Source organism: Abramis brama (genome assembly GCF_963993115.1).
Source record: "Abramis brama genome assembly, chromosome: 1".
In the NCBI taxonomy this organism is placed as follows: domain Eukaryota; kingdom Metazoa; phylum Chordata; class Actinopteri; order Cypriniformes; family Leuciscidae; genus Abramis; species Abramis brama.
Genome location: NC_139963.1, coordinates 38490267 through 38634445, shown reverse-complemented (window position 1 = coordinate 38634445; position 144179 = coordinate 38490267). Strand labels below are relative to the sequence as shown.

The 144179-nt window shown below is 39.6% G+C and overlaps 3 protein-coding genes across 3 annotated transcripts; 1 reads left to right on the top strand and 2 right to left on the bottom strand.

Annotated features, from left to right (window-relative positions):
• Positions 1-38433: 38433 nt before the first annotated feature.
• Positions 38434-94620, bottom strand: baiap3 (BAI1 associated protein 3). The gene is made up of 34 exons (XM_084128262.1): positions 94483-94620; positions 83368-83529; positions 67051-67138; positions 63323-63400; positions 63103-63210; positions 61189-61248; positions 60521-60587; positions 59917-60130; positions 59775-59819; positions 59618-59695; positions 59395-59500; positions 59186-59293; positions 58397-58489; positions 58210-58313; positions 57877-57994; positions 55978-56102; positions 55508-55598; positions 54374-54430; positions 53855-53952; positions 53443-53494; positions 53177-53328; positions 52850-52973; positions 51680-51823; positions 51415-51513; positions 50914-51129; positions 50193-50261; positions 50004-50083; positions 49693-49801; positions 48073-48144; positions 47909-47992; positions 45261-45381; positions 42977-43100; positions 42676-42881; positions 38434-40621 (listed from the first exon to the last, which is right to left on the bottom strand). Exons 2-34 carry the CDS (start codon positions 83514-83516, stop codon positions 40518-40520), a joined length of 3543 nt encoding a protein of 1180 aa, XP_083984388.1. The 5' UTR covers positions 83517-83529; positions 94483-94620; the 3' UTR covers positions 38434-40517.
• A 16970-nt stretch (positions 94621-111590) lies between these two features.
• ube2ia (ubiquitin-conjugating enzyme E2Ia) lies at positions 111591-120727 on the bottom strand. The gene is made up of 7 exons (XM_084089480.1): positions 120570-120727; positions 118213-118307; positions 117665-117748; positions 116967-117039; positions 116757-116866; positions 112567-112646; positions 111591-112481 (listed from the first exon to the last, which is right to left on the bottom strand). The coding sequence occupies exons 2-7, from the start codon at positions 118276-118278 to the stop codon at positions 112421-112423; spliced, it is 474 nt and encodes a 157-aa protein (XP_083945606.1). The 5' UTR covers positions 118279-118307; positions 120570-120727; the 3' UTR covers positions 111591-112420.
• Positions 120728-121770: 1043 nt separating this feature from the next.
• il21r.1 (interleukin 21 receptor, tandem duplicate 1) lies at positions 121771-128515 on the top strand. The gene is made up of 8 exons (XM_084117193.1): positions 121771-121936; positions 122293-122413; positions 122821-122929; positions 123073-123272; positions 124098-124243; positions 124330-124580; positions 125528-125621; positions 127436-128515. Exons 2-8 carry the CDS (start codon positions 122314-122316, stop codon positions 128126-128128), a joined length of 1593 nt encoding a protein of 530 aa, XP_083973319.1. The 5' UTR covers positions 121771-121936; positions 122293-122313; the 3' UTR covers positions 128129-128515.
• Positions 128516-144179: the final 15664 nt, after the last annotated feature.

The following is a 144179-nucleotide window of genomic DNA, read 5'->3' as shown; positions in this document are numbered from 1 at the left end:
GCTGTGTGTCTCCATGTTTCATAACGTCCAGTTCTCCTCTTCTAACCCCACCCCAAGCCAAGCCTTTTGAGGAAATCTGACTCTCCCTGAAGTACCCTTGGTGGTGCTCTCCCTGCAGAGAAATAGAGCTCTAATGAAATGCCTGGAAGCAGATGTTCTGGATTGCGCATTAGGCCATCCAAGACGAGGGGGCATCTGTTTGTGGCATGTTTGTTAATTAATTCACGATGCAACCAAGCCCCAAATCAAAGAGGTCTGAGTGGATGTGCGGAATTTAGAATGTCACTCGCAATCTGAGCTCTGCGGTGATGTTACAAGTGTTACATCCTACTTTGTTCTTACAATTATAGTGTCCAAATTGAAACTAAAAACATATATTTGAGTATGATCGTTGCGGGTGTTAGCATGGCTGAACAAGCAACCCTTGTTCTGGCACCATCAGAAGGTGAGATCTAATGTCATGTCATGCTTCCATCAGCTCCTGGAGTCCCTCCAACAGAAAATAAATCATATTTCATGGTATTATTTAAGGCAGCCATGGTTAATAATTAATTCCAGTAATTTTCGTGAAAGACAGTTAATAGTTTGATGTACTAGTGTAGCACCCTTTTACATGGTATAAGGTCTGTTCACACCAAGAGGGAAGTTCGGTGGGAAAATTTGGTGCGATAAACATTGTAATTCGAATGAGAGTTAATGCGTCTGTTCAGACAGATGTGAAAATTTGCAATGCACCAATGCAACATAATTTTTATGGAGAGGTGTTACATATCTCTTTTCCATCACACTGCGAATAATGCTAGCCAACAAAAAAGATTTGCTGCTGCTGATACATAAAATGACTTGAAGCAGCGCTGCACAGTATGGCATCAAAGTACCGCAAGAGCGATTCAAAAACATACGGAGCTGTCTGCCCTCTAATCGTTTTCGCGGTACTTTGATGTAATACACCGATCGGTCTGTGCAGCGACACTTTGAGTAGAACACACCTAATGACCTAAGCCGGGTGCACACTGCAATTTATAATAGTCCTTTTTTAGACCAGTTTTTCCTTGTCAGAATGTACGGACATGATCCTCGCTGTAAGCCATGTCACACTGTAAGATCTCAGTTGTCATTAATGTCAGACTCTAAGACACATTAAAAATGGACGAACGTAAGAAAACTCGGTGACAGTGAGGTGTATTACACGCGGGATTGAAATGGTGGCTACAAAGATACACCTAACGTTAATTTTTTGTCATGGCGTCTTGAAAAACTAAGACAATTTGACCGGTGTCATAGGAGAAGTCACACAGCAGGACTGTCCGTGAAATCTTCTGACACTCGCAGAATTTCATCGGAGGTAAAATTAGATCGCAACGGTCATTAATCGGCTGTCGGTTAACATCTCAAACTAGCGATCAAAGACTTCACATTTTAGCCTAGGATCAGAGGAATCTTTTAGGATTTGCAAAATTGGTCTCAGACAGCCAAATCGTGACCAAAATCGCACAGTTTGAACCTGGCTTTAGTGGCGCTCAAGAACAAACCAATGTTTGATAAGTGACAGTGAACAGCTGAAAAGTTGCACAGCGCTTTGAGTACCAGGGCAACTAGGGTATTTCTGCTTTTCTAAAAGCACCACCTCTGTCAGAGAGTGAATTTGCATTTTCATTCAGCCTGTCTGCCATTTTTTACACATTGATCTGAACCCAGCAAGCAATAGCAGTCATTTCACCTTCTCGGTTAACTAAAGACCCGATATAGTCCGGCTACTTCTAGCCAAAATAAGCTTGAATTTGGTTACATGTCATTTTTGTTAAAATAATTTGCGAGATGTATGATATTCCATTATGTAAGCAAACTCAACAGTGATTACAAGGTGTTTGGTTTCATTTCTTTGACATGTTCTATGCATAGCCTGTGTTCTTGGGCTATGGTTAGACGTCTATTAAATTTTCACTGACAGCACAAATTTTGCCTTGTTTTAGCCTAGATGTCAGGGCTGTGTTTAGGCGGCAATTAGACGTCTTTTAAAAGCAAAATTGCTTGCTGGGAACAGACAAATCAAATTTGAAAATCATACAGAATTTTCATACCCAATATTCGTGTTGGTGTGAACAGGCCTTTATTTTGGTGTATGTCATTTCTGTCTCGTACTTTCAATTCCTTTTTTTTATCATCATTAAAAAAGTAATACAAAAATCCATGTTGTTACCTTACTCAAAGTCGCAATGGTAAGCCTAATGATAGATATGCTATATATCAGACAATAGATTCTGTCTGCATGTAACTTGCAATGTTATGTTTGAACCAAAGAATCAGAATTCTATAGTGTACAATATATTCAATGTTCTATACAATGTTTTTTGTTTTTTTTAAATGTTAAATGCCCGCTCAGCTGTTATTGTATATAGCTAGGCCTATATTCTGGTGTGTTGTGCTCTAGTCTGGGTCTCATTAAAGATATTTAGTATTGTGCGGTTACTCTGGCATGCGGCCCACTCCCTGTGGCTCGCTATCCGAAGAAGAGTTTGCCAAAGGGTGTGTGTGCTTGTGTTTGTATCTATAATGTGCATATAATCTGTTGTGGCTTTCTGAAATGTTTTCAGTGCATCTAGATATAGGGCTCAGTTCAGTCAGCTGATGCAGGCGCGCTAAAGCCAAGCAGAGCAGTGATTTTCTAAATGCATGATCATGCCGATTAACTCCTCACAAGACTGTCCTGTGATGGTAGGCTCACCTCAGGAAACTGTATGCACTGAACGTGTCTATTGTTTGATTTGTTGATGGCTTGTGGGCATTGATATCACACATCAAAATGTACTGTAAATGTGCCATATCTGGGAACATGTGAATGAGTCGCATGATTTTGACAAAATTTCACGTGCAAAAAAACATCCATTGTCTATTGTCAATAGTCTACCGATGTATGGAGCTTCTGCAAGAACCAATGAGGTTCAATCTCGTGTTACTCAGCACGTTTGAGCTTCTGCAGGAACCAATGAGGTTCAATCTCGTGTTACGCAGCACGTTTGAGCTTCTGCAGGAACCAATGAGGTTCATTCTCGTGTTACTCAGCACGTTTGAGCTTCTGCAGGAACCAATGAGGTTCATTCTCGTGTTACGCAGCATGTTTGAGCTTCTGCAGGAACCAATGAGGTTCATTCTCGTGTTACGCAGCACGTTTGAGCTTCTGCAGGAACCAATGAGGTTCATTCTCGTGTTACTCAGCACGTTTGAGCTTCTGCAGGAACCAATGAGGTTCATTCTCGTGTTACGCAGCATGTTTGAGCTTCTGCAGGAACCAATGAGGTTCATTCTCGTGTTACGCAGCACGTTTGAGCTTCAGCAAGAACCAATGAGGTTCATTCTCGTGTTACGCAGCACGTTTGAGCTTCAGCAAGAACCAATGAGGTTCATTCTCGTGTTACGCAGCACGTTTGAGCTTCTGCAAGAACCAGTGAGGTTCATTCTCGTGTTACGCAGCACGTTTGAGTTTTCTCAAGAACTAATGAGGTTCATTCTCGTGTTACGCAGCACGTTTGAGCTTCTGCAAGAAACAATGAGGTTCATTCTCGTGTTACGCAGCACGTTTGAGCTTCTGCAAGAACTAATGAGGTGTGTTATAGCGTGTCAAGCAGGTTTGGTTTGAGCTTTTGTTTATGTTCTCTGATCAATGTTTATTTGTGAATAAAAGTCTAAATACAATTCTCATTTTTGGGTGAACTAACCCTTTAAAGTTTTTTTTTTTTTTAAACAGAGCTTGTATTTCTGCTTCATATAGGTGCTCAACTATTGCATTCTGGCCCCATCAGTTTAAAAACTGTAGCTACTGGTTACTGTTGTTCAACTCTTGTTGTTGAAGTTTGTTAACTTCAAACTGATGGTCACAGCATTTGTTGTCTCTGAATGGAGTAGTCAGAGATATTTTTGTTGTTTTCCTGAACACATTTTGTGGTTAGCATGGTAATGTTTGAGACTGATAAATCACTTTTTTGGTAGAAAGTGTCACCACTATCTGTTGTCAAGTGTCTCAAAACAGGGATGACATAAACTAACCACATCCTTCTGAAGAAACCATTGCAGAATTGTTGCACAGAAAAAAGGAACTTTGCACATCATAGTTGGTACCTTGAAAACAGCCTTGAAGGTCTTTTTTCCTCAAACAAAGACTCCTTGGTAAGGCATATGAGACACTGAAACAGTCAATGCCTTTGGCTGCCTGAGCGCAGCCTGTAAAAAAAAAAAAAAAAAACTAGTGAAGTTAAGTGAATTCGATCCATGAGCTTTGACTAGAGAGCCATTTACTTTCAGTGTGCTTGTGGTGATTTATCTTGGTAAATTAGAGGCTTGGTTGGTTGCTGTGAGAAAGGGGACTCTTAACAGGAGTAACAGGTACTCCATATTGATTTTCTCAGCGGCCTCTGAAATCATGGTACTTTGAAATCTAAAAACATGAGCAACAAGAGGGCAAATATAGTCAGGGAGAGAAAAAGAAAAAAACTCAAAGAAAAAAACTCAAAAACTCACAGCTTATTTTTACCTAAACATGGAATAGGGGAATATTAGGAACTTTTTATGGAGCATGATCTAACCTGCATTGTAAATGCTTTCAACCAGGGGAAGCAACAATCTGAAAAGTGTGGGACACACATTTTAAACCTTATCAGCCAAGAGCAGAGAGTCTTTTGTTTGATTAACATTTTACAGACAGAAGCAGGTATATCAGACTGCTGTCACTTCCAATTCAATATACTGTTACACACACACTTTCTTTCTCAACTGTTTACTCTACTTAAGACATAACTGACTGTGTTTATGTGAATTAGATGGGCATTATCTCACTTAGATGGGCAATTTGACATAAAATTGTGTGTGTTTGGCCATTTAAGCTGCTGAAGAGAACTGAATTTGCGATCAAGTGCTGTCAGGGAGGCGGCTTAAGTACTTCAATTATTGCATTAAATAACATTAAGCATGTCACACGTATGTAACAGTCATGTGTCCAGTCTGTTCTCTGCTGTCTGTAGTCTTTTGGAGTATTAAAATCATGCCATTATCGCAAGCTATTGCAATATGCATATCGTGATATCTAATTTTGTGCAATATTTCAATCATTTTGATATATTGTGCTGCCCTACTACCACGGTATTACCATGTTTTGCTTGATTTTTAAACATGCTAAAAGGATATCATATATATTTTTTATATAACTTGATTCAATATTCAATACCATTGCACCATATTATCATTTCCTACAATCACTATACCATGGTACCACCAGTTCCTATTTGTAAGGGATAAAAGCACAATTCTGCATGTATAAATGTTGTTTCATTTAGCTGGTAGTTTCCCATATGGAGGAAAGGAGTGGTGCACCAGTCATGTGCAACTGGCTGTGTCGGCTGTAAAGGGAACATAAATTTACTGGTTATGGTCTCTGCTGTGCATTTGCTCATTCTCTGGAGTGTGTTCACAGACAGATCAGTGGTATTATGATGTCACGGGGTGCTTAGGGCTGAAGTGAACCAACACTGTGAAAACATTCGCATGCTCCTTTGTTCTTTTGCCTGAGAAGGTTCATTGCATAACCCCAAAAGACTTTAGGCTTCAGAGTGCTTGTGTTCTGGCTTTAAGTAGAAATGGATTTCATTTCCAAGCCCTACCACTGTACATATCCAGTTTTAGCCGCCATTAGCTTTAAATGCATGTCTCTGTTAGGCCTGAACTCATCCACCGGTAATGGAACAGCCACCCTGGCATGGTATAAAAGACATCGGTAACTTTGCTCTCACCCCTTTTCCCCGAACTCTCACCAGACTGAATCACTTTCCTTTGTGACACTGCCCCATTTGTGTTCACTCCTGCTGCTATCATACCTTTAGTCTGCATCCAGTATAAAGATATTATAGATTGTCATTGTTTTAGTTTGCCATTGATCTGAACCGCCGTCTAAGTGTACTTGGGTATCCGAGTCTTATGCGTGTTTGTTTTGCACTGGGTGATCCGAGATGAAAGGCTCTTAAAAGCTGTTTGGAAGTGAAGCCCCCTCACTGCGGAGTGGCATAGGGCCTCCTGCATGCAATCTTAATGGAGCAGAAATTGAACCCCTCCTTCCCGCCCGGCTCCACAAGCTAAACCGGCCCCGAGCTGGCATGGGGCCCCTCGATCAGATAACACTAACACTGTTCTGCTCACTGGCCCAAACCGCACTGAAGGCAACCTTTGGCTCCAGCACGGCACACAGGCGTTTGAGCATCTGTGTGCTGTACACCGTCTAAACAGATTTTTAAAGGCGTGATATTTATCTTAGTAATATTCCACCCACAGCATCTATCAGATAAGACTGTATTACGTGTCTCTGACACACATTGTTTTTCCTGCCATGGTTATGTGCATGTCTGCCCACAAAAATGCTTCCAGGCCACATGCCACCTGGCCATCCATTCTGAAATGTCAACGCAACACATTTTTCCTAAGTACCAGTTACATTCGGACTTCCCAAGAATAACCTCTATCCTTAATTTCCTAGATTAGTTTTCGCTTTATTACAGAAACGCATACGTCACATAGATTGTTGAATTTCCCTATGGTTTACCATACTTTATTTATACACAGATTGCCATCATTACTGCCCTCAACTTTCCCTACATCTCAACCAGATCTAACGCATCAGTGTTTATTTTTATTTTTTATGTGGGACTTGCTTCTGTATTAACTTGCTTGCAGATTGCGGTGCACCAAAAAGAGTGCAGTGAAATAACCAACATTTATTACCCATTATCATGGTACCCGAAAGCAGGGGAACTTTCATATGCTTCAGTCTTCTCACATATCATGTTTGGCTATACAAAATGTGTTTACATAGTCTAGCTCAAAGCCATTAGTGTGATTTGGGTCAATGCAAAACTCCGAGGAAGTAGACATGCTGGAAAAACTGCAAACAAGTCACCTTTGATACAGCCTCGTCTGGACTTTTGCATGTTGAATTTTTGTTTTTCTGCAGATATGTGGATATAAATAATACATTATTTTAAGTACTTACACATGAATCTGAGATTGAAAAAAGGAGGAACAGTGAGACTTTTAAGATACTGTGGCCATAAATATTTTTTTGGTGATGCGATCAGGGTTTTCTGTGGTTCTGCATAAACCAGGTACACATCAGAACACAAGACACTCTCTGTTTGGCAGCTGCTGCTTTGAAGAATCCAGGCAGAACTGGAGGAAAATGCCTCATCATAAATTCAGTGGCTGTCTTCTGGCATCCGCTCTGTTGCTTGCTCAAGGCTGCTCTGACTTTTTTGGATTGACCTGTAATTTTTGTATAACTAAACTCTGTGGTCAGATGGCATTCTTCAATAGATATTAAAAAAGTGAGAAAGTTTGTTTGTCTTTTTTGTTTAAAGATTAAAGTGTGCATCTTTTATGAGATGTATCTCCCAGGATAAGTAAACCTTGCCCTATAAGGGTATAAAAAAACTGCACTTAGTGTAGAGTGTCTATCTACAATGAGTGCAAATTGCCTGCCTTGTTGGCAGAGGCTATTTACACTAACTCTGCCCACTGACGTCTGGTTGGGCCAGACAAAATTACGGAAGACGCTAGATTATCAACAGTAGCAAGAGTGTGGTGAGGCTCATGGCAGAAAGTTTTGGCTCAATCAACTCCTGTTCGAATACGACTTTTGCCAAACTCACTCCACTCCCTTTTCCCATCATATATCAGATCAGATCAGAGAGGTATTTATTTTAAATAAAAAAATAAAAAAGAATTTGTGGTTTGGTTAGATTTTTCAGGTGTGTTTGATCAGGGTTGGAGCTAAACTCTGCAGGATGGTAGCCCTCCAGCAGCAGGACTGGACACCCCTGTTATATCATGAAATGAGCTGTGTAAAACCCTAAGAAAATATCAAGTTAAATTTCAAAAATGTAGTTAACTAAGCGTAATATTATCAGTTTTGCACGTGGATATTAACATTTGCACAATATTTTAACTCATAATGCATTGATTGAGAAGGGGGACTGTGTACAGAGGACCCTGAGGCCAGGAGGGCCTATAAGGATCTTCTCTAAGGGTCCCCCGGCCATGAAACAAGATTAATGCAATAATCTGTACAGGGGGGCCCAGTTTACCTTGAGACACCATTCATTGTCAATACTGTGGATAATCCTTTTTTCTTACTCTAATCTGACAACGTGTCAGGTGATACAGACTTTTTAAACTGCGGTAAATAACAGCATGAGCACTATGACTTAATTTTCTTTTTCAACATCTTAAAACAAAGTTCACAGTTAATATTAGCAGTTGTTTTGCATTTTATTTTATTTATTTATTTTTGGCTGAAGAAAAGTAAGATTATGCCTACTTTCCACAAAGTCAGAATGTCTAGAGCCATGGATGGACGTGTTGGCTTTAGTTCAAGCACAGCAAATTTGAACCAAGTCATGTGACCCACATTCTCCAAACATACTCAACTATGATGCTGATAACTGAATTAGATTAAAAAAATAAATTTCATGCCTCCTACAAGAGATTAAATAGTAGGCCTATGTACTCCCAGGACTCCATGGAAGAAGATATTTATTTTTATAAAAATGGGACCTTTCTGAAAAATAAAGGATAAATGATGTATCCTGTGGTGCACATTGAATGGTTAAAGGTTAAGTTATATTTTTGGGCTCTTCACTTTTGCCTTTATTGGATAGGACTGTCAATTAGAGACAGGATCTGTGATATGGGAGAGTTTGATCAATTTAATGTATCCTTGCTGATTAAAAGTTTCAGTATGTTATATACTATTATAGTATAAATAGTATAAATAGTATAGTACTATTATAGTATAAATACTGAAACTTTTAAACGTAAACCATTTTTTTTTTACATATTTATAAAAATGAGACTTAATGTAGGGCTATGTAATTCATTTATTTATTTATTCGCTTATTTATTTATTTTATTGTAATGCTCCACTTTATTCTTTTAATGACCATCAACATAAGAATTTCATTCATCAATTTGTATTTTATTTATTTTTTATTCATTTAGTTCAGCAATCTGATGCAAATTGTAACAGGAAGCTGAGTAAAGAAGCACTTAACAATCATTGAGTCAGTAAATTACTGAGGGCACTGATCTCTGGTAAAAAGGATTGTCAGACTTATTTCATAGCCGCTTTCTGATGCAATTCAGCATTTCAGAGATATTTACTTCCTGCACAGTGATAGGGACCTGAGCGGTCACAAGGAGAATCACACCAGGCACCCGTTTAAAGATTGTTCAAAAAGAAATGTAATGCTTTAAAGGCCAGGAAGTGCAAAAGGTCCATACAACAGATAAGAGCAAAATTAAAAACAAAGGTTACAAAAACAGTCTAAAAACTAGGACTGTTTGAGATAGGCCTACTAAAACTATAGCTCCAACTTCTCTCACTAACTATTGGAGACCGAAGTTTATGGACATCTTTTTGGGTGATTTTCTAGTTTTTGTCTTTTTTTTGTCTTTTTTTTTTTTGGTCCTTTATTAACTTTATTGGATAGAAAATTGGTCAACTGACAATTTGCAGAGAAATAACATCATACAGGTTTGGAACAACATGAGGATGAGCAAATGAGTCAATTTTAAGTGAACTGTCCCTTTAAGTATCCTCTATAGGGGCTGTGCTAGAATTGCTCCATAGAACATCATGTGAATCTGGAACTTGTATCAAATTTCTACAATATTTTCAAAGGGGCACGTTTCAAATATAGTAGTTTGATTTTCAACCTGTTGTACAAAGACAGGTCACACCTAAGATCTTGCCTTATTCTAACTTAATCCTGCAGAAGTTTGACAGTTTGGTCAGACGTTTGTTTTGTGATCAGGTTGTCTTCCTGCTGTGTGGCCTGCATGTGCTGAATCCCTTGCATGGGCCTCTTCTAGACTGAAGTCCTGCTAATCTCTTTTGTTATTTTGGTGGGTGTGTTCAAAGAGAGCTGTCAATATCAGTAGAGCTTGGCTCTACCCCAAACCCTCACACACACCTACACACACATTTACTTAGCTAGCTACTTACGGACATAGACTTCCATTGTTTAAATATAAAGCACAAAATAATTAGTACAGATTAACCCTAAAGCTTAAACTGGTTTACTTTTCAGAAATGAAAATGAAAGAGTTTTACATTGTAGATTTTTATTTCAAATAAATGCTGTTCTTTTGAACTTTCTATTCATAAAAAACCCCCTGAAAAATTACAGTTTTCACAAAAGTATAAAATGTTTTTTGAGCATCAAATCATCATATTAGAATGATTTCTGAAGTATCATGTGACACTGAATACTGGAATAATGATGCTGAAAATTCAGCTTTGATATTACAGGAATAAAATTACATTTTAACATATTTTAAATTGTTTTTACTGTATTTTTGATTGAATAAATGCAGCCTTGGTGAGCAAAGAAAGCTTCTTTCAAAAACAAATGTTTTTAACCAACTTCAAACTTTTGAACAGTATTGTGTGTTCTGTAATAGTGTGGAGTTTTCATAGTTGTGAATAATACAAATATTATTGGAGTATGCTTTCTACGTCAAAATTTCACATTTAATTCAATGTGTTACTTGTCGTTTCTTTGTGATGAATTGTGAAATTGTGAAAGTAAATTTGAGTAAAAATTGTTTCCACAAAAAATCTGTCAGATTTGGATCACTTCTGGGGACGATTTTATTCAAGTATATATCTAAGTAAACCCACATACAGCTTTTCACACAAACACAATTGTGACAAACAAGACTATATGACATCTCATGAGCAAATACACACAACCCAGCTGCTTAATCACAGTTCACCTGCGTAACACACACACACACACACACGCACGCATGTGCATCATACTCCCATCTGGATTATCCACTCGGCTTGTCCCTCAGGAACAAACAAACTAGCAGATGGCCTAACCCTCAGTCCATGAAAGAGTTTTGTTAGCGGTACGCTGTTCGCTCTCTGTAGAGATTAGTCCAAAACCTTGTCTTCTTTTTGGGAACCAGACTGATTTCGTGATGAGTTTGCAGAATTGGCTGCAGTCCATGTGCATGACATTTTTTATAAAAGGAGGGTTGAAGCTCTGAATTACTGAGAGCTTTTTGAATTTGGATTCAATGCCCAATCAGACCTTTACTTCCTCTGTATTGGTATTAGCCACAATAGTATTTCATGACAGACAGTGACAATAGTTCCTGAGGTAAAGTTCATTAGTGCTGCTAGTCAAATAATACACAATTGAATAAGACACTAATTTTCAACAATCATTTTCTACGTAATGTCATATTGAAATATATTCTAAATCTAAAATATACTATCAAAGCAATTAGATATAGCGGTGTTAGTTTCTCAGTCTATACAAAAGGGGCAAACATGGACCATGTAACATACCGCAGTGAATTCTAAGTGTCTATTGTTTTGTAAAGAAATTTTTACAAAAGAAAACGTCTCGGTTACGGATGTAACCCTCGTTCCCTGAGTAGGGAACGGAGACGTTACGTCGGATGACGACGATTGGGGTTTCGCCTAGAAGCCTATCACCTTCGAGTATATAAAACAAGCCAATGGCAATGAAATGCCATGGGTCTGCGGAATTTGCATAGCGTATCTCCGCCCACCGCAGGGGGTATATAAGGAAGTACGCTGCAATATTGCAGATATGTCTTCGCTGAGGAGTCGAGACTGGCCCCAGGTGTTTTTCAGCGATACAGCGGAAGTGGCAGGAAGACGTAACGTCTCCGTTCCCTACTCAGGGAACGAGGGTTACATCCGTAACCGAGACGTTCCCTTTCGTGGTCACTCCGAGTTACGTCGGATGACGACGATTGGGGTTCCAGTCTAATCACGCCACCTCGGCTGTCATCCAGTGCCCTGCGTAAGTCTGAGCTCCCTGTTGTGAGACTAGCACGAACGAAGGAGTCTTACCTAGCACAGGAATACCAAGGTACACTGGGAAGCATATCCCGGAGGAAATATGCAATTATGCCCAACCGTAAGGGGGGGACTTGGGAGACACATATGACCCAGAGGGATGCATATGGAGTATCACTGAGGTGTCCAGCCGCAGGTGGAATATTTCAACCCCAGGGGTGGCAAGGTGGCTTGCCAAGGGAAAGACACACGCTCAAAGAGACTTACAGTGGAATACACATGTGGGGGTCGCTAGAGGAGGGACCATGCACATGGAGGCACCTAGTCAAGCGCAAAAGCTGCGTTATGGCAGATAGGCATAACTCAGGCGTTGACGTAACCAGTGCTGGAGGAAACTCAGAGCTTATCAGACTCACCTGAGAAGATAATCGCACGTATCCCGTCCGCGGAGAGGAATGGCGAGCAAGCGAAGACACCTGAGCAGAATCTAGTACCGGCTGGTTGAAGCGAGTACATGAGAAGAAACTGGCTCTACTCGGAGATTATAGAATCTCGCGAATGTGTTTGGTGTCGCCCAGCCTGCAGCTCTACAGATGTCTGTTAGCGAGGCGCCATGCGCTAAAGCCCAAGAGGAAGCCACACTACGAGTGGAGTGGGCTCTCACATCAAGGGGGCATTGACGACCTTGCTGCTGGTATGCCAAAGCAATGGTATCCACTATCCAGTGAGATAACCTTTGCTTTGAGAGAGCCTTTCCCTTCAGCTTCCCACCATAACAGACAAAGAGCTGGTCTGAGGTCCTGAAACACTGCGTCCTGTCTACGTAAGCCCGAAGGGCGCGTACTGGACAGAGCAGTGCCAAGGCTGGGTCTGCCTCCTCCAAGGGCAGCGCTTGCAGGTTCACTACCTGGTCTCGAAAGGGTGTGGTAGGAACCTTGGGCACGTATCCAAGCCGGGGTCTCAGGATCACGTGAGAGTTAGCCGGCCCGAATTCCAGGCACGCTTCGTCAACCGAAAATGCCTGCAGGTCCCCTACCCTCTTGATGGAGGCCAATGCAACCAGGAGCGCTGTCTTCATGGACAGGAACTTAAGCTCTACTGATTGCAAAGGCTCAAATGGAGCACTCTGCAGGGCAGTTAGAACCACTGAGAGGTCCCAAGAGGGTACGAGGGGAGGACGAGGAGGATTCAGTCTTCTCGCTCCCCTCAGGAACCTGACGATCAGGTCGTGCTTTCCCAGAGACTTACCCTCGACTGCGTCGTGATGTGCGGCAATGGCGGCAACATACACTTTCAGGGTGGAGGGAGACAGCCTTCGCTCCAACCCTTCTTGCAGGAAGGAAAGCACGACACTGATGGGGCATTTCGTGGGTTCTTGATGTTTAGAAGAACACCAGTTGACGAAGAGGTTCCACTTCAACGCATAGGCATGTCTCGTGGACGATGCTCTAGCGGAAGTGATGGTAGCCACCACCGCTGGTGGTAGGGTACTCAAACCTGCCTCGTCCCGTCCAGGAGCCACACGTGGAGGTTCCAAAGATCGGGACGAGGGTGCCAAAGGGTGCCCCGTCCCTGAGAAAGAAGGTCCTTCCTCAGAGGAATTGGCCAGGGAGGTGCTGTCGCGAGGAGTACCAGTTCGGAGAACCAGGTCCGGTTGTGCCAATACGGGGCAACCAAAATGACCTGCTCCTCGTCCTCCCTGATCTTGCGCAAGGTCTGCGCAAGGAGGCTCACTGGGGGAAACGCGTACTTGCGTAGGCCCCGCGGCCAGCTGTGCGCCAGTGCATCCGTGCCGAGCGTGCCCTCGGTCAGGGAATAATACAGGTCGCAGTGGGACGAGTCGTGGGAGGCAAACAGGTCTACCTGTGCGTCGCCAAACTGATCCCAAATCAGCTGGACCGTCTGGGGATGGAGTCGCCATTCTCCAGCGAGAGGCCGAACTCGAGACAGCTCGTCGGCCGCCTGGTTCAGGTGTCCCGGGATATAAATGGCTCGAAGCGACCTCAGATGCTTCTGACTCCATATGAGGAGGTGGCGAGCGAGTTGCGACATACGGCGGGAGCGTAGACCACCCTGATGGTTGATGTACGCTACTGTCGCGGTATTGTCTGATCGGACTAGTACGTGCTGACCCCTGAGCAGCACATGGAAGCGGTGCAGGGCGAGACGTACAGCCAGCAACTCGAGGCAATTGACATGCCAGAGGCGCTGGGGTCCTGTCCAGGAGCCCGCGGCAGCATGACCATTGCACATGGCGCCCCAGCCCGTGGTGGAGGCATCTGTTGATACAACAACATGCCGGGAAACTCGTTCTAGGGGCACTCCGGCCCGTAGAAACTTGAGGTTCGTCCACGGGGTGAAGGTCTGACGGCAGGCTGAAGTCACTGGGACTTGGAGCGTGCCGTGTTGCCATGCCCACCTCGGGACTCGATCGCGAAGCCAAAGCTGAAGCGGTCTCATATGAAGCAATCCCAGCGGCGTTACTGCGGCTGCGGATGCCATATGCCCCAGGAGCCTCTGAAATAATTTCAGTGGAACCGCACTCTTGCCCTCGAATTGGCGAAGACAAGTCAGCAGTGACTGCGCGCGCTCGCTCGTAAGCTGCGCGCACATGGCGACCGAGTCGATCTCCATACCGAGAAAAGAGATCCTCTGCACGGGGCAGAGTTTGCTCTTCTCCCAGTTGACCCGAAGGCCCAGACGAACTAGGTGCCGGAGCACTAGGTCCCTGTGTTCGCAAACCTGATCTCGAGAGTGAGCTAGGATCAGCCAGTCGTCGAGATAGTTCAGGATGCGAACCCCGTGTTCCCGGAGGGGAACAAGGGCTGCCTCGACGACCTTTCCTAAAGACGCGAGGAGACAGGGCTAGCCCGAAAGGGAGAACCGCGTACTGGTATGCCTGCCCCTCGAAAGCAAACCGTAGAAACGGTCTGTGTCGAGGTAAAATGGAGACATGGAAGTAGGCGTCCTTCAGGTCGATCGCTGCAAACCAATCCTGCGGCCGCACACACTGGAGGATGTGTTTGGCCGTTAGCATCTTGAACGGCAGCCTGTGAAGGGAGCGGTTCAAGACGCGCAGGTCGAGGATTGGGCTCTGTGGGCTCAGGATTGGGGAATTCGATTCTGTCTTTAACCACATTAGGGTGCTGCCCGTCATTGGACGAGCAGCGGGGAGTGGAGAACAAAAGATTCTCCCCCGGCCCTCCACCGGGGGAAGGAGTGGCCCTGCTACCAGCTCCTGAACAGAAGGGAATGCCAATCCTGAGCGGCCCGTCTCAGGAGCGCCGCTTAGCCTGGCGTTTAGCGGGCTGCGGGGCTGGAGAGGGCTGTGGCGCCTTCCTACGGCTTCCTCCACGACGCGGCCCAGATGAAGGCTGCTGCTGGGGCCGTGCGGGAGGGGCGGGAGCCGCGGGAGGGCGCCCTCGGCGGCGAGCAGGCTGAGGATTCTGTACCGACGGCTGAGCAGCAGAGCGTCGGGGCAGAATGTGCTTAATCGCCTCAGTCTGCTTCTGGGCGGTCGAGAACTGTTGGGCAAAATCCTCGACCGCACCGCCGAAAAGGCCGGCCTGGGATATGGGAGCGTCGAGCAGACGAGTCCGCTCGGGCTCACGCATATCAGCCAGGTTCAGCCAAAGATGTCGCTCCTGGACCACAGCTGTGGACATCACCAGACCCAGGGAGCGCGCGGTCACCTTCGTCGCCCGGAGAGCGAGGTCGGTGGCGGCGCGCAGCTCATCGAAGAGCCCTGGGTCTGTCCTACCCTCGTGCATGTCACGGAGCACCTTGGCCTGATAGACCTGTTAGATGGCCATGGCATGCAAAGAGGCAGCTGCCTGTCCCGCCGCTCTGTAAGACTTCGCCACCATGGTGGACGAGAATCTACAGGCTTTGGACGGGTGCTTAGGATCACCGCGTGATGAAGCGCTTGTCGGACACAGCTGCATCGCGACAGAACGTTCAACCGTGGGAATCCCAGTGTACCCACAAGCATCAGCCTTATCGAGGGGAGGAAAGGCGGAGAAAGCCGACGAACGATCACGGGAAGACATGGGAGCCTTCCAGGACCGCGTGACTTCCTCATGCACTTCCGGGAAGAATGGTATTGGGGTTGGGCGGCGACGAGTGTCAGCGGCCGCTCCCAAAAACCAATCATCCAGCCGCGAGCGCACTGGATCGGGTGGCGGGGACCACTCGAGCCCAATGGCCGCGGCTGCCCGGGAAAGCATGGCAGTCAGCTCGGGATCAGACTCGGACAATGCTGGCGCGCCCGAGGGCGGCAACACAGCCGAATCCTCACTTCCCGAGGACTCACGCCCACCTTGTGATGCAGCGATCGACATCGTATCTTCCTCTGGAGCGCCAAACGAAACCCGCGGGGCCTCCGTAGAGGGACCAGCGGCCTCAGTTTGGACACTCGCGGGTCCTGCTGCTGAAGAGGGGTGTGTGGACCGTGGACGTGTCGGCGGTATGTCCCACACAGTTACCCTCAGGTCACCCTGGCCACCAGCCGAAGTACAGCCTCGCGGGGAGACCGTAGATCGGGGTGTGGATGAGGGGACTCTCACTCTAACGAGCTCATTGAGTCTCGACCGCAGCATGGAGATGGTCATGTTCCCGCAGTGAGAACATGAGTCATCCACAAACGCTGCTCTAGCGTGATCAACACCCAAACACGCTAAGCAGAGATCGTGCCCATCAGAGAAAAATATGTCGCGACCGCAACCAGAAGTGCACGGGCGAGGCATCTTTAAAAAGACGTGCCACGTGCAATGCTCTTTTTGTGAGAGGAAAACTCTGCGGATGCTGAAGCGAACAGGGAGAAATCACACTATCTGTCAGATCACTGAACAGATCAGCAGGGTAGTGAGCACTCGCTGAAATCGCCGTCACACCAACACCGGAGAGTTCGCTCGTCTCGAAGGGATTGAGAAGACTAACTCAGAATGGCTTGCAGGAGTGGAGAAGTTCTCGGCTCCGAAGCGAAAACATATCTGCAATATTGCAGCGTACTTCCTTATATACCCCCTGCGGTGGGCGGAGATACGCTATGCAAATTCCGCAGACCCATGGCATTTCATTGCCATTGGCTCGTTTTATATACTCGAAGGTGATAGGCTTCTAGGCGAAACCCCAATCGTCGTCATCCGACGTAACTCGGAGTGACCACGAAAGGGAACATTGAGTAGTGCCACCTGCTATTAGTGTCTTTTATCTCATTGTTTTATGAGTGAGCAAGTGTGTTTATTGGGTTAACCTTTGCTAGTGTTATGGAAGAATGAGTTTATCTGAGAGATGAAGTGTTTTGGTATAGTTTTACTGCTTTTGAAAATGAAATTTCCCGAGTTGTCAAGGTGAAAGATGGTAATGAGAACTGTGAAGAGTTTTGCGACCTAAGTATTGAGAAATGGGTTCTGGCAATAGTAAAAAAAACACACAAAAAAAAACAAATTTTAATGCCTTAGCAACATCCTGACAACCACCCACAGAATCTACAGATATGAGTGTTTTCTGTAAGCTCCACCAAAAGATAGAATCTACAGTGAAGTCATAGCTGAGGTGGGGCCCATAGAGAGGGAGAGGATCATTAAGGGAGTCTCTGTTTTTCCCTCCGCTCATCGAGCGTCCCACCTCTGCCAAGAACGTGACTCGAGAATTGAGTTCTGCTTCTGTCCGCACTGTAACCTCTGGAGCAGGCAACGATGTCAGGACCTTCTGAGCTGCTAACAGTTTTAGTAGCTGCAACAATGAAGTGTCCCTTTGTTGGCCATTACTTAATATTACAGTTAAATTTTTTGCACTCTGCAGTCTTTATTTTCTCCCTGATTGCATGGTTCTGGGTTTGCGGCACTACAGCTCTAAGAGTCATGTAAATGTTTTTGTCATGTAATAGCATGCATGTCACATGATGAGTGACGTCACTCAACTAGTTAAAGACACCTGTGATGGGGTGATATGTTGTACGCTGTTAAATGATTTTCAGGGGCCGTTTACACGACACCGTTTTCAATAAAAAAAAAACTGTCGATAATATCATTGTTTCCGTGTAAACTTCAAAAATGTGAATTTGTGAAACGGTGATGTCATGCGCATGTGTATTACATATTCAGTCTATAGGCGTGGAGTAGTGTTTCTTTACAAAGTGACATCGCCAACTACTGGCCTGGCATGAATAATACAGCGTTATTAGTTGTTTTGTTGGATCCATGTGAGCGGGGATAGTTTTGACAACGTTTTCCTCTTTTTAGTACAAACTTACCCTTACATTTTACATGATGAACTTTATAAAGTCAAGCAGGCAAATACAATTAGAGACAAATATTTGTTAATCTTTATTAAATATATATTTTATTTTATAGTTATATTAAATATATATATCAAATTTAACATATTTTTATATATATTCTTTTTTTTATTTATATTTTTTTTATCATTTGTAAATATATTTGACACATACATACACACATACATAATTATACATAATATGTGTCAAATATATTTACAAATGGTAAAAAAATATATAAATAATAAAAAAAGAATATATATAAAAATACATGTTAAATTTGATATATATATATATATATATAGGCTATATATTATATAAAACATACAGGCGTACTATACATACATGCATAGTTTAGGGTCAGGAGTTTCTTTTCCTCACTAAGGCTTCATTTATTTTATCAAAAATACAGTAAAATATTACAATTTTAAATAAATGTTTTCTTTTCTTTTTTTTTTGAATTTTTCTTTTTTATATATATTTTCTATTTATTATTTAGAAATCATTCTAATATGCTGATTTGGTGCTCAGGAAACATTTATTATTAATGTTGAAAACAGTTAAGTTTTTTGTGAAAACTGTGAAACGTTTAATTTCAGGATTCTTTGATTAATAGAAAGAACATCAGCATTTATTTAATCTTTTAATCTTTTTGTCACATTATAAATGTCTTTATAGTCACCTGTCAATTGAATGCATCCTTGCTGAATAAAATTATTAATTTATTTAAAAAAAAAAAAACATTTAACTGAAGTGTATAATATCTACAGGGCCCTGAATCTATAATCTATGGAAGTTTAACGTTTTGAATGAAATTATGGAAATAAATAAACTTTTCCATGATATTCTAATTTTTTGGAAAGGGTCTGTATATTATACAGTATATAAGTGCAGTGTATTTTATACACTTAATATACAAGTGTTTACTCCCTTGCACAGCCCCTCAGTGATTTTAAGTTTTTTTTTTGCATCACCATGTGTTTTGAGACTTGCCATCAGTCTGGCTGTGTGTGATACTCTATCACTGTACAGTGAGGCAGCAGAGCGCACTCATCCCTGGAGCCAAACTGTCCCCTTTCAACCCTGCAGTGTCAGCCTGTTTTAGAGCTGGAACAATGGCACGGCCTGAACCTCTTCTCACACCGCATCAGATAAGAACAAGCTCTGAAAACAGACACAGAGTAAGTTGAGCATTCCTCTCGGCCCTACACAAGGAGCTCTTTGTGTGCCCTGCCATATTTGTGGCCTACATGGGACAGCACTGCAGTGATGCCAGAGTGCAGGATGCATGCTGTTTATTAGATTGCAGAAGGCAGTGATCTCCTGCACCTAATTGGATCCTCTCAGGAAGGGGATTTGATTAAAGGCCACATATTCAGTCATTAATAGGAGTTTTCCCCCTGGGCAGGGAGGACCACCCACCAGGGACGCACTTGAACGGTGTTCTGGCAAGCACCGGCATAGCTGCCTTTCCCACAATCCCTATAGGCCACAGGCGAAATTTAAAGACGTTCATAAAAGACAGTGCCAGTGGTTGAAGAAGTATTCGCATGAGTCAAACATTATCTTGGTCATTATTTACTGATTAACTTATTAAGACAGCTAGAGTGAAGCTGAACTATTTTCCCAGGTGAATCTTGGGAGAGTTTATGCCAGAGAAAAACTGATCAAAATAAAGGCTGGAATACACTACATGGCTTTTGCACAGATTTTTTCCCCCACAATTTACAGTCTGGATGAGCTAATGCTAGTTGCTGAAGTGCAGTAACTGGTATGGCACTGAACATTGCATAGCGTTTGATGGGCACAGACTTAGATTTTTTTTAGCTTCAGACTTTTATTGAGTTTTTCAATTTATGTGTAAAATAAAGCCTGTGGTGAACATAACTCGGCGTCATAACATTGACGTTTTGTTCTATGACGCAAATTACACTCACCCATAGCTAAAATGCTAATTATGTTCATTTTTGAGTGTAACTAGAAGAGACAGTTTGGGTGTGAGTGTGTGCAGTGTATGTCATAAAGTTCAACATCAGCCTACATGAATTTGTGAGCATCAGCTGAGCTGAATGTGTCAGAATAAACTTGAAGCACACGTGATTGTTGTCTTTGGTGAATCCGGCCAATGGTGAAATAGCTGTGTCGTCATCAGAGCTCGTGCAGCCGATTTGGGGCAACTGCAGCAGAGATATTGGGTGATACGAAAGTCTGTGGCTCTACCATTGTAATAAGCATATGGCTAACTTGGATCTATAGTTCCTTGATAACCAATCGCATTACAGCCTTGACGTCATTGAATTTCGTTTAGAGTTGTGCGACAGTCAAACACTGTTTGCTGATGCCATAGAAATTAATGAGAAGTGCCGTAAACTGAATCATACCTGTCACGCAATTGTCCATGACTTCTCTTATAAAACTCTTATAAAAAAATTTCAGTGTAAACTAAAAACAGATCAAACCAAAACAAATTTTTAAGAGCAAACATGTTTAAGATTAGCCGATGGGATGTCGATTTATTGAATGATACCCTATTTCCTAATAAAAGTGGTTTATTCAGCATAGTGAAGCCTCTTCTCTATTAACAGCCATTAAAAAACGTCCTCTTGGCTCCTCCTTTTTTCGGCTCACCTTTTGCGTCCGCATGGACCCTCCTGATGACAATAAGTACACCACGTACAGTGTGCGGATGGCTGAAGTACACTTTGGGATTAATCCAGCTTTAACACCAACATCTTAAACATTTAAAAACACTGTGAAATTTAAAACTGGAAAAAAATATTTTGTCTTCTGTATGATGAAAACTTTCCCTTTAAAGAGTGACCTCGTCCTTCACTTTTTGTTTTGATACATGATGTTATGATCATTGAAACATTTGTTACAGACTCTCTTCAGTTGATCAGCATGAGGCAATGTCTCTGTCCTCCAAACAGGACTTGATGTCAACAGAGTTGGTAATACTCCACAGAAGGGAGTACCATAGACACACATCATAACTACACAGCATTGATTGTTACTTGTTAGCAAAACTATTGCACACACCCTGCTGTGTCTGTTTTCTATCAGAATGATGATGCATTTTCAACAAACTTCCAAACATTTAGTCTTAGGTTAGGGTTAGAGTTCAGGTTATAGCAGAATAAGTTGATATGTAGTTTCAAAGTTACTTATATTCAGAATGTCTGTTGTGGAGCATCAAAATAAAGTGTTAGCAGATATTAAGCAGGCAGTCTAATAATACTCTAATGAGAGTTAGTTGACATGTAGTTGCAAAGTTACTTGTAGCTTGTAGAATGTCCAAAGTGGACCATCAAAATAAATTTACCAAAGTTTATGTTAGCTTTTCATTGTTAATGTTCACACAATGATTTCTTTGTTAACTCTCACAGTGTTAATATTTGAATCCTACATTTGTATTTTTTTTTTCTCTCTGAGAAACAATGTTTTCTTCATAAGCCTTCAGAGTAAACACCCTTATTTAATTAAATGTGAACAAAAGGAAAGCTGTGAGGGATGTAAGAACAGTTGCTTCTATTTTTCAGATTCAATCATTCCACAAATGAAACATTGACTGTACAATTTGTTTCCCCCTCAGGAAATTCCTTGAAAATGTTTTGTGGGCTGCGTGATTGACATCCAAGTACACAATAACTAAAGCATCGATTCGAACAGACCGTACTTCCACCATTTCTGTTTGTGTCATAATAAATATGCTGTGTGCTCTGACTATGAAACCGCTCATATGAGTGTTGCATGCAATGTGGAACATAAAGGTCTGTTGTTGTCAACACAATTTTTCCTACAGTGAATGGCGGACGACAAACCTTCAAAGACATTTTGAAGTCTTAGCAAATTATTTTTCTCCATTGTGCTGAAAGCATGCTTTTTTTCTTTTTCTTTTTTGTCTCTCTCTGCATTGTGAACATAATCCGAATGTGGACATCATTATTGTTTATGGCAAGCGGGGGGAAAATTAAATCATTTTGTTGAAAGATTCCTCGCCAAGTGATGCATAAGGTTTTGGCAGCGCTTACTGCTGGAACGCAGCCAGAGTTCACACAATAACTGCATGATTACATGTAATGAATACAGTCTTATAGCAGCTCTGAGTCATGTATGACCCCTGTTTATTGAATATTATCCGCTTCCCGTGCAAGACCAGTCTGCATATTGTTTCAAGCAAAGTCGTTTTAGTACAAACCTCCAATTTTCTGGGAAAGTGTTGTCATATTTATGTACACTGAGCTAGCAGTATATGCTCATAATCTTCCTTAATGGCTATCCCCTAAAATGGCTGCATGTTTAGGACAATTAAAAAGAAGCAGACGGGGTTGTGCAGTCAGCCAAAGCAGAATTTTTGCTTTTGCTTTCTCTTTGTGCTGTTGGCAGACATCAGCCACTAGCGAGTTTTAGCAGAACTGATTAATGAGCAATACTGTGTGTCAGGGAAGTCATCTGCTTATGTGCATTTGTGTGCGTATGAGACAGTTTGTGGTCTTAATCGGCTGTAAAGTATGTTAGAGATGTCATAGCACCTCTGTTTCAGGGAAAGCAAATAAACCATGGAGGCAGAGCTTGGCACTTTTTTCCTTCCCTGGAAAGCTTTTAGCCTGCGGCCTGCTTTTTCATGGAGTGATTCCACAGAAGCAGAGAATCTAATGTGTTTTTCCGTAGCATTTCCCATTAGGTGAATCAGCCCTGCTGGGACTTCCTCATCTAAAAGTCCCCCATTGAGAAATAAAAACAGTTAATTACACACTTTATTTTCCATTTAATTGTTTGATAAAAAGTTGTGTTTGGCATATTACACTACCATCAAATTTACAGTGGGGCCTAAAAATATGAGACCACTTTGAAAATCATGTCAGCTCACAACCAATACTGAAAATGTGAAATCCAATTTTAATTTAAATTGAATTAAATTTAATTCAATAAAAAAATCAAATAAAACCATATATAATGAAAACATTATAGTGCCATTAGTGCTGCAGTCATTAATGCAAAATGGGGGACACATCAATAAATGCAAGATAAAATAAAACAAAATTAAAAATGAAATGAAATAAATACAATAAAATAAAACTAAAACTGAAATAACACAATATAACAAAAAAAAATTAAATTATAAAATTGAAGAAATAAAATGCAATAAAAAAGTAAAATAAAATTAAACAATAAAGTAAAATAAAAAGAATCAAACAAAATTAAATACATACTGAAAATGTAATAAGAAAACTTATTTTCTAAAAAAAGAAAAATTGGAAAAATGTGAATTTCTACATTTTTACTGATGTCAGACTTTTGCAAACATTGTTTGTTCCTCCAGCTGCATCGAATAATGTGTCTGGATCATTAATTGATGTTAACAAAGTGTGCAGTAATGAAAGAATGGAATGGAACCAGGAGGAGCAGAGCAGGAAAAACAGGACAAGGAAAAAAAAAGAAAGAGACAATTTGGCTGTTGTATCCAGACGTTGATGTGCCTCCTGACAGCTATAGAAGAGCAACGGGACAGTGCAGGCTGGTGTTATCAATTAACAGGCATCTGGATCTACTTGCTCTCCCGGCTGGGCTTCGTCTTCCGCAGGCGGTGCTCACCAAACAAACATCTCCCTTTTGATTAGAACCAAACCTGCACACATACACGATCATTTCATGTGTGCATGCCAGGATCCCAGGTTTAACCTCAGATGGAGTTGATAGATTGCCTCCACGTCCCCCCGATTGCCCGCGAACTTCTCCTCCTGTCCATACGGTAATTTCTCTACTGTGCGACAGAAAGTTGCGTGGTTATGACGCAATCGTTAGCCTATTTTTACAAAAACTGCTTCTACGGGGCCATAACGTAAGATACAAGGTAATGGAGCCTTTTATACATTTTCGTGTTTCTTTAGAAATAAATAATGGACAAATGTCTTTAAACGCCTCAGCTGTAAAGTTATTCGCTGTCAAAGTGACGCCAAAATGAATGGGAGTCAATGGAATGCTAACAGCAGGTGATGGTCTGTTAATCAGTGGCGGCCCCTGGGGAAGCTTCAGTTTCCGGCTGAAAGATTACCCCCTTGGTCGCTACTAGTGTGGTCACACAAATTATTTGTCGCTGGAATCTTATCGCATCGCGTTTGGTTAGGGCACAGTGTCAGCCTCAGAAGTTACGCTCACGGACCGCCCACACTCCGTTCGCTGAACGTCTGATGCATTTGGCACACAAAACTGGAAACAATTTCGCGAAGGCAAAAGTCTGAATCTGACTGGCTGACTTCTACAGGTTTTCCAGGAGCCGTAGTGTGTGGCGATCTTTAACGGTCCGTCAGGAAACAAAGCCGCGTTTAAAAGTTCAGATACTGCAGCAATGAACACTAAATATTGGATTAAAAAAAAAAACCTGTCTGTGAGGTCCACAGCATAGAAACTTAAAGACATCAAGCGTTTGGTTTGTGCCGCTCAGTTGAATTTAAAAGAGATGAGTTTGCATGTTTACCAACGGGATATGGGAAAAAATGCTATTTTCCAAGCTTGAACAACCTTTCAGATTTCTAAGTGATCCCATTATAGTAGTTGTGTGTCCTTTACCAAGATGGAAATATCGGTGGCATTTGCCAGTCCGACATACAGTATACACGCCTCTAAACATGATGTTGAACAAAACAAAGCTACGATTGGTCACTTTACATATCAGACAAACTGGTTCAAGTGTGTTTGATATGGGTTGTTGCTAAACTCTGCAAGATAGTGGATAGTACCCAGGGTTGAAGGTTGTAGATTTTAACCTCAGCTCTGTGGTTGCTGGACAGTAAAAGGACATGAGAACAGAGCTGATAGCATAACCTTGAGTATGTCTGAACATGATGGATGGAGTGTAGATGAAATGTATTTGAATAATCTTGCCCAGTGAAATGTACCTGATCTGTATTTGCTATTAATGGTAGATTGCTCAAAGTTCTTGTGTTAATTTCACAGAGAGCTGCCTTTTTGACAAGGCTCCTGCTTTTGATAGATGGTGTTTTGTAAACAGGTCTATTAAAGAAAACTGTGTGCTAAAGCTCCTGATTGTCAGCAAGGGCACATTACAGGAGCGAAACAAGATCCCTTTAAGCATGCAATGAAAGTAAATGACAGAGCTTTGAGAGTTGAATGAGTCATAATTTTCTCTCCAGTTGTAAAGAGCATTTCCATACCAAAGCAGTGCCAGAAAGGGGGTGAGCTTTGTGTAGGCAAGGGGGCTCATTTCTGTGTCTGTCACCAGGGCTTGACATTTACACCCTTCAAACGCGGGTGGATTTCAGTGGTGCCGTGTAGCGCAGTCACTCCTACTAGCCACATTGGTGGGTTGAATTTTATATAATAGGCCTATACATTTTACAATTGTAGTCTTTTAAAAAGGCATCTGAAATAATAAACTAAGTGAAATCTAGTGTAAATCGAATGATTTTTCGATACATATCATACTGAAATGTCTGAAACTCTCCGGCATGATACACAATACCAGCTGCGAGTTCTCACTCTCTAATCTCTCCAACAGCGAGTTGACACACAAACCCGCGCGCACATAAAAACAAATATATTGGCTATATAAAACAGTATAATGGTAAAAATTACATTAAGTCACAGTATTATGGTGCGCCAGGTCTGAAAGTGACAGCAGCCTAATATACCGGCTGCCAAATTATGAGATAATATTAAAAATATCTATAAAATATCTATATAGTTTTTAAGATGGTGCGGAAAGCAAAAGCTTCATCTGCATCCATTGCAAATCGCATCGTTTTTACTTCCTTTTTGGCTTATGCTTTTCCGGTTCAGTACGTCTACCTTGGGTTGTTTCGCCAAGTGTATAAATGCAGATATCGGATATGGGTGTTTTTTAAAAGAAAATGTAAGCTGGTCGTCAAAAAAAATCGGATATAGTCAGCAAATTAGAACTGGACATCAAGATCTGCAGTGTAAATGAGGCCTTGTGTTTTGAATAAGAGTGCTTACCCATCATTTTGTGATGGGAGGAGCATTAGAAATAGATTGGGGGAGAGAAAATGAAAATGTGAGTGGTCTTTCCTCCAAAACTCACTGTCATGATGGTTGAGCACGTTGCCATACAGTTGCTAGAGGGTTCTGGGTTGTTTCTAAGAGGTTTCTCTGCCTAAGTCAAAGAAGCCCAGCCTCAAGCCTCCGTGATATTCAGATCCCTACTTCAATATAAGTCCATGACATGTTTTCGTGTAGGTCTGATCACTAAAAATAATAGCACAGCTCACCTTAAAGGGGTCATCGGATGCAAAATACACTTTTATATGGTGTTTGCATATAAATGTGTCTTTGCAGTGTGTGGACACAACCACGATACAATGAAAAAAAATCCATTCACTCCTATCCTCAAAAAGTCTAAACACTCTCAATAATCAAGCCGTTTGGATTTTCTGAGCAATATGATGTCACATTGCTCATTCTCCACCCACGTCCATGACCACTGACGGACTGTCCCGTATTAGCATATTTCCGCCCTAAGCCATTTGTATACTGTCAGCCAAGGCATCACTTTACTTGTCTTGTGTCGACACGCCCCATGGAAGAGAGGGGTGGGGTGAGCAGTTGCTCATTATCATTTAAAGAGACATGCACCGAAACGGGTCGCTGTGAACAGAGCTGTTTTTGGAGGTAAAAGGGTGTTGTTTTACACAACCATTGAGGAATTTTAACCAAAGTATGTTACAAACTTTACATGAAGACCCTAAAGAATCATACCAACTTGTGGAAAATGGGCATCCGATGACCCCTTTAAGAAGCTGCATTGTTTGAGGTGTCAGTTTTAATGTGGGATTAACTACATGTCAAAGTTGTACAAATTAATTTCATCCATTACATGCCATAGTTAAGAAGGAACAATTAAGACATGAGAGTTAAAGAGAAAAAAAACACATGTTCTCAGTCAAGTTCACAGGGGAGGAGGAACAGCTGAGACAGTGTCGCATGTTGTTGAAACATTGTTTCTGTGCATTTAAAAAAAATTGAGATAACATTTTAACAGCTGCTCAGCACCCATCAAAACACTCCACTTGCTCACCTCCTGTAGTGGAGTGTATAGGCCACATTGCCTGCCTCAGGCTGTTTGCAGCCGATGGCAGCGGGTGGTTTAGGGGCCATTGTGTTTTTGAGTGGTGGTGAGGGTAACATGGACTTTTTCTGTGCGTTTTCGACACACAGGGCCTGAGAGAGTTTCTGACGTCCTGACCAACCCTAGTATACAAGAACACTGTACCCACAAGCCCTCAAAACCAGAAACCCTTGAGGAATTTGTGTTTCTCACACTCTAATGTCCCAAGTGGGAAATCTCCCTACAAGCATTCCCACAGTTCCTCAGCAACTGGCTGACCAGGAGCTATAGAGGTCAGAGGGAAAGAAGAAAGATGGCTTTTTTTTTAGCCTCACCTCACACCAGGGGACATTTTATGGCACTTTTAATGAAGTCGTAGGATAGTAATTTCACCTGAAATTATTCAGACCTGATATTTTGTGTGTCCTTGACAAATATCCCAATAAACACAGCTTTAGCACTTTGATTTACAGGAGACATTCTGCCTAGACCGGTCTGCCTACTCTGGCCAACTCATTATACTGTGTCTTTTCACTGAATGTGAAATCAGTTTGAATGTGTGTGTTAGCTCTGGCCATCCATCCAGGATGTTTTCTTGCCCTTGGCCTGGGACCCTAAAAAGCACAAGTGGTTTGGGGAATGGATAGATAAGATGTGATATCACTCACATACACCTGCCTCTTTTCCAGTTAATACATGTTTATTTTATTATTATTATTATTATTTTGCATGATAACTATACATGTATTTGTTTATTAGTTACATAAATAATCTTAATAAAAAAATTATATTACATAATTGAAATTGAATAAATATTCAACAAATGATTTAATGAGGTCTGACAAACAATTACAATTTTTAATCTACTTAATTACATGATGTGGCAATTAATTAATATAATTAATCGCAAATTAATAGCACATCAAATTTGTCTGAGAATTTTTTTTTATTTTATTATTTCATTATTATTATTTAAAAATGTGTGAAGTTCCGTTTTTGCAATTATCATTGACATCATGGAACTTTTGTGTTGTTTAATTGCATCAGACCTCATAAATATAAGCCTCTATGTAACCCTGCGGGCTCTTCAGAACCTGAACAAGTTCATAAAAACTGTATTGTGTTGTGTATTGTAGTTCACAACAGGTTGGAAAAGAAGATCAAAGCCATTATGCAGAATATCGCCACCATCTGAGTCACATGTCATGATGAACCACATGTCCTTGTTCAGTTGTTTCACTGCCCCCAGGCTTCACTTAACAATATAGGTATTCAGCTGTTGTACTTTCAGTAGCACAAGGCCAAGTCTGATAATCAGTGTGAATGATTGAACAGAAGTTCATCCACTGTGCCCTTGAGCAAGGCAATACGCCTCGGTGAGGAACTGTCTCTGTAATGAGTAAACCAAGTTGTTTGGTGTAAAACCATCAGCTCAATGGCAAATTTGAAATAATTTATTCATTTAGGCCTGGAACTAATTATCTTGGTTTATTTGTCTGAATTATTCTATGATAAAGGTCTATCTTGCTTGTTATCAAGCTTTGAAGAAGCTTTAAAGGCTTTGAAATGCTAATGGTTTAAGTGTCTGTTCCTACAGCTTGATTGTATAAATTGAATGTGCCAAGTTGTGCATTAGCGGAACATTGAGAAGTTCCAGTGACCTCCAAATGAACCAAGAGACAGCATTCATGGCAACCAGGGTCATTCTTTTTCTTTCTCTGCTGGTGGTCATGGCTACCATGTTCTTTGTTACTTCACTGATCATGAAAGACATCAAAGGGAAGGAGCTGTGGACACTTTGGCTCGACGACTGACCACTTGACCGGCAAATGCCTGGCTTTTGAAAGTCATGATAGGAAATGAAGTATAGATTACTGCAGTGCGGTGTCACTGGATCTTGAAGGGTGGGCACTGCTGTATTAGTTAAGCCTCTGATGGTATTAGTGCATCACAGGAGAGGAACAGACGTAAGCAAACACAAGTGCGGTGGTCCTTCACATTCAATTAAACCTTGTGCTGAGTAAGCCTGTGCTTCTCTTTGCTTACCCTTGTCCTTTAGATCGAAAACCTATAGAAGAGGAACTAATGGGAGGTGTTTAAATTAGGATAGACAAGTTAAAATTTTCCCTGAAGTCTCTGTTATAGCCCATTCTTTTTGATGTATGACTATATGGCTCAAGTTATGCTACGTTAACTATTGTTGTTTAAGGAATTTTATATCTGAGTTTGTAATGAGAAATTTCAGATTCAATGTTATGCCAATAAATAGCTAATCACCATCTTTGGGTGTAAATAAATGGTGAAAATATTAGGACGTCAATAGAAACATTGAAGGATTAGTCAACCTATAAAGTAAATTCTGGCATCATTTACTCACCCACATGTCATTCCAAACCTGCATGACTTTATTTCTTCTGTGAAGCACAAATGTAGTAGTTTTGAAGAAATGTACTGGTTGATCTTTTTCATGTAGTGAATGAGGACTTTCAAGCTTCCAAATAGAATCATAAAAGTCTATATGATTCAGATTGGTTTTCCCTGGATCAACAAATTCATTAAAACATCAATTTGTCATTGAATCAGACTACTTTACACAACTTTGCATCATTTCTGAAGACTGAAACCTTTATTGCAGGTAAAAACAGAAGAAAGAAATTCACACAGGTTTAGACCAACATGAGGGTAAGTAAATGATGACTGATTTTATTTTTTTATTTTTGGGTGAACTCAACAGGAAGTCAATAGGAAAGTTCTGGTCCACTTGCTGTAATTTGAACGTGAGTGTGTGAGGTTTGCTTGCTGGAGCAGTGATGTGCGTGTGAGGAGACTGCAGAAAAAGGAGGCAGAATGTCTCAGAATACAGAGCTGTAGGCATAAACAGAGGGTTGATGTGGCCCAGCCTCACCACAATAATGGGTACTCTGCAGTTCCCCCTCCGCTCCACCCAGAAGAACAAACATCCACCGCATTAGAGCGCTCCCAAAATGAACATCTCAGGATTCAAAAAATGCTCCCAAAGTGGGTTGACGTCACTCCCAGACCATCCCCTACTTTTGTTGGGAAGGCCTTTCTGCTTTTATCCACACACAAAAATTGCGAGTGGGAGCCCAAATTTGGCTGAGGGCAGGGAAAACAAATGAGTCCGCCAATCTGATGTAATTTGATTGCACCAAAGGAAGAGAGCCAACCTTAGCTAATTAATTGCACAAGCTAAAGGCCCCTGAGACTATGAAACGTATGGACTGTTTGGCTCCTCTCTACGACACTGGCTTTACGCCATCCTGTTTCAGAAAACAATATCAACAGCAGAAACACAAGGATAAGGGATTGAAATCAGATTAGGCTCATGTGATTCCCTGCCAGTATATTTCTGGACACAACAGTTCCAGAAATGCTTTAAAAAGCAAGTCTCCAAGCATCATGGTCGCTAACAGCCTTCATACATAAAGCCCTAGCGAGGCCACATATAGAAATGCCAAGCTCGATGCATACAATGTAATGCTTGTATTCAGGATTGACTTGTTCGCACTTCCCAACCCTGATGCTCTGCAGTGGTGTCAGCTGCTCTTTGTAATTTTAATCACGAGTTCTGTTGAATAATGTTTGACTAGACGTCACTGTAATGCAGTGTTTAATGGGTCTTTGTTACATACTGTACATTAGTACTGGAGTGTTCAGTCTTCCCCTCCCTTAAAAGGTCCCAACATATTGTTTCATGCGGAGGAATTTCTAGTCTTTGTTCTAGGGCAGAGACCCTTTATTGATACTGTTTTTGATATATGGATCTAAATTGTCTTTGCCTGGAGTAGCTGCTGTGCAATAAAGAGCTGCTTTGTCATCGGCAAATTATCAAATATGCCAGTTTTGCTTGCTATAATGGATTGTATCCACCTCATTTTGTGCTTTTTTTTGGTTTGTTTTCTGTCGTATAAAGTATCCCGTAATTTTTTCGGTGTGAGAAACCACTGCAAATGATTCAGTGTGTGAGTAAACTGTCCAAATGAATCAAACTGAATCTTGAACAAACAATTAGATCAAAAGGGACATTAAGTTGTAAATCTGACATTGTTAGATCTGACTTGATTGCTAAAATAAATCATCAGGGAAAATTATTCTCAGGTGTATTGTATATTTCTGTACAGTAATCTCTATTGATAGACAATGATTTATCAGTAATACTTTAGTAGGTCACATCAGTATTTCGTAGGGGCTCCTGTCCCAGTAAAAAGAGTCATACCCCTGGTTTCCCAATGGGCGTGAAATTAAATGAGCAATGTGGAAAATGTCAGAAAAACTCATCGTAAAATTTCAAGTTAAATCCTAAATGGTCAAAATAGCAAATTTGCATTTGTCCGATTACAGAAAAACACACTCAAAACAAGAAGGTCCCTGGTTCAAGTCCCAGCTAAGCCAGGAGGCAATTCTGTGTGGAGTTTACATGTTCTCCCTGTGTTTGCGTGTTTGCCCCCGTTTCCCCCACAATCCAAAGACATGCAGGACAGGTGAACTGGATACTCTACTCTGTGTTATTTGCCATCTATCCAGGATGTTTCCCTCACTATGACCTAAGATGCTGTAGCATCCTTGCGACCCTATATTGGACAAGTGGTTTGGAAAATGTATTGTTTTACAACCTGGGCAACTGGAAAAACAGACGTAGATGATGATCTATTTCTGTTTGTCAGTGGGACTTCTTTTCGCCATGTTGTTGCTTAACGCTTTGGCCTCCTAATATGCCAGTTAGAATAGCAACATATACCTTCCTTTTCCTTTTTGCACACTCACTGTACTTTCTTTCACTTCACCAGAGATGACTCTGCGCTTTCAGAAGTCCTCTAAGGCGAGAGGGACAGGGACGATGGAACGGGGTTGAGCGAAGCCTCCATTGCCGATCCAGCTGCATTCCTCAAGGGCGAGCTGTCCAATATCATTCTGCTCCCTTTGACAGGAGCTCTGGCAGCCACAAAGGAGTCTCTGTGTCGGTCTATCCTCACCCCAGCTCTCCCAACCTTCCTTTCTGAACTGCTTAATTACCCTGACGCCACTTCCAATCTGCAGCCCACCTGTGGCCTTCTGCCAAAGGTCCTTTCAACAGGTGCCTCTTTCCAACTTTTATCTGTGGGATTCTAATTATGTGCTCTTGTACAAAGCAAAAGATTTTACACAACTTTTTTTGTAGAACAGACTTTCTTTTCCGTTGTTAGCATGATTTTCATGGGGTAGTCCGATTCCTTCGATACTGTCTATAAATTCGGTGAGCTATGCAAAACCTTTTGTTTTAAGAGTGGATCAGTTTTCTGTGCCTTTGAAGGCATTTGTTTTGACTTGCTGGAAATCTGGAAGTTCCCCGTGAGAGGGCTTCTAGTCAACATGTTTTAACATGAGAGAAGTAAAGCGAACCCTGCTGTTAATGACAGCCCAGCATGCATAAATCTCGAATGGAAACATATCCCCTCTGATATCATTACTAATCCTGAGGTGCGGGCTGCCCATGTGAAGCAGAGGAACGTGCAGGTGTAACTATGTGGTGGGGCCGCAGGGAGTTGGCCTGCTATTGATGAAACTCTTTACTGCTACATTTCTGTGGGAGGATTAAGGCTGTGTGAGAATAGATAAGGGATGTGAGATCAGAGCGCTGTTAAACGTACCTGACAGAGCCAGATCCAAACTTAGACCCACCCCTGAACACAGATCTTTGCCAGCATTCCTCACTCTCCTTCTCTTAGGCCCTTTCTCTAAAAAAAACAAAACCAGAAATACAAATATACTAACATTTTTTTGTCAATCTCTTATTTAAGTGAAGTGGATAATTTCTGTGCTAAATCACAAAATGTAATTACAAAAACAAAGTCTGTTTTTAAACAGGCTTCCCAAACTCCTGCTGTTTGCCATTGGTTGGTGAAACAGAAAGCACCGCCCCAAACTCACACTATTGGTTGAGCCAGAGTTGCTGTGTGGTTTAACAAAGCAATGGCTGATTTCGGAATACCATACAGTACTAGCATCCTACTCTTAATATTTCTGACATATGCGTCAGAAAATAAGTATATTTTCAATATTTGGCAGAAATTTAAGAGCAATATGCCAGGAGTGGTATGCTAATATGCTGTTTTGAATTTAGCCAATGGCTGCAGCCAAATATGCATGGAGTAGGTGAAAAGCAGTATGTGTCAGAATTCACAGATGACCTACTACTTCCAGTGAGATTTTAGAATCGAACATCTAATGGACACTTTACTATTCCATGAGGCCACAGGAAAGGAGTTGTGTATGGCAGGGAAACCACGTATTTTTATGTTAGCCAATGTTTTGATAGCATGGTTTACACTTTTCTGTGAAATTAATCTATATTTATTTTATAGTTGTCTTTGTATATACCACAGAAACTAATTTTTTACTCCTCCCTCACATTGTAAAAAAGATTGGAAAGCACATAAAATTCCAATTGGAAGTGAGCATCCCTATGCTCTACTCACTCTGAAGGGCAGAGCCCTTGAAGTGGGGACTTTAGAGGGAGAAGGTCACTTGTGTGTCATAATGAAGATGTTTGGAACATAGCAAAGGAAGAAAGGAAAGACAACTGCTGCGTCCGAAGTTGCATATTTTCTGAGTAGGTACTACATCTGAATTTGAATTTACTTTGCAACCGTTAAAAAATAAAACTGAATTGAATACATTTTTTATAAAAATAAAGAGACCACAGACACACAATTTGTGTATTTTTAACTTCAATCCCATGAAAATGTGAAAATAATCATAAATGTTACATTTGTAGTTGTTTGAGGGATACATGGGTAGGCTAGATGTTTGTTTTATAACAAGTTTAGTATAAAATCTTTTTTTAAATCAAATTACATTTTTGTCCACTATGGGGTTGAGAATAAAATGTGTTTAAATCTGAAGAGAAAAAAAAGAAAGAAAGAAAGAAAGAAAGAAAGAAAGAAAGAAAGAAAGAAAGAAAGAAAGAAAGAAAGAAAGAAAAAAACCCCTGAAAATAATAAAAGGTCTTTAATGCCTGAGGTGGGAAAATATGATTTGTTGGAGGTTTGATATGTGCCTAATGATGTGCAGTATTTCGAAAATTAATTATATGTAGTTAAAAAAAAAAAATTACAAGTTGAAATATTACCAAAGGAATGACCCAGGTAGTATGAACCCAGACAGCGACATAGTGTCGGCCCAGATCCGGCGCACATCTGGTACACATGGATTGCACACGGCCCAGATGTGAGGTATATCTGGGCAGACACTATGTTGCTGTCTGGGAATGAATGTTCATCGAATGCGCACTTCAGAATTTCAGTGGAATTAGTTGGTCATCCGGTAACTTTTCATTTTTCGACCTGTCATTTTTTGAATACTATGAATTCGAAATAGGCCTACTACTTTTTAGGCGTACTGTTTTTCGCATACTATATAGTAGGGAAGTATTAAATTTCGGACGCAGCTAATGTAATTTCCTTATTATCTTCACCTGGAATTTTACCATAACAGCTCAGTGCGTCATCAACAGGAATTTCTTATGATTGCTGTTAATATAATTGTTGCAAATAAACATACATTTTATCATTACGTTTTTTTTATAAATTTACTTGAAATGACTATCACATGCACCCCTTTCTAATGGACTTGTAGTCGGACCCTTTGCCAATGGATTCTGTTGTTCAATTTGGTTTTAAACACATCATTGGTGTCCCCTTCCTGAAGGGCCCTTCAAGAGCACACAACTTCGGTTATGTATATACATAATGTAATTTTAATGGAGTTTGCTCGATGCACACAGTGCTTTGTGGATTCTGTCACATTTTTATGCTAACATATTCCAAAACTAATCTTTAAGTGTTATTATTTCAAAACGGTCTGAATTTTTTTTGCATAACAGTTACATAACATTTATTCCATTGCTAGGGCATTAAGTGTAAATGCATTTTCATTAATGTTTTCAAACTGAGAGATGAAGTTATTTTCTGTGCTAATCATTAGCATCTGCAGCAATAACTTAAGAATAGTTTTTTAAGGGATGAAATCAAACCTTCCAAATGAGTCGAAACGAAACAAAAAAAGTGCTGTTTACCAAAATGTGGTAATTTAGAGAATGTGCTCGTGCTTGTGAAGACGCAGGACTGCATGTATAATAATTCAGGATGTTCAGCAGGGCGTGGGCGTTCCTATCAGCACATTCCATCTTATCAAACGTGCTCTCGTTCTCTGCTTCTCATCAGTCATTCTATGTAATATTTATATAGGAATGACACTGGGTCTGCACTTCTCTCCTCATCTACCCTCTGTTCTTCATTAGCTTGCCTCTGGGGTATGGGACGGTTCCCCAGCAAGCTCCTACTCTGCAGCAGGCGTCCCAAGCATCATGTGGCCCTCACACATGCACTCAGAAGAGGGCCACACTCCCCCATAGAGAGATCTGCATCCAGGACAGAGTCTTCACCGCCCCTGAGCGAGTACTGAGGGGGGTTACAAAGGCCCGTTGCATCTGTCTCCTTTAACAACACTACATCCAGGAAGTTCGGGCTGGATGAGGACCATGTGTAAGGAGATGTCCATCATGGCTAACATGTGTGACAAGTGGAATGGAAATGCTATTAGCCCTCCCCCACCACCAAACACGACTAGGCCTGTTATGTGTTAATAATGTGATGTAATGGTCATAAGGATATAGCAGTTCCTGTACGTGACATCAGGGGATCTCATCTATATCCTCCCAGAACATCCGAATGAACGAGCGAGTGAACAAGCGCTTTAAGGGAATGAGTGAGTCAGTGAGCAAACAAGAACAGAAATCAGTTGCTCTTTTCCAAATCTTAGTTGACTGCCTACAGAGGCAGCATTTAAAGGAAGCACTGCATTCTCTGTGGAGTAGGCAATCCCACAATGTCACTGCCATAAGTTCCCTTGTGGAAAAGAAGTGCACTTAATTGTATTGTCACGCTATAGTATTGTTCAGTCAGGGTTTTGGTGTTAACTGTGAGCCAAGTCTTCCACGCAGAATGCTAATTTTGAGTTGTTCCCAATGTAGAGTGTTCCAAATCACTCGCCTGTGAGGTTTTATTATGGATGCTGCCGTAGAAGACATCTGACAATGTAGGCCTGTTTTCTGCAGAACTGCTTTATAGACCCTTTTACTGTTTGTACACAACGATGACGTATGCGCGCGCATATTGGCAACGGAAGTATGGCGAGAATCAGCAGCGTGTCAAGCTACGCGAGCGGATTAAACAACAGACGCGAGCATTTTTTATTATGTCCTCGCTCCAATCAACACGTTTAATCGCCTGCAGCCACTATTCTGAAATGGCCGTGATCCTGTCGGAATCCTATAAAACTTAATATATCGATTAGTGCAACCATAAACGCAACAACCAGACATTTTGATGCTGGGAAACCGTTTTGATAAACTTTCGGAGGTGCCAACACGTTAGAGCCAGTGGGGAAAAACACCACTTCCGTTGCCAAAATGCACGCGCAACTATTTGATCACATGGGCTGTAAAAGGGTCTATAGATTAAAGAACTAATTTAATAATTGATGATCTTTACAATAGAACTGAAGCAACACTGAACTGACTTCAGCTGAACAATGACTTTTGTTTCTAGAGCTGCTGTACAGCCGAAATCATTGAATTATTTTCCTGTTCTCACAGTAAAGCTGCTTTGAAACAATCTGTTGTATAAAGCGCTATATAAATAAAGGTGATTTGACTTGACTTGCAGTGAAAGGGCTCATTTAGAACAGTGACAGTGTACAACGAGTCAGTAAATGTCATGCTAGGTCCAGTCAGGCCCACACACCAGGTGTGACAGTCCAGAGCCTGACCATCAGCAGCAGCCACTTAGAGCTTAACAGCCCATGGCTGGCTTTATGACACGCTGCCAGGACACAAACATGTGGAGAAGGAGACTACAAAAGTGGACCTTTCAGGTCAGTTTCCAACACACGCTGATCTCAGAGCACAACTCAGTAGAGCAATGCTGGTGTGGATGTATAAACAAGGATTAAAAATAAGAATGGTACCTGTACAAATATCATTTGAATACACATGTGATGTGTAAATAACATACTAATTCTACCATGATATTAAAACGATACAATTTAAGCTATCCATATATATATCGCATTACAGTTATACTGTGTAAAATAATAAAAGCTAACATATAACGTAAATATTATAATAATAAAATATTTTATACTTTTATGTATACAAATATATTTTTTAGGGTGAAACATGACCGAGGTATGTTTTTGACATGTTTGTGAGGTTCACTCGCCTCAATTAGATGAAATGCATTTAAGCATCGTTGCATTTGTATCGCTAAAGATATTCTATGACCAAAATGCACGTGCAAAGAGGTTTCACAATACACCTTGAAGTCAAAGCAGCATTAAAACACCACGACATCTAATTTTAGCAGTCTAATGATAAGCTACATTGTAAACAATGAAGTAATGTTGCCATGTTAGTTTTGAACTAGGACTGCTATCTCATAATAACTATGTATAATAACTGGAGTTAATAAGTAGGTGTCTTCTCTGTGCTCATAATTATGATGCTGCAACCAACACAGATTAGCTTCCCACCTCTTCCAGTGGGCGTTATGCCATTTTATGATACTGCTATCTGTCCCTTAAAGAGCCCTGTCAGTTTATAAGTAACGATTCAACGTTTTTTAATAACTGACCTTTTTCTTTACGTCTAAAATAAAATGACCCATCTCACCTCTTAATACGCCATCTAGTGTCTGGTCAAAGAACTAAAGATAGTAATAGTGAAATCTGTGGGGACACCTGGTGGTAACTCCCTCCCTCAGTGTTTTACAGACAGATAGATAGATAGATAGATAGATAGATAGATAGATAGATAATTTTATTGACTTAAAGCAAACTATGCTTTACTTTACAACCAAACCCACCAAGAGATTTAGTTTGACTTTTAAAACAAAGCAGGGGTATACAACTCTGCTACTGTTCAGTTCTAGTGTGTACATATGAATTTGAATGTACTAAGCAATCATTGTATTATATGGCAGACGAGATCATATTGTATTATTTGTTAAGTACCTGGAATAACTCGTGAGGATTTATTGTGTCTTTGAAAGCATGCAGTGATAATGAGGCTGAAGACGGCTCTGCTGTTGAGATGAGATGTCACAACACCATCTGCGCAAAACGGGTCTCTCCGATTCAACTTGTTTTAATCATAAACACGTCTCTTTCTAATCGTTATCTCTTTATTGAACTCAGAGTGCACGCAGCCACACACGTGCATGCACACACACCATATACACCATTACTGGAGTCACAAAGGAGACAGAGAGTTGCTGACAGTATCACATTCTTGAGCGTCACATGTTTTCAAGTGGAGCAGTAATATCAGTGTTGCCGGGTGCTGCGGTATGTTTCAGCAGGCTTTGGCCTTCATTTGTTTGCGAGTGGCTCATTTCTGGTGGTTTTCACTCACCAGGAGGTGAATAGCGCATGAGATGTGTGAAGGTCAGAAGAGGAGAGATGCTGCTGAGGAAAAGTAACAGGCTGAAGTTATAATAGCTGAACAGGAAGTTGCCTGCTGAGAGCTATTCATAATGTACAGATGGGGGGAGAAATGTGAAAGAAGAGTTCATAAAGCCAATAAACTCTGCTTCTGTCACAAAAATAGCAAGACATTCAAAACCTGGTGGGTGAAAAGTCTTTGCGATGTGAAAAAGTCCTAGTTTTTTTTTTTTTTTAACCTAATCGTTTACTGGCAATAAAAACAAGTAATTTGGCAGAGAAAATACAAGAGAAGAGAACCATCTGAACACTAAACCCGTAAATTGAAGAACCACTTGGCATAAACAAATACATTCTTTAGGAAAGACGACATCTTACAGAAATGTTACGATAAAATCTCAACACAATCCAGTGTGATTCAAGGACAAATACTGAACATTCACCGTTTAAGATAAAGGACTTTTCTGAAAGTATTTTCCTTGATAAGAGCGAACAGAGAACACTTAATAAGGTAAACATTATCGTATCGGCTCTGCTGTATGATCACATGGAAAAAGTCGTCAAAATTCTGTTGCCTATCTTGCTAAACGTTCAGGCCACATACACACTGCAAGGTTTTGGGAGTGACAACTGCATTTAAATGTGGCAGTGAATGTCTTCCATGTGTACAGAATACAGGAGTCACTTTTGGCATGGTGATAACCATAGCAACAGTTTGGCTGTAAAAAAAAAAAAAAACAGAGATGCCAACCTTTTCCATCTCAAATTGCTTGGGGAAATATTAAAGGGCAAATGAAAAAGACATTGAGGGTTTGAGACATTTGAGAATCTGTTTAGGGCTAATTGACTGTATAACAGATTTTGGACATAATTCATTTATTAAAAGTTTTGAAGAAATTAATATTATTCTGCAAGGGTGCATTAAATTGATCATTAAATTTATAGTGTCACAAAAGATTTCCAATTTAAATCACTGCTGTTCTTTTTAGCTTTCTATTCATCAATTTATTTGGAAAAACATGATCATGGTTTCTACAAAAAATATTGAGCGGCACAAAATTTTCTAGCAATGTTTTCAGCATTGATGATAATAAATGTTTTTTGAGCACCAAATCATCATATTAGAATGATTTCTGAAGGATCATGTGACACTGAAGACCTGAGTAATGATGCTGAAAATTCAGCTTTGATCACAGGGATAAATTAAATTTTAAAATATATTGAAATTGAAAACAGTTATTTTAAATTCACATTATTACTGTTTTCAGTGTACGTTTTATTCAAATAAACTGATTTAGAAAATGATTTTTTTGGTAGTGAACCGTATTTGTCTGCAGCGTGTACGTGGCCTTGCAAAACTGCTACATGTAAAGAAATTCAGTTTCTTTTGTAGCATTTTTGAAAATCCTCAAGTAAACATCTAATTATTTCAAAGTTCAAGATTTCCAGAGTTCAAGTCACAATCTATAGCTCAGAAAAGCGTTAGAATTCAATCCAACTGAGAAATGTTTCTTTCAAAATAGACTTTCTACTACTAAATTCATACAATTCTATGAACAACAAGCTCCATCAGAGGGCTTCAACATCAAAACACAGCACACATTGAGTGCTGAACAGTGATAAAATACTGATCTTTAAACATGATCATTTACCTCACCTTTTTTTCTTCTTCTGGACAACAGTGAAAAATACATTTAAAAGAGTGCATTTGAAGAGTAAACATAGTACAACAGGTAAAAAAGACCACCATCAGAAATACGTGCACTACAGGGGACACATTACTCTTCCTCCATTGACTTCTCAATCTCTTTCAGCTTTCGCACAAACTCTTGAGCCTCTTTGTCTCCCGTTCTCGCCTCCAGCATCTTCATGATGGGCTTCTCTGTATCAAAAGAAGAAATGAATCCATCAGACCAGATGCAACAATAATGTTGAGGTGGCAGACCTCTCGATAGGGAATGACACATGTAATTGGAAATCTTTTCAAGAGGACAGGCTGCAACAGATACTAAACACCAAGCAATGCTGACAAAACATTGCAATCTAGTACACTGTAAAATATTTCCAGGATTTCACAAGATATAACTGTAATATTTCACAGGTAATTACATTATTACCACTTCACAGGCTTTAACTGTGATATTTCACAATATAATACCGTATTTGGACTTTTACTGTGAAAATAATGCAGGCGCGGGGCTTTTACAAGAAACTACTGTGAATTCCGTCATTTTCGTGCTGCAACTGCGTCATCTGAGCTCCCTGATCTCCTCCGTGGTCTCATTCGACGGATTCAGCGGTAAGTGTTTAAATTTCAAACTTTGTCAATTTGATCACTGTTTTTAATATGAAATTGAACCAAATTAGCGGTTTGAGCGCGCAAATTTGAATGAACAGACGTTGGTTGTGTTAATAAGTGTAGTATGTGTACCGTATTAAGTTATTAACTGTGAGACTTCACGTTAGCTACACCGTCAAAATTGAACTTTAGTTTTGCTTAATGCTTTTCTTAGTTAACGTTCGTTACTCTAACAGCGTTCTCTCTTTTCCCACAGCATTTTTCTACCACCGGGAAATAAAGTTATAAGGTAAGCTGTGGCCTTAATGTGTGTATTATGACAGTTATGATCAACTAGATAAATTATAGTGTTGTGGATTTGTGCAAAGGTGGAATAAATTAATCTCAAATTAGTAACGTTAGCTAGCTGGGCCTCGTCAGTATTTTTCTGCCGTGTGTGTGAAACGGAGCAGCCGTTGTCTGTCTCGTCAACAGAAAAAATAAAGTGCATTTTATTATAAAAAAGATATAGGAAAATAAATGTGTTTATCACTGAATTAGTGGAGCTACGTTAGCTGAGGTATTCTAAAGTAAAACAGGTCGACATCTGGAGATATTAGGAGCCATTTTGTCTGTGAACGGGTAGCCTAACGTTAATAATTCTAGGAGGAAGAGTACAAGCATATACACTACTTCTTTTTCTCTCTGAAATCTTGAAATAATCAGTAGTCTTGAAATGAAATTTCATATTTACTGTAAAACTCTTAATTATTCCATTGGGCTCAACAAAGTCACTTATTGCGAGTTTATACTGTTCTACGTTATGTCAAAAAGATTGTTTTTACAAGATATTTATGCAAACTTGGGATTTTCTTCAAGGTTGACTTTCAAGAGTGTGACAATTCGTTCAAGAATAAATGTAGAAACTATCTGTTATTGAGTACAATAGGACGTAATTGTGAATGCTGACTGTGTAGTCTAGTTTGTGTACTTTTTGTGTAATGTTGATAGTGATAAAGTTAGTTGGGTAGCACTTTATTTTACAATCCTGTTCCCCATGTAGGTATATACCCAATAACTGGGTAATAACTAGGTACATACCCTGAACCTACTCCTAAACCTTACCTTAACCCCTGTAGTTTCCTTATATTACCCAGTAATTTCTTAGGTAAGTAATCTATAAATAAACATACTGTAAAATAAAGTGCATCCGTTTGCTGGTTTATAGCTAAAAGGTTTGCGAGACAAACAACAGCACAAGAAAGGTAAAATACAAAGAAAAGTATCAATTATGAAGCAATTGCAGTTTATAGAAGTAGCAGAAAAGCTTACTGTGTCAGTCAGGAAAGAAATATGAAATTGTCTAACACTTTTCTATTTTATTCAGATCAAAATCACTCGACTGTAATCACGACGTAATTGCAAACTCGTGGGTAGGAATTTTACCAGAAGGACTCGAAGGTATACCATTACCTTCAACCCTAATCAAACGCATCTGATCTAGCTAATAAAGGTCCTCAGGATTACTAGAACATCACAGGCAGGAAAGAGCAGCGCTGGATCTAAACTCTACTGGAAGGTTCAGTGGGTCTCCTGAAGCAGAGTTGAGTACCCCTGATTTTACTTGTAAGGTGGATACATCTGAGAGATTATCATACCGCTTGGTTTTTGGCGGGACAAGTGCAGGATGACGGGTTGAAGGGTCTTTCCAGCAGGTGTGGCACTCGGCCTGCCCGGCCAACAGAAGTCACTCAATGGGGCCACAGCCTCGCCAGCGAAATCATTAGTGGACAACCAATCATAGTCCATCACAGTGAAGGTCAGACAGGCACATCTGTGCCTGTACTGCTCAGGGCTGACATGGCTGTGATGGAGAAAATGGAATCAAAATGTTGTTTGAGGTGCTGGGACTCAAAGTTAACAGCAGGTGTTCAGGTGAGCAGTTGTTGTGGTACTCACAAGTAAAAAAGCTCGTCAAAAACAGGGTGCAGGGTTTTGAGCTTTACTTGGGTGCGCTGACTCCGAGCCATGGGGAACAGATGGTGAGGACACAGCTCCACGATGACAAACGGGTCGCTGAGGCCTAGGGAAGCAGGAATTAGGAGACAAATCCAATAAACAACAGAAAATTTAAGCAAGTAACTAGATTTGGAAATACCAGTGCCTGCATGGAAGCCTAGGAATAGTGCCAAAGCTTTAGGAGAACTTTCAGTACTTTATAATCAACACACAAATGCAACACCGTCTCTGTGATGTATAACTGGCAATAAATGGTTCAAATACGTAAGAAAGACCTGATGTAAAGAAGGGTCACTGTGATTTTGCCAAGCAATAATGTTCCTGGATCAACAGATATTGTTGATCCTGGTACAACATTCCTGTCCGAAAAATTATTCTTAACCCTATCCCTACCCCTAAACCTAACCCTACCCATAATTTATCACTAAAATCAGAGGGAAATGATAGGTGAATGATACTGATGTAGAAACACCTAACTCTGGATGTAAGCCTAAACTTGACAGAAACTGTAAACTTGTCCCTCAAATCTGATTGGAAAGTTGGACTTGGTGAAATCACGTTCACCGTAAAGAAGATCAGTCGCAATTATGAAAACATCACTGTCCTCTGCATTTGTTTTATTTAGCTATAAAACAGTATGAAAGATTGATAATCATTTTGAGTAGTGCTGAATAATGAACAGTGTTCCTTAGTAGTGTTTTTAAAGATTAACTTATTTACTTGAACATATAGAGAGATACAAAGTTAAATGTAAAAAATAAAGGAAATGAGCATGCACAATTAAATAACATACACAGTTGTGGCCACAGAAAAATTGGCTTCTTCGCACTTAATTCAAACAATTCAGTTCAAATCTTAATTCATTTTTATTAAATATTTTATTCTATTGAATATTTTGTATGCATTTTTGTGAAGTTGTGCCTGAAGTGTAAAATAGCATTTATCATGAACTGTGCTGACACCATTTTTCAATAAATCACTATATGGCAGGTATTAGCTATATTATTAGATGCTCTTTTGTGGGTTTTAGTGAAAATGGTCAAATGGAAGGAGCTTGATAAAATGGCTAAATCTGTTCAGTCAGTTTTGGATATTGCTCTTGTGCATGATGTGAATGGCCACAATATCCACGGAATTATTTCAAAGCACAGTGAGACCACTACCATTCAGAATGTAAAGTGCTGTGGCTGGTCAAGGAAGACTAGTCAGCATTTTGACAAGATGAAAATCACCTGAATGTGGGACCACCTCAAAACAGCTTTTAATACCTGGATGAGACCTCCAACCTCCAATTTTATTTTGAACTGTAAACCAACAGCTACAAGAGGCTGGATTGAGAGCTTCTGTATCAGTAAATAAACCGTTTATTGGTTTTATCTTATTCAAAAAACACCTCACATTTGCCAAAGAACATTAGGACTGGAGTGTAGAAGAGTGGAGCCATGTTCTACAGTCCGACAAGTCAAAATTTAACAACCTAGCATTGGATGGTGTCAGGTATGTTTGTAGGAAACGACCAGAGTGTTTTAATACCAAATACATGCGTGGTAATGGTATTGGGGACGCATGTCTGCAGCAAGTGTTGGAAGGATCTATAAAGCTGCTGGCACTTAGAAAATGGACCAATACTAGGGAATCCAGTTGAACACAATATAGCCAAGTATAGAGGATCTGATTGGAGATCAAATGTGTATTTTAAAGCATGATAACAATCCCAAACACATTGCACATGCAACAAAGTTGTGCTTCATGAAAGTGTTTATGCTCAGCATTTTGAAGTCTTCAAGTGGCCTCCTCAATTCCATGACCTTAAAGCCATTGGAAACATATGGGAAATTATAAACCTGGGTTTAGTCATGCATATCTTCCAATGAATCTCAATTTTGGGAAGAACTTGAGGACTGGAAAAATATATACATATTTAAAACTTTATCGACTAAAATAACTAGCTTCCGGCAGACGGCCTATGCAAGTCGACTTACGCCAAAAGAGTAACATTGTGTGACGTAGGATGTAGGAGTAGCGTAAGCTTTGCCGCCTCTTGCGGTTCAAACAAACAAGGGTGGGCAACAAACTCAAGCTCCTCCGACATTTCTCTTTAAAAATTGTCGTTTTAGACTTCTAATTCATGACTGGTGTTTTGTTTTGCTCTATCCTCTGCATGTCCTCTGTCTGTCTGTGTGTGTGTGTGTAGTGCTTGCAAATTGGTGTAATTGGAGTTTACCATTGGCATCCAGGGCAATGAGATCAGCTGCATGCAGTATCTCCACAGTGAGTCTTTGCTCAGGGGCATCATAGTAACACTTCAGACTGATACGTCCAAAACGACTGTGCTTTAAGATTCTCTGTAAAGCAAATGGGAATTTGTTAAGATTACTGTCTACATCACAGCAGTAATAAATATAAAATTGGTTTCTAGTTTAGAACCAATAACACATTAGCCAAAGTTGAGACTCTATAATTGATTTTAGAATTGATGTTTTATCTTAAAAGCTAGTGATATATCATTTTTGTTCACAACCTAGCATTGTCAGTGACACTGGCGTTAAGATAGTCTTCAATTGAAGGTAGAGAATTGATGCTACTTTCTGAGATTGGTCCACCACTCTGTGACCAACATTTGAAGAATTATTATTGGATAATGCAGCCTTCAATGTCAACAACCAAAATGATGCCTGGATTTTCTTTGGTCGTCCGCATCCAGACATGTCAATTCAGAAGAAATTTACTTTAAGGGCGCTTTCACACTAGCACTTTTGGTGCGCACCCGGGTTCGAATGACGTCAGAGTTCGGTTCGTTTGGATGATGTGAACGCTGTTTTCCGAACTCGGGTGCGCACCCGCGAACCGTACTCGAGTCCGCTTAAAAAGGTGGTCTGGGGTACGGTTCATATGAACTCGGGTACGGTTCGCTGCTGATATGAACGCAATCGTACCAAATCGCGGAAGTGAACCGCTATTGATGACATATAATGTGGTGCGTGCCTGCGTGCGTGAGTGTTTAACAACTGTAAAAGGGTCTATTACCTTGACGAAAAGCGGGATTGACGCACTGCAAGCAGAGAGATGATTTCTGCTTGCCTCCACAAAAATTGTCTTCGGCGGGCGGGCAGACATCCCGCTGTCTTTGGAACTGTTTTAATACTTTTGCGGCAGACAGACGCAAGTGTGTTTCTGTATATTTTCTTTGAAAACGAAACCAAAGGTTCAAAAAAAAGAAGAACAAATGTGAAACGAGCAATTCTATCCATGTTGACGCCTTTTCATGGCGGTTACCAAGCAACACGAGTAAGCGCCAGCTGCAGCTTGATGACGCAAGCGTACTGCGGTTCGGATACAAATAATATAATGTGAACACAGTCCATCGGAGGCAGGGGGAGGGGGGAGCAATCGAACTCGGGTTCGGAACAGGCAATCGAACCAAGTGTGAAAGCACCCTAAGTGCATTTTCTGTAGGCATACTATTGATGAAGTAAAGCTTGCTAGAAAATGTTATACTCACACAGGGCCGGCGCTAGCCATTTGGGTGCCCTAAGCGATGACATGTCCCCACCACTATTTTCTAAGGTCGATATATCTCGCGGCACGAATGTACCAATACAAACAAACAAAACATCTCCAGTTAACCAGCAGATCATTCATTTCATTCGTTTTTTAAATAAGAGGCGATCTAGCGCTGAAATGTGTTGTTTTTTTAAATCAACTGATCAAAGTGCTCGTTGCCGCTGCGATCAGTGGCGCGGATACTATGTTTGTTTCTGGCTCGCGCACAGCCTTCACTCAGACGCGCGCTTCAATCCGTTGTGGAGAGACTCTCTATTCGTTCCGGTGCCATTAGAAAACAAAAAGCACAAAAAAGTGTCCCTGCCTGATATACAACCACTGAAAAACATAATCGGTTTTGATGAGAAAAAAAAAAAAAAAACTATATGAGTGCGGATTAGAACTCAGAACCTCTGACACGCTTGGCAAAAATTCTACCCCTGGACCACTTAAATACACGCTTAACTTCGTCGGATCAACATATAATAGGTCTCATTGAACGACCACTTAAACCCAATCAATGTACTATTTAAATCGATGGTAGTGTTATATCTGTTTTATCATCCCGCTGTCTTTTCTTTTTTCTTTTTTCCGTTCCGCCCCCGACTCTTGGTGCCTTTTCGACGCCATGTCTGAGGTCGGTGTCTGCCAAATTTTGACATTGATTGAGGCATAATCGAACAGACCACTGGGAGGTGGGGAGGGGGGGCACCAGAGGGAGACTGGCACAGTTGATTCACCTTTTTCTCGACTAATTTGGTCTAGGCCTATATTACTTTTGTATTGCTTTTGTATATTAACATGCTTTAGACATATTTTATTTGTTATTTATAGTAGCCTATTGTGATGATTTTTCACGACCCAGATTTTTTGGTGCCCCCCCAAGCACTTGGTGCCCTACGCGCAGTGCGTGATGTGCGTGTGCGGAGCGCCGGCCCTGTACTCACATAAGACAATTTGAAGGCACAATTGTATTCAACGCTGAAAACAATAATCACAAGTTAACTTTGTAATGTTGCTGTTAAAGTTGCTGTCTGTTCAGATCAGACATTTTTTAGGTTTGGTTTGGTTTTATGACTAGTAATGTAGACATCTGCCCCCGTAGGCAGTAGACAGCAAGTCAGCTTAGCGGGATTTGAGACACAGTCAGAGACTGCGAAATCTTACACAGTGCAAAGAACGCTTAGTCAAAGAGGAAATGACTGATGTAAACTTTTAATCATCAGAGGAAGGAATAGTATTTGTGATGTCTTAGCTCCTAATCAACACCTCCTCTCTCGGCAGGGCTGGAGCTAAAAGCTGCGGCAGCCCAGCAAGACTCCTACCCACCTGCTGGGAGATTTTCTCCAGGAAATACTGTTCGATCAGCTCAAAGGAGGAGCATTTGTTCAGACGCAGCTCCTCGTCCAGGCCCTAATGGGAAGGAAGAGGGAAGGAAGATGAAGCCATGCTTAATTCATTTGGCCAGCCACATTGGTTGAAGGTGAGAATACCTTATAATCTCCACTCTTAAGGTCTTCCAAGAGCAGCCCTTCTCCATCAGCTTGGAAGAACCGCACCAACGTCTGCACGAAAAAGAACTTGTTAAGGTGTCTGATCACTACCAGACTGACAATCAACACATGTTTTCTTCTTTTATGCCATCATATTTTTCTTGTGCTCTTTCTTTGACTGCATGGACTCCAGCAGACATGCACGGACTCTCGTAACACACTCTTGAGACTTGTTGTGCTAATAGACCAACTATATGGTTTTCATGTAAATCTGTGGTGATCTCCAGCCAGTTCCTCTCTGCTGGAATACTGTGTCAAGAGCTGTGGCGGCGAATATATGATGTGACTGTGACCGTGGCTGAGAATGCAGGCAGAGGGAAACCAGACATGACCCTTACAGTCCACAGAGTTCTTGTACTAAACTGCTAGCTGGCAAAACACATTGTTGGCTTTCAGCACCATTTTCGAACTAATCTAGTACTCATTTCCTCCCAAAATGGTGCTGGAACTCAACCAAAGGACCTGCGGACCTCTCTCAAAACCAATTTTATTAATCTTCAGACTGTAATTTCATCCTGTCAGAGGATATCAAACATGTTTGATAATTTGAGCTGATTTTAGAACACATTTGTTTTCATTTCTCATGCATCTCCTAGCACCGAGGCACATTTCTGTGTGAGTTTGTGGTGTTAGAACCCCTTTAGTTTTTCTCTGTAACATTTAAAAAGTCGGCAAGTGTATGTTGCCTAGTGTTTTAAAATAGATTTTTTAAGTTCTGTAGTGTAATACTGTATTACAAGTTATTATCTGATCTTAAGTAATTGATTCAGACTTTTTTATGAGCTGCTTTTATGCAAATATATAATGAATACAATTTATAGTAATCATATATGGATGTGTTGCTTCGACACATTGGGCAATTATATTGGAGTCTAGTTTTGCAGAGTTTAGATTTGTTTTGCGTTATCCAACCCTGGATTATGACGTTAATGGTGGTTTGAGATCAGAGTTTTTTTTTTTAGTCATTGTATAGCCAATTTAACTGGCCTAGAACCCCCCATTTCTTTGGTGGGAACATGTGGAATGCTTAAAGGTTGAGCACCAGAAACCTATCTGGGTAAATGGGCATAAGGAATTAGACAATAGCTCTGGAAATGATACCAAACCAGGATGGTTCACTCATATTACTATGAATGGGAGAAACTGCAACGCAAAATAGTGCACAATACGTACTGCCCTCTAAATAAAAGAGCCAGTGGCCAACTGGCTAAGTATTTGCACCACTGCAGCTGCCGTTAGAAACTCCGGTTCCAGTGTCCTGAGATGTGCACTTGGGATGGCACATATGCATTGGCTGGACAAACCTGAAATGCTTTTTTAACCATTTTTAAAAATAAGAAATAGCATTTATTAAACAGTCTGTGTCAGATTGTATTGCTGATTTGAAATATGTTATTTAAATGTGAGTTTGGCAAGCTGTTTTTTATTCTGTATGTCCCCATTATATAGGAGTTGGTCTTGCATGTGAAAAATAGCTACCATGCACATATGGCCGCCACGTGAACTGACTTTCCTTGAAAGGGACTTTGGTGATACTCATGTTGACTCATCCGTACTGACCTCTACAGTGTACTGGAAACGTGAGTAGAATTCCACCTGGACACCCCTGTTTTCCGCCACCGTGTCCAGGATCATCCGCAGGAGCAGCTCCCACAGACTCTGCAGAACCCTAGGGTACAAAACAACCAGAAAGATCACGTTCACGGACACAGTGACCTCCTTCACACGCAGTCAATTGCCACTTTAAAGTGCCCAATTTACTTGGAAAACATGCTTCCAATGGTAAATCTATGTGTCATTACAGTTACATTACTGTTATCGCTACAGTATGCCCTTAGGGCCGCTCATCACTAAATGATGAAAGTAATTACCTTGTTAGATTCTCTTTAACCAATGACTCATTGAGGATGACTAGAGTGTCATCTAGGTACTTCATCAGAGGAGCCACAGCCTGGAGCAGTTCATCAGAGAGAACATATGTTGAAAAACACATTAGACCATAGCCGAATTATGCTAACATGAAATAATTAAATGATTTTTCTCTGTTAATTCATACTTGCCTCGTCATTGTTAATAGAGTCTGGAGATAAGCTGATGTGTTGAATGCATCTCTTGAGTTCAGAAAGCATCTGTGTAGGACAAAGATTTATGTGGTTTACTCAAGTGTGACTCATTACTCTGTACAATCTGTGCAGAAATTGTGCAAAATTAACCAATCAGGAGTGCTTTTCCTAAAAGCATTGATAGCGAACTATAGTCAAGTTCGGTTGTTAATAACAGTTCAACGAATTTGTGTTTCCTGGAACCTGAAATAGTTCCAACAAACATTTGTGAAAAGCTTCAAAACGTTGTGTGGAAGAGGTCTCGACCTTTGGTTAGAAGCATAGTTTCTTGTTAGTTTGACTTGTGGATTTAAATAGATCATGATCTTGAGAAACATACAAGCTACCATGCTGTACAATCTATATCTTCCATTCCATTTATACACAAACTTCATTCTAGGCCAGATTTACTAAAAGCTTATTGCTTATTACTTATTGCATATGTATTTGGGGGGGGTAATTTGTAATGTTTAGTAAATCTGGTCCTATGTCTTTTACCTTGTTGAATGGGTAACGCACCCCAGATTGGCCGTTTGCAGAAATCTCATTTTCAGAAAACAATTTTCATGTGCAGTATGCATCAGCGTTAACATAGCTTGCTTGCTTGCTTGTCACCATATTCATAACATTCAAGGACACAGTTCTTGTAAGAACTGTGTCCTTTGATGTATGCCATTACCCTATCAGTAAGATGTGTGATTAGCCGCTTGGCCTCCCTCTGCAGGTCGATATCAGCGTTGTAGAGCTGCCCATTCAGGGACTTGTTGACCTGCTCCTTCCCTTCCAAGCCGCACGACTCCCCCATGGCCTGTTCTACCCCCCGCCAGTCCAGCTCCCGCGGCAGACCTCCCAGGTACACACGCACAAGCTCCGTGCTATTCAGAGCCACACAAACCTGCGCCAAAGCAGCAGCCAGGAAGTGGAGGAAGGGAGATTGGAAATGAGGAAAGGAGAGGTAAAAAGTGGATAGAACAAAAAGGAAGAAAGTAAGGAGGTGTAAATGGGGCGGAGGGAGAGAGAGAGCATATAGTGCGTAATGAAAAGGGGGCGCTAACGAGGGCAGACACACTATGACACAGGCGCACCGCTGAGACGTCAGTGTTGTCAGGGAGAAGCACTCAATGCTGACATTTACTTCGCTCGTAATTAAAGCCAACCCTCCATCGCCCAGAAGCGCTACCTGCACGATGAAACTCTTGTTGTGCTCTTGTCCCAGCTGGCCCCTCTCAATCTTGCGCTTGATCAGCTCGGCGTAACACACCGCCTCGCTGCAGAAATTCTGCCATACATGAAGAAAGAATTGCGTTATCTGAGTGAAACCATCAATTCTCCTTTCCATTACAGACAAGCTTTTTATTTTCAGAGTTTTTGACTGCCGCTCTCCAGCTGTGCAAGCTTAAACTGCATGCTTATGAAAGTGGAGCTTAGAGATCAGTGGTGCTCACGTCCGTCAGGCGTGTGATGAAAATGAAGGCTCCCGCTGAATCGGGCCACGCCAGCTGGGCCCAGAACTCCCGCACCTGGCTGAAGCATGTTGTAACGTCCACCGCCGAGGAGCTGTGTTTGGTCTGACTCTGAATCAGCTCCAGCTGTACCATTAAAATACACACGTCATGTTATGCAGCCAACAAACCCTCATTAACACACTCATAATGAGGGTACGTTAACTTGATTTTTCGGTAACACTTTATTTTACATTGTCCTTTTTACACTTTGCATGTAATGTATAGTAATAACAGTCAATTATGCAGAATTACTGAACCAAACCCTAACCCTATAGTAAGTACATGTTGTTACATAAATACACTGTAACATGGACACCTTAAAATCAAGTGTAACCAATTGTTCTTACTTAAAGAGGCTAAATCAAAGAAGCTGTAATTTTCTTAGTGGTAAAGTCTTCTTAGTGGTAAACTAAAATATCAGCTAGGGCCATGTTTCCAAAAATAATTATTAGTAGATCATATAAATTATTATACAAATTTTCTGAAAATTATAGGTTGAAGCTTATAGTAAGTATAGACTACTGGAGACAACAATACACTGTAAAAAATATTTCTCAAAGTTAAAAAGAAAAATATTATTGGAGTACGTTTTACAAGGAAAAACTATTTCAGTCTTCTTCAAAATTTCAAATTTAATTACTTGCCGTTACTTTGTAAATATTTGTGAAATTTAATAGCAATTTCTGAGAGGAAATAGTTTTAAAGTAAATCCTGCACCGATTATTTTTCAGTGTATGAATAAAATTCAGTGGGAGCGGACATGCTGTCTTTAAAGTAGAAATGGGTTTTAAAATGACTCACTGACATGGATGGAAACAATTGCACATGTCTTGGCTTGTCATGATGTCACCCAATGCCTCATCCTCCATAACCTATTCCTCTCTTGACAATTCGCTTGCAGAATTGCTACAGATATAGCTTTACAATGAATCTGCCTATAACACAGTTTCCACATTATTGTGCGCCCCACGGGCCCAGGCCAGTTAATCTGCTGCTATTTTATGCTATTCTTTCTGACATCGCCATTGAAAAACTTGTATTGGTTGGCCATGTATTGTATTGGTAGGTATAATATATGCTATAACACAAAAATGTTTTGTCCTTGCTCACCTGATCCATTTCCACAGCTTTGCGGATCCTGTCAGTGGATCTTTCATGTACAATCTGCAGCCATTTGTGAATAGAGGTCTTAAACCAATTGTGAAATCCAGTCAGAGCCAACATCTTAGTGTCTCTGAAAAGAAATGTGAATCACCAGTTTTTTGGCCATTCTCATACTCAAGAGTGGATAACTTCATCAATTATGGGTAAAATCATTTATCTATTAACCCTCATGTACATTCATTCATTCTCTCCATGTGAGTCACTCTTTACATAATAGCTTAGGTGATGAATTAGCACTCATGCAGATGGATGAAGGGCAACCCAATGACTAACTTGAGAGGCAGGTACTCCCTGAAGCGTTTGAGGGACTTCAGAGACATGAAGAGCTCAAAAAGGGTCTCTCCCATGGTTTGAGTGAACCGAAAACTCTCCTGCTCCAGGTTCCCACACACTCTCTCCATTGCCACATTGACGTCATCTGCCACCTAGGGACACAGCACAACATTAAAGCCCCCCTCTATCACCTGGCTCCTGTTTATCGAGGCAAGACTTATTTTTAACGGAGATCTATAAGTGTTTCCAGGGGCGTTCAAACTTACAAGCTTCTCTAACTGCCGGTAGGAGATGCTGAAGAAGTCAACCTTCACAGAGCTGAAAGACAAGACACAAAACATGTATTTTCTGGAATTTTTGTTTTGTTTTGTTTTTAATGCTCAATTTCATTGTTGTTGTGTCCCAACCCATCTCATTAAAACTGAATTGTGTTTTTTTTTCTCTGTTAAAATAATTTATTCTATCTCAGCTTCATTTGCAGAGACAGCTATAAAAAAAAAACCTATTTGTAGGTTGACTTTCCAAAGTGTAAACAATATGGCTGTGCGGGGCAATCAGAACATTGCCTGACCAATTCTATGGGGGCTATTCTGGAAACCTGTTTGAACATTTTTGTCATTATTTTTGCAATTCTGAAATTATACACTTCATCTTTATGCAAAGTTCTACAAAAGTTACCTGTAATAAAGCTTGTTGTAGACATTTTGTCCTCTCTGCACATCATCACACACTGCATCCACCACCACAACCAGACGCCTCAGCTGCTCCTCTAAAGTCTGTAGAGATGTGCAGAAAACAAATACATTGGCTCACAGAAACACTCGACCAGTGCTATCTTGTTCAGTTATGGCCAATAGAGAAACTGCAGGAGCTCAATTCACAGTAGTATGTCTTTTTAGATATAATATACTACTATATAAACTATCCCTGTAGCATTTCTGCCGCTCAAACAGTAAAGCATGGCTAGTTCCAACACTAAGGTCAACACTTGATTCCCAGAGAATGCATGAACTTGTAAAATTTACAACAACGTAAAAGGCTTTGGAAGAAAACCTCTGCCAAATGCATATAAATAGAGGACCATTGAAACTAGGTAAACATTTATGTTGTGCTGTTGCTAAATGAATGGAAGTATATTTGATTATATATTTTTGGATATATATTACAAATTGCAATTGTTATAAAATGAATACTTACTCCTTCGTCTGGTTTAATGTTTGATATTATTCCTTCATACCACTCAACTGTGCCTTTCTAAATTCAGGAACAAGCAAAGAAACCAAAAATTACAAATAGTAAAAATATATCAATGCACCCATAGTACAATAAAATATGCTCCAGGTACTATTTTACATTCAACAGATAATATTTAAAATTACTGTATGCAGTGGCCCCAAAAATATTTGGACACTTACTGTCGAAATTTCGGAATGTCACTGCATTAAAATATCCGCTTGAGCTTTTCTCAGAACTACCTTCCATTTTCTGCGCCATTTTTGCAGTGACCTTTAGTGGTCTTAGGATGAGTAGTAGATGTGTGAAGTCAGTTCCTCTCTAGTTCACAAAAGTGTCCTAGATTTACCACAGGTGGACTTCATCACATTTACTATGTCCCACAACCAAAGTGTCACAAAAATGTCTTCATTTTGAACAATGTATTTAATTTATTTAATGGAAACCAAACAAACGTCTTTTTTTTCTTGCTAAATGTTGTTTGAAAAGTGTACTTGTGCTGTATTTCTTGAAAATAAAGTGTCACTTGGTTTAATGTTTAGTAATATATTGCAGGGACATTCATACATTACCGTTTTCAAATGTTTATAAGTCTCTTCTGCTCACCAAGGCTGCATTTATTTCAAACAAAAGTACAGTAAAACAGTAATATTGTGAGATATTTTTACAATTTAAAACAACTGTTTTCTACTTGAATATATTTAAAAAATATAATTTATTTCTGTGATCAAAGCTGAATTTTCAGCATCATTACTCCAGTCAGTGTCACGTGATCCTTCAGAAATCATTTTAATATGATCTGATTTGCTGCTCAAGAAACATTTCTTATTATTATCAACGATGAAAACAGTTGTGCTGCTTAATATTTTTGTGGAAACCATGACAAAGTTTTCTTTGATGAATAGAAAGTTCAAAAGAACAGCATTTATTTGAAATAGCAAAGATATTTATACAATATATATATAAAACTTGTTTTATTATTTTTATTTTTATTTAAAGCATCCTTGCAGTGTACATTTTTGGCAAGTGTGGCTTCAGTGTCCAAATACCCCTCAGGGCCACTGTATGTCTCACTGTAGGTCTGGAACACCTAGTTACCTTTATAACTGTTGCTATTTCCAAGTGCAGTTCATTGCGGTTTGAACACACTGCTCTAAAGGCTGCCATTGACTGCATGTGACCAATGCTCCTAAAGCACACATACACAAAGATCAATATCCAAAAAACAGTTTCAACGGCGCTATCTGGAAACTGCATGCATTGTTCATACAGTATGTTTGTGTGTTGGTGTGTGTCTGAGCCTAGAGTACTGTACTACATTGTAGTAGCAAAAACCCCACATGAAATCCATTTTCGTATGTCCCGCTACCCAATACAGATCTACCCAGAGTCCGAAAGGGCAGATCACCATGAGCTTGCAGACACAGCTGCTGCAATTGATGGTAGAAATATCTGAATATAAATAGATTTATTTTGGTCCTTCGGCCAGAAAATCGACCGTGCGAATGTCGGTCTGCGAGCTCATGATTCTTTGTAGCCTGTGTGCGTGTGTGTGGGTATAAGTTTACCTCAGCATAAGCTCACAGCGTATGATGGCAGCAGAATTGTTGCAGGGGAATACTTGACGCATACTCTTCATTTGAGACAGGCAGTAATCACAGTAAAGTCTGAAGCTCTCTGCCAAGAGACTCTCCTGCACTCAGAAACACACAATTACAGGATGGAGCCAGATGAAAAGAATTAGTTCCAAACTAAAGCCTTAGGGGGGAATTCACAAAGAATTAATTACACCTGCTCATACCAGCGTTTTTTTGCACAGGCTGACTGGGTTGTTTTAGTATCCGATTTGCTAAAGGAACGACACATTAAATTAGCGCACAGTGCAACTCTTCGATTCTGAGCGCAAGTTTGTGGGGAATGCGGCACAATGTTAAATGCGTATTAGCACAATGTTAAATGCGCCAGACAAATAGCAAAGAGTATAATAAGCCTAGTTTACATGGAAAGTAGCCATGATTGTGATCAAAAGATTGACCATGCATCTTTCTGCAAGTCGACATGAAAAGGAAATTAAGTGATCAAATTATGTGATCTTATTGTGACGAATTCATGTCTGCACAAGCTTACATTTTTCAATCAAAATCTTTCAGTGAAATGGCGAATTTTCTCTGGTGATGTATGCTGGACTTCTCCAATCATTTACTCCATTATTACAACCAACTAGCTCACATTCAGATCTGCCTCCATCCAATCAACAACCGATGGATAGTCCACGCCCTACATTTATTTTTCTTTTATTAAATCCGTTTCACTCAAATGTACGTCACAATATGGAAGAAAACATCCGTTGCTAATTATGTTACATTCTGACTTTACATAAATATGCACTGCATATTGCGCCTTATTAAAAGTGGATTGTGGGTGGTTAGTGAAGATGCAGATGTTTGTGCTGAAATCCTGGGAGCAAAAGTGGTGCAACTGTTTACACTACTATTACCTTCTTAGGTTCACATAGGTCACATTTTTGGATTCAACAAAAACTGTGCATAAAATCCGTTCTGGACAATCCTCTGGTTCATTAACATTGTCAGGGTCTGAATTGGGCTTTAATTGGTTTGATATTGACGCCATCCTTACTCATATTTACACTGGAGAAGAACTTGCAGTTATGGAGGGATGGGACATTTCCCAAACATGCACTAAGCGCTGCCAATCACAACACACTGGGTCAGCTAACCAATCACAGCACATTTCGTATTTCGGAAGGAGGGGCTTCATCGAAACCGGCATGTTCGAGCCAGACTGGAGAGAGAGGAGCTGTAATAATGTAAAATATGTGAAAAATAACGTGTTTTATGAACAATCAAGCATGATAGCATAGTCTAGAACACCCCAAAAACAAAATCAAGACTTCATAAAAGGGCATAACAGGACCCCTTTAAACTTTTTACACTTTTTTTAATAAACGAGTCTAGCGACCCCACACTTTTTTTTTTTAAACACAAAAACGTGTTTGATTTTGGTGTTTTTTTCCAGTATACTATCTAAATATATTTTAAAGCAACATACGTTTACTTAAGCAAAGCTATATGTATGTTGTTTACAAAAATATATTAAAACATCACAAGTTTAAACTATTTTCAAGCATAAACCTGAATGCATATTTTTTAGATTTACGCTTAGAACAGAAACAACATTGTCTCCAAATATTCTCAGACAATAAATCCTGATATCATGCAAATTTGCTTCTTAAGTACAGTAAGTGTACATTTTTCTACAAAAGTTTGCATTTTACTGGAAAACGGTGGACAAATCAGGAAAATGCTTTTTTGCGCAGCATCAGCAGAGTGAATTCGCCCCTAATGTGTAAAGCTCAAACGAGTGCTAGAGTGATGTCCAGACACTGTGTTACAGCACATGGACGTTTCCCAGATGTTCAGAGTCAGCGAGCTGTTGTAAAGACCCACCAGCTCCCCTTGCACAGCGGTATCCTCCCACTCTGCCTCCATGGTTTTCAGCAGCCTGAGAAGCAGAGCGTAGCTCATCCTCTGAGAGCGGTGATGGCTGCTGTAACACTGCCAACGGCTGCAAACACATGCAAAAACATCCGTTTTACACACTAGTGTCAGTCTCACTGTTGGCAGGCATGTGTAGCTAAAGCATGCAGTGATTATCAGGATGGGCCTTGGTGTTATGATAAGCATGTGCTGTTTTCATGCTGTAGTGCTCATCCTGTCAATAAACATGCCGACTGCGTGGCGAGATATGATCTCACTGCAGGTTTGATTTTTAATACGCACATGATGGCCTGCTGCAGAGGGGACAGGTCAGCCTGCACTGCATGATGGGACAGCACAGTCCATGCAGCCGCACACACTTGTCCATTCCAGTTATAAGGCTCTTTCTGCAATTAAAATGGATTATTTATGACAAGCTCTAAGCTTGATGCAGATGAATGATGGGCAATGTAATACAAAAAAGTGCAACCTGAATTTGATTGTGTTCATAGTCCAGAATCTGACTCAACATCTTCTTGTGAATGGTTACATTGGAGGCCATTTTACTCAGTGCTGTGTCTCTCTATTGAGCAGAAAAAAGAGTGATGAATACATATTCATATACATAAAGATGAATAGGCATTTTAATCTTAAAGGAATGAAGTCTTTTACTCACCATCCTGTCATTCCAAACCAACATGCATTAGAATGTACAGCACCACTCAAAAGTTTGGGGTCGGTAAAGGCCCATTCATACCAAAAACAATAACTATAAAGAGAACTCTAATTGTATAGCATCCACAACAGCTGACGAAAGCGGTCGGTTTATTCTAAGCACAAACTGCAGCTTTGTCGTCTGCCACTTTAAATGCTCTTATTAGCTGTCAATGGTTTTTATTGTTCATTGTTAATCTTCTTAATTCATTGACACTCGTGATCAAATTAATGCATTCTTGCTGAATAAAATTATTTATTTATTTTTAAAAATCTTACCGACCCCAAACTTTAGAGCAGTAGCTGCTCTTGTCTATTTAAATACAATTAAATGGGAATCTGGGCTTTCGAGTTCCAAAATTACAATTGAAGCTCAACAGCATGGATCCCCATCGAATAGGTAGATGGAAAAGCGAAGCCAGTACATTCTTCAACATTCAATGTTTGTGTTCCACAGATGAATAGAAGTCATGCAGTACTTGAAATACATTAGGGTGAATAAATGATAATAAAAAATTCAGAGTGAACTATCCCTTTAATGAGTGCTGCTAGATTCCAGCAGTACCTGAGTGGTGAAGAGGCGAAGAATCAGGTGACATTCTCCCTGAACTTTAGAGGCGCTGGATCTGGGCTCCAACTTAAACCATTTATCATAACCAACGACCGGAATCTCCTAGTGATAGACAAAAAAGTGGCACAAAAGTAGATACAGTGATAAACTCGATGAGTTGCCTGGTTGTTATAACAACTTAAATGTGCAGAATTAGAGCTCACATTCAATGGGATGTTGATGCAACCTAGGAAATCATCAGCATTCTCCTCACTTCCTGATGCAGCGGCCCCGTTAGACCTCACGGATTTGGCAATTTGCTTGAAATATCTAAAATCATGATGCAACAGTTTGAGTCATACTTTCGGCATGCATTTTAACAAGCATTTGCAGAGCATGAGTCAGATGCATCTCAGGTTCACAAAAGGCGGCCGTTGTGTGATCTACCTGCCCATTCCTCTGAATCCACTGATTTCATTCAGCTTCTTACAGGCTTCCGCAACTGAAACATCGTCATCGTGATCCCTAGGGTGGAAAATTACAACTTTTCGGTGAGAAAAACAGACTGCTCTCGTTCTGAGGAACATCTGTTGATATATCTTACCATATGTCCAGATGGAGAAGGTCATTGTGAACGTCATCAATGTCACTGTGGAAAACAATCACATTTAAAAACGATGTCCCAGTTACATTATAACTGATGATTACAGATTTTCAATTTTCAGTTCTAACAGTAAGATGCTCACAAAACGAAGTGTTCATTCCACACTGGGTTGAGAGTCTCTGGTTTGACTTCGGTCACTTGGATATCCCTTCCCGCCAACACCTCCTTAACACTGGAGCGCTTCTCTAGCTTTTCCCGTCTCTTGCGAAAACTGAACCTTCTCTCTTTCTTCTCCTCGGTGTCTTTGGGTGATTGTCCCAAGAGAATTCCCAGCATGCAGTAGGGGTCACTGTAGCCTACCCAGTGTGAGGCAATAAATGTTGGCTAATTAATTCCACAAAGGCTAGGATAAATGGTTTCAAAGCAGATAAAATACTTTTTTTTTTTCACTCGGTTTTACTGAATCATATATGTTGTGTGAATTTTGGCTCATCAAAACGAGAACAAAAAAAATTTGCAGACAAAATAAAGTCTAAACTAACACAGTTTCTATGATGCTTTAATTAATATAAATAAAATGTCCTTTGAAGATTTTCTAAGGGATGCAGGTGTGAATGTTTTGTCTTGCTGTTCTTGTTTGTTTCTGGATACTCCGAAACAAAAATCAATGCCACAGACTACAACAAAAGGTCATGATTTTAGAAGTAAAGCACACAAATAATACACAAAAGGCTAAAATATCTTACCATTGGCATCTTTCGCCATGAGATTTTTGCCTTTCATTACCGAGACCCTGAGAGAAAAGCTGGCTTTCTGCAAAAGAACGTTTCACACCTGGATTAGAAAGCCCTACTGCAGTAATCAAAACGAAACACGTTTCATTTTGCTGTTCGACATGGTGGCGGCACCTTGAGTGAGTGCACAGTAAAATAAACGCAAGCATGCCGTGCTTTAGTGCCAAGGCTTGTCGAGAGCAAAGAAGTCAATAGAGGTTTTCTTTTTTCAGATGTTAGAAGTGAGTATGTTGTGTATGACACAGGCATTGGGAGACTGCTGTTCAAATGAAAGCTTGGATCATTGTGATGCACACTGAAATGGCACAACATTTTTCTGTCCTTTTCAAAGACCTTCTAAGAGGTTACAAGCGGTAACTGGGGCATCTTTCACAGTGATATTTCAAAGTTTAGTCATGTAGAAACTGATTTTTATTGATTTGTTTAGTAAGAGAGGCTCTCTATGCATATAAATATTTTTCACTTGTTGAAGATTTCTTTAGTCTTTACTCATACAAAAGGAAAAATGATCTGCATTTAAAGAAATAATAGGTTGACACTTGATGTAAAGCTGGCAGCAGTATATGCTGTGATTGTCAGAACAAGAGAGTCATGTACATAGTATCAGACAAAACCCTCACCTTCGATTCTCTGACTCTCTGGAGGATGATGTCATGCTCCTCTTGACCCATATCAAAGACCTGAGCGAGAAAGTGATCAGGGGAAAGATTAGTTTCTGGAATCATTCATGATTAAGAAATGCAATGACAGACATCTTCACAAGTCTTACAGTAAGTCTTCCGCAAAAATATTAAGCAGCACAACTGTAAAATATGATAGTAATAAGAAATGTCTCTTAAGCAGCAAACCAGATCATATTAGCATGATTTCTGAAGGACCATGTGACACTGAAGACTGGAGTAATGATGCTGAAAATTCAGCTTTGCCATCACAGGAATTTTAAAATATATTACAATAGAAAGCATTTATTTTAAACTGTTATAATATTTCACTGTATTTACTGTATTTCTGATCAAATAAATGCAGCCCCGTTGAGCATAAGATCTTACCGACCTCCAAACCCCCGAAGTTGGAAGTGTATGTAAATATAATAGATGTTGTACTGTGTATAAATACATGCTTTATTTTAAGGGAATTTCATCATAAACAAATATATCTATAGGCTTATTAGACTTTTCTAAAAAGTATATGACAAAAAAGTATAAGATAATATAATTAATAATAATGATAATATTAAAAATGAATAATAGTTTAATTATTATTTTAAAATGTAGACATATTTACAAAATTGTCTAAAAATTGTTTAAAACAAAATCAACAACTCTGAGACAAGAACGAATTTTTAGACGAGTTTGTTTGTTCATGGCTGCTCAATTAGACATTTATGTATAAAAGACTCACTTAAAGAATTAGTTCACTTCAAAAGTTGTTACTCACCTTCAAGTTGTTTCAAACCTGTATGGATGTCTTTCTTCTGCTGAACACAAAAGAAGATATTTTGAAGAATTTCAGTAACCAAACAGTTGATGTCTCCCATTGACTTCCATAGTATTTCCATATAGCCAATGGGGCACATCAACTGTCTGGTTACTGACATTCTTCAAAATATCTTCTTTTGTGTTCAGTAGAATAAATAATTTCATACAGGTTTGGAAAAACATGAGGGTGAGTAAATAATGACAGAATTTTCATTTTGAAGTGAACTATTCCTTTAAGAGTGTATGAGATACTGTGATATTTGGAGAAAATGTTTTTCCTTGTAGACATAAGAGTTGTGTTGTTCACGGGTCTCTAATTTGGAGTCCGAATGAAGTATCAAACTATAAGAGTCTTAAACACAACTTGATCCAGAAGCTCTGATTAGAGTTTCTATCTCAATTTTCAACTTTCGGAAACATTGCATAGAAAACTCTTTAGAAAACTTCTACATAAAAATGTAATTCAAATGAGTGCTGACGGCCATTATTCTTGGGAGAGGGGGTTTTGCCTTTTATAGAAGTGATGGTAATCAAAGCTCAGGCTATGTCAGGGTTTTTTTTTTTTTTTTTTTTTTGGAAGAAAAAACATTATAGATCAGACGCTTCAAACGGAAGACCTGCTGCACCTCAGTGTTAGAGGTCTCAGAATGTAATCAGGCTCCTCTGGAATGACAGGGGTTTCATAGGTGTAATATAAGCACCGAACATCAATCCCCATTGGGCACGGGCTTTGATGTTTAATCATGTCTGAGACAAGAGCATCTGCTCCAACTCATAAAACCAAGTCAAAGTAAACAAACCCCCCACCACCACCCACATACAACCCTCCGCTCCCCCACAATCCCTTCAAGGAACGCAAGCACTTTGAAAACAAAAGATAAAACAAATATTCCTGTCAATTTCATTTCCATTTAGAAATCAATCAGAGCACGATATTTATTTAGGTCTTGGTGGTTTTGGAGCACCAAAGGCACAACACATATTGTGATATTTGTGTTGTTATTGGAAGGATGTGGGAGTGTTTAAATCTTTATTAAGCAAATAACAGAGTCGCACCTTCTGCAGGTAATTAAAAATGTCCCCTTCGCTGGTGACATATTCTGGCGACGGCACCCCGACTAGATTGACCACGGTGTAGATCGCCTCCTCATACAACAAATCCAGCTAAAACAGAATGATTGATTTTACGATTGGAGAAAAACAGCAATGTGCCACAAGAAGGAATCATGCAATCTGAATCATTCTTGCGTTTTGAAAGGATAACCAGGAGACTCACCTCATGCCTGGTGGCTCTTTCTGGAACAAAAGCCTGGTCTTTGCACTCTGGGGGTGGAGGAGCGCAGCTGCTCTCCTCCTGTAAATGCATGAGGACGGAGAACCAATAGAAACAAAGATGACAGGTGAGGTGATCAATGAAGAGTGAGGAGATCATTAATTGTGCGTAACAATGAGCTCAAAGCAATTCCGTAACCATGTAGATTCAAGGGCTGCGAGCAATGAGCTGGCCAAAGGAGAGTTTATGAGCTCTTCAGAATTACCGTCTGTGAGAAATGGATAATTTGATCCAAAATATGAGCTTTTATCTGGGTTTACGTTAATAGATGAAAAGGATCTTGACAATAGGACAGTGATAAACCCGCACTTTTGTCAATGAACATTTGTCAATGAACACGTTTACTTTTTAGTTGGTGAATGTATAACACAATCAGTTCTCCAAGGGGAGTGATTTGACTCAAATGTTTTAATCAATGACTTGACAATCAGCTATCAGGAGTTTCAGGGAGAATCTGAAACTAAAAAAAATAAAACAGGTTTTATTCACAACACAGGCTTATGAAGTGATTTATGAGGCACTCAGATCAAAAAATTCTACCATGGTTTACTACTATTGTAATACCTTGTGGTAGCTACCAGACAAACCATGCAAACCAAGTCCTCATTCAGTGTAAAATTTACAGCCATAAAATGGCTATTAACTAATAACATTATGTTTGCTATTCATAATTAAAGATCCATCCCAGACAGCAACATACTGTCATGTCTGCCCAGATCCGGACCACATCTGGTACATGTGGATTCCATGCGTATACCAGATGTGGGCTGACTCTATGTTGCAGTCTGGAATTTTGAATTTGAATTCATTTCCTGCAATTTGAATCAAAATGGCAAACATGATGCAGAATTGCAATTTAAATTTAAGGCTGAATAAACTCGTAAGAAATTTGTATAACTGCAACAGTATGAAATTTCTAATCAAGTCTTGATTCTTTGAAACTTTAAAGGAGTAAAAAAGTTTTAGGCCTGGCAAACAAAGAGTCAACAGTAGATTGCACTTAATTTACATTTAACAAATATATGGACCAGGATGGAAGAACATTTCATTTCCCAGAATGGCATGACCTGTTCAATTTCACTGTGTTGATAGAGTGTCGTTCAGTTTTCACAGGTATTTTTCCTATTCATTTTTCCCAAAGGGACTTTTTTTAAGAAGTCTTCCTTAAAAACCTAAATGCCATGATCCAATCCAACAAGTTATGAGGTGAATCAACATTAGAAACTCTGATTCTAAGAAGAAAAAAAAGGTACAAGACTGTGTCCATAACGGCTTTAATGAGCCACACTTAATATTCAACAATATTATTGATCTGACTATACTGATGCTGTTGTATAAGAACTGAACTGAACACCAGGAACTCTGCTGTTAAACATGATTATTTAAAAAAATAAATAATAATAATGATAATGTGGACTGCCAGCTTCAACAGAAGCATATACCATTGATTAACAGCGGTCTGTCTTTAATGTTTTATCTGTTTTCATTAAAAATCAATTCCCTTATGGAGAAAATTAATTGGATTTTTACTTGCGGAACGCGGCTGTTGCACTCTATTGTAATTTGTCCACTTCCCGTAATCCCGATGCAACTTCCTATGGGTGTGGCCAATTCAATTAAAATTGTAGCAACTGTAACTTGATCATAAAATCCCAGGAAAACAGACAAACGGTTTGCTAGCAATAACTCTAGCAGTGACTGCTGTCAGAGTTCATGAATCCACTGTAAGGAAAACACTGGGCAAGAGATGTGCGCGTGGGAAGTTATTAAGGAGGGATTTACTGCTCGCCAAAAAGAACACTGCTGCACATTTCAGCTTTGTTAAAGACCACAAGAAAGGTCCAGACACATTTGCCAGAGTGACAAGATAAAATTCGATCTTTATAGCATAAATGGGAAAGTTATTTTCATCCACAGTAAAATGGTGAATTCTGACATCAGACCCTCACAGCAGACGTGCCATATGGTGGTGGGAGTATCATGATTTACAGCCTAAGAACTGGATAGCTTGCGGTCTTTGTGGGCATAATGAATCTTAATTGTACTCGGCATCTCCCCAGCAGAAACGCTAGTGAATTTGACTGTCTGCTTTCTATTTCATCTCAATAGGCATTGCATTGTATTCTGATGAGATGAGATGCAATGAGATGAATGGCACTAAACCTGACTTGATTTATACAGAAAAATATACTTGTGAATGTCATGACAACAATGCATGAGGTGACGGTTAACAGAGTGTAGGTCGTGCATCGCAATGCTAATGATACTAAACACACAAGTAAATCAATAACGGAAAGGAGCAGCCAGCGAAATTATCTGTTTTCCAATGGTCAAGTCAATGTCCTGACCTTCAGCCGAATGAAATGTTGTGGCATGACCTGAAGTAGGATGCTCAAGCGAGACAAAAATCTCAATGACTGGGTTGGCCTAAGAATGATTTACAAAAAAAAAAAAAAAAACCTTTGTGAACCCATGCATCCGAGGGCTACAGGAGTATATACAGTGCTATGCATAAGTTTAGACACCCATGCTAAAGTTGACTAAAAAGAGGAATAAAAAATCATCTTTTGGAAATTGAACTTAATGCCATAATTAAAACAATTAGGAAAAATCCAGCCTTTAAGGACACCAATTTTCTTTGTGAATGAATAATGTATCGTAAATAAATAAATGTTCTTCCTTAAAATACAGGGTGCATAAGTCTGGACACCCCTATGTTAAATTCCCATAGAGGCAGGCAGATTTTTATTTTTAAAGGCCAGTTACTTCATGGATCCAGGATACTATGCATCCTGATACAGTTCCCTTGGCCTTTGGAATTAAAATAGACCCACCTCATCACATAGCCTTCACCATACCTAGAGATTGGCATGGAGTACTTTCCATAAGATCATCTCTCAATGCAAATCAAACAAGCTATTAGGCTAACTGAAATAAAACCATGCCAATCTCTATGGGCGTCCAGACTTATGCACCCTGTATTTTAAGGAAGAACATTTATTTATTTACGATACATTATTCATTCACAAAGAAAATTGGTGTCCTTAAAGGTTGGATTTTTCCTAATTTTTTTAATTATGGCATTAAGTTCAATTTCCAAAAGATGATTTTTTTATTCCTCTTTTTAGTCAACTTTAGCATGGGTGTCTAAACTTATGCATAGCACTGTATAAATCAATATTTTTATCATTTTCCCCACAAAGATGGTGAATGTTGGATCACTGTGTTCAATGAAGATGTGAAAAGGCATATTTTCATACATTAATTGCGTGATTAGATTGTCAGGACTACATATTTCTGTAGGATGCTTCAATAGTGAGTAAACAGTAGCCATTGAAAGTGGTAATGACATTTTTATCACCGAGAACCACTTGAAGGCAAAGTCTCAGCCAGCATTGATTGCTGTCCTTTTCAACATATACTGCTAGAACAGTGGGAGAGTAACGCTCTTCAGTAAACATCTAATTGAAGCACATTAACTCTGATGCTGTCTGTATATTAGAAGAATAGTGAGGGTGAGTTTCTGTGATTGCTGAATCCCACCGCAATGTTCAGGAGAGAGAACTACTTTAATATGACCTGATTCTTCAGATTGAACACACAGGGGAATGTGGTGACAGGGATACACCCAGGAGAAAGCAGGGATGCAATATTTTGAAGAATGTGGTTACCTCCATTTGGCCGGCAGACAGCAGACTATCCTGTTTCTGGAGGATTTTATTCATGCGGTCAAAGAAATCTCCGTTTCCCCTGGCAACCCTGGAAATAGAGACGGATCAGTTCAGTTGCGAAACATTTCACCTTTGTTTACATTTAATTACACAATGTGGCTTCAAAAAAGAGTTTCCCTTCCAGCCGAGAATAGGACGTTTTTTCCTGGTTCTGCTTCACTGTAATCAGTATCACATATATGCTGAAATGTCACCTGGACTTCTGAAGTGCTGCTCATTCACACTGATAAGATAAGATGAGCAACACTGATAAATCTTTGACAGGCATCCAGCAAATGCTTGTTTTGGGTTGACATGCAATTACTTGAACAGAGATAAATGGAGAAGTGGTAAAAAACTGTCAAATTGTCAAGTTTAGGCTGAAACTAAGAGCGATCCTGACATAAGACAGGATGAGGAGAAATTAGCAAGTAGCTTTTACTTTCAGACTATGACCATGGTTTCAGGAGAAGTTAAACTTCTTTGTTCAATGCAAACACTAATGTGAACAATAATACATAGTAGCAGTTGCTACTAGGGATATGCTGAATACCTTCTACTGAATACCACAAATAATGACTAATAACAATGAATAATAATTCAACCACATGATAATAAAAGACAATTTGCTATAAAAATAAGCACATGGAAAAAGTAACATGTGGTAAAGTGGTGTGATTTCAAGCGATTTCAAGTTCTGGTGGTCACATTGTATCTCAATTTATTGGGCGTCCCAGAAATGAAACATTTTCAAGAGCAACATTAAACTATGAAACTGCATCATACCTATTTTCTACAGTTTAAAATGTCTAAGTAGCCTATTTTTTTCAACTTGCAAGATAACATGTTTCTATTTCTCACTTTATTTTAACTTGATTTAACATACAGGTTGTAATAAAAAAGGGGATAAATAATTGTATGAAATCCACAGGGAATATTTGCAATAGGGAAACTATGAAATACAATTACATAGAAAAATAGGCCTTTCATTAATGCCGATTAACTTCCTGTTTAAGCTCCGCCCACATCCTGTTCTATCTGAATATAGAAAAGATTATTTTATCATTGCAATAGATCAACGCACTCATAGCAAGTTACGTCAATGGCAAATTTGTGACCAATTTGTATGAAGTTATATGATATTCTCATGTTTTCATTCAATATGTTAAGGGGTGGACCTTCATGCTTACTTTTTTTCTAAAAATGGTACGTTTTCGTGCGGCTCACATTATACAAATTTATACGAAATTGCCACGAATTGTTTCCTCGTGAGATCAGGTTGCAAAAGACACTTGCTTTTGACATGTCTTTTCTGCACACCCCTAATTGCTATACCTTTGCTGGTTTGTTCTCACCAGGCGACTTAACCTTGATCAAACAGCTTCTTCAGATGCATTTCTCTGGTGAACACTGCTTTGATGCTCCACATGTCAACTAGTACCAAACCAGCACTAACCACCCCGGTGCCTAATGGAAATGAATGCCGGTCTTTTCAGCGAGGCAGGTAATCCGTTACTTTACATATCTAAAAGAAGGGGATCAGAAACCAGATGTGTCTCAGCCAAGCGAAACAAACAAACATGCTGGGAAACACTGACAGCGGATTTCAGAACTTGTTGTGGACCTTGTTGATCGAGTTTATCTACAGAACGCCTGCGCTCACTGGGGATTGAGGTGACAGGCCTCCCCATGCCTCTGACAAGCCTGAAAATCAACAGCTTGAAACGCGTCCCTGAGAAATGGCCTCCATTGAGATAAGAAGATGATGGACATTTTCCGCCCTCATTAGAGTCCCTGCCGCATGCACTGCTTAAACATCGTCAATGCAACAATTATACAATCGTGTCTTGCCGCTTCTGATCAAGACTCTTACACCCTGTCCAACTTCATTTATATTATCAGGAGGCGATCCGGGGAGGGGGGAGGGGGGAGGTGGGAGGGGGGCTGTGCAACTCCCACAAAGCGGGGTGAACTCTTGGACCCCTGCCACTTGCTAATTTTCCAGACCCGGTCGTCATGGTGATGATAGCCGTTCAATGCGGGATTGGTTGGCAGAGCGCAGTACCTAGGGAATATCGTCCATCTCTCGTGCTCTGCCCTGCCTGACTTCAGTAGAGTGTGGAGGAATGAGCGGGGAACGCATTAGTATGGCCATACAGCTGTCAGACAGACCAGACCAGACCCCCTCGGTGAGCTCCAGCCCTCCCGTCTCTCATTATTTATCCAGCCCACAGCACTCCAGACAATTTTTTTATCAACAGCATCACAGCAGGTGTGCATTAGATACCTGCACCCCTAGATATCCAACAGAGTGCTCCTGGGATTCCCTCAGAAGATGAATTAGGGATGACACCTTGAGTCTGCATACATCCATATAAATATGGACTAAATGAGGCCGCACATTAAATCATTGTCTGATAAATCTAGGGCTGTCTGGACCGTTTTGTTCTTACTCGTGAGAAATAAAAAAATCGCAAATGAGATTTAGAGATTTAGAGTTTTAGAGATTTAGAGTTTTAATCTCTAAGTTGCTCCTCATAGACGGCAGTGAGTTAAAAAAAAAAAGTGCAAAGGTGCTGCATGAGAGCGATTTTAGTAATTTTGTTAACGTCTATAATTTTGTTAATTTCAAGAATGCACCCTTTCTCTAAAACCCTATTTTCCAAAAACATGTCAGCAAACCACAAGGTGTCAAGATTTGGCTGGTTAGCATGGACCCAAATGGCCAGTCACATTATAATATTTGTTTTAGTCACTCCCATTCATAACCATAAGCATGCAAATGCTCGAAACCGCTAATGCAAGCTCAAGAATTTCGCTGTGATTAAGTTTGCGTTTGAGTTTGGAGAACTCTGACCTGCAAATTCGTATCACGTGAAGATGTGACCACTGACCAACAGAAGAAATTATACATCACGACGTGACCTCTTAGCTGAATTAAAAGAATAAACTTTAAAGCTGCAGGTTTGCAGCGTTGCATGCAAGTGAAAGAGTCAATTGTATATTTTTACATTTTGTATTTATTATTATTTGTTAGATACTGAATTATGTTTTTAAAAAGGATACCACATAAAGATGTTGCATTGTTGGAAGTGTCTGAATGTGGTATGAGACCCTGCTGGTAGATTATAACTATGCCATATAGTTCTAATACATCTTTCTCCACAGATGGACATTTAAAGTGATCCTTCTAGACTGACTAAATATTTTTTTCTATTTTTTACTAATTGTTAATATTTCACTATATTATAGTAATTACCAGTGCTCATTCTTTAGGAGGCTCTCAAAAATGTGAAATAAGCTTATATTTTTCCCTGTTCTTGTGCTGACATCAGAACAACAATAAGTGTGTTTCGAATTCGGCTGGATGTAACCGATCTCTGAGATTTGCCGCTTGCTGTCAGAGAGCTGTTAAAAACTGAGACATGAATTTGGACGTTCCCATGGTGACACCTGTGAGGTGTTTGCATACTTATCACAGACGAAGTGATTGGATGCAATATTTGTCAAATACACAGAGATTTCAGATGTTTTCATAGAGCAACACTTTTTGTTCAATACTTTATGTACTGCTTAATGCAGCACCATATGTACAAGAATAAAGTTTGACATAAGCCTATACAATTTATATAACATAAAAAGTGGGTATACTTTTTATATACTGCAGTTTTGTTTTGAAAAACATGACGCAATATAACATTAAGGTTATATGAAAAGAGTTTTTACTGTTCTAAGAACACAAATTTGTTAGCATCAGCTGAGAGGATGTCATAATAAACATGAAACACAAGTGATTGTTGTTATTGGTGAATCCGGCCAATCGTGAAACAGCTGTGTCGTCATCAGATCTCGCACAGAGAAGCTACACAGAATGAGCCAGTTGGCTGCTCTCAAATTGCTCTTGCTGTACTTTCATGGCAAATGTCAGTCACGTGGCGTCGGCGTGTTTTTACAACAGTGATTTGATGATTGCACTAAGCTATATCACATTCTCACAACCATGCAATGTCAAAATTCATACAAACGTTTCTGGGCAACTGGTGAGTAAAACCGTTTCAACGCCAATTTTTACCCACATTTGGCACTTTGAACCCTGGCTAACATGCTACGGGTGTCCCACAGATGGTGCCGTGAGCTCATGCAGCGCTGTCAAAAGCAATCCGTGCATGAAAGTACTATTACAAAAGCGATTTCAATCATCATACAGTAACCAGTAACCATCATACAGCAACCGGTCGAAAAATATGTAAATCCATATAAATAAGGAAACATCACATCCCTGTTTTTCAGAGGCTGCTTCTTTCACTATTTTTAGCTGTTTACAGAGCCTAGTACTGTCATAGCGACAGGTAGCGATATTTATTTCAGTGAAATCTGTCAGGTAGTGAGGACATTTTATGTGTGGTATTCAAAAAACATTGCTTAGAGCACATTTAAGTTGCCTGTTTCTCAGATTTCTCTCCTGGGAAAAGACCTTAGTCATCTCCTCTAGAGCTTCAGAAGAGGTCTCCAAAGTGTCAAAACTGTGCCAAGATATCAAAGTTTTCCATCAAAAGCCAGAGATTCTAATATAAACTCTTAAAGAACCCCTGTGGTGAAAATAAAGTTTTTAATGTTGTTTATATGTCTATGTGATGTTTTAATATGCCTTAAGACAAACCATTTGCAAATTCATAAGCCAACACCATTGCTGAATATTTTCTCCTTAAAACTCCAGTGAACCAAAGACAAAAACGCAGTTTGAAATGGCTGGTGTTTCTTACATCACAAACTACCTTGTAACCAATCACGTCAATGTGCCGACGGGCTTTAGCATATCATCAGTACTATGCTGCGAAGCAGGGGAGTCTCAAGAGAAGCCAGGTTATCCCGGTAAAGTTTTCTGTTGATATGAAAAATCGTGTACATTTAGCAATAGCGGGTGAATTATGTATATGATGTATATTATGATTGTATGATAAACTTTCTCCACTGATGTTCTAAGTTGTTCAAAGCATTTCTAAGGATACTGATTTTTAGAAGGCAGCTATCTGACTCTGAGATGACGAATGGGAACATGGTTTGTGTAATATTAGCAACACATTATTAGCTGTTTGATAACGTAGTCAAGCAAAAGGCTAATCATATTAATTACCGTAATGTGTCCGACGTTGTAGAGAGCGATACATAAAATGCATTACCATTCTGATACATCGACTTGAATACCAGCCTGTATAACTCTTCCACTTTTTCTTCTGACTCAGATCCTGGTGCAAACATATGTCACTGAATTAAACCATTTCCACTTGCTACAGTAAAGTTTAGCGAGTTAATCTCTGAGCTGGTTTGAGAGAGTGGAGGCGGGGCTAATTTGCATATTCATGAATCCATGTATACTAAATGAAGCAAGGGTGTAGAGTTACATTCAAACTATTTTAATGCATAAATATATATATATATATATATATATATAGAGAGAGAGAGAGAGAGAGAGAGAGAGAGAGAGAGAGAGAGAGAGAGAGAGAGATATTTCACAGGAACAAAACGTTTAAATATGTCATTTTGGTGATCAAAGATGAGTTTTAAGGGATACAATTATTTACTACAGGGGGACTTTAACAAACACTTCAGAATTTCAAATTATTTGAGCTGTATTATCTGAATTCATTTTGTAGCTATATGTAACATAGCCCAACTAGTTAGTAAGAGCTGTGCGGGTAAACCTTACTCCCCTGGCCTCAAGAGGCGCAATTGTGATTGATGGTAGAGGCTGCAGTCTTTGTAACTGAGTCCTTGTTAGCACGCTTTCCTCCCATGACGGTTTGAATCGTGTTTGGAGCGGTGTGAGTAGAAGCAGAGAGGTTACATTGGTGCCGTGACCCGGATGGGGGGTGAGTGTAATGGTGGCCAGCTAGTAAGAGCTGCGCGGGTAAACCTCACTTCCCTGGCCTCAAGAGGCGCACTAACGACTGACATTAAAGCTGCGATCTTTAAGACACCAAGTCGACGGGTGGCCATCAGGCAACATGGCCATTTTTGAGCATCGGTCGGCTTAGTTTGTTCGGTGTGTTCCACACCATTGGCTCTAGTCAGATGCCATCTGGGCTTTTCTGGGCCGATTCAGAATGTTGAATCAGCATCGGGCTGTGGGTGAAAGAGAGAACTCTAATTCTCTCTTTCACCTTTCTTTCCCGAGGGCATGGAGAGCTGACTAGATCATGGATGGCACCTTTTACTGCTGGAAACGATCTGGATAGTTTCTCCCCCCTCACTACCCTTGAAGGAGGAGCAGTGAGAGGTTACATGGCTGTCCCTCCAGTGGAGCGGTCTGTCACGGCACACCTGTGTCCGGCGGCCGCTGCATCTGGCTCGGGGGAGCCTCTAATTGGCTGTCCAGTTTAGTGAACAAATCAATGCACGAGAATAAAAGCGAAAGTGATGATAGCGAACAAAGAAGTCAAGACGGTACAAACAGAAGGCTGTTATAATTTTATGTCATCTTAACTGAGCTTTCAAATGCATGACTATTTTCATAATAACATGAGCCCAGCTTTTTGGCGCAGCTTTTTGGCCGAGACGCAACCGACGAGAGGTGACAGCACAGTCGGCTTTCGGTGTCACTAGTTCCTTTTCAGTCGGGCACATTCGATGTAGTCGACGTGTCGACTGATTGGGATCACGCTAGGGAGCCTGACATCTTCGAGTATTGTAAAAATGAGCCAACGGACATTGGCGTGCGTGAATCGCATCACACGCCCCGCCCCGCAGCGCGGGTATAAATACGGAAGTGGATGCACGCACCAGTTGTCTTTCGCTTTGGAGCCGATCGGTCTTCAGGTCGATGTCTCTGAAGAGTATGTTGTATTACAACGAGCGAGTGTGTCGGTGCTTCTTCAGGAAGTCTTTCCCGGTGCTGGTGTTTACAGCGACTCCTCACGATTCCATCACACCGAGACAAGTGGATTCCTTTGTTGAGGTTCCCCAGGAGGTTAGGATGCCAATTGCAACATCGGAGGGTGAGCTGGGTTGTGAAGTTGATGACTCAGCTGCGCTGTCCCCTTCGAGGAGTACAACGTTGCCTGAGCCGGATCCACAGTTATCAGCTATGCTGAAACGGGCCGCCGTGACCGTCAGGCTAGAGTGGAACCCTCCACAGTGTCCCGCTCAGTCGCGGTTGGATGATTGGTTTCTCGGGGTAGGCCGTGCTGGTTCTCAGCCCGCCACCCCAGTGCCTTTCTTTCCCAAGGGCATGGAGAGCTGACTAGATCATGGATGGCACCTTTTACTGCTGGAAACGATCTGGATAGTTTCTCCCCCCTCACTACCCTTGAAGGAAGAGCAGTGAGAGGTTACATGGCTGTCCCTCCAGTGGAGCGGTCTTTCGCGGCACACCTGTGTCTGGCGGCCACTGCATCTGGCTCGGGGAGCCTCGTTTCCCCTCGTAGGTCTGTGAGTTTTCATCTGTTCTTACGGACGGAGCTTACAGAGCTTGCGGGCAAGCTGCTTCCTCTCTGCATGCCATGGCGTTTTTACAGGTCTACCAGGCCAAAACAGTCATGGATATGCACGAGGGTAGTCTAGACCATGTGCTCATAAGTGAGCTCCGCACTGCAACTGACTAGGCTCTCCGGAGCACAAGCCTGGTTGATATGGCGGATGCAGACAAGGTTCGGTTCCTGGACTCCCCAATTTCCCAGATTGGGCTGTTCGGCGACGCGGTGGAGAACTGCGCCCAACAGTTCTACCAGAAAGACTCTGGAGAATAAATACTGTGACAATTATACATTTATTAACAGCCCAGCAAGCAATAAAGTTATTTGGTGTAGGCCCCGTCCGTAGCTCGCAATCTGAGGGTCCGGACTCTGCATATCCTGCCTGAAGACAAAGGCAGGGGCACAGCCAACCCCCTGTGAGGTATAGGAAGGGATCATCCTGGTGGTGGTGGTGGGGAGGATGGAGGGAGGGATCCATCTTGGAGGTGATGGGGAGGATGGAGGTGAATGGAAGCATCAGCATCTGCGAACTCAAACGTGTGTAAGTACCGATCTTTTATACCATGAGTATTAGAATGTGATTGGATAGATGAGAAGGTAAAGTGACGTAACAATTGAGTCTTCCCGGCAGAACTTATGCTAAAGCTTTCATTTCTCTGCTGCTCAGGAGCAGATGGAGGAGGTCCGACACATCCTGCCCCAGCGGCCCGCTGCTGCCATCATCCCGCCACTGGTGGTAGTTCCTCCACCTGCACGTCGCCGAGGGCGCCCCCCTGCCGCCACTCAAGCTCCCGCTGGGCCACCGCAGCAACTTTCACTCAGACCTCAGCGGAGAGCTAGCCGCAGACAGGCTGCCCAACCTGTATCAGACGCTGCCAAACCAGGTGGCAAGAGCTCGGGGATGGAGTAGAGCTCTTGGAGATGGTCACCGATCCACTCCCTCCCCCCGGTGGAGGACCGGGAGGAGTCTTTGTTTGTGTAGGTCTGTTCCAAATTTCTACCTGCATTTTCAAAGAAAGAGCAATTTCCTTTCCTCCATAGAGGTTTAGACTGTTGGTGTGCGACCCTGTATAGCCTTGCAACCTTCAGCTACCTCTTGCTTCACCAGCCAACAGTTGGGTGTGGTTCAAGGAACCGGTTTCGCCTTCTCACGCACTCTCTGAGGTCATCTAGAGACAGGTAAGAGTCGCACTACACACTCAGACCCTGTCTCAGGCCTTTCGAGCTGGGTCCCTGTTTGTTGCCTGAAGGCTGTGGTATCCATGGTTCCGCTGCTTCGCTCAGTTGTAACACTACATGGTGCTCTTGGCTGATCCAGCGGTTTCCCCATACCTACAGACTCGGCTTCTTTAGCTGGCATTGAGTGCGTTCGAGGACCCGGTCACGCCTTCTCACGCATTCTCTGCCGCTACCTAGAGACAGGTGTTTACAACTCAGACCCTGCTTCGGGCCGCCTTTGGGCCTTCCGAGCTGGGTCCCTGACTCTAACCCACTGCCTCACTCTGAGTACATCTCTGATACCTTGGGCCCCCTGTGTTGGTCCGTTGTAGCACTGAAAGGTGCTCCCGACCGACTCAGCCGGTTCTTGTATCATCAGACTTGGCTAGACGATTCAGTTCATCCGGCACCCGCCCATGTGCAGCGCTGTTTGTTACACATCTGTGTTCCGAATTGTGCTGCCGTGTGTGCGGTTGTCGCTTCCTACTGGCGAAGGCTGCGATCGAGCCGTTCCTCCAGCCGATATGAAAATAGGCTTCTAAGTGAGGCCTGTTATTCATTGTACTCAAACTATAGTGAGTTAGACCATTAGGGATCTGTGTGCTTGATTCGGGCCCTTTTTCTAAGCCTCCGTTCAAGTTACTACACAGTACGTATTACTAATGCCCATCCCTATGAATGGTCTGCAGCGTGGGGCCTGAAGGACGCGTACTTCAGATATCCACTCCTCCGCAAACACGGGTCATCCTGTGTCTTGCGATGTCGGGCTTACCTCACACTGCATTGACATTCAATTGCCTCGAGTTGTAGCAGTTCCCTTACTTGATGCTGCTGCTCAGCAAAATGCACTGCCCAGTACAGCGACCGTTGCTCATACGCTTCCCTCGCATGTCACAACTCACCCGCCACCTCCTCTTATGGGCTCAGAAGCTTCTGAGGTCACTTCTTTCACTCTAAAATTCCGGCCTGCTCAATCGTGCCGCCCAGGTGGCCTCACGACAGCCTGTTGCTGAAGAGAGTGGAGACTCTATCCCCAGGTGTTCCAGCTGTCCGGATATCTTCAGGCTGCACAGTTACATGTGTTTCCGCTCTGATTTGTTCCCTTGCTAGTTGTTTACTCCCTTAAACACAGAGACACTGGCTCACAGCTGACGCCAGGATCTACGCAAAGTGCGTTAATAAAAACCCCAGTGAGCCTTCTTGCACATCACTGTGCTAAGTCAGGTCAGAGGAGCAGGTTCTTTAGTTTCCCCGTAATGGCCCAACTAGGACCTCGTTCCCTAAACAGACTTCCTGACTCTTCCTCTGAGATTTCTCAGGGATGGGGCACCGTTGACGCCCGCACCGGGCCGGAGAAATCCAGGTTCTGTTGTGGTGGTTCAGCTATCTACCTCTGAAAGACCTTAGATACTTTTACTTCTGCGAGAGCTCCCTCTAAAGAAAAGAGGCTTGCTTACGATTTGAAGTAGAACCTGTTTGTTGTTGGTGTTCTTCTCACGGTAAAACCCCGGGAGTGTTCGATCACTTCTGTGCTTCCTTCCTGCAGAAGATGGTTCGGAGTGTGGCTGTGCCGCTTCACCCTAAAAATGATGTTGCCCTTAAAGCACATCAGGATGCAGTTGAGATATAGAAAGTTTGACTTTATCGTCAGGTTCCTGAGCGGTGCAAGGAGATGAAATCTTCCTTGCGCCCCCTCTATACCTTCTTGGGACCTATCTCCAGTGCTACTGCACTCTAAGACCTCCCCTGAGTACTACAGGTAGTTGAGTTAAAAATCTGTTTTTAAAGAAACAGTTCTCCTACTTGCTTACTCTATCGAGTAGGTAGGGGACCTGCATACATTTTCGGTCAACGAATCGTGCCTGGTTTCGGGCCGGCTAACTCTCATTAATTGAGACCCTGGCCTGGATTGTGCCCAAGGTTCCTACCTCTCCCTTAAAAGGGGACCAGGTGGTGAGCCTGCAAGCGCTGCCCCGGAGGAGGCATACCCAGCCCTGACTTTTCTCTGTTCCTCCCGCTAGTGCGGTTATATAGGACAGAATGCAAAGTCTTAGGACATCTCCAGCTCTTGTCTGTTGCGGAAACCAGCTGAAGGGAAGGCAGTTTCCATGCGGAGGTTGGCCTACTAACATAAATTAGTGTGGCCATCATCTTGGTGAAATTCCAAGGTGCACCGTGCCCACTTGGATAGTGAGATCCTCCATAAAGAGAGTGTAGCTCCTTCCTGGGTGTTGACACGAGTGACTCGCTGACAGATTAAGAGTTGTGGGCTGGGCGATACCAGCACATTCGCTAAGAAATTAGCCTATGTGTCGAGCCGGTTGCTTCCGTGTGCTCCCTTCTCACGAAGCCAGCTTCACCTTAGCCCGGTTTGTAGTGTCGGCTTGCTGCGCCATTCCCCTCCCATGGACTGGGAAGTGCACCTTTTGCTCCAGTTGAGTTTCCTCTTCTGAACCCTGTTGAGTTCCTCCTCACCCCGTCGGTGTTGGATGTGGCGGAGCGTCCGATACTAGACCTATCACTTTTATGCTTGTGTAACTTGTGTTAGGTGGGGTCCATATGTTATGATCCCTACGGTGATCCCATATGTGTATTCTTCCACGGGTTGACTCCCTGCGGCAAGCCTGTGTCTTCCCTTGGCAGAGCCTGCTCTGCCGTCACTGACCGGTTGCGTCACCCCCCTGTTATTGGCTGGAGCCACCTCAGTGACATGCCATATGTTGTACTGCCCGCTAAGTTCACTCAGTCCATATGTGTTCTCCACATGTTACCTCCTTCGGGCAGGATGTGGCTTCCACAGCATAGACCTTCCAACAAAAGGTACGCTTTCCCAGTAGTCCTGTGGAACAGCAGTGACTTTCCTGGCCTAAGCCCTGTCATATTCGCAAGTGCGGAAGATCTGGAGGCTTTTGTCTAGTCACTGGAAGGTGGCAGCACTAGTGGCGACTTAGTAGGATCCCAATCTCAGTCTCAGTTACGTATGTAACCCTCGTTCCCTGAAGGAGGGAACAGAGACGTAGTCCCTTAGCCACTATTGCTTTAAACTGCTGACCAGGTTCCGCTTGGCTCCTCAGCGAAAAACAACTGGTGCGTGCATCCACTTCCGTATTTATACCCGCGCTGCGGGGCGGGGTGTGTGATGCGATTCACGCACGCCAATGTCCATTGGCTCGTTTTTACAATACTCAAAGATGACAGGCTCCCTAGCGTGATCCCAATCAGTCGGCAAGTCGACTACGTCTCTGTTCCCTACTTCAGGGAACAAGGGTTACATACGTAACCGAGACGTTTTTTTGATGTTGGCTTGGTGAGTCCCCAGCTTGTTAGCGCACTTGCCTCCCATGCCGAAAACGGTGGTTCGAATCCCCCTCAGAGCAGTGTGAGTAGAACTGGAGGGGTTACATTGGTTCCGTGACCCGGATGGGAGTGAGGTTTAGGGGGGTGAGTGTAATAGAGGTCAGTTAGTAAGAGCTGTGCTAAAGCGGAGGTCTTTAGCATACTTGTTAGAGCACCCGCTTGCCTTGACGGAAACCCCGGTTTGAATCCCACTCGGAGCAGTGCGAGTAAAACCGGAGGGGTTACATATACTCTTACTGTATGTCAACAACTACCTCATTTGTTACTATTTTAATTTCTCCTGAGGAATTTTGAGAGAAACATCTGAGAACATCTCAGCAACCTCTGAGCTATAATATAAGGTCAATAACCAACAAACTTGCAGCATAAAATTCATGAACACTTTTGTGTCTGTGCCTGGTTTTACATCTCCAATCAAAGCTTTTAAACCTTCCTGTGTTGTTATTACTTGAAAAGTGATTGCATGGGAGGCATGGATTATTACAACTTCTGTGATTTATACAAATGCAAGTGACATACACACACACACACACACACACACACAAATATAAGCACACAGCTTATTTGGCCGTCCACATTCATGTTGCTAGGAAACAGAGTTTTCCATGAAGCTTTTTATTATTTTAGCGATATTGTTTATTTTCATTATTCAGACTTCAATGGTTGTATCGGAGAGCAAAAAATTGAAAAAAGTAAATTATTTACTGACATATTACATTTGAATGTAGAAGCTTCCCGTCGACTGACATGAGACAAAAATTACAGCTTGGCACTTATGAATCAGATGAATGCCCAGCAAAATGAAATGTTAAGTATGCAATAATCATTCTTTGGTTAGGGAGACATTTAGAGACAAACCATTTTGCAGAGTTCATGCAGAAAATAAAAGTAATGCTCACCCACACAACAGGAAATAAAATTCTGGATGGAGCTCATTACCTCTGATTCCATCCGGGCCCTTCAGGTCGTACTGCATGTGATTACACTAATTTCTAATGCTGCCGCCAATCAGCCGTATTCCTCATATTTTCCACAGTGTACTGAGGGCGCATCATAATACAAGATTTTTTTCTTAACCAGGTCATTTAGATGTCAGTCACAACTATATGAAAGTTACACATTGAGGCTCCTGTTGTGTTTCTCACAACCAAGTGATTACTGTATCAAGTAAACAACAAACATTCTCATTCTTATGGATGATTAAGAATGAAAAATATTGAATCTATAATTTAACATTGTTGTTTAGTTTTTTGCAGTTTGTCACGTTCCAGACTGTCATTTCTCAATTTATTTGAGCAAACACGAAGGACATACTTATACAGAAGCACATGTAACACAGAAAAATGTGTAACACATTTGCAATGATGTGATTCAATCAAAAGGTTGTGGTGGAGAAACCCCCCACCTCTTCCTGCTTTTAAAGTGATGACAAATTGCCTTCTCTGTGTTTTAGTGTGAGATGCGGTCTGCGGTCAGCTTGACAATGCAAAATAAAATTTGCTGTAATGATCAGCTCACATTAGTGTGCATGATTAGATACTACCAAGACAAAAAAGCTATTACAAACTGATATAACCAATATAACCACATTTTATTCAACCCCATTTGTATTTTATTAAGCAGCCATTTTGTTTTTCTGGTGTTGCTAATACCAGCATTATCCAAAAATGATGCCAAACTATTTATTTCTTTATTTTACAATTTGTATGATGGTGATGACATACCATGTATTTTACACACAAAATATAAGCATAATTGCATTAAATTATACAAAAAATAAATAAAAAATCTATAAATAATGATGGTAACACTTCAGTTTAGGGTCCAATTCTCACTATTAACTTATTAGCATGCATATTACAAGGATATTGGCTGTTATTAGTACTTATAAAGCACATATTAGTGCCTTCTGCATGACCATATTCTACATCTTTTAATCCTACCCAATACCCAAACTTAACAACTACCTTACTAACTATTAATAAGCAGTAATTAGGAGTTTATTGAGGCAAAAGTCATAGTTACTGGTTAGTTAATATTGAGAATTGGACCAAAATCTAAAGTGTTACCATAATGACAAAAGGTAACAAAACAGCTCTGAAACCTTATAAAAGAGGTGTCACTTTTTAAATAAGTAATAATATAGCAATATAAAAGATCTCTCAAGAATCTGTGCCTTTTCAAACGTTTCCACAGATCTGTAGATCTTAAACCGGCTGTAATCAGGGTCACCAGTGATGTGAATAAGGAAGGGACGCTCTGCACAGCTTTGGATCATTTGCATAATATTAATGAGTGAGTATCTGGGTTACAGGTATTACTTCTCTTGGGCGCTAATGAAGGAGACAAACAGCTTCCTGAAAGCCTAATGATGGCAGTCATACAGCCCGAGGCAAATCACTACACACTACGCAGTCTCATAGGATGCTGACTGAATCCTGTGTAGTCCAGCCGCTAGTTAACAATGGATGAACTGTGTTTATTGATTACTGCTAGTTACATCTGGCCAGCAATGACAGCAATCACCCTTGCATATGGTATAAATAACATTAGCGAAGAAGGGTACATCAAATGAAGTGCAAAACAATAATTTAGTTCAGTTCTGCACGTAACAGGTGTTTTTTCCCCTCCTAGACAGAAGAGGTGCAGTCATTAAAAATAAAGCAGCTCATATTTTAGGAGCAGCTGTGATAAACAGACGTGTTTGGTTGCTATAGTAACCTCCAGGTTCATATGCCCATCATTACGTTTGGCTTTGAAATCAGTCGAAAAAGGAAATAAAAACAAGACAGACCGAGAGGACGGATGAAAAACAATCGACTTTGTTTACCTACAGCAGTGAACCCATTCACCATGACTTTGATCATATAGCAGTGAATGGTCATCTGACCCAAGACACAAGAAGTCATGTGCATGCTCAAAGTGATGTCTTTACGGGTGTTTAGAGCAGTAAACATATCCAGATAGGGTAGAAAAACATGTTCTGTTCTCAATGGTGGAGAAGCGCTGGAAAACATTATACATTTATCACATTTATAACCTCTGGTTTCTTTGCCTTTTTGTAAAGATCAAACTGACCTGCATTATCGCTCTTTTCTAACCACAGAGACCAAATCACTTTTATCTTTGCTGCCTTGAAATTGCCTTAAAAAACCCTGGCCTGAATGGAAAAGAAAAGGCCTTGTGATACCGCTTTGAGACAGAAAGGTAATTGTTGCATGATCCGCACAAAGGGCTTCTTGTACTGAATTGTTAACACCGATAAAATTGAAATGTGATAGAGCAAGGTGTCGAGATTGAGTCATTCTAAAAGCATTAATATACTATAAACGTAGTAGGCGTTCAAGAGCTAACTGAGTCACTGGCCTCTTCATGGACATCAGACATCCCACCATCTGTTAAGATCTGGGGGAAGTTAATAGATCAATACAAAACTCTAAACATTCAGAACATTGAAGCAATAGCCTCCGTTTGTTATTGTGTTGTATTAATCTCTGCTGTATCACTCTAAAAAATAATGTTGTTAAAGCGACCATGAAATTGAACTTTATGGGTGCAATTTCTTTCCCATATTTTTTGAGACCGGTTGGGATAGGACATATTGAAGTGCTCATCCTTTTCAACTCGCCTTTAGTTCACAAACCTGGTAAATCCACACTTGACAGGCTAATCATGGATGAAAACCACAAAGACATTTTCAAAATGAATAAACTACAGCCGCTTCCTCGGTAACTAATTGGTGGTTGGGAAAGGAAATTAATCAACAAACCATGATCTGCTGCTGCTTCTAGTTAAAGGCAAATAGTAAATTATAAAATGTCCACACTACTGTTCAAAAGTCTGTGTTAAGTTACTTGTATGTAAGATATATATATATATATTATTCTTTATGAAGCTGGAACTATATATTGTAAAAAGCACACACTCTAAAAAATGCTGGGTTGAACTTTGGGTCAAATATGGACAAAATTACTATTTTAACCCAGCGTTTGGGTTTTTCCATATTTGACCCAAAATTATTTAGAGTGCAATACATACAAAAACAAATTTAATTGATTTCATGGTTATTCTCTATACTGGTGCATTAAAGCAGTGTTTTTCAATCATTGGCTGTGTTCCACTTCACTTTTAGACATTCTAAAGTAAATTATAATAAAGAAGTGTGTTAAGCAGTGTCAGGTTATGAAAGCCTTTTCATTTTTAAGAATGTGCTCTCATGGTTTAGACTCACCTGTGTACGACGGTGCCAGAGCGGCGTGCGAGCGTCGGGGGACTCCCTCCAGCGCTGGTGCTGGCCGGTGGCTCCCTCCTGGTCCTCAGGGACTGGCTCCTCTGCACCTGCCTGAGCACACTGCTCTTTAGATCCAGCAGTGTCGACATGCTTGTTCACTCTCTGCAAAAAAATACCACACACTGCATCAGCTACGCCATAGGAGAGGAGGAAAGGTGACAGAATGAGGGGACGTGTGGGGCCATTATCAGAGAGCACTTCTCAGAAAGGCGGGAGCGGGTGAAACAATTAACCCAGCGTCCACCTCTCAGGCTGACCATTGGCTGTGCTCGCAACAGGCACGATGAGTAATTACAGGCATCATCCCTCCTTCTCCTAATCCAGTTATAAACACGCTTTGCATAGGGCACATGCGGCTGCTGTCCAATGTTAATTGACGTACGTGTCAGGCACATTTGTCTTCAGCCACAGAAAGCGGTCATCTGTGTGAGAAGCGAAGCCTGCAATTACTCTCAATGTCAAGACGGTGGCAAATTTTTCACCCGTCAGCTCAGATGTGGTGCAGATGGAGATTGTGAGAGTTCGGCAGAGGCTCTTAATACGGTTATGACTGGAACCACAGGCTTAAACTCAAGGCCCTTAACCTGAGGAGTCTTGAGAGGTGAGAACAGCTACTTCTGGGTACAGACTCATTGGGTATATGATTCACTAGTGAGCCACATTCAGTCACATCTTTGGGAAAAGCAACGGCTCTATTCAGAGAAAGAATCAAGGGGGGCGGGGGTTAGCGTAAGAGACTGACAGAATGAGTGAAGGAGAATAATTTTGATTGAGATGTCATATGCAGATGTACAAATAGTTCTTTCAGCTCATGACAGTTTTCCTTTGTCAAATCTCTAAATGTTACGAGGAGGAGTTCTGAAGCCCACTGTCATATCAGTTGTTTTCTATGCAATGACTCTATGTTTACTTGGAGATCTAGCGTGTCCCTGGTGCATTCATAATACTACATCAGCAGGTTTTTGTAGTAAAAGCTATATTTTTCAGAAGATTTAGCATTTTAAATCACCATAGACTAGTTTGGACCAGTTTATATTGCAACATACATGCTGGTTGTTGTATTTCAGCTTGACCCAGTCTTGGATACGATCAGCCAAAACAGCATGAAGGTGCCTCAAAATGCCTTGTACTTGTGAAGAAGATGCAACAAACTGGCAATTTATGCTGGTTACAAGTTTAGCTAGTTCAAGCCATTTGCAGGGTTGTTTTGAATCGAACCCAGCTGGGGAAAAAAAAAACATCTTAGCCTAAGGATTTTCAATCCTGCTTCTGGTGGATCACCTTCCTACAGATTCCTGAAGACCTTGATTAGCTGGTTCAGATGTGTTTAATTGGGGCTGGAGCTAAACTTTGCAGGATAGTGGCCCTCCAGTAGCACGATCAGACACCCCTGTCTTAGCTGGTTGTTGGACTTAGCTGGGCGCTAAAGAATGCTAAAGACTGCAGCCGCAAGCATCTGTCGCTAGCATGCCTCTTAAAGCCAGGGGAGTGAGGTTTACATGTACAGCTCTTACTAACCTATATTTATATTTATATATTTCAAGTGAAATCGAAGAACGAACTGATGTGACTTAATTTCGGACTAAATCAGGCCGAGACAAAGTTCTTTTGGGAGTTCGAAACAGCTTGCCAAAGCAAACTTTTCTAAACACCTTCGTACTACCATTGGTCCATGGCGATTACGTAATAGGTAGGTGTGCACAGAGGCTCCGCCTTCTTTCACGTGGAAATCTTTTCTGGTTCATTTGGCATGTGCAGTCGTTCAAGGTCAGACGTCCGTGATTGAAAACATGAACACACTGGAGAGCTGCTTTACAGTTGAAAATGAATCGATGAAACGAGACACTGACACTGTTTTTCATGTTTAATATGGTAAAGCTGTTTGATTTTAAGCTATCTATTGTATAAAGTGATATATAAATAAGCATGCCGTTACTTGACTGGAGTGCTGTAGAGCTCGTGCAAACGTCAACATCGCTATGATCAGATGCTTTTCTTATGCTTTATTAAAGTACTTTTTCTGTTTTCTCAATTTTGTTGCGTGTTTATTTTGTTATTGAGAGGAAAGCGCATATTTCCATATTTATCTAACCATTGTTCTCAGCAGTGTAGTTGGAGTCAGATGTTCGATTACAGTATATTGCTGGTCACCCCCCTAAACCTCACTCCCATCCAGGTTACGGCACCAAATTTAACCGGTCCTACTAGACCCACTCCGAGCATGATTCGAACCGGGGTCTCCAGCGAGGCCAGAGGCGTGAGGTGTACATGAACAGCTCTAACTGGTCTAACTGAGTCCATTACTTGAACACATCAAACTCATACATGCAGCTCGCTGCTAGAAGACGCCTGACAAATGAAAACAATGTCTTCCAAAACCGTCTTAAATTATCGAACATGTTTGAAAGCCTCTGACAGGATGGAATTATAGTATACAACTAAAAATATTGGTGTCTGTTTCCATCATACCCAACCTGATTTTCTGTGAAATATGTCAAATCTGCAAATTGGCTCTGACTTTTGGCAATTAGCGTCAACTTGTGGTATAGTGGTATAGTGTATTCCAGCCTTTGGTCTGGGTTATGATCATGTCTGGTTTCTCTCAGCTTGATTAATCCTGCAAGACATGAGGAGAGGGTGCGTTTGCTTTTCAGCTTCCTTTAAACTGACCAGATGTGCATTAAGAAATGTCAAAAGATGGGCCAAAGCAGTCTATTTGAGTCTCAGCACCTTTCTCGACTCCCTCCACAAAGCAGATTCCACCAGTCGCTGTGCTGGAATCGAGTATAATGTGCATTGAAGGGCACAGCAGTGCATTCACCTGAATTCTCAGCTCTTACTGGTGGCAATTAGCACCAGGCCACTGAGCAGCTGCTTCCCAGGTGAACACATTTCAATTACGCACTCCGCCACCTGAACTGAATGTCACTCCGTCGCAGTCATAAGCTCCCATGAAAGGCGAGAACTGACATGCTACCAAGCACAAGACAACAGCTGCCAAAGGAGCGTTGCCATAGCCAAGAGCAGGAACATCGGCTCCTTCTCACCAGGTCATCCCCGCTAAGCCGCTGTCCCTCGCAAAGGCTCTTGGGCCACATGAATGACACCTCTGCTCAATAGAGACGGTAAGCCTGGCAGTCAAAGGCTTCTCGGCTGGGGACGGAGGGGTCTCTATGGTAACGGTTGAGCAAGAGGAACTGCCAATGCAGGTACACAGGATTCAACAAAAGCTGGACAAATCACGCTCTTCTTTTGCTTATATCACCTTTTGTCTGGGCATTAAAGCTAGCAACAGTGACCAGAGGATTCTGGGAAAGATTCAACATCATCTTCTATTTCTAAACTCGCAAGTTAAGAGTGCCACCAGCAGATAAGCAATATTGCTGATATGCTTCTCTCCTCAGCTTCAGGTTTATCGATTTCAATTTCTCCAATTGCTACCAAATTGTTTTATTGATTTCATAATCTTCTTTTACATAGATTCCCACTCTCATTCATATACAAAGGCTGAACGGCTGCTTTTTCATATGGATTTTCATTCTCATTCATAGAGATGAGTTAACCTTCTGATCTTTGTCAAGCGAAATGAGGCAGGGCTGCTGTATAATGCTTTCGTTCAGTCTGACACACAAGCCTCACCAGTGCCTATTCCTCAACCTCCATTTATTTGTGGCAAATTCTTTCTGACAAGATATGCCATCCAAGGGAGACCTTTCAGACTACAATGAGGTTTTCCAGGTCAGTATGTATCTGTTTTATGTGAGATGTGAGCCTCCACTAGCCATGTCACCAAATAGACCATGTTGTATGATTCTTGCATCATCAGATAGCAAATAAAGTTCTGTATTGCATTACTTTCGAGCTATTTCAACATAAATCGTATGTGCTGGGAAACTCTGCATGCTCTTTGACACTATTTCCTATTTATTCGATTGCTCTCTGCCAGGGCTGTCGCTAGTGGGGTGAAAGGTGGTGACAATTATAGGGCCCCCGCTGCCCAGAAGGCCCCACAAAATCCAGCAGTTATACGGCCCCTGTTGTATGAACAATTCTAATATTTATATTAGTTGTATGCCTGAGATTTAAATGAAAACCACAAAAACATGCAATTTGGTTAAATATTTGTTTTCAAATATCTGCTTCTCTTATCTCCCTAAAAATGGTTTAGTCCGATCTAAAGTATTTATTAATTTCTCAGTCAGTGACAAACATCAGATGGACCCAATAAAATTGTAAGTCCCACCCCAGCTCGTGAACAGAACCAATCAGAGTTGAGGCAACAGCTGCCTGAAGTTAACGATGAACTTGGTGGAAGAGCAGAAGACTGACTGACTGACTGATAAAATGTCGGGGAAAAGAAAACATAAATCAGTGTACTAGAAACTCCATGAAAGGAAGGAGAGGGAGGCCAGGAGAGTTGTTGTATCCCAGTCGATCAAGACGTTCTTAAAGACAGGTTGTATTGTTATTTCGCTGGGAATAAGAAAACTACCATCTACAGCCTGCCGGGTACTGTCACTTTTCATTATCGGTGCGCACCACAATCGACCGAATGATTACGTGGTCAAAATCCCTGTCTTTTTACACTATTGTAAATAGAGTTAAAAAATTGACACGAGTCACAACGCATTGCATTATGCACCTGACCGGCTGATGATGTATTTATTACATCAAGAAAACTATTTGACATTGACATTCTTGTCAATTTCTAAATGTTTACTTTTTGATTGATTAATTATTACAGAATGACTGGAAAAAAACAACAACATTATTTTGCTGTTACTTTTTTAAAATTGGTTTTATTATTATTTAACAATTTCTTGCTTTTTTTTTTATTAGTTGTCATTTTTATATAAACATTTAACTTTTAAAATAAAGGTTTTACAACAACATCACCATCTTCTGTTATGTGGGCCTTCATGCTCATCTATTGTACAGTATATATTGGTGGAGGGTGGTGGGGGCTCACATCAATATTTTTTCAGGGGGCCCCGAATCTTCTAGCTACTGCCCTGCTCTCTGCCCACTAATCCAACAGGAACACTGTTTTCATAATAATTTATGATGGCAGGCCCTGTGATTGTCATCGACGCAATCACTGCTCTCTTCTCAAACAATGAATGAATAAGCACTGGATAAGCACTGAGAGACGGCCCATAACCGTGTCTCCAGTATTTCATAAATTGAAGAAATGTCAAGTGTCTTTCTCATTATGAAGCTCTGAATGGTGGGGTAAAAGGTTACCTGTAAGGGTGGCAATTTTTTCACTTCAGTAATGAAATGATATACAAGTATATTTAAATAATTTAACCTGCCTATAGCCAGAAAGTAATCCAATCAAACCAGACCCACAATTATTTCCCAAAACGTGTCATCTTTATTGGTTGTGTGGGTGTGGAATACCCTAAGCTTTTCTCATATTTTCAACCCGCTTTGTATTGTAATGTTTACTCATTCTCCGTGTTACCTGGACCAAGAAATTCAGAGTTATTTGTAAGCAAAAGTCTGGAGACAATGCCTCCATCGCACTACGATTGGATATGATTGGTTTGTGCGATAAATCCCTCCTCTTATTTTCATGCACGTTCGTGAATCGCTCGGAATAATTATGGTGTTAATGGAAAGGCTAAATAAAAAGTAAGTAAACAACTCGGCCACTTAGATATCACCGCTTTATGTCATGTCAAAATCAAACTTGAAATGGCCTGTAAACATGATGACTGTGGGGGGTTTTATTGAGCTATCAGTTTGGGAAAATTAAAGGTACATCTTCGTGTGTTTACCGAGCTTCATGATTGATGGAAATAAGTTCACAAATAAAATATATTGTTTAAATTGTTACTGCCTTTAGTTATTATTTTGGAATAAATATAAAAATGTGTAAAACCAATAACTTGATGAGATTCAAACTTGGTTTTAATAAATACCACATTGATTACACAGGCCTAGTAATGTAAAAGAAAAATACAAAACAGAATTGTATTTTTGTTTTTTTGATGTAGTTTATTTGACCAGGAAAAAGTGACAACATTAAGTGTAACTAGGACATGAATTTACATTTGATTTATAAAAAAAGATGTGAGGACTTTGCCTCGTCATTTCAGAACACCACTGCACGCCATTGAAAAAATTATTATAATACTTTCCACAGAATGTCTTTTAGCAGAAGTTTATTCGCATAAAAAGACTTTAGACAGAGGTAGATTTCTAAATTGCTTCTGTATAATATAAGTCAAAAGGAACATATTTCTGGTTTGATGAGAATGAATTGGTACTTACTAGTTACTACTATTGCTGGGCTGTGGGGGTCCTAAGACAAAAAAGGTTAGGAAACACTAATACAGGGCAGGTAACACAGGGGAGGAACCGGGGGCACATATCATTACAATCTAGGAGTCGATAAGACCAATAATCCTCCAGGCTGTGATAAAGGTGTATGGGGCCATCAGGGGATCTATGCCAGCTTATTCCCCACTAGGCCATTTTCACAGAGCCAATCTGCAGTGTTGATCAACGTTAACGTCAAGCATAGTATCGCAGAGACGTTTCACAATTGGGATCGATCCGACTCGAAGACCCATTGGTCTCTCTGAAATGAAACTAAATAAGAATAGCTATAGTTCTGTGTCTGTCCAAGATGCATTTGAGATGTTTACAGGCATTTACACTCACCATGTGATGGAACAAATCAGATAGACATCCAGTTACACAGTCTTTTAGTGTGTTGTGTAACTGGATGCTGAACAATGACAGCTAGTGAAATATTCGCCCAGTTCTAAAACCTAGTGAGCTACTTCGCTGCCTACATAGCAACTTGCCTGAAAGACAGCATCCTATAATCATTATGGCACCTCAAATGATTTTAAAAACTCTCCACATAAGCCAAGCACTCACTACAAAGACAGAAAATGTCTCCCTGCGGGCACTAAAAGACTCCTGTCATGGTGGTGTGCACACACTATACAAGTGATCGCTGACTAGGTGTGTAAATTGCAAGATTGTTCTTCTTCACATGATCCTTGAATACATTTGCTCGCATACAAACGGGATTGCTGATTCTTGACAATATGACAACAACAACAACATGCAGTCATCTCACAAGTCAGCTCAGTAGATGAACTTCAGCGGATGGCGTGCACTACGATATGTGACTTCTTGCTGCAAACCAGTCATCAGCTTAACTCAATCAAAATCTTTGAATCCTGCACAGGGTTTTTAGCTATTGGCAGCAAGACAAATAGCGATCTGTATAGGAGACTTGACGCACACAATTGATTTCAATAGAATTTGACATTGTTGCTGAGGTAACACTGCAATATTCTTAAGCATTTCATTTTTATTTAATTATTAATTATTTGTCCAATTGACTTTAAAAAATGGCATGCAGTGTCTTGCAAGTTGCCATCATTTTCTATGAGGATAATTACACATCTGGCCGCCATTGGCCAATCATATACAATGTTCTGTCATAAAACTCTAGATGGCGCAGGCATCCTTAACTCAATCTGCTTGCAATCACATCATTCTCTATAGGACACAGGTGATTGGTTCCTGCTGAATCAGTAGCCAATTAACTCACTGCTCAACCTTCTAATACTGGTTAGCATTTGCCCTCCACCTTCCCCAGCTCCACCTGTATAGATCTGCTATGGGTAATTCATGTATGCTGTATTGTACAGCTTACTTGCTCACAGCAGCGTGTTGTGTATTTATTGGCAGTAGCAAGTCCCGTACTTGCTCTGCAGCAGCAGCAGCAATAACAGCAACAGCAATAACCTACAGCAGCAGCAGCGTAGTAGATCTATTCCGCCAAGACCAAACATATCAACATTTTTTTTTTTTATTGAATTATTTTATTTTAAAAGTAGCCAAAGGATCCACACAATGCTGCACTGAAATTTGGCCAAAACAAGGCATCTTAGGAAGCAGCTTAATTTATGATGCTTAATTTTTTTTTTTTTTTTTTTTTTTTTAAAGCAATTTAACTGATTTTCTTTTGGATACTTTGTCATACAAAACTTAATTATGTACATTACACCATGATTCTACTTTTTGCATACTGAAAATAACAGAAGTAAGATGATGGTTCAGTTTCTGAGGAATTCTTTCTCCCATTGTCAGTCAATCTAGACAAAAAAAAAAAAAAACCCACCTGAGCACAGATGAGCACAGCAGAAGAAAAGCAGATGAGCACAGCAGATGAACGCAACGAATTTAATCAAGACAGTGGTATTAAAAAAGACCGAGCTTTGGAACACCATACAAATAAAGCGTACAGAAAAGCAATTGAGCACCGCGTTAAATTGTACCTTAAGCATTTCCACTTAATGAGGCTTAATGGACAAACAGTAAAAAAAAAAAAAAAAAAACACAATTCGTTATACATTATTAATAAAACACAAGCAAGTTTATTTGCAATGAACACAAATTTGCTTTCTTTCGTCATATTCTGTGCTCATCTGCTTTTCTGTAGTATGCATTATTAGTATGGTGTTTACTGAGTTTGATAATATCATTTATTTCTTTTAATATCAGTCTAATGCATTAAGCCATTAGCGTTTCAGAGCGTCGGGGACGCGGGTTCCGTGACATCATCGTACAATAGAAGTCCCATTTCATTGGCTAGGCGCCAACCAATAAAACGGCTCCTTCAGATTTTTATTTTACAGGTTTTCACATTGGAGCTGTGAGTGTAAATGTTCACGTACAAGTACGAATATTTATTGTACAAGTTCTCAAATTCACATCTACGTGCTATCGAGTTTTGCTACTCTTTTACCTTCATAATTATCTCTCACCCTCATGTCATTCCAGACACATGACTCTTTATTCAGTAGAACAAAAAGCTTGACAAAGGCTGTTAAGCTCCATAACAAAAAAAGGAACTATATTTCCAGGCTCCTGCAACCATATGATAGTTTTGTGGTTCTCTGGTTCAACTCACTGACTTTTCAGTGAATAATGCCTTAAATTTCAATTTGTTCATCACACAACGCTTTACATGACTAGAATACAAGAATGATGCATCGTACGGTGCATTTTGGGACTTTATCAGGAATTATCACTATGGATTCTCATCATAATGAAGTGAAGATTTGGAATGAGATCAGAGTGGGTAAATGATGACAAATTTCTTTCTTCTAGGGTGAACTATTACAATTTATACAATTAATACAGAAATTTTCCAGTTGTCAGGATGTGTAGTCCACTTCATAATATCATAGGAAATTTACCTTGTGATGCTTATTTCATGTGACAGAATAAAACAATAATATTACAGATTTATTTTAACATTTACGGTCAGGGTTTTAACAGGCCACTGTTAGAATAAGAGTGGAATACATTTAAGTACTCAAATCAACAGTAAATTTCAAGCGGCCTTTTTAAATTAGGCAGAAATCTGTCACTCTACTAAAGTGGAGCAGCTGATTATTGGGTAAAATAAAGGGTAAATGATGACGAGCCATCATGATTTTAGAGACTGATGAAAAATGGATGGACATTTGCAAGCCAACAGCTCTAATAAAATACAATCTAACTTCAAATCAAAGGAGCTCTTAAACTCCGAAACAGCAACAGATTAAAATACATAGTCGCTGCAAGAAAAGGAAAACAATTCCTCTTGTCTTTCTCTAGCTATACTGAGACGTTCACTGCAACTCACAGAAAGACAGATGAGAGAATGGAGTGCTGTCTTTCACCTGTGGCAGGAAGCTCTGCTCACATGTCTGCTCAAGCCCCCATTAAGAACAGCACAGATTTAAACTGTCAATCAGAGACCAAAGGGAAGTCTGCCGAGCTTTCACATTAAATTACACTGGGACAAGCTCATGTGTGAGCGAATGCGTCTCTATGGAAAAAGAAAGACGTATTTTCCATCTTGATACTTCAATCTTGTATACGATATTTCTGAATTCTCAACATTTTATTAAGTGATGTTTACAATGAATACAAGAGACAAACACACAGAAAATGTACATTTTAGCATATCTAAATTATTTTCCACTCACATTCATTTCACTAAGATCATCAAAGTTGTTATTTAAACCACTGTTACAAATTACGAACTCCACTTCATCTATCTTAGTCCATTTTGCCATTTAATTCTAAAGCTTTGTTTGTTGTTTTTTTGCATTGAAATGAAAAGTTTTTGTATCATGTTTAAATAAATATACTAGACTTGATTTATAATTTGCTCCTTGGATTATCAACCTTATCTTCTGTCTATATGTGTTGTTGTCTTGGAAACTAACTCCCTTGTGCACCATTGCACCATCAACACATTACGGGGGGTGGGGGGTAAAATAAAATGTTCACATTGGGATGAAAATACTTATTGGCATTCTAAGTTATCCAGACACCCGTCTTTCAATTATTCCTGCATTATTTCTACTCTTGGTTGCCAAAACCCACACACATTTTACATTTCTGATTTTGAAAAATATATATATATTTTTTGTGTGTGTGTGTGTGGGGGGGGGGGGGGGGGGGGGGGCTGTTTTAGAATTCATTATAATTTACAATATGGACAATTGCATGTGATATGGAACAAAACTTAATTATGTAGCCTAACTTAATTTTTTTTTCATTGTCAGAAAAAAAAGCTGCGCCCTCTGAAAGCTACTTTGCCAGTTGCCACCTATAACATCTGTTGAGACATAGCTACAGGTGTGCAACTACTATAAGACATAAACACAGATCTGAAATAATCTGTAAAACAAGGTAGCAACATTAAATCAAATGCTAAGAAATTTTAAGAAATTCTTTAATGTAACTAAAACGCGAATCAAACCCCACAATAAGCCATTGTGCAGACTAAATTACAAATATTGCGATTTAGTTAAACAGAAATCCTGCAACAACATGAGGGAGGTATAAAGCAAGACTAAACAACATAAACACTGACTTATACTCACAGAAAATAGATTAAGCTAGTAATATTTCCCGCTCATGCGAATTAGACTATAATTCCCCGTGTTAAATTAATGAATATAATTCAGGCAGCACAATGCACGTATAAATCCGTATAAATCCATATAAATGCGAGCATCTCACCTGTGGATTTCTCATTCACTGCTGTGCGATGCGCGCGCGACTGTTTCCGTGCGTCTCAGACTTTTCTTCTCCCATCGAAATCTACGCAACTGGTTGGTGGTATATCTCTTTAAGACGGGAGATGTCAACTAAGCAATAAACGTTAATTTGTCCTCATCTGATGACAGGAAAACGTTTTAATTTCTCCGAGACGTTTCCATCTGCTCTCGTGCGCACCGGTATAATCCATATATGGTAAAGGGAAGTGCAAGACTACTTTGCATGCCTCGAGCTGTTGCTGAGGGGCTGTCAGCCGCTTTACCAAGAAAGACCGTGTTTTATACTATTACAGCACAAGAGCACATTTCACTGTTATGGGTATAGCATGTACTATAACATGAAATGCATATCAGAGACTTATATGCAAAAACAAAAGCATCAGGTAAAACCTACAGAAAGTGTGAATGCAGCAAGTTAGCTGCTTTATATAGAGAATAATATATTCTCTATTATAGTTGAATGAGTATTGCCTGCCAAACAGATGAATATCACAATTTGGACAGCCTACAATTTTACAAATCAGCCTAATAATTGACTCTCCCTTAACTGTGGCCTCCCTTAACAAAACGCATGCTGTGCCGTTGCATAACTTGGGCAAATTTCACAAAATCTCCATAAAAACTCCAGGCTATTGTTTTCAGAGCTCACAGAAAGAAAGCCACAGCCAAGACTTGGCATTTATGTAGGTCTCCTCTATTTTGTTCCAATTAGACAAACCAGTAGGAGGAGGTGCTACCCTGCAGACAGTAGATCTGAGACATTTATTAGTATGAGTAAAACAGAAGCGTGGACCCGAGCTTCCAAACAGTGCGGTGACTCATACTGTCACAGACCAAACGTGTGAGAGCCTTGTGATCATGGACATGTGTGTGAGAATATGATGAAACATGATATTTTTAGTGCTTGGAGCAAGGGAAGAAAGCAAAGGACATTGAGGATGAAAATTACCTCCACTCTCAGATGTTTTGTTTTGCTTATTCTTTGGTGGTGTCTCCAGACAGATTTATTTAAATGTGCACACGTGACAGGCTATAGATGGGGTGTTCTTTCAAATTAGCCCACTTTTTGATTAATATATTGGCTGATTTTATTGAGCTGCGGTTATTGATTACTGGTTTTCAACATGGGAAACCAAATTAGAAATAGATTAGTGTCAAAATACCTATTGGACTAGCCAACGTCATGCTCAACAGACAAATCTGGCAAGTTAATTCAGGAAATTAAGGTCTTTGGGAAGTCATTCATACCCTCCTCCTCTTTACATTTTTTTTAAAGATAGACTTCAACCTTCTTAGTGTTCCTCAATCAATTCATTACAAACAATATAACAAGAAAAAAATATATATATATAAATATATATAAATATATATATAATAGAACGCCTGTTTTCCCATTCATTTATATTTTTTTCTGCACAACAATTGAATCTTTGATGACTGAATAGGTGCAATTCACCTTTTTTCCACAAGGTGGCAATGTCTGATACACAATGATGAAGTGACGTTTCACTCTTAGGGCCCTATTTTAACGATCTAAGCACATGGTCTAAAGCGCACGGCACAAGTGCACTAAGGGCGTGTCCGAATCCACTTTTGCTAGTTTAACGACGGGAAAAATGGTCGGCGCGTGCGGCGCATGGTCTAAAAGGGTGGTCTTGTCCCTATATGAGTAATGAGTGTGTTTTGGGCATAATGTGAAATAAACTAACCAGAGTCTCATTTCCCATTCCCTTTAAAAGCCAGTTGCGCTCGCGCCATGGCGGATTCCCTATTAACATGGTGGAATTTACAAGCGGAAGGACTGAACACATCTCCAGAGCGCAAACGGATCTGCTCGTGCTCGAGGTTAAAGCGTGCAAGCAGACCATCTATGGGACAAGCTGGATCCACCATATCTTTATGTACACAATATTAATCTGTGTGTGTAATAAGCAGAGTGTACGCATGTTGTGGACCTGCCTATAGGCGCACATTACTATCATTGTGGCGCAGGACATGAAAATGATAACTGCGTCGGGCTGAAATGTGCTTTATTTCATTCTTCTGTAATTGTTAAGAGTGCAGAGCAAAAAAAAAAAATTGGTTCCCCAAAAAAGCTTTCAGTGAAAAGTTCTTAAATATTTTTTTTCTTATGTGGAGAACATTAAGAACCTTTTTTCCCCATTATAATGAACTTTTTGTGGAATGGAAAGGTTAAACCTTGTGTACATGCTCAGGAAAAGTGTCTAAGGATTAGCTGACTCTGGAAATCCTCTCAAGATGTTTCTAAACTTGATTCAATTTGTGTTTTTCATTGCTACATCAGACCCTGTCTCAGAGCGTTTCACTATTTGTCATTCACGTATGAAGCCTCAGATTTAATGACCAAGAGGCAATGCAAAGTGCTTCCCAGCTCGTTCCTTACACCCCACCACCATCGGTACCCCTCACCCATCTACACGACCCACATCTCCACTGCCTTTCCTCGCTACTATAAATAGTCTCGGACACATTAATTACGTAGCTGCTGGGGTGAGGTGCCTCTCAGTACACTGAAATTATTCTTTAGCAGAGCCAATAAAACAAAGCGCCAGCCAGGCATCTCTTCTCAGCAAAGGATTTCCAAATGGCTGGAAGAAGCTCTAAACGGCTTTACCTGCACACAAGAAGATGGGGGATGTATCCAACCGTTATTTACTTTCATTGATTTCCCAGCTGTGCTGAAATCATAGTACCTGGCTTGAATGGTGGAATGGATTGGGATTGTCTCCATCAAAAATTCTTTGGTGATGCAGTTTTGAAATTGCTGCTTTTCAAGCAACAAGATAATCATAATGAAAGTACACTCAAGTGACTGTTTTGAACAAGCTTTTAACTAATCTAGAGGCTACAAACCAAAAGTAGCTAACTATTCTGAAGTTACTTATGTTTCGTCCCCTGATGGCATAGAGGTAACCTATTGTCACGATGTGGTTTTGTGTCCTGTCATGTTTAGTGGTTCCCTATCTGTCTATTAGTCATCCCAGGTGTTTCCCATTAACCACACCCCCTTGTTATCCTGTCTAGCTCGTTTACCCCTGTATTTAAGCCCTGTGTTTCAGCCCTGTCTTTGTGAGTTCTTGTTTGACTGTTTTTGTATGTTGGCTGTTTGGGTCCTGTTTCCTGAGTCTGAGTTTGTCTAGTTTTAGGTTTATTAAATAAAGTTTGCTGCATGTGAATCCGCTTCCTCCTATCATTTAGCCAGCAACGTTACAGGTATGATGAAGACATACATAATAAAATGTAAACACTCTCCTATAATTTGTCTCTGGAGAGTACTGTGGGTGAATGACACAAGGATAACTGAGATAACTGCAAGCAGGTGGTTCACTTTATTTACGATATGCACAATATAATTTACATAAATGGAAACAAAAACAAACTTATTTATAGCTATATACAACTTAAACCATACAATAAAACCAATAATTGAAATAAGCCACAGAGAGAAAAAAGATGAGTGGTGCTAAAGAAACAAAAATAACAAAACCAAAGCACACACTAACTAATCCCCACCCTCAAAGCTAACTGAAAACAAAAACAGAAAAAGAATTATTCCGCATTTAACACGCCATAACTAAAGCTTCACTAACTAAAACAAAACTTACACAGAGTTGCACATGCTCCTTACCTAGTGTCTAACAGAGGTAGTTCTACGTGTTTGCAATATGTATGTCACGTGGCGTACTTTCCTTTTCTCTTCCCTCCGGACTAGTGATCAATTAAGACGTCCTCTGAGTTAACACAATCAAACAAGCAAGCAAGCCAGTGAACCACCACAAAGTCAGTATACTTTAACAACAAAAGTAGCACAGCCATCAAGCTCCTCCTCTTCCATTCTCCAGAGTGCCTTATATCCCAAACCACAGCTGATGATTGGTTGTTTCCGACCAATAGCAGAACCTGCAAACTCAGCTATAGCAGAGAGCGGGAAAACAGGAAGAAACCAACAGCAGAGGGGAGAAACACTGCAAACAATAACAAAAGGGGAGGGAACAAACATCCTAGCACGTAACACCCCCACCCTTAAAATCAAACATAAGTTTTTATAAAGTTTGTACACAAAACAACCCCTCACAGGAGTTACACTCTAGAAAGGGCATCCGCAACAACATTATCCACTCCCTTTTTGTGCCGAATCTCAATATTATAATTTTGAACCACAAGAGCCCATCGCATTTGCCTTTGGTTTTGATTGTACATTCGACACAGGAACGTTAGGGGGTAGTGATCTGAATACACAACTACAGGATTACGAAGTAGACCCAACATACACTTCAAAATGCTGCAATGACAACAAAGCCAAAGCCTCTCTCAATCGTGGAGTAGTTACATTGATGTTTGTTAAATTTCTTAGAAAATAAACAAATTGGGTGATCGATACCTTCTTCGTCCTCCTGTAACAGCACAGCGCCTGCTCCAACTGTGCTTGCGTCCACCTCTATTTTGAAGGGTACAGAAAAATTAGGGCCAGACAACACGGGAGAGCTACATAACAAATGTTTAATAGTTTCAAAATCACACTGACTCTCGGGGCTGACTAAATGAATTGTTTTGTGGGGCTAAGCAAGTCTGTCAGGGGTTTTGCAACAGAAGAAAAGTTCTGACAAAAACTTCTGTAATACCCTGCCATTCCTAAGCACCCGATTCGAACATTAGCCTAGCCTGTAATGTCTGCAGACACATAGCAATAAGGTTATCTCATGTCAACAATCATGTCACGATCACGCAATACGATTTTATGTATTGTTTTCCCTTATTGGCTAATTAATTGCAGTTTAAATGCTCATTTAAATAACTTAAATCATTTTAATGGTCTTACCTGAAAATATCAAGCTAGAAATACGTGCTGGCTTTCCTGAGGTAACGTAACGTAAATGTTATGTGACATAGGCTAATTGTTCTCCAGCTGTTTTATTGACCCCTTTGTTTGATTGATTGGTCGATATTATGTATGAGGAATATACATTTCGGTAACTTAAGTTGTAACTGTTACTGTATCTTTCAACAGTGTTCATTCGTTATTTACTAGAGATGATCGGTTCAGGTGCCGCTAGGGATCTGTCGCGTCACATTTACAAGCGCCAAAACGGTATTTCGTAAAAGTGACAGAATCTATTGGCTAATTAATTGTAGTTTAAATGCTCAGTTTTATCATTTTAATGGTCTTACCTGAAAATATAAAGCTAGAAATATCGCAACGTTGCCGCCCGCGTCATCCAGTAGATTTCCCGATTAACCATGTGGATGGATGATAACAGCCTACCAGTAGGCGCAGGAGGCCACCTTCTGGCCCATATCTATAAGCTGATAACCACTGATAACGCCCATTCAATCGAGTGATAACATTCGAAACGGGTGTTCCTAAGAATCTTCTCAGCTCATGACGAGAAGTACAGTAGGTGCAGGGAACTCTTTGATGGCATAAACCTTGGCCTCTACTGGACGAACTTTCCCCACTTGCTTACCCAAGTATGTCACAGTAGCTTTGCAGAACTCACATTTAGCCAAATTCAAAGTTAATGAAGCATCAGCAAGTCATTGAAATACCATAGTCAACAATGACATGTGTTCAGGCCAGTTAGAAGCATAGACAACCAGATTGTCTAAATAGCCTATGAACTACAATTAGGTAGGCTACATTTGCCAACACTGTATTCACTAACCTCTGAAAAGTCACAGGTGCATTTCTGAGGCCGAACGCCATTATATCGTTATATCTACGTTATATCGTAGGAACAAATCTGGAGTTAGAAAAGCAGAGATGTCTGATGCCCTTGGTGTCAATGGCACCTGCCAAAAACCTTTGAGCATATCTAGCTTGCTAACAAATTTAGCAGAACCCACATTGTCAAAGCAGTCCTCCATCCTTGGCAATGGAAAACAATCTGGTACTATTACGGAATTCACTCAACGATAATCAGTACAAAATCAAACTGTTCCATCAGCTTTAGGAACTTGGATACATGGAGAGCTCCATGGACTCATCCTGGGCTTTGCAAGATCCTCCTGTAACAAATACTCAACCTCTTTCCTCATTGCAGCCCTCTTTGCAGCATTCATCCAATAAGGGTGCTGCTTAATGGGAACGGCATTGCAAACATTAATGTCATGATAAAGCACATCAGTTTGTTTAGGTACATCCCCAAAAATCTGAGGAAAACTCTGAATCAGTGTTACAATGTCTACACGCTGATCCTCTGTCAGATGACACAGCAACTTAGATAGATTTTTTTATTTAATGCCATGTCAGCATCCAAGGATATTTTCATGGCAAAAATTCAATTACAAAAATACAAATATCATATAAATACAATTAATAACAACTTAGAAGGATCAGCTAAAATCTCAGAATTAGACAATGGTGTGAAAGGCAATGGGTCAACCTGTAGTCTCACCTCATCAGCATCACCAAGAAATGATGGTTCTGTCTTCTTGTTCTTTCAGCAACAGATGAAATCACGGGCCCTGTGTTCTCTTCTGAACAGTGAGATGCTTCCTTCCTGGTATGGTAAGCTTTGAGCATATTAATGTGACACACATTTTTGTCTCTTACGGTCAGGTGTTTTAATGATGTAATTAGTGTCATTGTTTACTGTACCTACTACCTCGTAAGGACCAACAAAACGTGCGGACAACGCAGACCCTTGAATTGGTAATAACACAAATACCTTATCACCCACTGAAAATGATCATGACATTGCTGCTTTATCAAAGTGCTGTTTCATGCTAGATTGAGCTTCAGAAAGAGCTTTTTTGGCACGCGCACAGGCTCCCTCCTACGTACTTCCGCTCAATTGTCATTTTCCTTCAGTACTCCGTCTAGGTTTGCGGTATATTCTTGGTTTTTCTCCGTCCAATTTTTTGGCGGTCCACTGAGCGAACAGACGGAGTGGCTGAGAACAATGACGTTGATGTCGTGCACTAGTTTGAGTTGTAGGGTTACGTCACGACCAAACAGTAGTGATTGGTTATGGCAGATCCAGAGTGGCTCTGGGCAGATCCAATAGTTTTAAACTTCAGCAGAGTTCCCGCCTTCAAGGAAGTTAACGCTTGTCAATGGAGAGTGGCCAGACTCTCTGTACAAATGAAATGTACAAGAGTCTGGTAGGACCAGGCTACAGGCTTCGTGCACTCTTTCATGAAAACAAGCCACATAATTAAAAATGTTCTTTGTAGGACTTAAACTGTCATCCAGACCAAGCATTTGCTCCTTAAGGACTTTCAGTGGTCCTCAGACACTATGTCCAAACACCAGTTCAGTTGGACTGAACCTTAAGGACTCCTGAGTGGTTTCACGAATAGCAAAAAGAACAAGTGTTCTTAAGTGTCTGGTGGAATCTCCCGAGCACACCTTGACTCTCAGGATAGTAAGGACTGGAAGAACGATGACGGATACCCAGCGAAGACAAGGTTTGTGTGAACTTGGACATGAAATTTGTGCCTTGATTGGTTTGTACTATCTTAGGCAGACCAAAAGTAGAAAAGAATTTGACCAATGCCTTAACGACCGATTTGGAAGTCATTTTTCGCAATGGCACTGCTTCTGGGTATCGAGTCACTACGCACATTATCGTAAGCAAGAACTGATGTCCAGTCTTAGTTTTAGGCAGTGGTCCGACACAATCCATGATCACATGCTCAAAAGGTTCACGAGCTCCGGAATTGGAACTAACGGCGCGGGACGAATAACTTGGTTTGGTTTCCCCATAACCTGACAAGTAGAGCATGTTCGGCAATAAGCTGCAACATCCATTTTCAACCTAGGCCAAAAAAAAAAAAAAAAAAAGGCGCAAGACGATTGCATGTCTTTGTCACCCCTAAATGTCCTGACATAACATGGTCATGGGCAAGTAAAAGCACATGTGCACGATACTCTGCAGGCACAACTACCTGACAAATAGTAGAACACTCTACATCATCGACTATTCTAAACCACCATTTCTGCATTGACAAACTGTCTTCCATTAAATATGATGCATCCCCTTTAAAATCAGATACCGCATCAAAGCACTTTGTTAAAGTTTTATCATCCCGTTGGGCTTTGATTCACTTTTTGCGGCTTACAGGTAACAGGTGTCAGGTTACAGGTGTCCTTTTCTTTCCCTGTTTCCTGAGGCACATGATCTCCCACAAAAACATCACCATCTGTGCACATGAACGTGTCGTCCAATGTAAACTCTGTCCCCATCTTCTTCATCTGTGCACGAGTAAACACACAGGCCGGAAAAGCCTCAGGATACTTAAAAGTTCATTCTAATGTAACAGAAGTAACCACAGGTTTATCCAACACTTCCAAAACTGGCAGCACTCTACCCCCAGCCAAGTCATTGCCCAAAATGACCTCAACACCAGGCACTGGCAACACAGGTCACACACCGATGCCCACGAAACCTGCAACCAACTCAGTCCGTAAATACACACGATGCAGTGGCACTTTCAATATGCTCATGCTAATACCTTGCACCAGGATACTGGAATCCCCACGTATAAATGAGCGTGCAGCTCCAGTGTCTCCTAAAAGGCCACTAAAAGATACAAAACCTTCCAACAAGAATGATTGGTAAACAGAGTCAACAGATACTGGAATTGTTTTTACCAAACTGACTTTTGCAAAAAAGAATTTTGCTGTTTCCTTTTCAGCACTATACAATCTGCAATTACATGACCCATTTTGTGACAATTAAAACACTCACGCTTTTCTTTAGGTGGTCCTACCCTTGTTTTAGTTGCAGCGGTGTGCAGCGGAAAACCGGCGGAACCGTTTCAATCACAACGCATGGTACTAAACACATTTTTTCAATGCAAACTCATCTACTACAACTAGACTCTCCCCTGTGAAGGCCTCATCGACATGACAGCCATCGGCACTGATCCTCAACAAACCCTTCTCCATACCGGAGTCATGACTTTGACCTTCAGCCAGATGCTGGATAATATTCTGAATGTTCCGATCCAACCTGACTTCTGACCTGTGTTGGTGCTTGAATCATAGTTGGCCATGAACTGGCCCCCTGACTGAGCCTGGTTTCTCCCAAGGTTTATTTTCTCCATTCTTTCACCTGATGGAATTTTGGTTCCTTGCCACCATCATCTTTGTCACCTTTGACTTTTGGCATGCTTAGTTGGGGACACTTGATATTCAAAAATTAAACTAAACTTTGTAACTGTAACTTTTTTACAACAGAAATGAACCATCACTGAACTTACTTAAGCTGAACAATGACGCTATTTTCTTCTAGATCTGCTGTGCTGCAGAAACAAACTTTGTTGCATTATTTTCCTGTTATCACTGTAAAGCTGTTTTGAAACAATCTGTATTGTAAAAATCACTATATAAATAAAGGTGACTTGAGTTGAATACAAATATTATAAAGTAATATTTATGTTGCTTTAATGTTGTTGTTTTAAAAAAAAGAAAAAAAAAGAAAATGTAGTAAATGTGACTGTTTTTGACCGTTTTGATTCACATTAATTATATTCATTAAAAATATGATTCTGTAAATTCTTAGATATTTAAAATTTCATGATTTCATTTTCATGAATATTGAAAATATGTTTGTTTTTTTCTTTGTTTTTTTAATGTAGTTCATGTAAAATTGTACATTCAAAAAACAGGGATGGAAAAATATTATGCAGATTTTAAATGTATTCTGAGGGTTAAAAAAAAAAATAGTGATTACACTATTCCGGTAGTCCACTTTAGACATTGTTTATTAACTATGAGTAACTTTGCAACTACATGTCTACATACTTGCAAAGTTACTTATAGTTAGTAGAATGTCTGTTGTGGAGCATCAAAATAAAGATTAAGCAGACAGTCTACTAATACTCTAATGAGAGTTAGCTGACATGTAGTTGCAAAGTTACTTGTAGAATGTCTAAAGTGGACCATTGAAATACAGTGTTACAAAAATAGCTAGTTAAGCTGTAATGCAGTTTTTTTTTCTGTAACAATGTTAGTAGCATCACTACCTTTAATTAGTTACTCTGCAGCATGGAGCACATATATAAAGCACAGAAAAACTGGCGTTACAGCCTACAGCTCATTCTATTATGATACATTTGGCTCCACTGCTGAGTGGCTATCCAATGTGACCAATTTAGCAATTTATAGATGCATTAGCATTGAAATATATTTACCACGACAAATAAAACATGCTAAAAAACACAATTAAGAGTTTGAGCCACTGTTATTGAGCCATAACCGATGTAATGAGCTCCACTGGATTACAGAATGCAGGTTTGCTTCTTTTTCAGTGCACGCTAAGTGCCCGGGTCAGAATGAATTAGATTTGAACAGGATGCTAGACACTACTGTGCTCTGTTCTTGCAAACGCTGAGTGCTTGTAACATGGAGAATTAGGGCCTGCACTTTATAAACAGCCAGTCGACGCAATTGATGGGTCCTTTGAAGCTCTAGAGGTTTCCACTTCCACCAGCCCACTTGTGGTGCTGCGTACTGTTTTGTATTAAAATACATCACAGTTAGAAAGGATCAAATGGGTATATTTCTTTCAAGCTTCCCTCATCGCTTGCATTCAAAGCTTTCATGGGTCGAATTGTCTTCGCACAGACGTCTCCTCTTTTGTGTAATCGAAAGCATTCATAGGAGGTTCTTCAATGCCGTCCCAAGTGATCATGATAGAGCCTCTACGAAAGTTATATAATCTAAAAAAAACAAAAAAACAGCATCAGATAGAAAGTTGAGTTCTTGCAGAAACCTGTTTTCGCCTCAAAGTAAAAAAATAACTGAGCTAAATAAAAAATAAAGAGATCATATTTCAAGATATAAAGTCACAGCTGGGATAAAGTAGCAATTACTAAATATTAAGTCACAGCTGGGTGAAATAATTATTGCAATTATCTTACCTTTTTTAACTCTGCAGCAGAAGCAGGTTTCCATACTTTCTTTAAGGTATGTGTCATAAAGAGCTGAGATTTTGTGAACCACAACATGACAAACAGTTTCACAAACCTATAATATAAAAATTATATTTGTTAATAATGACTACCATATATACTGCAGGGGTCTAATCAGTGGCAATAGCAATTTAGTTTTGCCAGTTACCAAATATAAATGCTCACATACTTGTTCCATTAATTATTTTTGTTGTACAAAGCATTTGTTCATTAAAAATACAGCACTGTCAAATGTTGTGCATGGTGCTAATTAAATCAGCTTGCTATTAGTACCTGGATGCAGCTGAAAACAACTCGGCTTTACTTTAAAGATGGGTATGGGAACAGGCATTAGAATCTAACATTGATTAATATAAAAATGTCGGATCAGATCTGAATGATCATGTTTTGGAAAGGGAAAAGTAACCTAACTTCTCTTCTCGGACTGTGACACCTGAAAGGGACGTTTCCTCCGAGTAGGCAAGGGAGGCAGTGCCTCCTCAAAAACAATATTACAAAGATGAAACAACACAAACATTACAAAATGTGACATTAAAAAGTGTATAAATCAATTGTTTTTCTAAAGTAACACTGTCCAACAGCAACACCAGCAGGTAAAGTTACAGCGGGAGTCCGCGTCTCTCTTGCCTCCCCTGAGCCCATTGATTTTTAACAGACACCCTAATGCAGTGGGTTTAGTGGGGGGTAATTGAGAATGAATGAGAAGAGGCAATGCCTCTATCCCGCTATGATTGGATATGATAGATTATGATTGGTTTGTGCAGTAGCCTAGATCCCGTATCTTGTTTACTTGCACATTCCATGAATGAGTCTGAATTAACAAAATGATGACGTTAATGGGAAGACTAATTAAAAAGTAAGTAAACAACTCAACAACTTAGATATCACCGCTTTATGTCACGTCAAAATCAAGCTTGAAATAACCTGTAAACATGATGACTGTGGGTTTTTTAATGAGCAATCAGCTTGGTGAAGTTAAAGGTTCATCTTCGTGTCTGTGACAGACAGTGTTTATCGAGCTTCATGACTGATGAAAATAAGTTGACTTTTAAAAAGAACAGCTGAACATCAGTTCACAACTAAAATAATTTGTTTAAATTGTTTAGTTATTATTGGAATAAAAACAACACTAAAACAACACTACTTAAAACACTAACATTGATGAGATTTATACTTAAAAATAAATAAAACAATACTGATAATTTTTTGATGTATTGTAAAGTTATGTTTAATTAACCAGGAAAATGTGACAAAATTAAGTTTAACTGGGACATGAATTTACATGTGATTTATACAACAACAACGAAAAAACCCTGAATATTTTGCCTCCTCATTTCAGAACACCACTGCACGCCACTGACACATTTAAACTATAATTTCTCATTACAATCAGTGATTCCTAAATGGTTATTATATGCAGTTATACTAGACACAGAGAAAATAATTCATTTAAAAATGAATGGATGTCGGGAGTAAAAGGTCTCTAAATGGCAATCAGTATTTATGAAACGTGACTGAGAAAAATAATCGATGCCACCTTTCCAGAGACTTGGAAAGGCATGAATTGCTTCAATGGCGAGGATGTGTGTAGAGCAGTGTTAATGATTTAATTTGCATTGCAGAACTGCCATTTGCATTGTGCGTTAATCTTATTTAACCAGCTACTCAAAGATGGCAATCAAAAAGGTTACTGTAAGAAATCCCTCAAGACACACAAATGACTCTAAAAGCTTCTGAGGACAGTCTTGTATTCGACATTATTACCAAAAGGCAGATTGATGCATATGGTTCCAAAATCCCATTGTGTCATGAAATGCATAGAGACTATTACTATCCAATTAAATCTCAAGAAAACGTGAGCTGTTTTCCCATGAAATCAAGTTATCACAATGCTAGTGGTTGCTAAGGTGTTCTGAGTGGTTGTTAAGCCATTTTTTGTGGTTGCTATGGTGCGCTGATTGGTTGATGGCTAGTTACTACTAGCCCATTTTCAATCTATATGCAAACCCCTACAGATGGCTTTTCCAAACTCATAACTTAAATCAAGTGGATAGGTTGCTATAGGTTGCTTTGATAACAATCTGCAAGATTTAGGCACAATTTATATCTGTAGCACAAACATGATGAGTTGCATAACAGAAATTGTAAGATTTTTGAAAAATCCCACAGTATGAGCAATAGTAATTGCCTTAGCAATTATTGTGTCAGTTTTAGTAATGACACAATGGTTTTGGGGTTTCATTTTAAATGCATACAGCCAAAAATTTTAAAATATTCAACTAAAATAATGAAATAAAACCAGTAATTACCAAGAAGTTACACTTTAGAAATCTCCTCATGCAATTAGCTGAATAACATCTTAAGTGGGTTTCTGCCTCTCCACTGACAGGATTTCCCACTAATAGTTTCTAGCCAGTTTCCTTAAAGGCTGTAAAATCATGCTGAAAATATTCATATTCATAATTGTGCTGACCCGTGCAAGAGCCTGGAGTCCAGCCAGCGTTTCCCCATTCACATCAGAACAGCATTGACAAGCTCACAGAACCTAATTCTACAATTCTCACGGGAATGAGTGCACTGAGAACACCTTACCAAGTTAATGTCAGTGTGATTAAACATTACCTTTGTTAGGAAGAATACATAATTAGCATGGAAAATCTCCTGCTTTAATCTCATTTCAATGAGAGGAGGCTTATCAAATTCAGGGCAAGCTATTGCTTCACCTTTAACATTCAATGTGGGGCATTTTCCCATCGGGATAATAGCTATGGCTATTAGCTTCCTCTTAACAACCCAATGAATCCCATGGCCTGTGCTATAGGCAGCAACCTTGGAGCGAATCTGCTAAATCTGATATATAAATGAGTACCATCCCATTTAAGCGGTTTCAAACCAGGTATGACCAATACAGAACATCTAACCATTGCTGCCTCTCATTTCAGCAAATGGGAGTTAGCCTATAAGCCAATACGCATGAACCAAAACCTATAGACCTTATTCACAGCTAGGCCATATTTGTTTGCATTTTTAACAGGAATAAAAGCGAGGCTGTGAGGGATAGACATACATCTCTTCAGTGGGCTGTACTGTTAATGTGTTTTTAGATAGTTCTGCTAACAAAACACTGCAAAAAATATATTTCCAAGATATTTCAGTAGACACACACATACACATGCACGTCATGCACATACACATGAACTATGGAAATTTTTAAGTGATCTAGGAGCTTTATAATACAGCTTTTTAAAGTGGATGCCATTGAAACACGGCAGCCTCCCTTTCATACCTGTCATGGTGCTGCTCTGAATAAGGTCTATTCTCAGTGGCGGAACTAGAGTTTTATACATGGGGTGGCCAGGGGGTGGCCACTGCTACTTTCGGGGGTACACAGTACACACACACACACAGTGGAAAAGCTTATGGAAGGAATTGGGTCACTCTGTTTGTGTTTATAAGTGTTGAACATCCAAAATATTTGCAGAAAACAAAGCTTAAGCACCAAGGAGATAAGATACCGCATGTGTCTGTTATGTACTGCTGCGTTTATTTACAAAAAAACTCACATTTACAAAAAAAAACTGTTTTTTTCATTGTACTTGAAAAATGTAAACAATTGTATTGCCCATCAATATAAAATCTTATCCTAGGAAGATTTAATACAACATAATTCTTTCTTTATAATAATTTATAATTATTCTTTCTAATTATAATTATTTTTTTTGTGTTCATTTTTGGGTGAACTATCCTTTTAATCTGGCAAAATCATCTCAACTTAAATTCCAGAATTGGGTATGTGATTGACTGCCTGTGTCTGGTAGATGCTCTGACCTGTTGCTGGTCCTGAAGTCTGACCACACTGACTCTGACTAGCCAGTGGTGATCCAAGGGCTGGGGTCTGTTTGCACCTGATCTGCCTGTTAGTCATTTTAAGCCAAAATGGGGGTCAACCTTGAACAAATTGCAACAGAAGCAAAGTCAACAGAAGCAAGAGATTGGGTTTGGGACTGGATCTGTGGGACTGTTTCTGGGGGACGAGTCTGAGGGAAGAACAGGAGACAATGGTAAGGAGAATGCAAAGGACAGAAGGTAAAATAAAAAGTGAATCCCCAGAAACAGTTTTCGAAACTTTCCCCTAATGGGATTCTTCTAGACTTTTTTTCCTTACTCAGGACATATTGAGGATACAAAATTATTTGAGTTTGCTTCTGTTGCAATTTGTTCAACCTTTTTTCATAAAATGACTGGACTATGTTTGTGCTTATTTAAAAAGTACTCTGATATCTCTCTTTTTCTTTTCATGTTTAATTGACCCTGTTCAAAAATATGACAAATTTAAAATATGATTCCAATCATATTTATATTCTAATCATCATCCAATTACCAACATTTTTATCTTAACTCTTTCTCGCAGTAGCCTATAAAAAAAATGGTGTTTTTGGTAATTTTCACAATTTCATGGCACCCCAGAATATTTTGTATGAATATCTGAACATACCAAAAGAATGAACAGACAAAAAAAAAATTTATTCTAGCTTTGTGCGTCTTTTTTTATCAACACTTGAATGTTGGCAAGTTTCATAAAAAGCAACATGAGCAAAAAGCTGAGAAAATCGCATTTTTATCAAAGACTACATCTAGATCAGATTCATAATGATGATCAAAGCACAGTAGATCGAGTCCATCAACACCCTACACCCATAAAGCTTCACAGTCCTATAGTGATCGCATTATGATATCGCTTGTTTCTGCTCTTCTTTGCCTGCGTTTTGATCTCCTATCCTCACATTAGCTAGAACATTTGTATACTGTAACGTACACACGGCAAGGTACTGCATATGCGTGTATTAGGCCTAATGTAGGCTATTCGGAGCAAACCACCCTGATGCTAAACCTTAAAAACTTACTTCAAATATGATGTTTTCTTATTCGGTGAAGTTCGGTATCTTGCAACCATCTCTCGTCCTCTGCTCGTCCGTTTGAAAACTGCGCGGGCGCGCGCGCTGCCGGCGAACGTAATTTTTTTTTTTAAATCAGCATCAGCAACTGCCAGTAGCAAATAAAATTTTGGGGTGGCACCCGGGGTGGCCAATCGCATGTCAGGGGTGTCCAGTGCGCACCCCGGACCCCCCTCTGGCTCCGCCACTGTCTATTCTGTAAAACAGGTCGCATCGCTTCCGGTTTAGGTCTTTTTCGTTAAATGTAAATCTGTTTTACTCAAGATACCTTCAAAGGAGCAAGCAAAGATGGGTATAACCGATGTCCAATGCACATGCAGATATCTAAAAGTTTATTTCCATGCAGAGGCGTTATGTGCAAACATGATGGTTATTGTAGTTCTAGACTAAATGTGAGCGTGCATTTCCTCATCTCACTTGCAAAAAAAAAAAAAAAAAAAAAAAGGATTCAATATTCCTTAAAAAATGAATAAAATCAGTGAAATGCAGAATCAGAATACTATGTAATATCCAATAAGTAAATATGTTAAATAAAACATTCATTTTTATGCCTTTAATCTCACTTTATTGACCAATGTACTTGCTTCTGACCTTCGATGATTCCGTTAACTATAAGCAAAAATGACTATAGATTTTTTTTTTTTTGGTAAAGTGTTAAACTTTTTTCTCCTTTTTAGTCTTTTTTGCTGAGAAATCTTTAATGATTTCTATAAAATACATGCAAGATGCACATTTACAAGACTGAAGCAACTTGGATTTACTTGATTATTCATATAATCAAATACACATATACAAGACACAACAGGCTTTTGGGGAACAATAATTTGCCAATCTAATTATGCTAATTATCATTGAATTGCACATGAGCTATAAAAGCCTGATGTATGAAATATGATACTGAACAAACACAGAAATTTGTCTAGATCTCTAGATAATTAAATTTTCAAAATAAAGTTGCACCCTAGACGTTCAAATCAAAACCACACAATTATTCGACATCTACTGCACTGACATACAACCCAGACAAATTCAACCTCGTGATTCAATTAATTCCAGTCACATAGAAATATTCAAACATAAAGTGACCATGAACCATGAGAAGACCTTCAAGCACGGATTGAAATCAATCCATTCATGGTGTGAAGCATGTGGAAAATGTACCTGCAGTCACGACTGGCTTTGTATAAACATTTTTATTTACTCTATACACTTACATGAACAAAACACCATATAAACACAAAGAGACTGATGCAGCGGTTAACTAACCATTTGATTCAGAGGCCTTGTACGCAAGTCTTTTTTTTTCTTTTCTTTTTTTTTCTTTTTGTGAAACACAGACGGCCGAGGCAGCACAATGCTATCATACTGAACGGTACATGCTTAGTACACTGCCTGCATCAGGAATGGAAATCTCTCTATAGACACTAACTCAAAGTAAAGAAAGTATAAAAGTATCATTTTACAGCAGTTGAAATACTGACATTAATAGCAAGTTTTAAATCATTAAAACCATGAAAGAGACTAAGGAGGCCAGTCTGAAAAAAAAAAAAAAAAGATTAAGCGAAACAAAAGTTTTAGGCTCATGCCTCTGCATCTGTGGAATATCATTTCTTCTGCATGTGGATGTTTGTGCCTTTTTTTTTTTGCAAATATGTAGCACTGTTACCAAGCAACCCCACCCATCATTAAAAAAAAAAAAAGAAAAAAGAAAAGCCACACGTCACACAACCTAGTGTGAACTCCTCTGCTGTGGATTTGCCCAACTGGTAAGGGGAAAAAAGTAAGAAAAAAAGATTTATACAAAAGACCAAATTTAAAATTTCCAGGAAGAGTTTGTTAGGATGAACATCAGTGGATTGACAATGGCACAACACATTCATTTCTTTAAGCCCAGCAGTAAATAAGTATGAAGTGGATATGAATTGAAAGGTGGGGGGGTGGGCTGTAACAGGGGTGAGGAGACCTGGTCAAAACCCATTTCCATTAAGTGAGAAATCTTGAGGTTTACGGCGAGAACTTTTTGGCTTGTGCTCTGACCCTTTTTTCATACTCCACTCTGTTTTGGCTGAAACAGAAATGCAAACACAAGATTCATAAAGGCAATATGAATTTCAGTCTCAATAGGCAAGACTATATTTGAAGGTGCGTACCAGTAAATTGTGTATGCCTCAGCCTGTGCGGGATCCTGAATATTTGGTTCATTAAGGAGTTCTTGGATTCCTAGCAAGATCTAAAATGATATAAAAGAAATTGTGGTGCTTCATGAGATAATACTGCCCTCTTCAGGAATGCACTGAACATTTGGCTTATGGAGATTTTAAAAATCACCCCACAAACCCATGCAACATTTGCGGTTCAAATCTTCTAAAACAAAAACAAATCCATAATTTGAATACAAAAATGAAACTACAGTTAATCCTTAAATTGATCTTGAACTACACGTTGTTATTGGATATACCAATTAAATGGACCAATGCATCAATTTTAGGGATGTTCATTTCGGTTTTGCTTTTTTACCCCTGAATGACAACTGACGCTTGTTAACAGATCATTAACCGTCAACTGACAAGACGGTTAAATTAGAGTTAAGTTAAATTAGAAAGAATAAGTATCTGTGATACCTAAATGGTTTAGTTGTACGTGCACAAATAGGCCACATACACTTCAGGAGTGACAACCGCATTTAAATGCGGGAGCGAGTCAGTTACCATTCCATGCATGTACGGACACGACTCCCGGAACTGCGATGATTGACACCGGGGTAACCATAGCAACGTTCTGACGACTAGTCTTTGGTCTCCGCTATTCTGACCAAAGTAACATTACAGCGACAAAAGACCCGCTGTGTTCAGCAATTTTAACGGAAGCAGTCGACGGAGGCCTCATGTTTTGGTTATGTTTGGAAACGCTGCTACACAGAGTGCGCTCTTGCAGTGTTGCCATGTCCACGCATTATTGGCATTTTGGGGCTTGTTTAAAGGGGTCATATGATGCAATTTCTTGTTTTCCTTCTTTAGTGTGTTATGTAGCTGTTTGTGCATGTATAAGATCTGCAGAGTTACAAACTCAAAGTGTCAAACCTAAAGAGAAATTCTTTATAAAAGTTAAGGCTCAGCCACGCCTTACTGTACTTAAAGCGGCGTAACTTTATTCCCACCGGCGCCGCCATGTCGTGGAGACACTGTTTTTCGTAGCGAAAGCCAAACTACTTTGTTTGGCCTTCCAAAAGAGGACACAATTAGAAAACAGTGCTTAAGCTTTATTTACAACACTGTTCCAGAACAATACAACTAAAAGTTTCGACTGTGTGCTGCGCATTTTTCTGGAGGACTGTTTCCAGAACCTGCAGGAGTACAAGGCAGGCTGTGCACAAAGGCTGATTTTGAAAAGTGGAGTAATTCCATCTTTGCATGTACGTTCTGGCGCTTCCGACTCAAAGACACAGCCTGTAAGTATGTTCTCATATTTTAAGAATTTGCTACTGACTATTCAAATGCGAGTTTTGAGCAGTATAGAGTAGCGCTTGCTTGTCGTTTCTACGATCAGAAATGCAGATATAGTTTTATGTTTACATAGTGTTCTCCCCAATTCGCACTGGCAAATTTGATTGATCAGCTTGGTCATCTGCATTTTCTGGTTCAGAATCGGGCTCGAATTGATAAGGTAGTAACGACATTATCAGCTGTCATTATTGCTTGGGAGCTGATGTTCCAAATATGGTAAGGGGCGTGCCACTTCATCACTTAAGGTTTTTGGGCCAATCACAATGTACTGGATCGCTGGCCAATCAGAGCACACAGTGATTTTCAGAACAATGAACTTCATAAAAAAAAAATCTGTGTGTTTCAGAAAGGCAGGTTCAGAATCAGAGGAGCAACAATAATGTACAGTATGTGTAAAAATTACTTTTTAACCTAAAGCCACGTAAACGCATTGCATTAAAATGTTCTTTTTAGAACCATCATATGAGCCCTTTAAGTTTGGCTCATAAAGCGATCAAGTTTATGGAGTTATTAGGGTGTACATATTTCGGTCTTATTTTCAGAATAAAGCATTTCAATTTATTTCATGGGCTTGCTGCTCGTAGGGCTTTCCCTGTGATACAGATGAGAGATCCATCTCTGATGCATGTTAAGATACGCATCAAAGATGTACCCCTTGTCTGTCATCTCTCATCCCACGTCATTAACAACTAGTTGTTCGATTCGGTTCCGTACACACTGCGCAGAATTTTTGTGAATGCGGTTGTCACTCCCATTAATTACTGAACTGTCTGTACAGAACTGGATTAAGCACTAAGGTGAAATGACATGTGTAGTTCAACCATGCAGCAAACGTTTTAAAACACCTTGAAAATTACTTAAATTTTAAACCATTTACTGATATTATTAAAGGGTTAGTTTGCCCAAAAATAAAAATTCTGTCATTATTTGCTAACCTGCATGTCGTTCCAAATCCGTAAGACTGTCATTCATCTGAAATAAAATCTGAGAGATTTATGTCCCTCCATGGACAGCTATACAACTACCACCTCAAAAAAAAAAAAAAAAAAGAATAAATAGATTGTAATATATATTGAGTGGTTTAGTCAGTTTTCTGAAGAGACACGATCACTTTAAATTATGAAAAGATTGAATTTATTCACATGATCACTGAGCATAAACAGAAACTCAACCGTACTTGCTTGACGCGCGAGAACAAGCCTCACTGGTTCTTGCTGAAACTCAAACGTGCTGCGTAACACGAGAATGAACCTCATTGGTTCTTGCAGAAGCTCAAACGTGCTGCGTAACACGAGAATGAACCTCATTGGTTCTTGCAGAAGCTCAAACATGCTGCGTAACACGAGAATGAACCTCATTGGTTCCTGCTGAAGCTCAAACGTGCTGCGTAACACGAGAATGAACCTCATTGGTTCCTGCTGAAACTCAAACGTGCTGCGTAACACGAGAATGAACCTCATTGGTTCTTGCAGAAGCTCAAACGTGCTGCGTAACACGAGAATGAACCTCATTGGTTCTTGCAGAAGCTCAAACGTGCTGCGTAACACGAGAATGAACCTCATTGGTTCTTGCTGAAGCTCAAACGTGCTGCGTAACACGAGAATGAACCTCATTGGTTCCTGCTGAAGCTCAAACGTGCTGCGTAACACGAGAATGAACCTCATTGGTTCCTGCTGAAGCTCAAACGTGCTGCGTAACACGAGAATGAACCTCATTGGTTCCTGCTGAAGCTCAAACGTGCTGCGTAACACGAGAATGAACCTCATTGGTTCTTGCAGAAGCTCAAACGTGCTGCGTAACACGAGAATGAACCTCATTGGTTCTTGCAGAAGCTCAAACGTGCTGCGTAACACGAGAATGAACCTCATTGGTTCTTGCTGAAGCTCAAACGTGCTGCGTAACACGAGAATGAACCTCATTGGTTCTTGCAGAAGCTCAAACGTGCTGCGTAACACGAGAATGAACCTCATTGGTTCTTGCTGAAGCTCAAACGTGCTGCGTAACACGAGAATGAACCTCATTGGTTCCTGCTGAAGCTCAAACGTGCTGCGTAACAAGAATGAACCTCATTGGTTCTTGCTGAAGCTCAAACGTGCTGCGTAACGAGAATGAACCTCATTGGTTCTTGCAGAAGCTCAAACGTGCTGCGTAACACGAGAATGAACCTCATTGGTTCTTGCAGAAGCTCAAACGTGCTGCGTAACACGAGAATGAACCTCATTGGTTCTTGCAGAAGCTCAAACGTGCTGCGTAACACGAGAATGAACCTCATTGGTTCTTGCTGAAGCTCAAACGTGCTGCGTAACACGAGAATGAACCTCATTGGTTCTTGCAGAAGCTCAAACGTGCTGCGTAACACGAGAATGAACCTCATTGGTTCTTGCAGAAGCTCAAACGTGCTGCGTAACACAAGAATGAACCTCATTGGTTCTTGCTTGAGCTCAAACGTGCTGCGTAACACGAGAATGAACCTCATTGGTTCCTGCTGAAGCTCAAACGTGCTGCGTAACAAGAATGAACCTCATTGGTTCTCATACGTCAAGCATACATGCTTGAGCTTCCGTTTATCATATCTGATGTGTGCATTGATGAATTTTTCATGTGAATAAATGCCTAAATTAAATTTGTTCAACATATAAAGCGATCGTGTCTCTTCAGAAAATTTGGACTAAACTGTTCAATTCATATAGATTAGTTTAACGATCTAAAGCATCAAAGTGGTAGTTGATTAGACTGTCACTGGAGGGACAGAAATCTTTCCGATTTCATTAAAAATATCTTCACATGTGTTACGAAGAGGAACTAAAGTCTAAGACGACCCAAGCTCCACAGCTTACCTGCTTGATTGTAATGGCAGGCCTCCAGTCTTTGTCTTCCTCTAAAATAGACAAGCATACGGTACCAGACGGATATACATTCGGATGGAATAAAGGAGGCTCAAATTTACCTGTAGAAGAAGTCACATTATAAAAATCTGGCATAATTAAAAACACAATGTGCATACAAAGTACAGATAATGGATTAACTCCACTAGACATCTGATTTACACTTTGGTGGAGAGGAAGGATAGTCATCCTTGAACAGCATCCGAAGTTTGAACAAGCCTCCCTCCCACGGTGTCTGAAAAATGAAAAAAAGTACTTATTTACTTAAGTCCCCCTGTGGAAAAAAAATCCAGCTTTTAAAATGTTGATTATGTCTACGTGCCATTTTTAATATGAATTTGCACATGGTTTGTCTTAAACCATAAGACAACCATTGCTGAGTATTTACTCCTTAAAACTGCAGTGAACCAAAGACAGTCTCAAAAACGCAGTTTGAAATCGCTGGTGTTTCTGACGTCACAAAGTACCTTGTAACCAATCAGGTCAACGTGCGATGGTCAACGAGTGGATCTCTGAGCTGGTGTGACTGAGGGCTAATTTGAATATTCATAGAACCACGTATACTAAATGAGGCAAGGGTGTAGAGTTACATTCAAGCTATTTCAAAGCATGAAGAAATTTGTTTTCAAATAATTTTTTTTTTTTTTTTTTTTTTAATGTGTCATTTTGGTGATCAAAGATGAGTTAAGGGATAAAATTGACTACAGGGGGACTTTAACATTTTGTTTTCCAATCATACAAATGACATTCTGTACTAGCTGAAAAGACAAGAATTCACGGGAGCAGCATTCGATATGATGTACATATCAGACATAAACAGTTATGCGTGCCTGTACTGTAAACATTGAAATGGCACTTACTCCTTTTTTCCCTGGGATGGCACACTCCCAATTCATCAAGTTCATCGTTCCATCAGGGTTTTTTGTCGGTACGGCTACAAAACCCTGTTTAAAAAAAAAAAAACAAAAAAAAAAAAAAGATTTTTTTTTGTTTGAAATCCTGTGGGTGGCTGCAAAAGTTTCAAATGTCAGACTCTAGAATCTTTTTAATCTATAGTCTCATTTCTGCAAGCACACACACCCCAACAGTTTCAATAGTGACTTCTCAGCTGAATAAATTAAAATAAAAGCAACATCTTAAAATAACACCTCCAACACAGATGGAAAGCACTCCCCTATAGTAACCCATTTGTTGCTTTCCCCCCAAAGGTTAATACTGAAGCTCTAAAAATGTAATAAGCTTCAAAAAAAAAAAAAAAAAAGGGGTGATTTGGAACTGACAAAAAGATCCTCCATGGTTCTGCACAAATCTGTTGCTTCTCAATCATTTAAAAGTAAAACAAAACCCATCTCGCTCTCTTGATTTCTATATACTATATAACATCTGTGATCGGAAACATCATACTTACAAAAGGATGGTCTTTCCGCCAAGCCTTTCGTTCTTGTGCGAGACGACTTAACGCTATACCAGACATGACTTGCGGCCCACTTAATGATTGAAAACCTGGAAAAAGGAACAATATTTTCTCATCAAGCAAGATCCACGAATCTGTAAAACTATACACAGTCATTATGCAGTTTTCTTCCTTATTTACTATCAATATTTAACTCGATGATAATAACAACCCTTTAGTTATTACGATAAAGAATTATGGGGGGGGCAATACCATTCATCAGGATTTGCTTCCATTTTGACCTTTAAATTAAAAATAAACAAATTGTTAGGCTGAAACTAACATTAAAAGGTAAACCTTGAAACTACACTGGGTTCATACAAATGAGGAAATGTCATTAGAGTATGAAACATATCTAGGGAGCTTTTGATATTGATTTCATAAGAACATACAGTAGTGAAACTGTAGCGGTGGTGATACACACTGTTGTTTATGGTTCTAGTACAGAATAACTACACATTTCCCTATCTCTATCAGTAAGAGATGTATGATCGGACAGAATCAAACAAATCCTGGTTCTCTCAACCTAAGGGTCCAGCATGTGTGACTATGTACTGTATTAAGGAAATATGTGCTAATTACATCAGCAGTGATAAGCTTATTACGTTCAAACATCTTAATCATTTGACTGATCAGGTTGTCCAATAATCCATTTCTAAAACTTATTTACACGTCCTCTGGGGTCTATAAAATGACAAATATTGCGGATCTCTCTTCATTTCGATGAAGTTCAAAATAGACAAACATCAAGATGGTTTCATGATTAATTACTCTGAGGGTTTGATCATCATGAGTCAAAGGGAGCATGATTCACAGTGTTTACATCTTTTTTTTAAAGGCAGGGTAGGCGATTTGCTCCAGAAACATTTTTGCGCAGCTGGTTGAAATTCTCTTCACATTCTGATAGCAATCGCTAAGTTAAAGTGGTCTAAATGTATGCATGTATATGTACCATCTGTGGAAGGTGTAGAACCATTAAATGTTCACCCCATCGTTGTATTCGGTCCAAAAGCAATGACACGATGTCCCACCTGCCTGTCGCATGTAGGCTATTTTTTCGCAAGTACTCCGCTGCTAGAGCAGAGCACATCATCAGCGCATTTCATGGCATGAGTTAGACAGACGTCAGTCACCGAGCACTGCAACCGAAACAGCAGCCACCTTTTACAGTTCCTCCTGAACCAAAACAAGCTTATGTTGTGTTCCTGCCATAACTACCGTAATTTGGATGGTAGAGAGTGACCTGCGCCGCTTTACTAGGAGCGGTTTTTTTTATTCCATATTGAGACGACTAACGATTAACCGGGAACGGAAAAAAGGGTTGATATTTGGTTCTCTGTATCAGGTTGTTACTTGGTTTTTGAGACTGCTTTTAAAATAATAATAATAATAATAATGTGCACTTGCAGTCAATTATAAGAAAGAGGCGGAGTTTAAGCAGACGAAATGATTGGAGAGGTCCAGCATACATCACTTGTGGTTTCACCCAAATATCTAAGTGGCATTGATTAAACCGTGTTTTTTTTTTTTTTTTACTTTGAAATGTTTTTGCATGAAATGACAATCTATAATAGTGCGGTGAGATGATAATGTATAAATGGAGAAGTGAGAAAATTAAAAATGAGCAAGGTTTTCATAAACGCATGCGGAAATGGTTGTGTAATCCGACCCAACTAATTTAAGTGTCAAATTAAGGGGCCGTTAACTCTAATAAGAGGAGTTGATAAACATGATCAAACAAACAAATTAAATAAATCGCTGAAAAATAATTTGCTGAAAATTAAAATCTATAATGAAAGTGTATAGTAAAGTTATTCGCTGAGAGAACAACGCATAAATTAAGAATTCTATAAAATAAACTAAAAAGCAAATTACTCAGGGTTTCCATAGTTGGCACAATCGAAACAACTTATTATAATGAATATACTACCCTACTATGTTTGATTAGAGTAAAGAGCAATGAGCAAATAAACCGGATTGAATGAATATACCTGTCAGATGCACATTTTTTTGCGCGATGCCGCACAACAGCATTCCTCACTGCGCGCACATAACGTTAAGCCGCTGATTGAACCAAATCACGCTTTGTTGCGATTAACTGCTCGCGTCAAACTACACGGACATAGATGTATATCTGCATGTGTGCAATTACATTATTATAATACAAGCGATCGCTGTAATTTGTCGCGTCGCGTGCAGTCTAGTTAGGCTGTTAGCCTAGCCTAGCTGGATAGCTAACAAAACCCGCAAACAAAACACCGCAAACTACAGTAAACGTCCACAAATTAACCCTGCTTTTACACCAGACATACCTCGTCAGTGAAGATGAGTACTGTACTCTATCAAGAGCCGTTTAATTGGGAATTCGCGTCAAACTCAAAGCAAAAACCTAGCGAAGTTTCCCTCCTGGAAAAAAGAAAACACAGACATTTAGCCAAGATAATTAGGACCCGTGAGTGCACACGCAGATGCCTGAATGAAACTTTCAACATGTCCATATATACTGGTTGAAATTGAATGGATTGTTTCGTATAATTACAGGCTGGCGAATTGCAAGGTAACATTATTCTCTATAAACGCAAACTGATGGGTATCACCTGAACGTCCAATTTAAGGTAAAACACGAACAGTTAATTGATTAATTAAACAATGCAGCTGATTAAAACATGTACATGTTATTGTGATTAGTTCAATAACACTGCATTTTAACTTCTCCGCTGCTTGTTTTTACCGAGTCAGAGAAACCCACTGATTTAAAGGGATAGTTCATCCAAAAATGAAAATTCTGTCATCATTTACTCACCCTCAAGTTGTTCCAAACCTGTATGAATGTCTTTCTTCAGTTGAAGATAAAGGAGGATATTTTGAAAAATGTGGGTTACCCCATTGACCTCCATAGTATGCAGAAAAAAATACTATGGAAGTCAATGCTGTCAATTGTTTGGTTTCCCACATTCTTCAAAATATCTTATTTTGTGTTCAGCTGAAGAAATAAACTCATACAGGTTTGGAACAAGGTGAGGGTGAGTAAATTACAGAATTTTCATTTTTGAGTGAACTATCCCTTTAAGATTTAAAAATTTTGGTCAGGCAGTTTTTGGACACCTAAATGTTTCTTAGCTCTCAAGCGCACATATGATTGAGGATATAAATGTGAATAAATATTGGTCTAATATTCAAAACACGGTGGGCTCTTTTTTATGCAGTACTGTAGGCTATATTACTACCATTTTACAGCACTCATACCATAATATAAAATGTCACACATTATCACTGCTTTTTCATTTTTATTTAGGCTATTCATTTACATTTTTTATACCCATGCCAAGCCCTGATTTATCTGTTTTCTGCTATATTGACCCCCCAAAATATATTCTGATGACACTGCACATTTATCCGGCCTATCGTCAACAACAGGAACTATCCTTAATTGGTCTCATAACTGAGGGCGGAACATCTGCAAATGGGATCTTGTTTTAACCACAACCACATCCTTCATGTCATATTTTCGTCACAAGCATTCTGACTGTGCATGTAGATCAGTACAAGATTGGAATAGCGTGAACGTCTGGTGGAGTAATGCAATGTGCAGCTGGTATTTGATTGAAAACTGCTTATTTTTATATTTTCAGAAAACTTTTATATTTTTGTAAACCTGTTCAATGGGAATATTATCAAGGTAAGTTTTAGAATTTCTCTACTTCTTCTTTTAAAGTCACTTTTACCTGTATTTTCCCCCCAACCTCAATCATCTATTTTTCTTATTTAATCACCATATGTTGATTATAGACTAAACAATATGATGATACACATCTTAAATGTTTGTGGTGCTTTTCTATATTTTATATGTATAAATATGTTATTATGTGTATGTATTATTAATTACCTTTTTTTCTTAAGTTTGTTGTTGTTATAACGTTTTATCTGTTTGGAAATTTAAATTAATTAAATTAAAAGTACAATATAAAATGTGGTTATATATTACCGATTTAAATGCCGTTATGTATTAAAATAACATGTTTGCTTTCTTTGCAGTTTGCATGTTGGCTCTGTACAATGCATTTGAGCAGGGCTCACCACAGTTTGTGTCATTGTTTCTCCACAATGGCTCTATGGCAAGCCATATTCTTGCTTGTTTGTGGACTTATTGAGTGCAGTAAGTTTGCATTTATTGCAATATTACCATTAAAAAAAAAAAAAAAAAGTTGCTGCCTTAAATTAAGTACAATCAACTTGGATGTTTAAGTAATTTCAACTTAAATTACATTAAACTGACTTAAAAAAAAAAAAAAGTTGAAAATGGCTTAATTTATTTTGATGAGTTAAAACAATGTAAAAAACATATGCTGTCATAACGTATTGATCATATACGTATAATTTTTTACAGTGAAAGTAATTCGTATCATCTTGTAAAATAAGTGTAAACATCCTCAGAAGGATATAGCTGCAACAGTATGATTTGCCTTGTGTCCTTTGACCTAAGCAGATGTTGCTTTGAGAAGAAACGCTGTACCGTTTCTGTAGCTCGACTGACCACATTTCCTCTCACTTTATTCTTTGCAGATGACGCTGTGTGCAGTGTGACCTGCACCACAGACTTCATCTCAAAGCTGAACTGCTCTAATTCTGACTCGGCAGGAACGGCTTCGTGTGATATTGTGGCAGATTGCAGGTACAGATCTAGCACACTGTGTTCTTACTTTTGAGAATGTGGATCTACTGAATCATTGTCTGGCCTCTGCTCATTGTTTTTTTTTAACCTGCTATTACCATTGGTCAGCGTATTGTTAAATTAGCACGTTTCATGTCTCGCAGGGATGAATATTCTGCCGTAAACGGGAGCTGCAGTATCAGATCGCCACAATCCTGGTGCACAATGGAACCAGAGGATGTGGATGGTGTTATGGCGTTATATGATACCAACTGCTCTATCATAGTAACACAAATGGCCAAACAAGGCAATATGGAGATCCCGACAAGGCGTTACTCTGAACAATTTGTTTTATACAAATCTAGTAAGTTCCTCTATCCACTTCAGCAGCAGTGTAAAAATAAGCTGCATTTACAGTGAAATCCAAATCTGAGATCCCTGCAAAAAGTGTTTTGTAGTGAAAACCCACTCTTTAGATCACAGGTGTCAAACTCAGTTCCTGGAGGGCCACAGCCCTACACAGTTTTGTTCCAACCCTGCTTCAACACATACACACCTGCAGTTTTCAAATAAGCCTGAAGGACTTGATTAGCTGATCAGGTGTGTTTAATTAGGGTTAAAGCTAAACTCTGCAGGGCTGTGGCCCTCCAGGAACTGAGTTTGACACCCCTGCTTTAGATTATAAAAATGTTTTTCAAACAAGTTGTTTGGGGAACCCAAAATGGTTCTTCTGTGGCATCGCTGCAAAAAACCCCTTTTGGGACTTTTTGTTTTTAAGAGTGTATGAGGATTTTCACAGTCTTGTAGGTTTTGTTTTTGTCCTCTTTTGCTTTCAAGTTTGTGTCAAACCTGATGATCATGTTCTCCAGCATGATTCAAGATGATCCAAAGAGAATCTTGAGCTTCAGTGGAAGAAGAACATCTGACTGGCTGTACAAAGAGTCACATGATCATCGTTAAACATACATCACTGATTAGTGACATAGAAATTGTGCAGAATCTTGAATATCGCTACTTAATTTTACATGATAACCTTCCTCAAAATCCCTTAAACCTTTTTGTTGGAACTGGATTTGAATCCCAGAAGTTTAATGTGATCTCAGACTTATTGGACTCCACTGTAATTCATCGGCCTTGTTTACTTATGTACGTTATTCACTAACACTTGTTGTGTTTTCTTTATTTATAGTTAAGCCAACGCAACCTTTCAACCTAAGAATTGCAGAAATTGATGGGGGTTTCAACCTCACTTGGAATGTGGCTTATGAAGGGGAAGATCTGTGTAAAAAATTATACTACAGAGTACGATTACGAACTAAAAGTGACCCGGATGAGGTAAAAGATCATTTTGTCCATCCATACGGAGGGAAAATTACACATATTTTTATACTTTTTTTTTGAATATGTTGATTATTCCACAGAAGGGGCAAATTTACACTACGCAGCAGAACCAACAATCCATGGTTATCATCAGTGAAAAACTCCTGCCAGGGAGGCAATATGTGGCAGACATTCAGGTTGCTGTACATCCGAGGTGGTTTACATCCATGTGGAGTGAATGGAGCAACAGTGTTGAATGGACATCCGACCCTCCAGAGACAGATCAGTACTATTTCCTGCTGCTGGCACTTCCTCTTGTGGCGGTGGTGCTGCTGGTGTACAGTGGGAAACTGTGAGTATCACTTTTATTTTTTCACAGACTGGGCTTAGACTTAGACCAGCAGTAGGTCTTAGTTAAATTAGGACATTTAAGTAGCTTTTTATAAACGTTCTTTTAGGGGGATGGTGTGCATCTTGAGACAAAACAATGGCACTGATGTATTTTAAGATATGTTTAGGCTTAAGATATGATAGGCTTAAGCTTTGTTTGTGAAACTGGCACTTATGTTCCAGTTCAGATCTGCATTTGTCAACAAAAAAAATTGCAATCTCAGTTTTAACTGTTTACTTCCCAAAGATAAAGTTCAAAGTCTAGCTCCTCATGGAGGCCATGAGGTACATTTTTAAGACTTTAGGGAATTGTACAAGCTCATACAGAAGTCACTTTGTGGGATATGGAGAAGTGAAGCAAACTCAAACCTCTCTCATTATGACTGTTTCTTCATTTATGAGTCACAGGAGTGTCTTTATTATCTGTTAGTCATATGCCTTTGAGGCTTATATTAACCTTTCAATCCATCAAGATTTAGTTCACTCCTTCTTAAAAATCTAAAAGATTATGTACTGAGAAGTTTGCCTGATATCCCACATAGTGACTGGCTTAATAAAAGACTACAGACAAGTGTGATCTTCAATTTCGATAGCGCCTTCTAAATGAGTATTCCAGTAATCGATATGACGGCACTTACCGTAAATGAATAGTCCTTTCTCACCTCCTACGTTCACAAAACCACAACAGCAGCAGATATGTTTGTGCAGACAGTCTATTTTCATGTAGGTCAAAAAACTGGAGGAAGTCAGAGCTACAAGCTCTGCAAGTGCATAAAGCTCGTCAGTTTCCGTGACAGCTGCTGTTTGCATTTGTTTTTCAGCACGTAATCATCATATGTCCAGAAATGACAGCCTGTTTTAAATGCATACACTCCAGTCGTATAACACTTTGTCTTTTTGCATGTATAGAGGGGGCATCAAAAAGCCGACCTTATGGCAGCACATCCCAAGCCCGTATGAGTATTTCAAACCGCTCTACCATACACATCAAGGAGACTTTAAGGTATGTTATGTTTCTATGTCTCTTGTGCATAAGCAGAAGTCTCTGTGCATGTAACATTAGGGGACTTTCACACATGCGACTTACTTAACCTTACTCGCAAGAGGGAAATGTGACATTTTTCAAATGAGTCAGTCTGTAGGGGCTTCAAAGGAACAGGAGGGCTCACTTAACATTTGGTAGCGATTGCGTTAAATATGAAAACTGAAAGTAGCAGTTTTCCCCTCTAATGGAAAGTACTATGAGTTCAAACCCAAACTCTGATAAGGTGGGTAGTTATAAATAGTTGTTTTTTACTAAAGGGGAATTTAGTGAATATTCCACTGGGTAGGCTAATGCGAGCTGAAAAATACTACCCTCTGTCGAAAGCTCGGAACAACAAAATAAAAAGGAGTTATTTCTTCTTGTTATTGTCCCTCGGAGCACTTCAGTAATTCTAAGATATTAATGAGGATTTCTCTGAAACATTAGCGTTTTGAAATGTGACGGTGTTGTGAACTTGCAAGACTCGAGGCTCCAGCTTTATTGAACCATAGCAGTAAATGAGGAAATCGTGGCAGCTATGTGGTGATCTTTATTTTCAAACATATTCCAGTAGGGGTCAGTAACAGGCTGTATTAGCAACTTTAAAACGTTTAGAAGGATATATTTACCAAAGTACTGTGTGAAAATAGTAGAGGTGTGTCGTGGGGGTAAGTGTTTTGATCTGCTCCGTTTTTGGTGTAAATCGCTCCGTGACACCCTGTGTATTTTTCCAACCCCCTTAATACTAAAATAGATTACAATTTGATTATAATTGATAAATAATCGTTTTATACCTGCATGTTATGTCTTTTGTTTTGTAGTTGTGCTGTTTTGCGTTCATAATATCAGTTTTTATCCGGTGTGCACAAAGCACCTGAATGCTTGAGTCAGTTTTACTTCATGCGTCTAAAAGCATTTAACGTTACTAACCATTCATAAAGATGAAAAAGCTTTTAATGAATGATGTTTGTTACCCTTTTTTTCTATTAACACATTTTAAAGTTCAGGAAATGATGATTGCGATAAGATAATCTGCACGTAGGCGTTGTTTTGAGTGCTTTGACTTTAAGCAGTGTCGGGTTTATCGGGTTCCTTTAGTGGGTTAGAAGGATCATGTGATACTGAAGACTGGAGTAATGATGCTGAAAATTCAGCTTTATCACAGGAATAAATCATTTTTAAGTTATTTTAAACCGAATGTGAAATAAATGTAGCCTTGTTGAGCATAAGAGACGTCTTTTACACAAACCTTCGAATGGTAGTTTATACATTTCACATAATCAATACAATGACTTGAATGCACCTCATTAAGATGAACATGTTTATAATTTCATAATTAAGGGGGCATTTGAGGGGGCATAATGTTAAAAATGTTAGTGATACATGTCCTAATATCATAATTAAGACAAACAACTAATTAAAAGAATGACATTCTTTAATAATAATCATTTGGCATAATTTTTTATAATTTCTCAAAAAAAAAAAAAAAAGTTAAGCAGTTTTGAAGTTGTGCTAATCAAAGTCTTGTGATGCAGGACCATTTAAAATGTTGTTTTGTATATATATTTTGAATTTTTTAACGTTTTATTTGTCATTGACCTACCAACGAATATAAGATCAAGAAGTGTATCATTTAGTAATATAGGTTAGACTGTGGAAGTGACTGTCCTGCCAATTGGCCAGAAAACTTTCACACTTCTCACATACTTGCTGTTGATCCCTCCAGTCTTTAATTTAATGTCATTTATTTTCATCATGACCAAATAAATAATTTTACTTGTGTTTTATTTCAGAGGTGGGTCGGACCAGTCCTGACGTTCAATAACTTCGATTTCCATGAGAAGAGCACCACTTTCCAAGTGCTTTGTGAGAGCAAGCAGAATGACAGCTCAGAGGAACCTAGTAACAGCAGGAACGGTGAGCAGGACTTTGGTCTGGCGGGTCAAAACTCATCAAAACTCTACTTCCTTGATGGCAACAGTAACAGCGTCGCACACTCCGGCGGACACATATCGATGGACACCGTTACAGTGTCTGGTCAGGAGGGCGTCGTGGCCGACTGGTCCGGTGACAGTCGCAGACGGAGCCTAGAGGACTTCCTCGATGACAAAGACACCAATGAGAGAGCGGCTGAGGTCGCAGACAGACAGCCTCTTGTACCTGAAGGCAGCGGGAGTTTACAGGGTTTAGACTGTGATGACTGGCATCTACAGGAGCACGACCTGGAGAACATTGAACAGGTCTCGCTGGACTCTTACGGTTCCAATGAGGAGTCCGATGATGGTTACCCACAAATGGGATTGGATTTAGATACCATAGACAGTGGATTTCTGGAGTCAGACTGTTCAAGCCCGTCGGCTTTTGATGGGAACGAGCAGATAGAGACTGATTCACTGGATGGCGTGGGAGGCTCCCATTCGAATTATGTCAAACAGTGGGTGGCTTTTACAGCAGTTCAAGTTGATGCCCACAGCACTGGAAAGTAGCTGTTCATGGGAGTTTCTATTACTACACTGAACTCAATCAACCGCAACTGAATAATAAACAGATGGTGGAAGCGTCTATAAAATATCTGAAGACATTGAATCTAATTTTCTCATAATGTGTTGATGTGAGCAGTTTCTCCTTACACTGAACTGTATTTGTGGCACAATGCCACAAAATAGACTAAATGTTAGTCAGTTGTATGATCGTTCACAGGACATTGGTTTACATTTGGCTGCAGGACAGTATGTGTGGATGCATCTCAATTGGCATACTATCAATCATGTAGATCAGAGTTTGCGCAACTAATAATCATTATCCATCACTCTAATTGTACATTTTCTGTCATGCTCTATTTTTATCTGTCAGTAAAAAAAATTTTTATGTGACATTGATATCACAAGAACTTCTGTGGCAACAATACAGAACAAAATCCCATGAATTATTCCACTAAACTATATTTGGAATGTTTCATTTTTCTCTTCAAATCGTCCCTCTCCTGGTCAGTTTTGCACTTTAAAACTATATTTCCTCCCCTATACTGCACTTCTAAATCCAAATAATTATGGAATCCCTTTTCACCTCAGAGTTAAAAAAAAAAAAATAGCAAAATGTAGTAAATGAAAGTTACAATTACAAGAAATAAAGTCTCAGAGTAAAACTAAATAAATAAAAAGGCAACTATGACTTTAATTGTCACAGTTGTGAAATATAAAGTCATAATTGCCTTAGAGTCTATCCTTTACAGAAATATATAATTAACATCTCTTCCTCTGGGAATGTTGTTAACACAACCACTCCCTATGGTATGCAAAAGTACAATTAGTGTGTCCTAAATCATAGTCTGTAGCATGCCAAAAGTGCCTGGGTGGTTTACTATCCCAGTTAACAAAAATAGGTTCTAAGAACGTTTTGCTTACATTCCCATTAAGTTATGAAAACATTATTTAAGTTCTCTGAACGTTCAAAAGTTAAAGGGATGGTTCTGAGTAATTTCAACCTAGAACCAAGAACAAAAACTATAGATAACTATAACGACAACTATATCCACACAAACCAACTATATCAATCTGAGTATTCAGTTTTGTCGTCGGCAGATTTAAATGCTAAAGTGGTGTTATATATTTTTTGTGGTGTTATTATATTTAAATGTTATAGTGGTGTGGAAATGTTATACCGTATTTTCCGGACTATAAGTCGCTCCGGAGTATAAGTCGCATCAGTCAAAAAATGCGTCATGAAGAGGAAAAAAACATATATAAGTCGCACTGGAGTATAAGTCGCATTTATTTAGAAATTTATTTCACAAAATCCAAGACCAAGAACATACATTTAATCTGGAAAGGCAAGTTATTTAACTACACAGTAGCACACAGTAAGGATGGCTGAAGCGAAACAGTCGTTCCGAAGCTTTGCGAGATCCCGAAGCGCAGATGTGTCGAAACACTGATCCGAAGCGTGATTCGAAACACCCATGTCACGTGACTATGACCAAACGAAGCCTCAAAGTGTTTCACTAAGTGTTTCATCAGGTGTGGTCCGCCGAATCAGCGTTTGATTGGAACGGTCGGGAACAGACCACACAATCGCACATCTGTATAAAAGTGAAATAAACGCATTTTGACCTCGTGGGTTTTTGTGAGAGGATTTTTTCAAAGGCTGGAGAAATTATCTGTAAAAAAAGAAGTAGGCTAAGTCCTTCCACAGCAGATAAATTAATATTTTTGAATAAAAATCTCTAAAAAAGTGAGACATTGTGGCTTGATTTCTTTTATTAATATTCATTTTTCATGACCAAAATAACATTATGCACAGTGAGGAGCCTATAGGTTACAAGCTTCACATATTAGAACATTATAATAATAAAAAAACAACACATTTTTTTAATGGCTCGTCAAGGTTGTTTCAGATCAACACCTGCAAGTGACCACTAGGTGTCACCGTTGAGACGGGTGTCGGATTGATTCGAAGCCTCGAAACAATATGGCACATTTGGTTCAACTGTTTCATTGGTTCACGAGGCCTCGATTTTGCCATCACTAGCACACAGAACAACAGGCTGAGTAGGTGTCCGGTGTGTTAACGCAACACATTAACAGTTATTCAGCTACACAATAGCATAAAGAACATATACCTGGGAGGCTGAATAGGCTAAATTAACATAAGCCAGGGAGTCCAACAAGCAAGTTACCAGTAAACAAGTTCAACAAGCTCCCGCGATCTCATTCCACATCACTGAATCCATTAAATTTTCTTCATATGCTGTCGCTTCTGAATAACTCCGCCAACTAGAGCGCCCTCTCGCGGCTGTAGACGGTAATGTTTTATCTTGGTTCATCTCAGTCTGAATTAATTTTGATATATAAGTCGCACCTGAATATAAGTCGCAGGGCCAGCCAAACTATGAAAAAAAGTGCGACTTATAGTCCGGAAAATACGGTACTTAGAATGTTTTTTAGAACTATGTCTTTAACGTTGTCCTTGTAGTTATCGTGTTAAAGGGCCTTAAAGGGATGGTTCGGAATAAAATCAACCTAGGGTCCTTTGCACCATGACCTCGAGCCAGACACCCCCCCAGAAGCCTTTTTTCCCTTGGTCGAACACTATTAAACTAACCTGGGCGTCGAGGTCACTTCCGTGATAGGGAAAAAAACGACATGTAACCAAATTCAAGGTTATTTTGGCTAGAAGTGGGTTACTCCTAGCCGGACTATTAGTCTATATAGTTAACCTTGACGATGAAATGGCGGCTATTGCTCGCTGGGAACCCCGTAAGACTTTCGTTAATCTTCGGAATGCAAATTAAGATATTTTTGATGAAATCTAAGAGCTGTCTCACTCCTTCATAGGCTGCTCGGTAATCGATATCTGCCAGCCCAGAAAAGTAAGTAAAGACATCGTTACAATAGTCCAAGTGACTACAGTGGCTCAACCAGTTTATCAAGCGACTATAATACTTTTTGTGCGCAACCCCCCCCAAAAATAACAACTTTATTCAACCATTCATTTTCTTCTGTGTGGGCCTCTGACGTGAGTTCACGAGAGCGTCACGACGCATGTGTGAGAACTGAGAAGATGACGCAGATGGGTCTCGATGTAGTGTTTAAAATGGTTCTAAACTGTGCATTTCTTGGATGTCTAAATCGTGAGAAACCAACGAGTCAGAGCTCACGTCAGAGGCCCACACGGAAGAAAATGAATAGTTGAATAAAGTCGTTTTTTTTTTTTTTTTTGCACACAAAAAGTATTATAGTCGCTTGATAAACTTAAGGTTGAGCCACTGTAATGACTTGGACTATTTTAACAATGTCTTTACTAACTTTTCTGGGCTGGCAGATGCAATTACCTTGCAGCCTGTGAGGGAGTGAGCCAGCTCTCAGATTTCATCAAAAATATCTTGATTTGTGTTCCGAAGATTTACGAAAGTCTTAAAGGTCCCATGGCGTGGATTATTTTATTATTTTGTAATGTTTCCTGGGGTGCCCTTATAATGTTAGTATGTTTTTTAGTTAAAAAATTGTCATAATTTAGAAATAAAAGGCATTTTTCCTAGCCTGATTTTAGCCTCTGATTTAAACCCTCTGTTTGAAGGGGCATGTCTGCTGTGAGACTTCAGTGTAAACGCTCACTGCTTTGATTGGCTGACATGCTTGCATATGAAATAGCTAGCATTACATGTGGAACTCTCTCGAATACTTTTGCTATTACAGCTATTATACGTTTTTACATTTACAGCTATTGAGATTAACGAATCGTGAGAAGTTTTTAAAGTATTTAGATCTATTCCCATCACATAAAAGGTTGCAGTGATGAGCATTGTTGACAGTCTGCTGATCGCATGAATAAAGATCTTATCATTGTAATGCAGGGGAGAGGAGGGAAGGGGGGGCTCAAGCCCCTGCCCCTTTTGTCTCAAAATGTATTGTGCCCTTCTCTGATAAATGTAAATAATAATAATTATTAAAATAAATATTATAATAAATAACAATACACTTATACACCATTGCCACTAACAATAATAATACAAAAAAAATTACATTTTTTTTTTTTTTTTGGCTGAAGCATTTGGCGGAGCCACTGATCTATATAGAATGACTGGATAGCTCATGACGTCATAAACTGTGAAGCCACCACACCGCCATATTGGTATTCCCTAGTGAGCTCATGCGTTCTATTGAATCAATAGGAAATTTTATGATTTGACTGAGAAAACATTGCCTAACGAGACACCGTTTTAAAATCTAAAGTCTCCCTGTAAATTTTTACAACGCAAACATCCTAAGCATTTAAAGGGGACATATCATGCCAAATGCACTTTTTTAGCCCTTAAATGCATTTTGTTGTATATTTGGAGTGTTTAGAAGTACAGAAAATATGAAATCATTCTCTTCAGGTGCTTCGTTGATATCTTTATATTCTGTTTTGGTCATATTTTTCAACCTGTTCCGATTTTTCTGTTATCTATGACGTTTTTTGAACTATTACGTCACAGTATTTGCAGCGGAACTGCCAAATAAGGACATTGACTTCCGGCCCAACACTTCAGCAATCTGCCATTTTTATTTCTCGCTGCAATTTTGTAGTCCAAGCTAAAGGATGCAGAAGTTACGAGAGGGTAAGTTAAAATGTTCGGTTGTTGGATGTAGTAACCCACACGCTTCATTACACCGTTTAATGTAGATGAACTGCCGCGCTTCTTACAGGACGCATGTTTAACTGAAAGAACGAGCAGAGACAGAGAGAGAGACCCGGTCGCGCGCGCGCTCACTCTCTCTCTTCGGAGCCAGGCGAAAGTGTAAACAAGCGTGCGGTCTGGGTAGGCAAACTAGGCACTGCCTACCCTGCCAAAATTCAAAAATAAAATTGTTTATTAAATAATAAACTTGTATTTGTATTTTTACTGTTTAATCTTGTGATTTATATATACAATATGTGTGTTATTCCAATTATTTAGACGTTATGATGACAAATGTAGCAGTTACGCATAATCAAATAAAAAACAAATCGTAGAATAAGTAGTGCTTTTACTGTCCAGACGGCAAGCGAAAAACCCATGTTGCGCATGCGCACTTCGATCCTGTATTCTTTAACATGTACGTCAAAAAGCACAACTCTGCTGTGCCTTTAGACGTAAATATGGTATGCCCGTAACATCTCCGGAACATATCAGACATGGACCAATTAAAATCGAGATATTACTGGACATTTGCGCAGCTAACGTCATTAACGTTACACCACAGCTAGCCTACATGCCTAATCCCCGCGCCAAATTCAAAGCCAAAATGACAGCACCGGAGTTAAAAGGCCGTCATCACAGAGTTAAATGTTTTAAATTGAGAGCCAGAGACTTTGCAAACTGAAGGCCCGTAAAGACGAGTTTTACAAAGCTGTGATCGACGTCTTCACGAGGAAAGGGCGGCGGATTAATTTTATGTAGGCTACAAATAATCTACCGATTGGTGAGTCAAAAACTATTTTGGGCTTAATATTGAATTGATAAATATGGTTGAATTAATGCAAGCCATTTGCCTTCATATTCAATTGAGCAGTGTGTGATTTTACTTTTACTTTTGGCCGCTGTGCAACAATAAGGATTAAGAATGGTTGCATTCTAATGCTGGAGTGGAGTGGACATAAACTACCGTTACCGGTGGCGTGTGCCTGTACCGCGCTTGTGTGTGTGCGACGTGCGTGCGTGTATGTGTGTGTGTGTGTGTGTGAGAGAGAGAGAGAGAGAGAGAGAGAGAGAGAGAGAGAGAGAGAGAGAGAGAGACGAGAATACACGCAGTATACATCCTGATTTGTACATTTCTTGATATGCCGCGCTTGTGCGTAATGTTTACTGTTATTATGTATTATTAGCCTTTAAACAATAAATCAGGTGATCTGGCTATCATAACTCAGTGCCTAGCCTCTTTAAGACATCACCGCACGTCACTGTAAACAAGACATCACCGTCTCCAAACTAGACGCTGTCTAGGGTTGCCAACCGTTCCGAATACGGAATCGTTCCGTTTTTGACACATAAAAGTCTTGTTCCGTATTGAACTGATACGGAACGCACTTTGTTCCGTATTTTTGAGAATCAATTCAGTGCAAATCCATGACAGACACATATAGCTTCTAATATATGTCAGACTATGAACGAAGACATTTGTAGGCTATGATAAGAAAAGAAAAAAAACCCCGACGGTGCGGTAGATACTAATTTCTCCCCCTGTTTGTCTATGATCAGCGTAGCGTTTTTAACATCTTGGAACATCATCAGATGCCCTTTTAATTGGTCGTTTCAGTCATTGTGAGTCACGTATCGTAGCAACGATGACGACAAGTAACAACAGCGGGAAATGTAAAAATGACTACCTCTCCGAGCAGCCGGCGAAAAAGAAAAGAGCACAAAAATATAGAATTGAATGGGAAAATGACTACCAACCCGTGGTTGGAATGCGTGAGGGACAATGAATACACGGCCGAGCGATGTCAAGGTTCCTTGTCCGTCAGACGTCTCCAGAGGCTGATATGGTAGGCTATGTAATCATGTGGATTTTTAAAACTCAAATATAGTTCATAAGAAAGTGATTATATTAAAAGAGATAGTACAGGTTTAGCCTAACATTGTAAATAAATCAAAAAAGTACACATGGAATAAATATAAATAATGTGCTTAGTCTGGAGGTTTATTTATTTCTGTGAGATTTTCCATGTGCATACATACAGGTGTTGTATTGCTTGAATGCAGTATTTGAGTGCAATATTTTAGATTTTCTTTATTAGCTGTTTTTTAATTTAGGCTATGTTTTTTATATTATTGTTTTGCACTGGAAAGAAAGTTAACTATAATGGAAGTATAATTATATAAATATATTTGCACTACACCTCCTTAAAATGTTGTCTAATTAAATAAAAAATATATTTTTTTGCACTGGAAAGAACATTCTAGAAGTCTAATTCTATTGAATAATTTTGCACAAGGCTAGGCTATTGTAAAAGAGATTTTTGATCTCAATGAGACTTCCTGGTAAAATAAAGGTAAAATAAATAAAAAATAAATGCAGAAAACTTGTTTATTTTTCTTCAAATGCAGTCTAAGCCGATAAGTTTTGAATGTTATATGTTGTATTTGTTTAAGTTAAAAATAAAACGTATTATAAACTAAACAAATCCATGGTTCATTGTTGGCAAAATGATCATGATAGGCTTTATATTTCACATCTAACTTATGTGGTTCAGTCTTGTATATTGATTAGGCCTACTTTGCTATTCTATAAATATAGGCCTAATAAGTTGTATTATAATATGCTACAATGTATTAAATATATTTATCTAAATATATCAATTAGTTTCCACAATATTCACCAGAAGTCATCATTTCAGGAGTTATTTTTCAAAAAAAAATCAAAATTTTCTTCCTTGGGAGGCGTGTCACCAGACCGGACCACCCCCCCCCCCCCCCCCCCCCCCCTCCTTATTTCCATTTCAGAAAGTTGGCAACCCTAATGCTGTCTTGCTCTCTCTGCCTCGCACATATTAATCAAAATAAATCGACACGGTGGTAAAAGGTCGGAAGACCAAAGTTTCATGTGTAAATACAGTAACACACCATTGCGATACATCCATATGAAGACGTTGTTCTACAGGTTCGTCGTCTTCATTTTCATCTCGCTCCTGCTCCGACTCTGACTCGAACATGTAAGGCTGGCTGGACAAGTCTTCCGTTGTTGACATTTTGTTAATAACGTGTGAATAAAAAGTTTCTGTGCCGCTAGATAATCGTATCTCTGCTATCAAACTACAAAAATGGCCGAACGGGGTGGAGTTGAACCGAGTGTGGGCGGGGTATGAAGTGTCTCAATTGTATTTAAAGAGACCGCACCAAAACGAGTTGCTCTCAGACGCACATCAGAAAAGGGGTAGAAAAGGGGCCTGTGGAGCTATAATAATGAGGAATTCAGACCCAAGCATTGCAGTTCCGCTTTATATAGACTACAAATGTATGATTTATATGTAAAAAGGAACAATTTAAAAGCATGATATGTCTCCTTTAAATGGGTATTTGTTTAAAGTCGGACATTTTTCCTGCTTATTAAAAAACGCCAATTTCTTTGCAAAATGAATAAAAAGCTGTACGAGAACACTAGTCGGCCTTCACTGAAGAGCTATCTTCACAGGTAAGAAAAACAGTTTGATACTAATAATTAAATAGTGAATGCTAAAGACCTATATTTTTGTGAATTGGTGAATATTCAGGTGAATATTGTTTCGTAGCCATGAATTAATAATACCTAGGTATCTGAGCTCAGCACGTTATACTAATTTATTCCCTCGTTTTATTATATTGTAGCCACGTTGTAATTCGTTAAATCAAAATGAGGGAGGGAATTAGTTCGTCGTTCAAGTCGTCGTAACAATGATTTATTTAGATCAGTGGACAGGGCGCATAGTATGGAATTATTCTTGTGCCAATAATAATGAACGTAGCTTTTCAAGAAACTAATGAAAATATAAATTGAAACTAAATAAATTATCTCTGAAACTGAAAAAGTATAAATTGCAGGCAATTTTTTTTTACATTGTTTTTAATACACTGCATGTTTTGCTAACTATTTCTCATATTTCAATCGCTGATCTGAACTTACAAACGCGCTTCCAGAGTTTTCATTTCCGCTTCTGAAGTTTTCGTTTACGCTCCCAGAGTTTTCGTTCGCCGTTCTGACACATTTCTCTCGTGGGGGCGGGGCTAGTAGCAGTGTGTTCTCATTGGTTACTGAGTTTTTGATTGACAGCTTCGTGACCTGGAAGTGAAGACGTCAGTGGTGTGTTTATGTGTGGATGTGAGCGTCTGTAATCGCAGCTTTCTATTTCATTTTAGTGATATTAAGTTATGTTTGTTTTTTAATTTTATCTGTATTTACCTGCTGCTACTACTTAGTTGGCAGAAGCTTTTAGGAGCACAAGAGATCTATTCAGTCTATTCAGGTGTAATTGTAGGCCTACATTAAAGTACTGTATAATACTTAAAATATTGTAGTGTCCAATGTTTTCGGAGAATATTTGTCTATTCCTGATGATTCTTTTGCATGTTAGTCTCTGATTAGGTTCAGCTGTTACAATTTAAAGAGAATACTAGCAAACGTGTGTGATATATTCAGCCCTCAAAAAAGGTTGGCAACCATGGCCATCATACTCATTGTTAGCACAGTTTACACGTTAATACGTTAATCAAAATTAATGATCACTTAAATAAGAGGAATTTAAACAATATGAAAATTACAGTCGTGGCCTGCTGTCAGATACAGACCTCAAAGGGCATATCATTACATATGTCACACAAAGAATGTTCTTGTTGCCATTTTTTTTAATTAATAATTGTATTTAGTTATTTCATTTAATTAACACTATCTTCTAACATTTAAAATTGTAAATATATTTTAACAATCATCAACCGTTTCAATCGTGACTTACACAACCAGTTAAATGAATGTAATTGAAAATATGAATTCAAATAAATGTATTCTTTATTGTCACTAAAGCATATACACAAGTATCAGAGTGAAGGTCTTGGATGCAATTATGTTGTGACCGGAAAGACCAGAATCCACAAAACATTAACTGCATAATATACATGTAATGCACAGTATTCTCATGATATACATTACTATACAAAATGCACAATTACAAATACAGAATACATTTAAAAAATTAATATACATTTTAAATGTTGCAATGATTCTTTGAGCAGTTCCTGTTGCAGTACAATAGCAAAGCAGTGACTGGATACAAGCAGAACAAGGATAGTTCACCCAAAACATGAGCATTCTCTCATCATTTACTCTCCTTCATGCCATCCCAGATGTATATGACTTTCTTCTTGACATAAACTTAGACAAAGATTTTTAAGGAAATAATCCATCTCTGTGAGTCCATAATACAAGTGGATTGTAACGCATGTACGTAAGACAGTTGGTCGGAAGTGATTTTTAATAGTTAAAACAGTCATATCATTAGTATTTTTCTTATCTAGCCTGTTGTTTGACTTCAGAAGCATTGACTCTCATCCACTGAGGTCGCATGGATTACCGTCATGCTCACTGTGTGTGGTTTTTAAAGCGTCTTTAGGACTCGCAGGGATGGATTACTTTCCTTACAATCTTAATTCGTGTTTATCTGTAGAAAGAAAGTAAAATGCATCTGGGACAGCATGAGGGTGAATAAAATAAGAGAATTGTATTTTTGGGTGAACTATCCCCTCAACATTCATATGCTGTTGGTATGCTAATCCAAGATCAGCATAGACTAATAAGAATAAACCTCTTGTGTACTTGTGAACTATGTTTGTTTTAATCTAGAGGAAATTGAAATATGAAGATCAAGATCCCAGTCATTCAAAGGTGATGTGTCTGAACAAAGTAAGATTATTGTCTGATAAGGACAGTGTATCTCTGGTACTATCACTCCATCAGCATCACTCTGTGTCAGCATCAGAATTTTGTTTATGGAAAAGTTGCTCCACTTCCTGGAAAATGAGAGAGGAAATGTATTATAATCTAACAATACAAACTGCTTTAAACTCCCACATACAGTAACAAGTTGCAGACTTAAAATTTGTATTATATATATATATATATTTAAGGGATTTTACAGCACTAAATATTTACCTCGGAGTCATGCAGCATTTATCATCTGTAATACTGTTGTGTAACGAGTAGATGGCTGTATTGCCCTATATTTAAACATAGATCCATGGCTGTGCATTCCCTAGTTGCTGGATGTTTTCAGTCATAATTACTTGCATGTATTAATTTTTAAATTTGGACATATATTTATTATTAAAGACTATTAAAGATTAAACATTTTTCTCAGAAATGTTCATTTGAAGTGCACTTCTTTTTTCATTATTATTAGTCAAATATGGACACAGAAAAAGCATTTTGTTACTCATACTAGATACATATAATAGCTTTATCAGTCATCTTCATCACACAAAAGTAATCAGAAAAAATACTGCGACCAGGGCGATACTTCAAAATAATTGAGTGTTTACATGTTATGAACAGAGACGTGGTCTGTGGTCAAGTCGTGTCTCTCCTCCTATGGCATCGGTCATTGACTGATACAGTACAGATAGGCTACTGTACAGTACTCTAGCCCAATGTTGTTTGGGGTGGCTGTGGGGAAATATGATCTAACCGAACCAAATATGATCTAATCGAAGACTGTAACTGAATGTAGATAAACAAGTCATGTAACGTTAGCTGCTAATGATTGGGCTAACAGTTAAATCAAGACAACACAGCTGTATAATGTTATGGGCTCTCACTGAGCTCTAAAATGCCTCTCCACCTGAAAAAAGCCAGTACTGTATATATTAATAGTATTAGTATAGTATTAATAAAAAAAAATCAAAAAAAAATCAGACTTACCACGAGTAAGCTAACGTTATCCAGTATCCTCCTGATATAGCGACGATGACTAATGATAAATATCATTCGTCTGTACTATTCCTTCTATAAGAGATCATCTCAACAAAAAAATTCCTGCGATTTATTCTTTTTCAGTTTCAGAGATAATTTATTTAGTTTCAATTTATATTTTCATTAGTTTCTTGAAAAGCTACGTTCATTATTATTGGCACAAGCATAACTCCATAGCATAGCAAGCAGAGAGAGAGCCCCGGCCGCGCACGCGCACTCTCACCGCCTTCAAACAACACAAGCGCTGTATTGCTCTCTCTCCCTCGCGCATATCAACATAAATTGACACAATAGTAAAAGGTCGGTAGACCGATTGTGTTTTATAGATTAGTAGTTTGTTCATATAAAGTGTTTGATTAGCAAGTACATGTTCAGGAAATGCATAATACAAATTGTAGGCTATGGGTTAATGTAACGGTAAACGGACTCTGCACGAAGCTCTTTTGAAGTTGTCAAATAGTGTCGCTGTGATTATTGCTGCTCTGAGGTTTCTTATAGGCTACTGTTGACTGTTTTATCGTTGTTTTTGAAGAAGCAGCAGCTCTTGCCTCGGAGAAAACAACACGGGCATAGCGACAATTTTGCATATAAATTACTACTTATAGGGCTTGAATTACAACCTATGGGCAGTTTTTCCTACATCCTTTTGTGAACGTCGTTTTACACATCTTAAAAGTGCCGTCGGAGCTACCAATCTCTGTATAACGGCCGTTGGAGCCCTCTGCTGGTAGGGAATCGTAAGATGGCCGCTCGAACGAGATAGGTCTGACTGCAGAACCGCAGAACCATACGTCATAGCAGTGTGAGGACGACAGCGCCAGCGTAACAGTCTGGTGCCGGAAGTGGGCGCGGCAAGGCATTGCGCTACTTCCGTGTTTTGGAACGTTTTAAAGTTTAAAGCTGCAGTCGGCAAGTCTGGCAGATTGGGTCGACTTTATGGAATTCCAAAGCTGCCAATATTAAAAATAAATAAATACATAAATAAATATACAAATAAATGTAAAAAAGAAAAAATAAATAAATAAATATATAAATAAATATACATAGAAAAGCAAAAAAAACGAAAATAAATAATTATTTATACATTTATTATTATTTACATTCCTTATTTATGTATATATATTTTTTTCCATATTTATTTATTTATTATTTTATTTATTTATACATTTATTCATTTCTACATTTATTTATTTATACATTTATTTATTTTTACATTTATGTATTTCTACATTTATTTATTTATTTATTTCTTCATTTATTTCTTCCTACATTTCTTCCTGCGTAGGGTAATGAGGAGGGCGTGGTTTACCTCAGACACAGCAATCGAGCTCAGAGTAAGCGAAGGCGAAGGGTTGAGGCCACAGTGACACCCTGTGGCGAAATACAATAAGTAGGCTATAGCTCACTGACGTTGATACGGTCAGTGACTGCGAGGTTTATAGTCAAAATCCTAAATCTTACTGTGTGACATGGATAGGCTATATAGGCTACTCTTTATTCCGGACATGGCCGTAGAACATCGTTTGGTCTGGATTTGTAAAATGTCCTGGGCTAACAAACATGAAACAGGGACTCTGAAACGGAAGCACTTGATATTTTCCATTTTTCGGTCAGAACTCACGGAAAGGAAGCTGGGCACATATAGGCTACAGTGAAGTCGACGCAAGCATATTGACCAATGCTTTTGAAACGAGACCATTGCATTTTAATTTAGCCTAATTTCCAAAAACAATACTGACAGCAACAGAAACATTTTTTTATTCTATTAAGCGGTGGTTACCTGCTGCCCGTGCAGACTGGATAGCTCATGACGTTCTAAACATAGACATAATAAATACATGTTTAGAACGTCATGAGCTACGGCCCGCGATCTCCATGCGGCCCGACGGCACCAACCTCCCTCCTCCTCTTTTCCTGGCGGTGCGGCAAATTCAGTTTGATACTCGCTCCGATTGACCTGAGAAACGTTATACGAATATTTAAGCAGTTATTATATGTGTCCCGAATTTATGTCGACGGAACCAGCGATACCAATCATTCGTGAATGAATCATTATTTTGGTTCGATTCTAAACGCGCTTGCATAACGGTCTAAAACTATTCGGATTCATTCGGACCGCTCCGTCACTGAATCATCTGAAGCGGTTTCTCGTTCAGCACAGTATAACAACAAATAGCGATGTTTTCAGTTGTTTCACTAGTTGTTTCAACACGGCCCAGCACGGAGTTGCGTTTACTCCCGGTCCCGGACACTATACAGCGTTGCGACAACCAGTGGGAAGTGTTTCAGTTCGACAGAAACCTCTCTGTTACAAACCACAAATCACTCGATGATTTAATTAGTATTAAATCGGATGAAACAGCCTCAACATTCCCAATAAGACTGATGAGGAAAGCAGGAGAAACACTGTGGCATGAACGAATTAGAAGACTTTAAATCCCCTAATCACCCTTACAAACATTTACCATGAATTTACTGTAGTAATTTACCATGGTTGGGCAGAAATGTGCAATATTTATATTGAATACTATGTAGTAATACATAAATATAGTATATATATATATATATATATATATATATATATATATATATACTATAATATTATATAGTATAATAGTAAATATAGTGATTTATATTGCATTAGTTTTATTAGGTGGGTAGAGGAATATATAATTAATGCTTGTTATGAAATTATGTCAGTTTCTTTGTAAAGGTGCGTATAGTTTTTAACTTGTGTTTAGGCATTTTTTATACATTGGGAGTGAGTAGCCTGTGGTTAACAAGTCTCACTGTCAGAATATTTTCAATTAAGCATAACAATTATAAATAAAATAATTATTATTTCTCACCAACAGCTATAAGTTTGTATAAATAATTTATTTGTTCCAAGGAAAATAGTTGTACACAGCTGTAAATTATCAAGTTTTTTATTTATTATGGTTTTATATATTTGCATAGGCTACTGTTGGGTACCACATTTCCAAGTAAATACCATACTTTTTTAGGGTTACTTTAACTTATTTATTGAAATGTTTCAATAAATAAGATAAACCCCCAAACCAACCCACCAGCCCACCTCAACTTTTCCATTTGATAATGCGGCCCTCGAATGAAACTAATTGAATATCCATGAGCTATCCAGTCATTATATAGATCAGTGGGCGGAGCGCGGAGGTGAAGTGGTGGGGTTTCCTTTGCAGCGCCTCATACGCAGTAGTCCATGTCCAACTCTAAATTGTAAGGAATTTATAAATTTGATTTCATAGTAACACTTTACAATAAGGTTCATTTGTTTATTATTCATATTAACTAACATTAACTAATCATGAGCAAAACATTTGTTAGGCTACTCTAGGCCTATTTGTTAATCTTAGTTAATAATAATACAACTTTTAATTGTTTGTTCATGTTATGTCACAGTCAGTGCATTAACTAATTTTGATTTTAATAATGTTTTAGTAAATGCTGAAATTAATATTAACTAAGATTAATAAATGGTGTGGAAGTGCAGTTCATTATTAGTTCATGTTAACCGTATTGTAAAGTGTTACTGATCTCATGATAGCTAACACTTTAATGAAGTACATACATTTAGCGTGTATAGCAGAAGTATGTGAAGTGAGGTGTGACCAATGCTATACTGATTATCTATTGAGGTAATACTGAGAAATGATGCACTTTGCGACTTTTTTGCATGAGGATTACATTAGCTGTGCAGTTCTTCAGTTATTGCACACAATGTTGGAGTTATCAGTGTTTGCTGCACAGAGCAAGATAAGGCATGAGTCACAGACGGATCTACAAAAGGCCAAGCACCTGATAATAATAAGGGTATTTCTACTTATCAGATCTTTTGAACAAATAATTAGCTCAGCAGAATGTCTCGTTTTTTTTTTTTTTTTGATGCACTTTTCCCAAATCACGGAAGTGACCTCGACGTCCAGGTTAGTGGTAGCATAAGCCATCAGGCAAGTGTTATTTAAATAAACTCCTGATGTACTTACAAACTTTCCAATGCCTCGTTGTATGAGTACAGAACCTATTTGTACTACTGTAGAAGTTTGGTACCATTCCAGGCATTATTAGTGGGGTAATTTACGAGATGCATCCTTGGATCCATTAGCGCCTGCACTAAGCCATTCGGCTGATATCTCTAAAGAAGCTCTAACTTTAATAATGTTCGACCAAGGGAAAAAAGGCTTCTGGGGGGGTGTCTGGCTCGAGGTCATGGTGCAAAGGACCCTAGGTTGATTTTATTCCGAACCATCCCTTTAAGGCCCTTTAACACGATAACTACAAGGACAACGTTAAAGACATAGTTCTAAAAAACATTCTAAGTATAAAAAGAATCCAGAATCCACACCACTATAACATTTAAATATAATAACACCACAAAAAATATATAACACCACTTTAGCATTTAAAGCTGCCGACGACAAAACTGAATACTCAGATTGATATAGGCCTAGTGGGTTTGTGTGTATATAGTTTTTGTTCTTGGTGTGAACAGGCCTTTAGCCTTATTATTTTCCAATTAATTTTGTTTAAAAGTTATATAGCCAAGTATTAACAAGTTGCATAA

Bases quoted from the DNA above. Each gene is read 5' to 3' on its own strand.
- baiap3 (XM_084128262.1), bottom strand. From the start codon at position 83,516: ATGTCGACACTGCTGGATCTAAAGAGCAGTGTGCTCAGGCAGGTGCAG. The intron at 63,211-63,322 runs GTGAGTCTCCTG...ATTCTGTTTTAG, and splicing joins AAAGAGCCACCAGGCATGAG to CTGGATTTGTTGTATGAGGA. The intron at 42,882-42,976 runs GTGAGTACCACA...TCTCCATCACAG, and splicing joins TTTGACGAGCTTTTTTACTT to CCATGTCAGCCCTGAGCAGT.
- ube2ia (XM_084089480.1), bottom strand. From the start codon at position 118,278: ATGTCTGGTATAGCGTTAAGTCGTCTCGCACAAGAACGAAAGGCTTGG. The intron at 112,647-116,756 runs GTAAGCTGTGGA...ATATCATTTTAG, and splicing joins CTGCCATTACAATCAAGCAG to ATCTTGCTAGGAATCCAAGA. The intron at 112,482-112,566 runs GTACGCACCTTC...TTTCTGTTTCAG, and splicing joins GAGGCATACACAATTTACTG to CCAAAACAGAGTGGAGTATG.
- il21r.1 (XM_084117193.1), top strand. From the start codon at position 122,314: ATGCATTTGAGCAGGGCTCACCACAGTTTGTGTCATTGTTTCTCCACA. The intron at 124,244-124,329 runs GTAAAAGATCAT...ATTATTCCACAG, and splicing joins CTAAAAGTGACCCGGATGAG to AAGGGGCAAATTTACACTAC. The intron at 124,581-125,527 runs GTGAGTATCACT...TTGCATGTATAG, and splicing joins CTGGTGTACAGTGGGAAACT to AGGGGGCATCAAAAAGCCGA.